Source organism: Falco rusticolus, chromosome 6 (assembly GCF_015220075.1).
Source record: "Falco rusticolus isolate bFalRus1 chromosome 6, bFalRus1.pri, whole genome shotgun sequence".
Classification (NCBI taxonomy): Eukaryota; Metazoa; Chordata; class Aves; order Falconiformes; family Falconidae; genus Falco; species Falco rusticolus.
In genome coordinates, this window is record NC_051192.1 from 40,684,562 (window position 1) to 40,828,740 (window position 144,179).

The following is a 144,179-nucleotide window of genomic DNA, read 5'->3' on the forward strand; positions in this document are numbered from 1 at the left end:
CAAGAGGAGCTCAGTGAGATGGACACAGTTAGCAAGTAGCCACATAACAATATATATAGTGATATAACCTTTCATTTCTCCTTGCACCCTCCTCAGGGTCCCAGATTTATTCACTGCTGGAAGTCTGTACGTATTCCTGCAAGAATCAGTATTATTTGCAGAATTTGAGACACTTCTTCACTGTGCAGGAGTGAGAATGGGGGAACAAAACATGGGAAAGGAGCTGAAGGCAGACAAAAATTAGTTTAAGGAAGCTACACAGAACTGGTTCCTGGCACTCCCATGGAGTTTTTTAAATTGAAAAAAAACATTACTAGCTGCTGTATTTCCACTTCCCTATTAGTTTTTACTATGAGGAAGCCTGAGCTCAATAGGAACTCTTAATAATATAGAAGTATTATAAATATAGACAAAAATCACAAGGGAAAATAATATCCTAAGAACTCCAAGCTGGAAGCTTAGTGTGTGGGCACTTTTCTGTAATTTTGCTATTAATCTCTTTGTCTGTCAGTTCCCTATTTGGAAAATAAGGGTGAGTCCATGTGTTTACTCAAGCGTGCTGTGTTATCAAGTATTCAGCTATTATGGTAAGGGTAATTTTAAATGTGCTTTGAAAAGTTCATGTTTTAGATTTTTGCTCTCAGATCATGCTCTTAAGGGGAAAAACTTTTTTTTTTTTAATTAACTGTTCTTGTACTGGCTGGGGCCTGGTAGTCTGAAGCTTGAGTTTAAATGTTACTCTGAATTCACACCAGAGTCTGTCCTATTTAGTTCAGCTTTTAAAGCATTCCTAATCATTTGGTTTGAGGAGCTGAATGCTGCCAGATTAAATATTACCTGTACCACTGCTTTATGTGCTTTGGGCTCAAGAAACTGTCAAGTTCCTTGCAGGTCTTGTGGAACAGATAGTATACGCTTGTGTAATTTATAACAGTGCATAGGCACAGGAAATGGAATTTAAGTTATAGAAGCAGTTCAAATTTTCATGTAGTTTTGAACTTATATTGTTCTTTTTTGTATAATTTATTGAGAAGTGGAACTGTTAAGAACTTTTTATCATACCTTCAAAACAATACTTTACAGTACTGGCTTAAAACACTGCTGTGTCCTGTCGCTTCAGCCTAGATACAGTAAAAAGTTTTAGAAGAGCAGTTGATAGCCAGTTCATCTCAAACATGGCACTATCTCATGTTTTTCTTTCATTCTTTAGAAGCAAGAAAGGGTTTATACATCTGTACATTTACTGCTTTCACCCTACAACTGTAACCCCGCTCTTTGAACACTATTTTTACTTAAATGTTGCATTTGTGTTTAGCATCTAATTTCCATTGTGCATGAGAAGTATATTATTGCTTATGATAGGGGGAAAACTTATTGATTATGATTGATGTGCAATTATTTCCACTTCTATGTGATCCTGTGATTTTGTTACCACTTGTGTGTTTTGTTTCAAAGAATGATGAATGAACTTCATAATGTTCACTTTGGTTTCAATTCTGATAAGCATCCAAATATTTTGATGCTTACTCAAAACTTATCCAAAGTTTCCTAAGCTCTTGAGTCTGCAAAACTAGTCTGAACACTTTGACAGAGAAGGGCTTTCCTCATGAGGTTTCCAGTTGTTCCACTAGTGGAACCTGATGGAAATACCATGAGGTCAGCTTTTCTTCCAGTTGTTCCAAATCTTTAACATCTGGACAGAAAACAGAAGTGAGAAATCCTGCCCTGAAGTGGTATTATAGGAAAAATTGGGTTCTAAAAATAGGTGAAGAATGACTGTTTTTTTAACTCCTCCAAGCTGGTTAATCCATGACTGACAAAAATCAAGAACCCAGAATTACAGATGATCGTTAACTAGTACCAGAAACTATAGCCTACTCAGCTGAGACCTTTTGCTTCTTAGAATTTGGTTATTTGCAAAGTGACACATGCAGAGCAAACCTCAAATCTGTTGACAGCTTAGAAATTTTCAGGGATAAGTATTCATGCTCATTCCAACCAAGTATTTATCCATTCATGAGGGGGTAGTGCACAGGCCCTGGCAGGAAAAGGTTATCTCAGCTTTGTGCAAAAAAAATTCTGTGTGTTTCCTCCCAATATTAATACTCTGGGTGAGCCCCTAGCTATCAGTGTTACCTTCTTTAAATATCTCTAGTTTCAGATTTAGTCTATTGAGAAGGAGGGGGAGTTTAGCTGGTGTTGAACTTAGCATTGAAATGACTTGCAGCCACAGAGATGTATTTTTAGACAGAAGAACTGGATAGCTCAATGTGTTCTACCCTGTTAGTTGGTATTTAGTAAGTTTAAAGTATACTTTGGAGAAATCAATGATCTCTTTGATGAAGCCCCTATTTTCACTACCTGTGATCTTCTGTTTACTGTGCTGCTTCCCACATGCTTCATATCAAACCAAGGATGAGTAGCACTCCCTGCATATCCTCTGATTTTACAAGCTCTTACTTGTCAGGTTTATCTTCCTATTCCAATCCCAGACACCAGTGCAGATCAGGCTGCTGATAATTGTTCACTGCCAATACCAACATCATGCTACAGGTTCTCTGTAGCAATAGAGTGCATCACCATGTAACGTGAGCACTGCTCCCAGGTTCATTCATCTGAAGCTGGGAAAAAGTTCTGAGGTTCCTTTTCCCCTTGAGAGATATTAAAGTTCAGGAAGCTTTTACAAGTGGGCAAGCAAGGACCGCCAGCATCCTCCAAACCCCACAGATCAGAAATGTGTGCGAGAACACCCAGTGGCGACATGCTCCACCAGGCTAAGGTTTAGACCCCCAAAGTGCATGATCAAGAGTAAGGAGTTGAAATGGGCTCAAAAAGAAAAAAAAAAAAAAAAGATTAAAAAAAAAAAAGATAGTGATTAAAAACCTGAAATGAAAGTGAAAGCCCAAATTAGTTTGCTGCCCGATCTGTCTCTCACTTTGCTTGAGGTCACAGACTTTACAGAATTTTATGGAGTGCAATGTGTGCAGGCACTGTATAAACCATGCTCTCAGCACTTCATCAAAGACATTTCATCTGGGACGAAGAAAAGAATTTTAGCCTTTGGTAACCTCCCTGACAGGAAATACTTCATAACCAAAGTTTTATCCACATTGAAGCACACAGGGAAAGTACCAATGAGGCAAACACAGGAGTGTGTCTTAGCCCCTGGACTTCTGCACATACATTGTAAAATAGATATTAAAGTTACTATTCACTTTATGCTTGTTTTTAGGAGACAAATAAATAATTTCAAGAATATATATGTCATTGCAATCATTTATAGGCAGTATCACCAATAACTAACTTAAGTCAATACAGTCCTTCCAACTCCCTTGCCTCCCAAGTCCCTGGAAGCCCATGGTTGCTTGGTACTTGGTCAGACATAGAAACTGGGTGCCATTTCGCACTATGTACTGAATCAGCAGCCTCTCCGAAATGATCACTCACCCAGCATTCACCCATTCCTGACCAGCATGTACATGAAACCATCGCATTAATGACCACAGTGAAAACTGACTTGCTGCCTCTTCAGTCTCTTAGTAATAGGAAACAGCCCTGTCTGGATGGCATCTCAGACCTGAAGGGAAAACATCTCACCAGAAATAAGAACTGAACAAAGAGAAAGACCTGCCTGATCCTGTCCTCAACTCATCTGCACCTGAAACAGAAAGGTAAGGCTCTTAATCTCTCAAATAAGGAAAAATGAGACAAGCTGTTTAGAGACTTTCTGGCAGACTCAATAGAAAAGCCAGGAAGTTCAGGCAGATTGTTCATCCGACTATGAAAGATGGCTTCTGCTGTGACCCAGCTAGGGGCAAACAAGGCTGACCGGGTCTGGGAGCTGATTAAGTAGTCTTATGAGAGATAGAAGACCCTCAGAAAGGAAGAGCTCAGGACTCTAAGGTTACTTTATGTAAAAGCATATTGAAACAGAGTCCATGTCTCATATCTCAACAGTCTGAAATAATTCTTGAATTACAAGTATTGGGAGCAGCAGTTCACATCAACTCTGCTACTTCACCTTTTAGATCAACGCCCAGACTTTGATCCTCAAAACCAGCTTCTGGGAGCTCACCTTTGAACTTTCAGACTCAGCAGGGGTATCCATCATGTGTTCTCCAAGATAGGAGAATGACCAGGCAGAAAGCCAGGAATGATTGTAGGGTGCACAGCCTATTTTTTTTTTTGGCCTTGGACTTTTTGAGAATGCATATGATCTTGAATTTTCTTCATAAGTTTATAGCATTGCACTATTTATTTTAAGCTTCCTTTTTTATTGTTGTGAGTTAAGTGTTTTCTCTTTTGTACTGTTACAGGCAATAAAGTTTCAGTATTTGCACTTCTTTGGAAAATAAACACAGGTTTTCCTAAATGTAATTGATATAATAAAGAGGAAATTTTCAAAAGTTCAGAGAAAAATCAAGTTTCTTAAACATTAAAATGAAGTATCCAGACATAAAATATGATACTTTGGCTTATTGTTTCATGAAATATTCTTTAACATTCTTATAAAATATTTTCAGAGGTCCATGCAATGTTGTACAAGACATAAGGAAACCATCCTAACCATTAATTTAAAAAAAATATATGAACAAAGCCATAAAAACCAGGGCCTATAAAAGTCATACAAAGTATTTCACTATTCACTATATATCATAATATTCACAAAACATTGTGGAATATTCATAGAATATGATACCCCTGTACCTAACAATATTCAGACAGCATTGCTTGTAGTATAATGAAATAATGAAAGTAAGTGTAAAGCAACACTGCCACTACAAACACAGTAAGAAAAGAACAAAAAGATCCACTCGCCTTTCCGTCGGTATCACTCACAAGGTGTGATACAAGAACCTTTCACTGGTTGGTTATAGCACTGTTTCCCAGACTTTGGTAATTTTTTTCCTCTTACTCATATTGTGCAAAGCACAGCCCACAATGTTAACCTGAGACAGGTGTTGTAAGGCAGCCTGCAGTCTCTCATTCTGAGACGGAGACCTTAAAATCACTGTGATGCACACACTCACACCCTTGCTTTTGCTAAACAGCATCCAGATAAGTAGCCCTTCTCCGACTGCTCGCCCCATACCAGGTTGTTTCACTATTGATTAAAGGCAGATGTGGCGCAGTGAGCTGCTGCTAGGTAATGAAGGGCATTTTCTCGTGAGCAGTTAAGCTGCTCTTGGTGCTCTGCAGCTCTGAGACAATCTCCAGCAATATGCTACTTCATCATCCAGAGAATCTGCACTGTATACTATCCCCACGGCACAGGCACTTTTCACCAGGCAGTGTTCAGTTTGGGGATCCATAAGTGGCAGTGCTCCTGCAGTGGAGGGGAAAGCAGAGTGCTGATTGAGAAAGTATATGACAGCAAATTCAGAACAGAACTAACCAAGAAACAGCTCAACAAAAGCATGACAGGAGAAAAATCCCATTATTTCTTTTTTTCTTTTTTTTTTTTTTTTTTTTCTTGACTCCTCAGGTTCTGGAATTGCAGTCACCTCTGATGCCTTCCAAGTAGGGAAGGAAGATGAAAGTTTCCAACATAGCCAGCAGTTATGCACTACATGGATATCACTGATCTCTACATGGACGGCAAATTGATTTCTTTCAGATGCTCTTGACTTACTGTGTATATCACACGCACAGTGGGTCCAATATGCCCAGCAGATAGTGAGCTTAATCTTCAATTGATCTGCACATGTGCAGCGAGTGCAATGCATTCTAGACACAGAAACTTTACTGTGCATGTGAGGTAAGTGCAAACTGAGTGTTTTCAATTAACCCAGGTGGCAAGAACTTGTAGGTTCATTGCCCAAGCATAAACTGACTGTACATAATAGAGTATGTCTTATGTGCATTGATACATTGGACTCATTGCAAGTGCAATATAAAGTTGACCTCCATGGACATTATGCAGAAATAGAGCAGGTTGCTACAGAAAGCAATAGGGCAGTTGGCTATGAGTCTTGGAGGCTGGCACGTACCCTTCCCTGTGCCTCCCACTGCCCCTGGGGGGATCCCCTGTGTGACACTAGACCCAGAAGCAGGGTGGAAAGCAGCACAATACCTACTCAGAACACAGAGCTCATTACAGGGAGAAAAGGCCGACCATATACAAAGTCATTCGTGCTGCCTTTGAGTCACAGCTGGCCATGTAGGTTTGGCTAACCCAGCCCAGCCGTTCCCGACCTCGTGTCCAGTGCCGGGAAGTTACAATGCAAGCAAGCCTACAGCTTACTGGTTTGAAAGACAGATAGTAAAAATTGACCAGAATGAGTGAATATTAATGCTCAGTATAAAGTTCATGAAAAATTTAGTGATGTTTTCTTTATTTTTTTTAAATAGGAACTCTGCTTGTAACTGCCATTGCAGGCCGATAACTTCATTGAATGATTCCCTACGCCAGATCTCCTCTTCCCCCATCCTTCCTAAGCCAGCTCAGATCCATGGAGTAGGGTGAAAATTTTGGACTTCTTTTGTGCTCGTGTGTTTTTCTGTGTTTCCGTTTCTATCATTTCTATGTATCCCTACCTCGCTGTAGTGCAGTGCCACATTCTACAGGTTTCAGCTGAACAGTTCAGGATCATTAGCAAATGATGCAAACTGCCGCCCTCCAGAAAAGCTACGCAGGAGTGGGGTGTGGGCCTGTGCTGCGTGTGCGAGCAGCACGCAGCCTTGTGTGCATCAGAAAATGGGTCAGAGATGTGTAACCTCCACCTGCCTCCTATCCAAAGTGCAGTGTGGTCTGTGCCCCGGAGACAATCCACGCACTGTCAGTGCCCAGGGGTCTGTGTCAGCAGCTCTGGGACACGGTGGGGGGGTGTTTCCCGGAGGTGTGGCGTGCCCACCCTGCTGTGCACCGGGCTGGGCCGGGGTGTGCGGTGTCTGCTTGCCCCCGGGGACCCGCTGCCACCGGGATGCTGCGAGGGGCGGCGTGCCCAGCAGGCCGTGACCGCCAAGGGTAGTGCCCTCCATGTGGCATCTCCTGGGAGGGGGCCCGCGCCCGTTGTGGGTGGCTGCGGCCCCGTGGCTGCTGTTTCCTGGAGGGGTGTAAATGTGCCTGGGACCGCGCAGCCCAAGGCCAGCCCCTTATCGGTGGGCCGGGGCGCTGCGTGGCCGTGACCGCGACCGCGGGAAGGGTGGCGTGTGGTGCCGCCCGTGGCGCCCCCCGCCGGGGGTCGCTGGCGGCGGGGTCCCGGTAGCCACCCCTCTCCCCGGGAGCGGGGCCCGGGCGGAGGAGCGGGGCCCCCCGGCGGCGGCGGCTCCTCGGCGGGTCCGGTCCTGCCCCCCGCGCGGCGGGTGGGGGCCGGGCCACCCGGGGGCCGAGCCGGAGCCGCCGCCGCCACCTGAGGCCCCGGCGCGGGGATGTGCGGGCGGGGCGGCCGCTGCCCTCCGCGGGGGCGGGCTCCCTCGGCACCGAAGTTTGCCCGACTTGTGCCGAGAGAGGCGCGTCCCGGCGCGGGGGGGGCACCGCGGCGGAGGAGGAGCGGATCGGCGCGGTCCCGGCCGCTGCGGGCGGCGTGTGCGGGGGCGGGCGTGGAAGAGGTGGGCGAGCAGCGATGACCTTTGCGAGGAGCCCGCGAGGGAGCGGGCCAGAGGCAGCGCGAGCGGCAGCGGGGGAGGATGGTCGCTGAGCCCCGGAGCAGAGCCGCCCCGTAATGCCACCATGTAAGTCTCCTCTCCGGGCTCCGGGGCGAGGGCTGCGGCTTGCCGTCCGCGGCGCTCGGGGACCGCGATATCCCCCGCGGGCTCCTTCGTGGGGCACGGAACCCCGGCCTATGAGCAGGGCTTCCCCCCCACCCTCCGCCCCCGTAGTAGCTGGTGTGTAATGTCAGGTTTGAGCCGCGCAGGTGGGTAGGGCTGAAGGAATGGGGAAACGAGAGAGTCTCACGTCGGGCGCTCGCAGGGCAGGGCAGGGCAGGCAGCGCTCTGCCCCGGCCGGGCTTCGGGTCCGCCGGCGGCTCCCCAGCGGGGCCCGGGCGGCCGCGGCCGTTCCCAGAGCACCGTAATCCCGTCCTTAGAGCCGCTCTGGTGAGTTTCCCGGCGCAGGGAGCCAAGGAGCGAAACTCTTGGCCCCGCTCGCCGCCCGCTGTGAACCCCGGTGCCTCGGCACCCGCCCGGCCCGGCCTCGGGGCCGTGGTCGCGCACGTCGAGGAGCCCCGTCCAGCACAGGCACCATTCCCAGCCCTCCAGGTGCGGTGCCAGCACAAGTAGGGAAAACGGGAGAGGGAGGGCCGGGCGGGCTCCATAAAACCTTCCCAGCCCCACCGCTCCTCGCCGCAGCGCACGGAGAGGAGGAGGCGGCAGCGCGGGGCTCCGCCGCCGTCCAGGGGCCAGAGGCGGCGGGGGCGCCGCGGGCGGGTCGGTGGCTCCGCGGGCGGGTCGGTGGCTCCGCGTCCTCCTTCCCTACCGTCCGTACACACGCCGCCTGGCCCCGGGCGGGCCGCTGCCGTGGCCTCTGGGCACCTTCCCCGATGTTTTGCCTTCACTGACAGGCTTTCACCGAAGGTAAGGCAAGGTACTAAGGTTTGGGGTTAGGCGTTGGCAGCCAGGGGGACCTGTGGCTGGACCGAAGGCAGTCAGGGGAAGGGGCGAGGGGTGGGGGTTTCTAACAGTGCACGGTGAAGTTAAGGCTGGACCGAAGGCAGTCAGGGGAAGGGGCGAGGGGTGGGGGTTTCTAACAGTGCACGGTGAAGTTAAGGCTGAGATGAGAAAGAGTTCCTAAAGAGCTAGTGTTGCACTGCTACCGAGCTGCAAACAACCGGCAGATTAGGTTGCCTCCAACTGGGAAAAGTTCATTTTGAATGGAAAGCCAAGGGACTCAGACAGATCTGATAGAGCTGGCACTGTTTAAATTAAAAGGCCGTGTCCTGGGTTTTTTCATCTCTTTCTGTGAGTGTGAGGGAGTTTTCAACGTCGACTGTAAGAATAATTAGGAACATGTTATGCTTAACCAAATGAAAGTTTTAAGTGGTATTGCATAATTAATCTTTCAAGACATTCGAGTACTAGAGTTGAAAACAAGGGTTTCAAAGTTAAAATCGACTCCTCTGTTAGCCTGCAGGGACTGAACTGTGAGTGGTAATCACCTTTCACTTGTTGTAGTTCCACTTAAGAGTGATTAAGCTTAAAATCTTTTTGTTTACAACTTCCTTGAGAAAAAAATGTGAAATTGATGTTAATTTTCTTTTAATTTCAAAGCGTCAGCAACATTTTTCCTTAATAACTTTAGACATGTCAAAGACCAAAGAAAGTCATGTCAGACTGCCTGAGGCAGAATTCACATCCTACTCCAGGGAACTTTGCCGAGGCTTTGAACAAGGAAGATGGTGTATTCAAATATGTATTGCATGTTTTGAGACCATACAGTATACAAATGCTCCAGGATTATTCACATTCTGTGTATATCTTCTTGCAGAGTTGTGCGCTCCCTAAAAGGTGATAATGTCTGGCTGCTGGCATGTAGAGAGTAGAAGGTTCAGTGGTTAGATGTAACAAGACTCCCACTAATTTCATCTTGATCTATGACAAGTTACGATCCATTTATGGTTTAGATAAATTACTAAATTTTGCTCTTCTGGAATGAATTGTGAATAAGCTCATTGTCTCCCTATGTTATAGGAAATGAAAGTAGCTGTGGACTGGACTATATTGAATTGGTAGCTAGAGTGCATAGCTGGTCATGTCGCACAGTGCCTACAATGGAATAATGCAAGTCCGTAGAAAAATTAGTAGTTCTTCTATCATACTCCAGAGAAGGTCACTTTCTAATTTTTCTGCTCTTAAAAGAAAAAAAAAATGTTAGGAGGGATAAGAGTATGTCCAACTGTAATGGATGTACTCCTAGCTTAGGTGTCCTAATAGTCCCCAAGTATATTCAATAAAATGTTGTTTTGGTTCTGTGTTTGACAATCTACAATTATTTATTCAGAGCTACCAGCATGTTACCAGCTGGGGATAGAACAGGGCTTTTTCATTTAAATTGAAACAAAATAGAGAGGAAAACCCAGTATGAACAGTGTTCAGCAATTCTAATGTATCCAGGGTTAAAGACTGAAATAATCCATATATATTCTGAGCTCTTTTTTATGGACTGCTTTGCTTACTTAAACTCTTCGTGTATTTTAGCACATTGCTGTGCTGATATCCATTCTCTGAGCTATTGATGAATATTAAATGACAGAACACATCCTTTTAGTACTATTTAAAATAGCAGCACAAGACCAAAAGGGTCTCTTGGGCCGTCAAGTCAGTGCTGTTGTAGCAGGGGACTGTATCATCCCTTGACAAGAAATAAACCAGTCCAGAATTGTTTGCCAATTTTTCTATTGAATTATTCATGCTGTTTGGATTCAGTTCTAGCTGTTACTAACACTAGTAATCAAGAAAATGAACCTTATAATAAATATAATCATAGTGGGTATTAACAGGTGAATAATATCTGCAACTAAGTAGTTTTTTTGATGCCTGGGAAGTATTTAACAGCTGCTCTGGCTCCTTTTCGTAACTGTCTGCCAATTGGGATGTCATATTACAAAAGTATCAGGGATGGATTTTGTTATGGAAGAAGACTTTTTGTTGGCAATGTGTTAGCTGACTTCTACCCCTGATAACTGCTTGTGTGAACAGGGGTGTGACACACCTCATGGTGTAAGGCTGTGAGCAGTCAGGTTTCTGAATTGTAGCTTTTTGTCTATGCAAGATCTCAAAAACATGTGAATAACTGATTTCCTCACTCATTTATAGCACTCAGCTAGAGGTTATGCTTTTTAACATAGATCTTTAAAAGTCCTCTCCAAAAAAACCAGGTCTGACTCATGGTGCCTGCATTAGTGGAGTCTTTTGGTAGCATGCTTCTTTTGTGGTCATTCTTATTTGGATTTGATAAACCTCTTTTTCTTGTCAAGTGACATGATGTGGTGTAAAGAAAGTTCTTTTTTCCTTCAGCAGTAGGGAATATAAGTGGCGTAGACAGGTTTGCTATTTTTTACCTATTTATTTTGCTGGATAATTGATTTTTATTATTGTATTTTTTATTTTAATTTTTATTTTTTAAAAAATTGTAGAATTATCTAGCCTTTTTTCCCAGGGAAAAGAAGTCTTTGTAATTACTCCTTTCTGCTTTGTTGCTTGCACTTATTTATGCTTTGCTTTGTTGTTGATTATCCATGTTTTTTAAATCTTTCTTGACATGCTTTTTACAAGAGTGAGGATGAGGAATCAAACAGTAAACTAACACTGTGGAATACTGGCTTGTAAGTGTTATCACAATGCAAGTAAACATTAACAAATAGAAACTGGCCAAATAAAATAGTGTTCTCAGACTAATGCAGAATCTCAGATTCTTTAAGAAGGGCACTAAAGGCAGTATGACTGGGTAGACTCACTCCAGACTTAGGCAGCAGAAAGTTGTCATGTTGTTTTTCCTTAAGTATCTCAAAAGTTGTGTCTTGGATTATCCAGCTATTCAATAAGCAAAAACTCCAGCTGAGTTCACAGAGACATCAGAAGTGGTGATTGCCGTAACACATAGAAAATGTACCAATACAATGAAAACCAACACAGATTTCTTCTGAATTACTAAACAATTGTTTGTGACTGTTTCCTAGTCTGGTAACTGTAACTCTGCTTGCTCAAAAGTAACCAACAAACAAAAACCAGTAATGCAACCACTTCTATAGGTTTGCATTGGTAGATCATGCAGCAGGCTGGCATGTATTTTACCAGTAGCTGCAAACTCTTCTGTAGAAACAGCAACATTCTTCCATATCTCTGGTATGTCATGCTGTTATCCTCAGCATTTCCATCTTACTACTCTGTGATTATATATGCATGCTGCATGTGTTTGCATATAACCATTTTAATGTCTTTAAAAGGACTAAAGGGCTTCTGTTCAAAGTCCTTTTTCTAAAGTAAGATTAAGGATACTGTGGATTTATGAATTATATACATTGAACAGTAACTGTTCCTAAACCTCAGCATTCTGTTGTCTGAGACTGTAATAGGTATTTTTGGGTCATTAAGTTGAAGGACAATAATTCTATTGTTTGATAATCTGGTTATTTTGCATGTCTGGCATCATCAAAGAGATTCTTGTATTTCAGAGCCCAGAGTATTTTGTGCTTGTCTTCAACACTTGTTAAGTTTGACTTTACAATATCTCAGAAAAATAAATCAGTTTCAGATTCCTAATTTGATACAACTAGCTATAAAGAACTGGACTTCTTTTGTAGTCAGACACTTGTGCTATGTAACACTGCACTGAAAGGAAACCTAACTGATTTCAGCAGTCTATTGAAGTGCCATTCACCTGGGCCCATTGGCATCTAATCCACAGGAGTGGTTTGATGAACTACTACTTTTAAAACTGAAACATTTGTTGTTCCTTTACAATGGTTTATCTTGCTGCATTAAGTTTGGCTTGTCTACATTACAGAATTCCACTTTGGGAAGAAACAGGAGCTGATACTGGGAAAGAATTTACATTTGCTCCCAGGTTTCACTGGCAAGTTCACAGCAATGCGTGGGGAGCAGAAGGAAGATTATTTTCCCAAGTTTAAGAAAATTAATTTTTCTTGCCACTGAGCATGACCTCTGTACTTTCTTTCACTTACCTCTTTCGCATTTTCATCTTGATAAATCATACTGGTGGCCATTCCAAATGCCTTTCTTTTTTCTGTATTTAATATGCACTAACCTGCAAGATATTTGTGTTCATCAGTGTTTCTTCGTGACTATTCATTTGTGGTTCTTTTTCACATACTGTTGGTGGGAATAGACTTGTGAAATATTTTGGGGATTCTGCTAGATGTTTTCTCCCAGTGTAAGCAGATAATACCTTACCAAACAAAAGCCAGTGACCATGGCCACATAAGAGGAGTAGAAGTTGGTCAAAATAATTCATGTTGTGTTTCATTACTTGTTGCTTGCTTTTGCTTGTTGCTAACTTGTTGAATGAAATGATACCGGAATGTAATGGAGCACCATTCATTTTGGATACATGGTTAAAAGTCTGACCAAATTTATTAAGAGTCCTTCTTGCTTCCTTTTCTGCCCACTATGGAGGAAACATTTTGGTTTAGCCATTAAATGTCCTGTGTGCTTCAAGGCAAAGGAAACTTTAACTTCAAGCTATAACTGGTAAATATTTTTATATAATTGCATTTGGTTTATTAAATAATAAAGATGTCCCTGACTTCACTGACAGCACAGGTGAGCCCCTAGATTTTGGCAAGGAAAGTTTCAGGATTTTCATTAAAGTTGTCAGCAGAAAGTTTGTAGCCATCAAAATATTAGCAGTGAAAAATATGGAAAGGCTGGTTAAGGGCAGAGGCAAATTCTCACCTACCATCTTCATATAGTTAATAACAAATATCTATGTATTTTATATATACATATATTTGAACAGCATAGATGTATTTGTATATGTAAATTATGTAAATAGGTAAAGTAAAACTTTGCAGCCTCCAAAAAAACTCTTTCAGACTGTCAACATATGGGCTGTTTCTTTTACTGAAACACCACCCACACCTATCTGCTTAGAAGCCCAGCCCTGACCAGTCTTCCACTTTGTTGTCCACTAAGAACCAGACAGCATCATTTCTGACCCTTTTCAGCAAGCATAGAGACTTCTGTCCCTGTTTAAGTAACACTAGGGCCATCCATAATTTTCAAGTGCTACTTTATTTACTGGTAGTTACTAGTTTGAGTAACAAGAGTATTTTCTCACTTTCTTGACTTGTAAAGCTTGCTGAATTCTTGCTTGCTTTTTTTCTACAGGATGTCTCATGTAAGTGAAATGTGGTGCTATCACTGGAAATGGAAGCTGCAGCACTGTCTCTGCTTGTTTACCATATATATTATATTCATGCAACAAGCAGGTAAGTCAGCGTATAATCTTCCCACTTAAATAAATGGTCTAGGAGCCAAAGTTTTGATTACAAAGGACTACGCTTACGTATGACTGAATTATGTACAATATAATATTTTGAGGAAAGTGATGTGTTATAATCATTAGCTGTGATAGGTTGGGTCCTATTTCCTGCTACTGCTGAATTTTCTTTTTGTTGTTTTTTATAATTTTGCTGTTATTGATTTTTTTCCTTTGAATTCTTTCATTTTATCATTCCTTTGCTTTTACCTCATTAATACCTACCTCTCTTTTGAATTTCTTCTGGTTGGAATACTGTGAGTAATCATGTAGTTCTTCCATTTTCCACAGTACTGTTTGTGCCTGTAGATTGTGTATTCAGTAACCTTTCACTCTAGTTCAAAGCTGTAAAATAACTGTAGTATGCTTATTATTTTTAAACACTTTTATGATTCAAATAATAGAAACATTCCTCAGCAAGCTATACGTGCATAAGATAATCATACACTGTAAAGAACAATCAGTTTAAACTTAAAATCATCTTGGTCTGTAGTGACACTTGAGTACAGAGTAATGTAACATATTCTGACTGTTTTCTTTAAACATGTGAATGAGAGATTTCATTTACTAAATGTCTTTTCCTAACCACTAGAGTGCAAAGTATTTTAGGAGCTCCAGCTGCTTTACTGGAAAAAACCTCTGGAGTTTATTCTGGAGCATATGAAAATTTTGGAGCAGCTTGTAGTGCTTAGCTAATTCCATATCAAATGGGTAGTGTTGCTGTTACAGACTTGCCATTGGAAAAAGGATGGTTTATATATAGAAAGAGTTTCTGACTTCTTTGATATTGTTTTTTTCTTTAAATAAAAAGTGCAGGGGGTTGGGTTTTGCTTTGTTTTTAAACCCGCACTTTTTATTTAGGGAAAAAGCGATGCAGTAGCTGTGTGGTAGCAGTTTCCAGCTCTATGTCACTTTAATAGGTGCTTTCCATTTCCATTAAATTGTGTAGCCAGAAATGTTCTTAGGTCCCAGCTCTCACCCATGGCTCCATTCGGTGGTGACCTTTGTGTCCTTGTGTTGCTGGGCTGTATGTGGTACTGGGCCATGCAGCTGCCAGCCTCACCATAAAGTAATCAGCAAAACCTGCTCTAATTTACAGCTGCTGGAGGCTGTTATGGAATGACTAGAACAGTAAGACCCGAAGACCATTAGTCTTTGCTAATTCCTTTTGATAAAAGTTTAGTTATTGAAAATGCAGGTGACACAGCAAGGGTAAGTCCCATGAGCCGGAGGGTCTTAGCCAGTATGCTGTGAGGACAGAGAAAGCCAACTACAAGCTCACCAGTGCATTCAGGTAATCTCAGCATATCATTGCTACCTGTGCTGGTACTGAACAAGTAGATGGATCAAAAGCCCTATGCCAAACTCCAAGATACACTTTTACAAAATCATATATGCCCCTGACTAACTACTTCACCAATGAAGTGGTTGGTGCCATTGCATTGGTAAAAGCAGCCAAAGTGTTCAGCTAATTCAGTCTCCTCTGTTATAGTTACTGGTGGAGCTCTTTTCTCAGGCACGGGTTTGGCATGTGGAGGCTCAGAACCAGGTCTCTGATGGAAATCAGAGCAGAGACCTGAACCTGGGTCTTTACATCTCAAGTACATGCCCCTGGGGTCTTTTTCTTTCTTGTTTTGACTGGAAAAGATTTGCAATCTTCAAAACTTTCAGTAAATGGAAAAGACATTTCCCTATCTTCCTGAATGATGAGTAGGTAAATAAGGTATGCTGGAAACACCCAGGTTCAATAGACAAATGTTTGCTGTTCAACAGTGAAAGAGATCACAGATAGTCTGCTGTTAATACCAAATGAAATGAAAATGAGGCATTTACCTTTACAGCAACCTGTCATTTGGCAGCACTTGCCTGTAGACCCTTAGGATTTATGTGTCTTTTTATGTTGATGTAAAAGCATAGGTTATACTGCAAAAATGGAGTCTTTTCATCTGTTAGTTTTTAACTGAGCAAGGCAGACAAGGTGAGAAACACTGCTGCTCCTGCATTTTTTTATTGTCTGTTCTTGAAAGGTGTTGGTCCCTTTGGCTGTGGATTCATATGGCATCCATAATCTCTGGCAGCTTAAGCTTTGCTGAAGTTACAGTAGAAATATCATAAAACCTGACATTCATCCAGCTTCACTAGTGAGCTGTAAGCTTAGAAAGCTATTGGGGCTTATTAAGCTTTGCCTAGAGGAGGTCACATATAAGCAAGGGATTAAGATCATCAGGTACAGGTTTTATGGATTATTTACAGGGCTATTCATAAGGATAAAAATGTCAGTCATGCTGTGACATGGAAAAAATGCAAAAGTGATAATGTTATAGTTTAACTTGAGATGAACTGCGAGACTTGGCCTGCTTTCAGAAACAAAGTTTAGGAGAAGGATTACACAGCGGAAAACTTAGAACAGGGGCAGGATGGTCTGTGAAGAGGATATTCAGCCACAAATTGATCAGTTAAGTACTAATGAACAGATGCAGCAGTGGAGTGTAATCCCAAAGTATAGGCCTGATACCTCAGAGGAATCAGTGGATGGAGTCTGACACTTAAAACAGAAAGACGGAAATAAATTATTAAAAAAAAATTATGAAATTGTAGAACATACTTTAGTTAAAATCTCAGCAGCTGTAACTGTTCTGGCTTACTGGCTTCAGGTCATGCCTTGTGACATGGGGTGACGTTACAGAGCAGCTCAGTAAGCAACTTGGCAGGTTTCCATTCCTGTCTGTGGTAGGTGTCCCTGATGGCTTTGTGTGAGTCATTTAATTGTGCCTCAGTCTCCCTGTCTATAATGATGAATGGTATGTCTTGCCTCTATTGTAAACAGTTTGCCTATCTTCCAGTGGAGGGACTGTATAGAAGCTGAGATGTTACAATCATGGTGTTTTAAACAGAAGTAGTTAAATCTGCTTTTATCTGAGATTCAGACATTCTTAACTTTCCATTTGTATGTACATAATTCGTTTCAGAGGGCCTAAAAGAGAACAAAAAGAGTGAATAGAGTTCTGGAAAACATAACTAATGGGGGCAGGCAGAAGGAACTGAGATTTTTTTGGTCTAGAGTAGGCAGAAGGGGGAATGCATAAGAACTGAGAATATTTAAAGAGATAGCTGCAGTGGGAACAGATAGACGGATCTTTCTGGACAGCTGAAAGGGCAAAAAGAATGGGCTTAAATTACAGCGAGATAGATGAGGAGAGGGCATCTCATCAAAAGGTATAGATAGCAGTGGAATAGATTGCCATGGAAGACTGGGGAATCTCAGTCCTTAGGAATGTTTAGTAATATCTGCCAGAAATGGTTTAAATCTATAGCCCTTCCTTGGGGCTGAGAAATACATTAGGTGATTTCCAGACTTCCCTAATTTCTGTAGTGCTTCCCTAATCTTTGCCATATAGAATCTGGTTTGGCTCAAAATCTGGGAAATGAGGACATCCATTGGAACTTGCACTTCTCAGAATATGACAGCGCTTTTGCTGTGCCTACAAAATTGTGTTGGTGGTTGTCCTGTTGCAATGGCCTCATTTTCACCTGACATATGGAAGCAGCAGTTCAATATGGGAAGTAAAAACTGGCAGCTTCAGGTGTGTGTAACCTCACAAAAAATGTTCAGTTTAGTCTCCCCTTGCTTTTTGGCTTTTCTGCTCTCATAGCAAAATGTCTAATATTTCAATATTGTACTGTCTCTTGGTTTTGCCTGTGCTTTCTGTGATAACCCAGAAGCAGAACTGGAGTTTTTTTATTGACCTTGAAAGCACATTCCAGTTTGCATAATTACTTTCCAATGTTGTTTTCAAGTCTCTTGCCAGTACTGAACTTCAGGTTTTTGAACACTTGCACATTTTGGGGAGATTGCAACATCCTTGTAAAAGTTTTTACTTTCTGTCATCAATAGATACATAATTACCCAAAAGTCAATAGCCATTTTATGACTACCATGCAACTATATTGAGTTTTATTCAAGATGTGGAAAATATTTATTTTAATAAAGCCATGAGTATGTCAACAATTCTTATTACGCGATTTCTGCATTATGCCCCATACTGCTGTTATCACAGAATTACTATGACTGTAACTAATGCCAGAGTGAGCATTTGTCCTTTTGTTCATCCATCAGTAAAGTGCATTGGTGTCTGTAGCCACTTTTCCATGTCCTCAAAGGGCTTTAATGAATTCCCAGGAGCTCCCCAAAGAGTAGGTTTCAATTCAATTACAGTCCTTGAAATCTGCATTTCATTTAGTGAGGATTCAAAGCAAAAACTTGTGCAGTTTTTAATTCACCAAAAAAGAGAGGTTGAGTAAAAAGAATAAATCTGAAAGCAGTTCCTTCACCCACATGGCTGGTAATGGTCTCCAGTATGGGGTCATCTCTGCCCATCATGCTCCTCAATTGGAACTATGAAGATAAAGGAGGGATTAAAGTCCTCCCTTTGTTTATGGCAGAGTTTCAGAGTCACCGTGCTGGCCCAGGAGCCTAATGCGAGATAGGAAGGGAGTATGGTGGGAAGTATTGCTCATGCCACCAGCACTAGCAGCAAGAATCACATTGCCATCTGTGAAAATGGGTTGGGTTTTATCTGGAACGGCCCGAGTCAGGAAGTGTGTTTTTTCACCAGAGACCTGAAACTGCATACCACAGGCAAGGGCCAAATATCCTATCACCACATGAATGATGAAATTGCTGTCAGCACGTTCCCTTATCTTCCTCTCTCTTAGCATGTGCACAGCAAGAACCAAAGTGCCAAGACAACAGCCCAGTCAGCCAGCCAGCACAATCCTTGCGTATGGCAGGGAGGCAGGGGATGATTTTATAACATTACTACTGGCACTTTATGAAACTTCTCCCATGGCATCCCCAGGGTGGGAATGGGCGTGCATATATTGCTGGGCAGGGTCAATGTGACTGTGAGTGTTGCCCCTGACTTAGGCATGGATATTCGCGTTTCTGAAAGTTACGGAAGAATTTAGAAAACCTAAAAAGTTTGGTAAAAAAAAAGTATTCGGTTTGGCAGTCTCTTTCTTTACATAGACATACATACATCATGTGTAATTAAGAGATTAGTCACAAGGAATCTGGATATATAATAAATAGCTCCAAAGTAAGTATTTTTATTCTTCCACCTTTCTCTGTCAGTCTTCTTTTCTGTTTTAACATAGCGTAAGCAAAACAAATCAAAAGCAATCATTTATGTTCTGTTTAATATCTAAATTTCTGTTGGCTTGAGGCATGTGTTTAGAATTTCTGTTCATATAAATCTAGCAGACAAAATGTTACTGGTTGGCTTTCTTGCATTTCCCTTAGTCGACAGTTCATTAATGTCAAAGTAAATCACAGTTGGAATTAATTTCACAGGAAGCTGCCTCTCATTACCTCTGTTTACTTTTTTAGCTGTAGTTTTTTGATGGTGCTGGTAATTGTTTTCCCTAAAGTGTTTGGACCTCATTGCATTAACCATAATAATATTGCCTTAAAAGCACAGTGATATCTCCACATACCCCCTCTAATATGCACTTGTAGCCAAACCCAAATGGAATATGGTCAAACATCACAGAAATTCAAAAGCTGACTAGGACCCCATCTTACAGGGTTGCTGCATTCTTCTAGTAGAAGATAGGCTAAGTAATGTACCTTTTTTTCTAAAGAATATATGTTTCACTGAAGATCCTATCTTTATGACCTGTAGATTTTAGAATCCATTTACAATTTTCTTTGCCTCATTGTTTCTGTTCACTGTAAAATATTAAAAACATAGCCAAATGACAATTTGTCAGTTTGTCAATATTGTCTATGACAATGGACAATAAAAATGTCTAGCTCAGTGGTATATCTAATAATAGTCCCAAAATAACTTGTGGCCAGCTGAACTGTGCTTTACAAAAGGCTGTCTCTGGTAGAGATTATTGTGTAAAGAAATTAAGTCTTTATGTATTTGTCAGTTGCTCCCAATGAAATGAATGAACATTCTAAAGTATGTTTCTGTCTTATTAAAAGACTGAAGTCTTTGAGAATGTCACGTTTTTTCTCTTGTGGATTAGAAATGTGAGAAATGTTACATCATGAAGTGAAACCCTTAACTAGGAATAGAAGTTTTCCAGATAGAAGTACTTTACATATAAGTCTAGCAGTCATATGACATGCATTTTACTATGTATTACAATTAATAGAGTAATTAAAGTGGATGATTTTATATACCAGTGGACCTTTTAGAAGTGAGTGATTACCATTGTGAAGTCAGCATTTCTCAATTAATCATATAATCTTGCATATTATGGATGCATATTGCTGTGTCCCTGATTGTTTTGCCGGAGCATTGGATTTGTTTACTTAATGGGATTGCTTAAGTGATTTGCACAAGGTGTAACATGCAGTGTTCACTAGATCAAGGTGTCAGTTATCACTGATAATTGAAATGTTAAAATGTGTACTTTTATTACAACCACAGCCCAAAGATGTCTGAGATAGATAAACTTACCCATATATTATGTATGGAAAATACTAAAATGAAAAACAAACAAACAAACTTTTATTTTTTAAGAATTTGAAGAAAATCAAGGGAATTAATTTTAGCTAGAATTTATTAAGGTACTAAGAAATAAGAAGACCCATCTGGAAAATTACATTTCTTAAGATTGTGTATAGAAATACCTCTAAGTAATTCACGTGTACTGTTTCAGAAGTCCTTCCTTTCATCATAGAAGAGAAAAATATCTTTCCCATGAGAGGAAAATAAAGTATTTCAGCTATAGACTGTAAACATTTTCTACAGAGTTAACTAATATTAGTGTAATAGTGATAACTTACATCAGAGAGGTACATCCCTTACTGTGATGCATTGAACAAAAACTACTTTTCCTGCCCTAAATATAATATCGGCATTCATATCAGGGGAAGGGAGGGCTTCCAGAAACATCTCTTGTTTTGTCTGGGTTCAGTGCTTGCTGGTCATCTTAGTTCCTGTAAATGACAGACTAAGCTCTAACTCTTGCTGCAGTATGGGAAAATTAAGTGCATAATTTATAGTTAAGAGTTCTGCTTATGTAGCCTGGCCTCCAGGTATCGTTCACATTAGTTCATTTTATTTGCCTTCCTTGAAGGATCAAGCCACTTTCCACTCCAAGCCCAACTCCAGTCATAATTTTTTGGTACCGCTATGAACTTGTACTCCTTTTTTCTCATCTTTCATGTTGCCGTTTTTACCCTATGGTCTGAGACACCAGCAGCTTCACATCAGCAGTATGTGGAGTGTTTTCAATTTGTTAATTGGAAACAATGTTGCTAATTGTCCCCAAGATTTCAGCCCCCAGACATGCTCACCAATTCCCATTCTGTGAATTTCCCCTTTGGGAATTTCCAAACATCTTTTCAGTTATTTACTATGTTGTCCAAATTCCAGTGCAGCAAATAGTCACTTTTGACAAGAGAGGCCACCACAGTGGTAGCTCAGATGATTGCTTAATATTCCAAAACTACAGATGTATCAGTCAAGATGTAAGATACTTAATATTCTATAGAAGTGCAGCTTGGCATATTTTCAGAGGACTTTTTGAACGTTGTTGTAAACTGAGAAGGTGTATGCTGGAGAATATTTTGCTCAATTGAAGACTGACAGAACATTAGTTACCATTCTTGAAACCAATTTTTTTCTGGATATTCCCAAAGCAGTCCAACTGTCTTCCAGTACACTGTAAAACAACTGCTTTTTTCAGGGCTAAATATCCATAAGAGTTAGTTCTTGCAGAACACAGGGTAGATCCATGAAAAGATCATCACACAGCTAACAATTTTTGAAAGGATACAATGCAAACGGAGTGTTTCCAATTCCAGCTTTTTCAGTCATGAATATGCTTCTTGACGGATGTCAGACAGAAAACTGCAACTCCGTATCTTGGACAGAGTTTGTTTTGTGCATGCACTGGCTTTTCACACCTCTTTTGATTAAGAGCTGTGCAGTAACAAATCCATACTATGAAGCTGAAGGCATTTTTTTATTGGAACTTGCTTTTTAGGTGGAGAAAGACCTCATGGTCAAAGTTATTACAGAGGCAATTGTACAAGTGGCCCAGTCCTCTGTGATTTTTGTTTTGTGAGCAGTGAGGGGAAGTGTTTGTTTCTTGTTGTCTTGAATTTACAGGAAAGGTTTATAAGCAGGTTTAAATTTTAAATATTTCACTGTTTTTTCTTCTAAATCTGTGTCTAAATGTTTTCCAATTCCAAAGTAATGTTAGTCATATACCATACTCACTTTACAGAAACTGGAAGAACTGGAAGCATATGAAGAATCCTGAAATCAGCTTGTCTGCTGAGTCATTAAAAATACACCAATAACTCAGAGGTTTCATGCTGTGTGGATGTCCACCAATCCAATGTTTTAAAAAAACAAATCGCTCAAATGGTGTTCAGCTTATCTTGGATTTTAACTTTGGTTTAGAGAATTGCTGTATTTCAACAAATCATATCTGTAATACACATAAAGAAATAAAAGCAAAATGCTGATGTCAAACAAAGACATCATTCATACAATGAGTTAGAATCTATGACTTTTAAAAACCAACATATTGTTTGGCTGATAAAAGTATTTAAAGGAAGTGCAACAATAAAAACATTGAGCCCCCTCCCTTGCATGGGTAAGCATGGTACATCAAATGTTCTGTCTGTACCAGCTGCTCTGGTTACATTTGATGATGTAACTAGTTTATAAAAATGTAGGGTTTTTTTCTTTGACCTGTCAGATTTTGGCAGCATGTTGTTTCCATGATGTGCTGTAATTTGATCTTATTTTGGATTGGGTGTGCTTCCGCTCAAGTTTTGCCATTGGAAGTGGCAAAAACTTTGTATAGCAGCAATGCCACCAGTTGGAGCTTCCCACTTTCTGTCTCTGCATATGGGGAATTACTCTTCTGTTAAGTGATTATTTCAGTGCTTTACAAGTGAATTGCATCTAACCCTGCATTCTGAGAAGGGTCAAAATAGGAGAAGTAGCACTGGTACAATGATGAATTCCTCCGTCTGGTGGCACGTGGCAATCAGGAGACAGTACTGAGGATTAAAAAGGCAAACATCTCTATATATACACTCCCTCCTCCTAATAAAATCTGTGCATATTTTTCATGTGTGGGTAATACCAAATGAGTGATTTCTAAATCACCTGCCAAACACCAGTAACTTAGAAGTTACCTGCAAATAATATGTTTGGCTTAGTCAGTTGTCTTTAGTTTTTGATCATTTTCTTCCCCCTCCTTATCAAAAGTGTCAATGTATGCCATACAAGTATTCTCTTTCGGGCAACTCCTGTAGTTACTGACTCCTTTGACTACTACCCTCAACAAAGTATCTGAAGTTGTTCTGCATTGTTTATAGCATATCAGAATTGATATTCTGGCAATTTAATTACATCATCAATAGTTGAACTCAAGATCTTGGGAAAAAAATTGCCTATTTTCTTGTGCTTGGCTGCATAAATCTTTTCTGAATAGCGCATCATAGCAATGGAATGCATCTGATGCCAGAAATGTAGCTAAGAGTCCAGTTTTTAAAGTTATTGTTTTCAAAACATTTATCTTGCTTTATTATCTTAAACAGTTTTCTGATGTAATAAACATTCTGAATTTAAAGGAGAAAATTAAAATGTTAATTTTAAAATTTCACCGTATATTTTTATTTCTAAAAAGAATTAAATTTCTTAAACAAAAGATTTTTTTCAGGGAAGTAAAGAAAAATAACTCTTACTAATAATTTGATTGGAAAAACAATAAAATCAGCAAGCATGTCACATGTTGCTTGGGTTGTTTATGCTTAGATTGCAACATATCTGCTTTAACCTTGAAATAGTTTTGCACAGATTTTGGAAGAAGATATAAGGAAACTCTTCAGTAAATGTTTAGCTGTATATAGTCTGGTGGTTCCTCCATTTTAACTGGATTGCATAACATTCATTTTACTGGGTTCCACCAAAGTCAGTGCAAGTTTTACTGCCCCCTTGTATAAAAGCCAAGATACATCACTCTTGAGCACTTTGGAAAATCCCTCCCCAAATAGAAACTATTTGGAAGTTGGTGTCTTGGCAAAACAATATTGTTGTGTTAGAGGAAGCCAAAGTTTCTGCCCCATGCCTTTAAAAAATTTAACCTGCATGATGCTGCAGCATTGCTGTTCAGTGTTCAGAAAGCAAAAAGGCTTACAAGAACGAAAGAAACATTACTGTGTACACTTGGCAGTGATTATATGTTGTAACTTGTGGGTTTTGTCTGCAGTTTACTGTGATCTCACCCAGTAATGCATGAAATGGAAGAGAGTTTTGTATTCTGCTTTTTGTCTGTGTAATCCCCATGTCATGTGAATCCTGACTTTGTACTTAAGAATTGACTTGAGCTCCAGCAAAAAACTCAAATGCACAAATGCTCCTGAAAGGACTGATACTGAAAGACTTACTCTTCCAGCACTGTTAGTGCTTTATGGAGGACATGGTACCATTTGCAGGAGTTTGGTGCGCCTCAGATTTCCAGAGATTCAATGGGAAATGAGCATTCTCAGCACTCCCAAAAACTGAGCTGAGAAGACAGCGTTTTTGCTGTTTCACTCTGTTTTCAGCTAGGTTTACTGCATCCAGTTGGGGATTGTTCAGTAACCGGCAAAGACAGTTAAAATATAAGAATCCAGAAGTCCACTCTTGTTTCTACTACCCATCCATCCATAATCTGCCTGGTTTTCAATCCTAACACACAGAGGAAAGCATTTCTTAAATGGATTGCTTTTGATTATAGTGGCATGAAAGATTTTTTGAGCTTTCTTTATGTTTTACTGTAGTGTGTATGTTTCTAGTGAGAAGACAGCTCAGCCTCGCCAGAGTTTTAATCTTTAGGGTGAGGTCTGCAATGCTTCTTATCTTAATCAGCTACTGTGTTTATTCACTTGAAATATGTAAAAATCTGAAGAAACATCTTCTGTTAGCAGGCATGAAGCCAAACTAAAAAAAAAAAAAAATTAAAAAAAAAAATCTGGTCTTTCAGCAGTTTATGGTATTTCACATTAGATTCTTATTAGCTTTCCTTTGCAGAATTCATTGTAAAGAGTGATACATGACAGCAGAATGGAAATCTTACATATTTGAAAAATAGGAAAAGGTGTTAAGCTAGAATCTGGTCATCAAAACATGAACGTTGTGAGTCACAAACATAAATTACTTAATAGCAGCTGATGAAAATTAAAGGAAACTCTTTTTTTTCCTGCCAAGAAGCTCTTCTGTGGTACTGGCAATTTGTTCTTTATCTTCATGTTTGTAGTTTAGGATTTTTTTATATTGGCCCTCACAATAGTTCTTATAAACAGTCCACATTACTCCTTTTATATTATTCCTTGTAAAACATGTGGTGTTGTAGTGTAAACTTAGAAGTACATATAAAATACCAATGGTAACAAATACAATAATCAAACGCTATGCAAGTAGACTTTGTATGGGCAAGGTAGTCTATACATTCAAGAGCTGGTTACCTGGAATGCAAGGAAATAATCTGTGTCATTAGATACTATTGTTGGGCTATACTTACCAATTTGTCAACAATTATGAAAAACACTGAAGACTAATGTGTCCAGTCTAAACACTGATCTAGCAAATATGTTCCCATAAGGATCTTTCTAGGGGTTATTGTGTCTATTACACATACAGTTTTCAGTAAGATTAATAAATCACCTGCTATGTTTTTAAAGTTCTAATATAAATGTTAAGTAGTAATAATGGTGGTATTTTATTATTTTTCTCCATGGAGCATGATCTTTCATAAGTAAGCCAGTAATCATTGTCATATCTCACAGGAGATACAGTCTGGATGTAGGATCGCCCATTACCCTGTGCTTGTGTACCATCATAAATAAAGTTACTTGGCTTGTTCTTTGTTACTACTTTGAAAATTCAATTCATATAAATTATAAGTGATAAAAATTACTGTTAAAAAGGTCTATAAAACTTTATACGTTTATGATGCAACTCTAATACAGGTAAACATTGAGCTAAACTTTTGGAACAGTTTAAGGACAAATATCTATACGGAAGCATGTTACTGTGTATATTTGGATTGTGCAGGTGGATCTCCTGTGCTGTCTGTGCGCAGTGACAGATTTATAACGGTAGCCCAATAGCACAGAGCCTTTGTCCACACTTTAACTAAATTATGTTCTTAAATATGGGCTGCTTTGGTTATGGAAAAGTACATTGTATGAGTCTTGGATGAATAATATTTTTCATTGTGAGCACCTTTTTATCAGCAGCAATATGAGAGGTTTGAGTGAATATCCAGACTCCCAATTACATATGGTTATTGCCATTTCCCTGTAACCTATCTTTTCTAATTACGACACAGTACATTTATTTCTGAAATTTCACATGCTATTAAATGTCTCTTACTTGCCTGTTACTGCTTTAAAGTAACACAACCCTTCATTCCTACCAACTCTGACAAAGAGCAAGACATTTAGGTTTTTTAACTTTCTAATCATTTCCTCTCTTATGTAGAGGTGAGGAAAAGACTGGGATTCAGCTAGTGAACTGAAATTGAGAATGATAACTTCAGATCAGTGCTTGCTACTTCAGGTGAAATGTTGGGGACCTGTGTGGTGGAAATAGCAGCATAAACTAGTGGGATAGGTTTCCTTTGTCACACAACAGTGGTTTTCAAAGTTTGATTTAGTCTAAATAATAGAAAAAGGCTTTAAGAAGGAAATATTATAAAGAAAATACTAAGGCTGGAAAGCTGGCAATTCAATAATTTGGAAATTGAAGAACTGAAGAATTCAGGTTGCCTATGAAATTTTCCATTTTCATATCCACCGTGATGATGTAGGTTTTATTTACAAAGTCACCTGCTTTTTGTCATTGGCCTCCAGCTTTGTACAGAGCAGATGTGCTATGAGGCTGAAAATAAATGTAGGTTTTAAGGCCTTTGCTTAATGTGTGGCCAGAGGTAGAATATGTACACTGAGCGAGGCACTGGATTGCAAGATCTCATGGCTGGGGTGACTGAAGGCTGTGCTAGAAAACTGAACGCTGTCTCTGACTCTTGTCTGCTAGGGGTGGCTGAGCAAGTTAATTTCATGGCTGTCTTTAATGTGTCTCATTTTCTGTGCCTAATTTAAAGCTATAGAGTGATTTGCATCTATAATTGCAGTTGAAGTGAATAGGAACTGTGTTTGACTATATTAGCCTCTATATAATGCCACAAATCATGAATAAGTTAGGTCTTGTGTGCCTGAAATGAAACACCTAATGTTAAAGGATTCTTCCAATCTTGATATTCCCCAGCTACCCCTCTATAAAATGTATTTAAGAATACATCTTCCCTCAAATTCATATTGTAAGTTTTTAATTAATAAACATTGGAGAAACATTCAAATGTTATACTAATGAACACCACAGAAGAGCTGATGAGGAAATTGGTGATTCTGTCTCGGGAGAGAACTGGAATTGCTGCAAGGCTGAGGGTCACGCATCGAAGAACGGTGGTAAAGCAGGATACTGAAAAGTTGCTTGTTTCATGGGATTTGTCCTTCCTGTGCACTGAATGAGGTCCTGCAAAAACGGTAGTGTGTGATTATGTAATTGAAGATTTTTTTTTTTTTCAATTATCTGCACAAAGGCCAAAGGAAGGTTAACTCTGGCATTTCCTAACTTCAGTAGTCCTTGATTGTGCAATCCTAATGGTGCCTGCATGTTTCTGGGAGGGGTTTATATTGTTGGTATGTGTGTGTATATGCAGATAAAGATGTGATTACTGTTAGAGATGCTTACTTAGGATTTTAATTTAACCTGTAGGCAGAGCAGAAAGTCGTGTTAACAAAATGTTATTTACTTATTTTTCTTTTTTCATTCATTCTCACTTAATCAGGATGTTCTTCACCACACTTATGAGACAGTTTAAGGAAGATGAGATTGACAGTAATTGGAGTAATCAAGCCACTTCACTGTGAAGCTATTCGTTTAGGAGTAAAACAGCTTTCCTTTTGATTTAATTATTTATTGTGGCCTTTGAATGACCCAGAAGTTAGAACAATAGCAACCTCATTCTGTGTGACCTATGTAACGCCAGAACATAGTATTTCATAATGAAAAAGTAAAAAGGAACAAAGAGGTATTCTGTTGTAGTACTTCCTACATGCTACTATCACTTGTATGATCCACCACCCACCACCCCCTTCATTTTTTAATTCCACCCGTAACTTCAAGAGGATTTCTGGTTATGCATTTGAAATATATCCTTTCTCCACCTTTTCCAACACAATATCTTTCCAGGGTGATACTGTGCACAAGGGTTTTGGTGGGGGGTGGGGTGGGGTTTGGTATTCTTTTTTTTAGGCACTGTATTCTTAGTTTATTGATGGTTGATTTGTGTCGTCTGGTTGGAAAAAGGAAACAAAACACTTTGCATTTGGAATTCAATGTTACGCTTAGCAAAAGAAAGACAAGAAAATACATATCTAGAGAAAAGATGTTAAGGCTTCTACTTCTGCAGTGCTAGTTTCTGGAGGAGCACTTCAGGAATGTTGGAGTCTGGATGTGTAGGTCCCATGTGGACTGAGATTTGAATGAAGGTGGCATTTTGCTAGGAAGTGGGGTTCTCTGAAACGCATAAAATCTTTCTGTGTATCTGAAATAATGGCAGGGTGCCCAGAGCTTTGTGGAAAGAAGCCTACTTCTTCAGCAATAAATAAAATAAGTAAGTAAATAAATATATTTAGTCAAGGGTAGGATATCTTTGATGTGATGTTCTTTTGCTAGATGAAAGACTGCAACTGGCATGCAGTGCCAAGCATCCCCCTGCTTCCTCAGTGCCTTTGGTGCCAACATCCTCAAAAAGAACATGGATTGTAATCCATAAGACATCAGATTTGAAAAAGGATTTCCTTTAGAGCGAAGGTTGTTTTTCTTACCCTCCAGGCATGTAGCTATGGTAGGACAAATGAGTCTCCCAGAAATTAATAAAAGTTTAATAACAGTGGCAGTTTTCAGATTACAAGTCATCAAATAATTTATTTTTCCTGTAACCATGGACATGATGCCCATCTACCCTTGGGACAGAAGTAAGTCTGTTACTGGTTTAAGCCAGGGGTCCAGGCAGGCCAGTGGTCATAGATGGGCACCTGGAATAGAAGAGTTAAAACAAGGCCTACATACATGGTGCTTCCCCTTAAAACTCTCCCAGTCTTCAACTGTTTCCATTTTGGGAATTAAAATCTCACTGGGGCTGGTGTGGCTTGCCTGTTTAGTAGTCTGCAACAGATTTCTGCCAACACAGTCCTTTGGAACTTGCACATCCACAGTTGTCCTCAGGCAGGGGGTGCCACGTGACCACTTCCTGCTGCATGAAGGGCCACCTTGTTCCCTTTGAACGTGGCTTCTATAACAAGGGGCCACCAAGTGAAGACAGTGAGCAGATACTGCCTCTCTTCCTTTTCTGGGTCACCTGCAGACATTTTGTATACCTTTATCGGATCTCCGTTACATCATCTTTTCCCCAGCTTGAAGAGTTGTTGACTACTCCCTCGCTTGCCCAGACCATCCCCACACAGGATCCCCACCCAGGCATCCTCTGCCCATGACTCAAGGGTTTCATTTAAGCCCAGGCTGGGACAGCTATACATGTCCTGGGCTATCAGCTAGCTGGAAGCAACAAGAGCTGGGTGGCCCATGTTGGGGGAGGATCTGGGAGCAGGGGTGACCCCAGTGCAGACAGGGCCCTCACTGTCTGGGCACAGTCCCACCACGTCTGAGCTGGGTTAACAGACAAGGTGAGGCAATGAACCACATCCAGGGTTCATCCAGGGAGTCAGGTCAGGAGCAGCCAGAGACAAGGCCAGAAACAGATACACCTACAGCATATGCCCAACAAGAACTGAAAGCCAATTAGAGGCTTTTAGTGCACTTGGTGCATTGTCACACTTATCTACATTGACTTTTATTTGCCATTTTATTGCCTAGTCATTCTGTCTTATGAGACCTTTTTTTCAGTTCTTTACAGTTTGCCTTCAAGGTATCTGCTATTTGGAGCAGCTTTCTATCAATAGCAAACTGCATCTGTACTCTTCGGCTGCTTTTCCAAATACTTTCTGGATATGTTAAGTAGTGCAGATCCCAGCAAAGACCCCTGTGGAACTTTGCTGGTGACTTTCTTGCCTTTTTACAGCTTCACATTTGCTCCTATGCCCTGCCTCTTAAACAGTTTTTTATCCATGCCAGAACCTTCCTTATTATGTAATGGCTGCTTAGTTTCCTTTAAAGCCGTTGGCAAAAGTCTTTGCCAGAAACTTTCTGGATATCCAAGTGAATTATGTCAACTGGGTCACATTTACCCACATAGCATGACTGGACGCTGCAGAGAACTCCAAGAGGTTTGTAAGACAACACATCACTTTACAGAAGTCATGTTGACTCTCCCAAATAGGTTTTATTTATCCAGGTGTCCACTAATTCTAGCATTTCTTATACCACCATCCCTTGTGGTAGCCATGGCGTTGGTCTGCTCAGTGAGAAAAATAAAATTGGAGTAAACTAATTTTACTTCACTGCCAGTAACCGGCAACCTTTACAGGTGTTAGTGTTATTAGCAAATCTTCAGAATGTGTGATGTAATTATGCTGCTGTTCTAGTGCTCTAGACCGAGACTACATCTTGGAGAAATGGGCTCAAAAATAATAGGATGTGTTTGATCATGTTGACAAGCAGTGGAAAGGACTGAGTGGTACTTCTAGTACTTTATTAAAATGTAATGAAAGGTTTGAGCAGCTTGCTTGAGTGGTAGTTCCTCAATATATTTTTGTCCCAGAACTACTCTTGTGGCTCACAGCTGTGAACATTAGCAGAAGAATCTTCTCAGTTGCAGCGGGTAGCTAGACCACAGTTTGACTAGCTTGAGGAAGGAATCAAATATTTGTCATATAATGCTTCCTCAGACTGAAGGGGAGAAAAGAATCATCACTGGAAAAAGAAAGCACGAATTTCTGCTTATTTCTGAAATGCAGAATAGACAGGAATAAACTGAAATGCAGAAGGAACTGACAGAGTCTGAAATTCATGCTGTACGTTCTGTCTCACAAATGTAGAGACAAACCTATTACCTTGCATAGTGCAGATCTGGTAGTCACGGGACTAGCAGTCCTACCTCTCCCTAAAAGAATGAAGCACTTCTGCATATCTGCATATAGACAGAGATATGCTCACATACATAGAACAGATTATTTCTTATTGATGGGCAGTTCAGAGATCAGCTGTTTCAGAGATCAGTGGGTTTTATACCTTTGTGTTTGAAAAAACATGCAGAAGTCAGTTCTAAGTGAGAGATAACACTGTCGTGCTAGTTTGTGGTTTTTTTAGTAAACACAAATACCAAGAAACTTCTGATATTATTGCTTCCTGGAAAGAACTGTTTTCTCAGAACAGGAAGGCTTGTAATTTGTAAGTGAAATAGCAAGGTTTGCAATTGCAGGGAATAACAAAATCGGTTAAAAGCAGATTAAAGTATAAGACAAAATAGTGTGAATGAGAATACCCTAATTATTTAATGTATTTAAACTGTTAGGCTTTTACATTCTTTTGGACTATCAGCATTACAACTGGAACAGCAGCTTTTCATACATTCCCCTTTAAAAAAAATAATTACATAAATATATATATAAAGATAGTGGACATGATTCATAGCTAGAACTTCTCAGAATTATTTTTAAATTAATGACAATACTGGTGTGCAAGAGTAGCCGCATGGGCAGGACGTCAGTAGAAGTGTTTCTCTCTATACCTGCCTAGTGTCTTGCCTAGAATTTTTTTCCCCGCATTTCTATTCTAAAGTTATATTTTACCTACTTGTGATTATTGTAATACGTTTCTAATACAACTGTTTTCCATAGTATCTTGGTCCTCTACAATGTTTACCATCACTTTGACTTACTGAGGTTAAGAAATTTCTGCACTGGAACTACTGGGTTTTTTTATTGTCACTGTCATTTGCCATGAAATAATACATTTCATATAGCATCTGTGCTGAGTCATGGATTACAACCAGAACGAGGTGACTTCCCATTATAGCTCCTGCTTTGGATTTTGGAATGAAACTGGGCCTTTGGTTAGTTTTGGAGACACAGTCCTGGGAGGAGGACCAGCTTCAGGCAGAGCAGAGAGCTGTTTTGAGCAGAAGTCTGCTATAGGCAACAAAGTAGCTATGGTCCTGCTACATATAGCCCAAGGTGGCCTCACTGCCATGAGGGAAGGGATGTGAATGTGTGGCTCATGCTGGAGGAGGTGGCATCACCACTGCAAGCAGCAGCAACATCACAGACTGATAAAAGCAGTAACTGCTGCAAGGTTGGCTTTCCAGACCTCCCATGGCAATTTTCATCATATCTGTGTCACTTAACCCACTCTGTCCCTGAAGCTGTCCCACGCCTGAAGCTGGTCCTCTTCCCAGGACTGTCTCTCCAAGACAAACGACTTTGCTGGAGCTGCTTAATCACAGCCCCTTCTTCACAGACATGCAAAATAAGATCATTCCTACTCTATTGAGAAGATTTGAATGTAAGTGGTGGTATTTATTTCTGTTGATATGTGCCATTTAGAAAGTCAGTATGATCAGCTGTTTTAGGTTACAGCATTCATATTTTTGTCTCTGTTATCATTTTGCATTTGTGTTGTTGGTAGAGTCAGCTGCAGAGGTAGTATTTGTGAAATGCCAAGAAGCTTGAAAAGAAAAGGTGCAATTGTCTGTCTAGTTGTAAATGAAAGAAGATACTTCTGGCAAATGTTTGCAAGTCATACCTGGTGATGAATCTAGGAGTTGCCCAACTACTTACAAACAACCCTCTGCCATTTCTGTGTTTAATAACTGCTTAAAGTTGCTGCTGGCACTTCATTTTAACTAAGTTTAGAGTTTAGGCTGGAGCAGATTTACCAGCTGAGCCAAAAAAGTGTTTAGCCAGCCATGCTTACTACCACGTAGTGCTGCATGTGATTTGATACTGGAAGATGCGGTCACAATTTTGTGACTGTTTAGATCAAAATTTCATCAACCCTTTGTTTCTATGGCATTGCATAGATAGGACTGGGTACCTGATGGGGTCTGTTCAGCATTGTAGGCCTTCCTCATTTTGCCCAACTGTGTCCTAGGCAGACCATCAAGCTCTGCCATTTTTGTAACTGATCCAGACCCAACTAAAAACATGCAAGCAGTTACCATCTGAGCTATTAGAAGAGTTTTCCTTCTTGTAGTTGCTGCAGCCTGATCATAATGACTCAATTATCACATGCTATAAAATGCTATAATTGCTTTTAGTACTGTGTACTGTCAGAGCCTGTTCTGGCTGAGTAGTCTTGAGACTATACAGGAGGGGTGGGAACTGCCTGGATGGAGAAACCCCTGCAGTCAGGAGAGTCACAGGGAGCTGTCTAACACACCTGAAGGCTTTTCAAACTGCAGATGGATCTCCAGCACTCACTGCAGAGTTTACTGTACAATAACACTTAAGAAAACTACAAATATGAAAGAAAATATCAGAATTCCTGGAAAGCTGTTTGAATGAGAAAATGAGTTATTATTACATCAGACTGATTTATTTTCTTTTTTTTTTCTTCTTTTTTCTTCAGATACATTGTTTTTGTCAAAAATGAAAAGTGTATCAATTTTAAAGAAAAATGACAGGATAAAAATTCTAGCTGAAATGCTTTGATGATGGAGAAAAAATACTGCTTTAAAAATTTGAAGGCAAAGCTTTGAGCTATTGTTTTGAATTTACTTTGATATTTTTAAAAAAATTCCTAAAATTTTTAAAGGCAATTTTCTGATTTGCTTAAAGTGACTTAATTGACAACATTTTGCTGGATATTTTTTGAAGGAGATTTCTTAATTTTTCCTTTTTTTTTTTTTTTTGACATAAGAGTTCCTGTCTAGTTATTCCTATGCTACTTATTTTCAAGACATCTAATTAGCAGCTATCACATTTTTAATTTTCCAGTTACTTCTTTGCTACACCAAATTACCATGTGTGGATGAGCTGACCAGGTACCAGGTATTAGGTTCATATTAGATTACAATGCCTGCAGTTCTTAAAAGATTTCTCAAAAAAACCCTAACTTTTATGTGCTCTTTGAGAGTGTGCTATACTGAAGCTGACCTGAAACTTACTGAAGACTTCTCTGTCTGTACATGCTGCTCAGTAACTTTCACTGAAAAACTTGCAATAATTGGTCCTAGTGCCAGCCTTACAGCTACTAAAATAGATTTTATAGATTTACTTTCATAAGAGCTAGATCTGGAACAGCCCATCTCTTAAGCAAGCAGGTACAATAATACTTTAACTCTTAGGCAGCAGCTGTTTTGCAGACCTTGGCACTAGGGTCAACTGGCGTAATTAGAATAAGAAGGAATACTTTCCCTAAGGAGCTCTTAATATTGACTGTATCTTAGCAGAGCTACTAGGTGAGACTCCTTGATAAAAAAATCTAGAAGAAAAAAACCATAAAGTCACTGAGTTACATTGACTAAACTCTTGAGCAAAGACCTAGTCTTAAACAAGTGGGTATGTCATAAATCAAAGTAACACTTTATGCCTAAAAATTCTGCCATTCCTGCCATTGGAGTCTACCATAGTTCTAGGCTTAGTCACTGACTTGTGTTGAAGAAATAATGCTGTCACAGGACTGTAGCAAAGTAGATTTAGGTCGACATGACAGCTTGCAGAATACAATGACTACTTGGTTATGCACGTAGGTAATGTGAAAGGAATTGTTTAATTTTTCTTATCCATGGCAATTAGACACTGTGGTCAGGGTGAAATGCAAGACTTCCTTTATTTCCTGTTTACACAGACTCTATCCTCATTACTCTGTGCTTCTGAATGATGGTTTTGGACTCTTTCTCCTTGTTCCTCAGTGTTCTGACAGCCAGTCCAGCTTAGTTCTCCCACAGCCTTGGTGTTGGACTGGTTTCTGCAGGGCTGTTATGAAATCATTCATGACTCATTCTTCTCTTGCTTGCATGAGTGAAATATGCCCGCTGAAAAAAATCTCACCATGGCATGGCAAGGAACACTTACCAACTTGTTAAGTATGTGAGCTGTGTTGTAGCAGGTCTGTACAGGGGGTTCCAAACTATACATTGCAGTATTAATATGCCTCTTCCTAATTCCGACCCATGGATGTTTGGGAATATCTTTGCTCTCAGGATACAGTATGTCATATTCAGATGGGGATACTAAGAGAAAGGGGGAGTCAGACACAGCCTTCACTGTTTTTTCACCAGGCTTTGTCTGCCTTTTTCAGTTCTACCCTTGTGTAAGTACAACGATATGATCATTTAGCAAGCAACAAGGTGTTATGGTGTGCCTTGCCTTATTTTCCATGTCTGTAGCTTTGCTATTGTGTCTCTGCATTACAGCTAGGACCCACCAAACAGTTAGTTCTATGTATTTAAGCCAATTCTTGCCTTTTCTGACACTACCTCTATGAAGGTAACATATTGCCTAAATTAGGCCTTGCATTTATGCTTTTCTTTCCCTTCAGAAATGTTCCATGATCTGCTTCATTATCTTACAGTTTTTATTACTTTCTGCATTCAGGTAGATGCTAGGGCGACATTGTTGGAACAACTTTGTCAGATTGCTTTTACTACTTGTTTATGCAGTTTTTCTTTTCATGCTGTATGCCTGGTAGGGAACACCCTGAATAATGATTCAAAACTAACACTGTAGATTTATGAAGTAATATGAACTTTGTCCACTCCCTTGCCTGCTATATTCTGATCAGGTATTATAACGATTCATAGGCTATATGCTTTCCATGTAAGAAATTGCCACATTTAAAGTGTTCACCTTAAGCAACTTTTATATTTCTGTTGAACTTTATGTATTAAGATAGTAAAGTAGGTAATTTGTTTCTATTTCAGAAACTGTACATGACCAGAGGTCAGATCACCCTCTGAGGTTCCCTTATTGTCAACTACAGTTTTTCATGTTTGAGTCTGTAGGGTTTGATCCGAATCCCACTGCAAACAGTGAGAATATTTCTTTGAGTTGAAAGAGTTTTGGATGAAGCCTAAAACTAGATGGACTGGCCAAGGACCATGAAAGGAGAAAAGCTTCTAGTAAGCATAGAATCTCAAACTAAAATAAAGAGAATTAGATATGGGGTTTATATGTTATTTATATAATACGTTTAAATGTATCTCTTCTTCAAAACTTGAAATTTATTACCCTGAATTCCTGTTTTTAAGTTTTTATCTGGACTTCAAATAAAATATCTAGAACATCTGGGTGGACAACAGTGAATAGGGTTCACCCTAACTTTGTACTTCACCGGGTGATAGGATGCGGATGTGGGAGACAGACACTATTCTCACCAGTCTCCTCAGACTGCTTTTGAACGCTTTACTGATATGCTTCATTAGCCCCTGAAGTGAATTTTCAATGCAGGGAAATGATCATTGAGATAAGTTCTAAAAGAGCTGAGATAAAAGTCATTGATAGGTTCATAAATGAACCCAAGTTTACAGTTCACAGTTTAATAGTTTACACAGCAGATGTGAAGAAGTTAGGCAAAAACAAAAAAAGAGAATCCCAAGCACATTGCTTTGCCCTATTTATTATATGAGGTAAGTTTAAATATCTTGCTGCTCTACTTAGTGCATTGTGAAGGGCCATACTGGTAACATAGTGAGTGTGCCATAGCAATTGGCATATGCTTTATATTTTGCTGGTTTATTAATTGTCACATACGGAAAATTGCTTTTCTGTTAATTATTCTGTGCCTTAACACTGAGAAATTTCTCTCAACTTCTCCCTCCAAATTTTGCAGCTAACTGCATAATCACAAATGTGTAGTCATGGGTAAAAATATACTGACTTTTAACTGTTTGCTTCTCACTCTTGTTATTGACTGTTACTGCAAAGTAAATCTACAGTCAAGAGGCAAAATCCCCTCCCTCATTTTGAGAAATACGCTTATACTCTCCACACTGGTGTGTTTATGTCTTTGGGCTTGCACCATTGCTTTTTCAAATGCTAGCTCAAAAGTTATAGTATCGTAAACTTTAAGATTTTGAGTACTGAATCAGAATAATCGTGATTAAAAACTGTAATAAAAGGTAAGTAATGTGAAAGTAGTGCGAATTGTAAGCACTCTTGGAAATTCAGCGTGAGGTGTTCAATATTATAGTTTGATGAGTGTCGTTTCCATATTCGCTTTTTTTTATTAAGCCCATTTTATTTTAGATGTCAATCAGGCTCCATCACTGGAAGGCCCAGGACTTAATATCTTGAAGGATTCAGTCTTTGAGGCTTTGAAAATTTCAACCGTGGTAAACTTGCAGTCAAACTGAGGTTTTATTCTCAGAGGGGTCCAGATATTCTGTCTAGATATTCAATACTGATGGCAGATCTTAAACAGTTACTTTCATATTGTTATTAGTTCATATTTCAGGTGCAAAGACAGAGAAAATTGATAAATGGACTCCTGCTTTAAATAGGAAGATATCTTTTCTGCTGTGGCTTTGAAATAGGCTTTCCTTGAGAACAGCTGAAATGTAATGACAAATGGTGTTGGAAACGGTGTTAGGGAGGAGAGCACCATGGTCACTGGTGTTCTCTGAGGGTGGGTTTTACTAGAAACATTAGCTGAAAAATTACAAGCTGAGGACGTTAAGTTTTGAGACGATGACACATGTTGGCTTGCTTGAACTTAAAAGATTTGCTGAATGCAATACAAGTGCGGAGTTTAATATTTCAGGAAAATATTTTAAAAAATAACCTTAGACAGAAGGAATATGGGAGAATCCAGGGCTTGACTGTCATTAATTGAATAGTTAAGGCAATTAATGCAGTACAACATGTTAAAGGTCAAGTAAAGGTACAATACTTGGTTGTAAATGTTAGCATATAGTCATTATTAAGTGAGAACAGTTTGTCCATTTAGTTTTATAGAAGGATGGTGCCATCAAGTTCTGTCTCGTACTCACTTCCCGTCTCATTTCAAGGAACACTGTGCACCTGTCATTATACTTCCTAATCTTTTAAAACCTCCTTAAACTGTGTCTCCAGACCTAACAAAATACTTTCTTCCTGTCTGCTTTATATGTAAATAACAGATTCATGAAAGAGGTTTCCTTTGGTTGATTGGCTTGGTTTGGTTTCAGAAATTACAGAGCAAGTCAATTGTGAAACTGAAGTTTCCATTAAGTGGCAAGTGTTTTAGATGTTGTTTCCAAATAATGCTGATGACTGCAGAACCAGTGCAGAAAATAAGTTCCTTCATATGAGGCAAGTTCTGTTAAGACTAAGAAAGCTTTTTTGTTCTTACAGTAAGCTGAATAGTTTGCTGATTTCAATATGGGGAAACAAGAAGTTGTAAGTCTATTTTCAGAATTCCTCTTTCAGTGAAAGATGGATTTCTCCTGGTATCTGAAGTTGAAGCTGTCCAGTTTTGCATAATTGCAATGTTATACCTGTTTTAAATATAGAGACCAGTTTAGCTTTGTAGCAGACATTAAAAAAATCACATCACATCAATAGCTGGAAACCTGTGCATTAAGATGTAGAGTAGACCAGTAACAAAAACAAGACATAAAGCATTTTGAACCCTAACAGAGAGGTTTTCAAGCCAAACTTTGTCAAACCTGTCATAGTTTCCTTCATAAAGAGGGGATATTTTCAGGTTTTATGTGTTAAGCTGTCATATTTGACAAAAAAAGACACACATCAGTTATTTATTTCTGATTTGATCATAGTGAATTTGTTTTCTTCCGTTCAGTAAAGCAGCATGTTGCAAAAAGAGAAGTGGAGCACGCACTGTCCATCCTTAAGGAGTTAAATGCATGTAGTTTGATTATAATCAAATTCCTAACTTTTGAAGTTCATTCATCCATGGAATATTTTTCTCTAAGGAACTGGTAAAAAAAAAAAAAAAAAAAAAGCTATAGAGTTGGAAAAAGCACTGGAATGTGTAGGGAGACTTCTTGATTGATTGCAATGGGAGTTCAGTGGCCAGAGCAGCTGGAGAACTGGATGGAGGTTAGAAACATAAATCATAGAGGCCAGACTGACAAAAATAAAAGGTTCAGGTGTAGTCACACAAAGAACAGTCATTGCAGGCTTAATGGAAGCAGTAAGGACATACTCGACGGTTTAATGCAAGATTTTGCTGTTTGTGTTATAATGTTTTCTTTTCTGCTACTAGGTAAGGAGAAGAAATGGACCAACAAACCAGGCGTGTAAGTTAGTAATACAGCTGTGAAGGGATTATTGTTTTGAGCTACGTATGCCATTCCCTTCCATCTTTACATCTTACAGAAACACTAAGAAAGCAGTTCTAGATGCCATATCACTGAAATGACTCAAAATTAAAATTAATGGCTTGTTTAAGAACAAAAACCAGCATTAGAGATGTCAGAATAACACCAAATGTCAAAAATGTACACACTTCCCCCGCCACAATGAATAGTAGTTTGCTATATTGTATATAGCATTATTCTGTTCTTAGCAATGCAAACTATTGAGAAGTAATTTCTGATCTCACTTTTACTTGTGTATCTTTGCTGTTTCCAGCAAGACCCTAAATGAAGTATGAGAGGTGAAAGCTTCGGTTAGCAAAAAGGCTCTAACCCCTTTCCAGTCTCCTGACCCCTTCATTAACAGTGCACAAGAAAATACCTGATATCATTATTCAGAACATCTTCCAGTTTGCTCTGGGCAGAGCTAGCTGAATAATAAGTATTAACACTGAATATGTTACTGTCTTTGGAAGGTGAAAGTGTGGCTAATTTTCTGATGGGGTAGAAGAGAATATTTCTGTGTGTAATAGAAAAGCTCTTATTATTTTATGATGTTAAAAAATCACAAATATTTTGACTTAGATTGCTCCTTCTTGCATATCAGATGAGACAGATATGTTACTGACAGTATCTATTTTTAACAGCTTACTGAAAGAACCCAGAACATAATAAAGTACTGAAATATAAGTAGCCTAAATCATATTGAAATAGGTACTTTAAAAACTAGTAGATGGGGCAGATAATAAAACCCAAAAAAAGATTCAAAGGCTCTGTGTGAAATTGGTTTTGAGTTGGTGTCTATGAGTATGTCTAGAATGCCTTCTCTATTACAATGAATTCCAATGTAAAGTAATTGTGCATAATTTCTGTATCTTGTTAAACACCAGCAAACTGTAGTTTCAACCTCTACTGCAACAGATCCATGTCATTAATTGCAGATTTTCTGGAATAGCTTAAAAAATCCAAAAAATCTTCTAGATGCGAGATTTGGCCTATAAACACACAAAGATTGAAGAATATCACTGAGTAGCAGTGCAATAATCCCCCTACCCTGTGTTTTCTGGAGGCATTCATAAGAGTTAAGATGATGCTTATTCAGAATACTGGTAGTAGCAGCCAGAAAAAGCATTCCAACGTTGCAACCTGGGAAAGAAAACCCTCAATTGAGTTCTTCTCTTATAAGCAATAAAAGACATTGAATACAGCATGGTTCAAATGGAAACTGCTTTGGATATTGGTTGTGTGTTGGATTAGTTGGGTAAAGCACACAGTGAAGAGGCAGTATTTTCCACTTTTCACTGCACAAAATATTGTTACCCAGAAATTTTGTCGTAACAATTTCTTTAGTCTGTGCCCAATGTATATGTAGAGGTAACGTATTTCTTGTATGCATCTGTATGACTGAGTTTTAGTAAGAAACCTGTGCCCAGATATAACATTATTTTAACCAGTATCTGTGCAGTTTGGTGGGATCTCAAATTCCTACAAACCATACCTCACCAAAATATTGTCAACTGTTTTGGCATTAATTTTTTGAACAGCTTCCCAGGCAAGCATGAGACTTGCTTGCATGAATGATACCCAAGAAATTATTTAGCCATAAAACTCCTCAGCTTGTACAGCCTGGTATAGACGTGTTGAAGCTAACTGCACTCATGGATTTACTCCAGCTGAAGATGTGATCCTTTTTGTAACAATGCAGCAAATGTTCAGCTAGGAGCCAGAAGCCAGAACTTCTTGCTGGGGTGGAAAAAAAAAATACGACGTTCTTGATGATTGTTGCCCTTATAAATCTCAGCATGATTTGTGATGTAGTGTGATATATAGACCACAGTTTGAAACCATTATGTTACCTGCAGCAACCTCACAGAAAACACACCTGCTCCCACCCTTTCCCTTCCCTAACATAATCTTTTTACTGACATGTGTGTTAGCTTATGTGCTTATTGTACTAGCCCGTATACTTACTGGTTAATACTTTTTTAACCAGCATATCTAAACTGAACTGTCAATACCACTCTTTGTCCCAAACTTCTGCTACTTTGTGGAAAAAAAATCCAACTCAGGCCAAAACTAGCGAGTCAATTCTGTTATTTTTATAAGATTATCATAGGAATGCCAATGAAAATATTCTTAAGTTACAATGGGTGTAACACAGGATTTTCACATTACCCCCTCCCTCTGGGGGAAAACCATAACTTTGTCTACAGTGTGAACTCCACTCATATGGGTCAGGGCAGATTTACCCAGTCAGTGTGTTTGTTTCCACTTCCATTTTCATTGGCACAAACTCAAACAACTAAGGGGAAACAGGCAGTGCAGGGCCCCCACCCTGGCTCTGAACGTATTTTCTTCTATTGTAGCTGGTTCCCTCAATTTCCCAGATCAATCAAAACCTGCTGGAGTCAGTGCTGTGATAAAGTTGGTTGGTGTCAGGAGGTAGGATATTTGTGCTAGAGTGATGAAGAAGGTTTAGAGCTTTTCGTGGCAATGATAACTCAACAGAAATAAATACCTACTGAATTCCAGCATTAAATGGGTTCTGGGGGTGGTATGGAGTATCTGGAGATACACTGAATTTCTAATGGTCTCTGTATTGTGCTAGCATCCCACTCTGAGAGAATGAAGACCATCAGCTCTAATCTTTCCAGGGCTATCTTAACATTTTAGCAATCTGACATACAACAAATGCCGATAATGTCAATACTTGGGTAACGCCATTTGAGGGCTGGTTAGGATGCTAGTCTTGAGAAGTCCAGAGGTCAGTTCCCTGAACGGTACACCCTGAAAAAAATGAATACCCTGAAAACCTGGTAAAGTTCCAGTCCATCTGTGTCCCTTGTGAAAAGGATTAAGAATCATGCTGTTGTTTATATGTTTATTTATGAGTAAATAACAAAATCTCTTGCGTTCTAGCACCACGTTATACAGTTTTGCATAAGGAAGTGCAGATCAGCTTGTCTTGTGTTAGTGAAAAGTCTGCTGCTGGGTTTAGTAGTAACTGGTTACTGCCTGCGTTTGTGGTAAATGCTTCCTGAGTCAGTAATTTACTATTCTTACTTCTGCTTTTCTAATCTTAACCTGATTTGAAAATTAAGCTTTGCTCTTCCTGACTTTTTTGGTACATTATTACTGTTACTGCCCTCAAGTGCATCCTGAAAGATAATTTTGATTATCGTGTTAGAAACAGGATGTACTACCACCTGTTTCTCCGGGATTTACGTGTACTGTTTGAACGACCAAAACTAGTGAGAACTGTTCTATTGGCCCCTACATAAGATACAAGAGATAGGGCCTCATGCTCTGCCTCGCGTGGCCGCTTTCCTTTTCCCACTTATGCGCTGGCCATCTCTATTCCAGTAAATGAGCCGTGCCCAGGGCTGTTCCCTGCCTCGGGGGGCCAGCTCATGCCGTGTCCCAAACGCGCAGGGTTATAAACACTAAGGTAGCTGTGTTCAGGCTGCATGTTGGGAATGGTCCCTGACCCGTGCTGGCTGCTGAGCAATGCCCAGGAAGGGTCTGGGAGGAGCTGGCTGGTCAGAGCGGTGCTGGGGCAGTGTCGCACTGTGGCTGTACTGGCAGTCGAATCCCAGAGCCTGAGATCGTCCACGCCACCAAGGTGGAGCTATCAATACTGTTGGTTGAGATTAGTTTCAAGCATAAGCTATGAGGTTTACAATTCCTTACAGTTATTTCTCTTATGAATTATTATATATATGGAGGGATTCAGAGACTTTATTAAATACTTGGGGAAATGTCTTTTGGCCTTCTGAATTTTATGTTCCCTGCTTTGATACTTTTCAGGTCAGACTTTCACGGGCTGATGTCGTAACTTAGAAGAAAATAATTGTCTTTTATCAGTTTTCAAATTTCCACATACAAGTTCATTAATTGTCTTTTTCTGTCTTAGAAAAATGAGAACATAACCAGTTGTGTGACAAAAAAAATAATTTGTTAATAATCTGATAAGCAATAAGAGTTAGAGCAACAGAAAGCAGGAACAAGTGACTTCACAGGCAACAGTTACACTTCCATATATGTCTATGTATAAACCTGTGACGAGATTTTTTTTTTACCATTTCATTATTCTTAGGTGCACCAACCGGTTCAGTCATTTAAAGCATATGCCGCAAGACATAATGCAACAGGAAAGGAAGATGCGAGGCAAGCTGATATGACTGGCCAGGGCATAGTACTCTCTTTGTCTCCTGGCTTCAGTGGCCAAAACCCAATTGTTGAATTATTTTGTGAGAGCACAATCTTGTCTTTCATTGAATTATAAAAGGCCCTGCCAGGGTTATGTGCTATTTCCAGTCAGGAATATGGAGGATTTAAATTCTTGCTGGGTACAAGGAGTACTATGCAGATGATGCAATGGGAATGATGCAGAATGTGAGTCTGGACTCAGCTTTTAGTAGTGCTTAAAAAAGTGTTTTCTTACAAATCAACAAAAAAAAGTCACATTTGCAAACTAAGAATAACACAGGGATGAAAGATTCTCCCCAATTGCATCTTTATTATACTCGTGTTGTGCAAAATGCATTAATTTTGTTGTAGCTTTAAGTAGGATAATGTAAAGTTTCATTGATGTAAAGCTTATAGGATTTTTATTTTTTTCATTACGCTGATTACATTATTCATGAGTCTAAGCAGGTGGTTTCACATAAAAACTGGCAATGTTTACCCTGTTGGGGATTCTATATATTCTACACTTGTTAATATAAATAAGTATCTTAGGAATGTTTTGGAGAATTATTTAAATTGTACTGGGTTTCATTTTTTGATGACTTACACTACACTGCCAGGTATTTTAGTGACCAGCAGTTTAACTGTTTGGTGTTAGGAGAAATTAAAAAAAAAAACAAAGGTGAGCTGAAATACCTTTCTCTACACACAAGTTGTCCAGTGTCAAAGCCTCCTACTGATGTCTTTGCAGAGATGGAATTTAATATAACATGCCACTAAGAAAGGGTGATGGGACAGGTTTGAGCCCTACGCAGAGAAATAATGCTTCTATTTCTAAGTGGGGAGGACAGGGTGACAGTTGTAGAAAGCTCATTGACTGCATTGGAATTAAACCTTGCCTTTCCTGGTCTTTAGGCAGAAAGTAATTTGGGAAGGAAATTCAAAGACTGGAAGGGACTATTTCTGTTAGAGTTTGATATAAAAGATCAGCCTCTTGCTACCCCTAAATTCAGTCAGCAACTTGGGAATCTAGAATGCGCCCAGTGGATTGGTAAGGAAAGGAAGGAAGAGTATGGATTGCTGTGTGGACGTTAGGCCAGGTGTCATATGGTTCATGGTAACTTTTCACATGCAACTTGTGTGCCTGAGAGTGGATCTCTTCCTGGATGGGTGTTTGCACGTGTTGGTCTAGTTATTACTTCTTTCCTTAGAAGAAAAAGGAATTATCAGAACCAGAAAGGATAGCAGAGCCTTCCTCACTGCTCGGGTCTGTGCAGTGCCTCCCCCGTTGTTTTCATACGGCAGCAGTTATGGTGTCGTGCCCTCCCGTTCTGCCTTGAGGGGGGATGCAAGGCTGAAGACGGGACTGTAAAGCTTCAAATACAGGACTCAAAGGCATCATTGTGCGGGAAAGGACTTGAAACAGTTGCTGAATTTTAAGTCCATGCTTAAATCCAAATCATATCTGTGAGATTTTAGGATTTGCTTAAGATTGTTGTGAATTTAGGGCTATGCACACTGTAGAAATGCTGAAGTAGAAATGTTTCTATATTAACATTACAAATCAGGGGACATTTACATTTATATGCAACCACAATCATATTTCCAATGAGTAGACCACATACATTATATGTATGTGCAAGGACAAGCTTTTATACACAGGATTTATATATCAGGATGAGAGTCTTCTGCTTATTGCAGAGAAAATCCTATTTTGTTGGTTTTGTTGTTTTTTTATCCTTTTTTTAAATCCAGATGTTTAAATAGTTAGAATAAGGATTGCCTAATTTGAAGATTACAATGCATGCTCACATTAAATTATGTGTTGTGTACAGTAATTTTTATCAGGGCTAGCCTACTGTAGCAAAATAAGGATTTTTTGGGGAGATAGTTTCTACAATTTGGAATATAAATAAAAAAGCAAAAATAAATCTGCCACACCTCTTCATTTGCACTTTCTCAGAGAGAACGCAATCAAATTGTGGGTTGCATGGTAAGCAGGCAACATGGTTTGCTGTGCAGAGGCTCCAGAAGAGTGTTACTAGCTTAATGTTTTGCATAAAAATTTGTATAGGTCTTATAACTAACTTACAAGTGAGTAAGCAGACCATTACTTTATGTCCAGAGGGGATGACATGCAACTTCTTTGCAATTAATATATTCATATTTTGCATATAGATATTTCTGTAGACCTACAGATCCCCTTTACATCCAAAATTATTTTTTTAAAGTGAAGATAAGCTCCTGTTGAAGCCTTTGCCATGTGATAGCTGTTCTGGGTTTAGTGTCTGTGTCTCATTGGAATAACATGGGTTTGTTTGTTCTGTAGCCATTCCAGCCCACCCACATCTTAGTGGTTTGGCCCTTCCTCATGCTTGTCTGCAGGTGTGCCTGTCTCTGACCTCATTCACCCATCTATTTGTAAGCATAAATATGTTTAACCTAATGTTTGGCCATATCTCTCTTACGGCATCCTTGAAATAGAAAAAAAAACCAACCCAACAATTAATTGCTTATTATAAAGCAAGTCTTTTTCCTGCCTAATGTTCAGCAAAATAGGTATGTTTTCATGCTGTCACAGTAAACAATTGTAAGGTTTTGCTTCTATTTTGGGCTTTGCCATGTTCTTGCAAGAGCCTACGTCCTGTCACATCCTTGTGCTTTTCTCTTGGTTGGAAATGACCATGCTTGTAAGCACTACCTTTTCAAATGTATGTAAAGTGCTTAGGGTTCTCATATGTCTACATTAAAATTATATTTAATTCTCTACTGCTTTTTTATGTCTAAAGTGCTAGGTACTGTAGCTAAGATTTTCTGTGGTTTAGGGCTGGCGTAATTCTGTCAGGCAGGAGAGATTTTACTGTTCACTTGAATAAGAGGAGAGTTAACATAAACTGGGGTTGTTTTGTTTTGTTTTGTTTTGTGAAAATTCTATCCCAGAGCTACATAGATTTATTTCAGGATATTTTTGTATGAAAGTTGTGTCCTTTACAGGGAGCAGTAGAGTTAATTTTCATGCTAAAATGAAATCCAGCAGAATTTTATCTTACTTTTATGAGGGAGCCTTTTAATGGATTTCTAAAAAACACCAGTAGCGTTAATTCAACCCACACCGACTATCATTAGTATCCTGTGCTGCTGCCTACTCATATGTAGTCATTTACACTTCTGTCGGGTGGAAAATGCTGTACAGAAGGCCATGCATGCTACAGCTGGAAAAAGAAAAACCCAGTGCAAGGTGTAACAGTGTGAAAACAGACTGGATAATACACAAATTGCAAGTGCAGACACTTTCCCCCAGAGACCCCGTTTTCCTTTGATCCTACCCTTCACAAACTTTAAGTCTTTAGAGCTGAAATAGGCAGTGTCCCAATCTGGATCACTTTTGCTCTTTTTAAAAAATCTTTGGCCAAACAAAATTTGTTGCCCGGCAGTTCTCCAAGGTTGGGTAAGTGCAGGAATGAAAGCTGGTGGGGAGGCAGAAGTCAAAACTCATGCCTGAGAAAGAAATGCGGAATATAATGGGGCAAAAATGAGGTTTGGGGGGGAAATTATGACAATGGAGAGAGGTAGAGAAGCGTGAGGACCTAGAGGAAAATATGAGTATTAGGACAGATTTTGGAGGCAAGTGCTGGAATGTGTTAGTCATATAAGAAGGAATCAAAAAAAAGAGAAATAGAAATGTATGGGATGAGGCTTTACACAGAATGTTTCCTTCCCAAATCTGCAGTTCAGCGTTGTAGCTCTGGGTCTGACTGTGGCTTCAGCTGCCCACAAATGGCTTGTGAAAGTCACTTTCAAATTGTGTATCTCAGTGCCTTCAGGTGTCTTCATGAGTTCAAACGGTGGAATTCTTTGCTGAGGCCCTAAAGAGACAAAACTGCTAGGCTGGACAAGCGGGGTGATTAATTTTGTTCCATAGGATATGAGATTTGCGTGTGCACGTCTGTCTGTATGGTGCAATCTTTAATGAGTCACGTACTCTTTCTGTTAGCCCCTTAGTTTTAGGGCAGTCTTCAGATAATTCAGCATGATGTAGGAAAGACTAGTATAGTGTACTTTCCTCTTCACAGAAATTAAAAGGTATATGTGTGAAATAGGCAGGATACTCATAGAAAAGAGGGAATGCTCTCATGGTTAGGAAAACTAGCAACCATGAGAACAGGATTCTATCCCTGTCTTTACTGATAAGTTCCTATTAAAGATGGCCAAATTGCTTTGACCAAAAATTTCCATTAGCCACTAAAGTATTCATTTTTGGATTTTCTACAGTGGGCCAGGTTGGCAAACTGCTCTCCCAGCTGCAGTTTAGAGTCATTGATAGTGTGCTTTGGACATAAAAAACCCTGTACAAATAGTAAGTAGTTAAGGAAAATCAGTACTCTTATTACATAGATTAGGAACCCAAAATCCCTGGAAACTTTTGCCATTTTTGCCAATTATCTCCATGCCTAACTTTGTCCTTATAAAATGGGCATGATAGGAGGGAAAAAGGCATTTCCCCTACAGTCAGTTCCCCTTCTGAAGTCAATTAACATTTATGAATCACTTAGATAACTTTGGTGAAAGTTCTAACATACTCCAGAAGAATTTATTAATTTTCCTTTTTAGTATAGTGTTGAAGTGTCATACTAAATACGTAATTATTCTTTTATTATAGGAAGTATGAGTTCTGCAAGAAAAAAAAAGTGATTATGAAATGATACCATACTCCAGGGTATTCTTGTGATGGAGACAAATGACTTGCCCAGTGAAACTTTCAATTAGGAAATGTTGAAACTAAGTGGTTAATTTCACTGTATGGGGAGGGTGTTCATTTTGGTTTGGGGGAGAAAAGAGGAGGAGAAAAGATGAAGGTTTCTATTGGACAAAATATATTTAGAAAGTGAATTTCCTGTGGTCTAGGGTGATAAAAAATATCTGACAGGCAGATTCTGCATATGTGGGGTTCCTGACCAAGAACATCAAACCTAAATTTATTCTCATTGAAATCAATAAAATATCACAGATCTCTTGTAGAAATGTCTGTGGTGTGTATTGCAACAAGTATTCAGTTTCCAGAGTTCAGAACTGCTCTGGGCCAATGGCATTGCAAAATATCTGTCAGCTTTGGCTGGCAGCCTAAGATTGCCACAGCAATTTTTCTCTTTAATGAGTAAAATAGGTGGTGTTTATAGAAAAATGACTCTCATGAGAAACTGTGCAAAAAGTTCCATTCAAAACCATTCTGTTTATATATAATTTTGTTGTTTGTTTTCTTTTCTTTTTACTTACTACTGTGGACATTTGCATGAAAACAGGATATTTCTCCTTCAAATTGCAGTCATGGACAGAATAGCTACTATGCCAAAATGGAGCCAACCCACTTCAAAAAAGTAAACTATGTTGCTCACCAAATCTGTTTCTTCTGTGTATGTAAAGTTTTGAGCACTTATTTTCCTACCTAAATTTAGGTGCTGGGTTTTTTTGCATTAGTTCTGTAAACCCAACAAAACAATATGGATAAAATAAAATGAAGATATGTTAGTGAAAAGATTAAATTAGTAGAAAACCAAATAACATAAATAACATTTATGTTTTAATATTTACAGTGACAGCAGGGATAAAAGTATCTTTGTTACATGTACTGACAGGGTTTTTTACATGGCTTAGAAACAACGGTAAATACTCAAGACAGAGATAAATAGAAGGACTGAGTGCTGTTTTGGCTGGTGGTGATCAACAGAGTTAATAAAGGCAGGCTCCTGTTAAGAATGCCTGTGTTCTTTCTCATGCACATATTTTACTTTTCCAGTCTGAGGTTGAATGCAGTATTCTACCAATTTGAGAGATACACTTTCACTGACTAGTGCCATATTTTTTCTGGTTCAGCAACATTTTATAATGCCGTTAAGGTTTACTATAGTGGTCCAATGCTGAATGAATGCACATTAACACCCATGTTCTGTATCTATTTACATCACTTAACAGCTTAGTCCCTGGTTTCAGGTCCATCTGGGTGCGCAGGGAAAGCTCTCAACTGCCCAGATAGCTCTGTGTCATATATTTCTCTGGCAGGAATGAGTAGGAGAGTGGGTGTGGCGCGCTGCCAGATCCTCAGCCCCTGTAGCCCTCAGCCTAGCAATAAGGAGGGCAGGAGCGTGAATCACGGAGCCCTCCAGCTGCAGGCAGCTCCAGCCGGAGCAGTCTTAGTGCTGCTCTGCCCTACAGAGAGAGGCTCACTTGCCCTGGACTTGGAGACTGCAGTGGCTTGTGGCTTGCAGCATGCTTTCCCTGTTCCTCGTCCCCTCGGTCTGGGGTGGTTCTCTGAAAACTGATACCTGCCTGTGCAGAACACTGGGTGAAGCTGTCATCTGTTTGTACAACCGCAGCGTTTAGAGTCACCATACTAATAAGTAGATATTCCCTCTCCAGTTAACAAATGGAACAGCAGGGTTTCAGGGCAGGTGAGCATACTCCTCTGTAAAGATTTGCAGAGAAATCAAGAGTGGACAGGCTCTGCTTTGTACTACACAGATCAAGTTTTCCAATGTCATGAGCGCCACTTCTTCCCAAAGCTACCTGCAAAACTTTCAGACAATCTTTCTCGTTTTAACAAATAAGCATCCCACTAGTCTTTTCTAATGTAACCAGCCTGTATTTGGCTCTGAGAGCCCAATTAATTATCAGTCTCTTTACCTCTTTGGGGCCAAATGACTTCATGATTTTCAAATGAAAATTATAAAAACTCCAAGTACACCTTGTAATTCTCCCTGCAGGTGTAAACTGCTTCTTTTTTTGCCATGCCACTTCACAGAGTTGGCATCCATTTGCTTTGGCCAAACACCATTTGAATGTGACTGAACAATATCAGGACCCAAGTAGTGGAAAGAAACATTGAGGGTTTTTTTGAGAAGCTTGTTGCCTTTAATAGGAATTAAAAAAAACTATTTTACACTGCTCCATATGTAGTTTGCACTTGACAAGTTTTTTAGTTGCTTTTAGCTCACATTTAGTTCACATTATCTATTTTTTTATACTTGTGTACTTGACTCAGAATTGTGGTATAATGCAATGTTTTCGAAGTAGTTCAGCATAAACGTGCCAGTTAGTTTCTTTGGTTATCTGTTGCTCATTACACCAAGTCTCATAATCTGAAGGGCCTCACACGGGGCACCAATTGTCTATTGGTGAGATTCAGTTCTCACCTAGTTTGTTCAGTGCTGATTTGGCAAACTGTTACAGATTTTAGCAGCAGGCAGTTCACAGTAATCCTACCTTGTAATACACTAAGTAAATATATAATAAATAAGCAAATGTGAACCAAACAAGAAATGCAACCTTGGGTGCTAACTGGGTCTGAAATTCTCATGGATAAGCACAGCAGGTGAGCAAAGGAGTATGAAGAATAGGCTAAGAATTTCTTGAAGCATGACTGCCACAAATATGTCAATGGAGCTGAGTCAGAATGGGAAGAGTGCAGTAATTTGCTGTTGATTCAAAAGCCAGTGAGTAGCTCACTGCTACCCTTCTGGGTGATGTGGAGAGCATTTGCCGGAAACACTGATGACTAACCTTCGAGAGCCCTGCAGAGCTGCTGCTTCTGTCGCCTTTCAACCCATCTCTTTTGCTGCTGCGTTCCAGGGACATTCCACTGGAAACAATAGCATGGCACAAAGCTGCTGGAATAGCCACCAGTCAGCATCAGACCAGCAGCCAGAAAATGTAAATTATACCAGTCATCTTTCCAGAAGCTGCAGTTTAAGAATTCATTTGCCTTTCTGAATTCAAAAATGTCACTGTTGTTTCACTTTTGACAGGTCAATATACATAGCAGATATATATTGTGTGCAGAAATGAATATTTAAGTGTAATTAATACTTCTTTTGTGTAGGATTTCTTACATATAGCATTCTCTTGCTATACTAGTCCTCCAGCATTTTCCCCATTATAAACCAGGCCTTTTTCTGCCTTTCTTCCTCTCCATCTCATTTATGTTTTTCTGTATACAAATACATTTTATTATTGTGTTGATGATTACTTTCCTGTTAAGATATTTCTTTTCCTGACCTGCAACCTTTCTTTGTTTTTTATTGCCAGCTCACGGATGCTACGACTGTAGGATCGTGCTAACTGACCCGTCTGGAGTTTTCACTTCTCCCTGCTTCCCCAGTGATTATCCTAACAGCCAAGCATGCAAGTGGATCATCCGAGCACCTCATGGATTCATTATACAGTTAACATTTATCGATTTTGACATTGAAGAAGCTCCGGGCTGCATTTATGATTCACTGACATTAGACAATGGAGAAAGCCCAATGAACCTTTGTGGCATCACTGCCAAAGGATTATCCTATAACTCTACTGGAAATGAAATGATCGTGTCATTTAAAAGTGACTTCAGTATCCAAAAGAAAGGTTTTAATGCCAGCTATGTACGAAGTAAGTAAAGCCAAAGCCTTTCATCCCCCTTGTAGATGCTGGAAGGAAATGTCCTGTCAGGATTAGAATAACACTTCTTGTGTATATACACCATTTGTGTATATATACCTACAGGTAATGTATTTTTATGAAAGCAAAAATAGTACCTCCATGCCCAATTGAGTAGTACCTTACATTCATGGATAGCACCATTAATGAACAATAGCCTTGAAAGATATTCTTTCATTCTGAGTAAGAAGACTACTCCCCAGTGCGAGTAAAGGTATCAGTGACCTTCACCAGTGACTTATTTTAATGTTTCACATATATATTACTTCAGAAACTCTATGTTAAGGCTTGGTGACACCATTGTTACAACTACAAACATGACACCTGGGCAAAATCCTTAATTTCTCCCAGAGCAAGGGGAACAGTGTTACATTCATGTTTTCTTTCACTTCTCAGAAATGGTCATATGTAAATAATAAAATTAGGTAACTTGTTTAATTTTGAGTTTCACAAAGTAATGCAAATTTGGAAAGTAAAGGGCCATTCAAAGACACAGAGCAATTTGATATTTAGAAATGGCATTTAAAAGGACATTAACGGTGCATCTAGGATGCAATATGTACCCAAGACAAAATATATGTGGGGAAAGACAAATTTAAAAGAGTAGGTGAAGGGAGGCAGGAAATGATTGAGAGGGAATTAGCCAAGAATAGAACAGCTTTTGTGTGACTGCTCGATTTTATGCAAAAGTGATTTCAAAGTGATTTTCACAGAGTATGTCCTGTTATCCGTAACGAGTTGGCCACCTGCACAAGTGTTGGCTTTCCTGGTTGTCACCTACTGTAGCACACCAATAGCAGATGGGTGGGCCATATCCTCAGCTACAGTAAATGAACGCAGCTTTGCTAGTCTTAGGGGAATTATGTCAATTTACATCAGCTGAAGAGTGTAATTATAATTTATTAGTAATAGTTAACTGCATAATTAAAAGCTCCACCAATGAGTAGAAGTTGCTCAGTGCTGAAAGGAGAGGAAGGAGAGGCAACAGACCTCTGTTAGTACATAAATGCTTGGGACAATGTCGTGTAAATTTAGCATACAGTTGAGTAGTACTGCAGTGGCCCAGATTCAGTGCGATAGTAACCTCTAACCTCTCTAACAGGTATTTGGTATGCAGACAGTTGCAGACCTCATTAAAGTTGATGCATTTCTTCCAGCATCAGCAAAAGGGCAGATGAAAGCAGTGAAGCTAGGAACAGCAGAAGCCACTACTTAAGCACCGAACCATGCTGAAAAGTTTGACTGGCAGGAAAGCAGTTTTCCCTGCAAGGGTTTGTAAAATACAATCTAGGGACTCCTGGCATGCTTATGGGTAAAGGGGTGCATGAGATGTGAGACAGTGACCCGCAAGTAAGCTAGGGGCTCTAAAAAGCAGCAGAGGCAGGCCTCGTGTTGTCCCAGCACTCCTGTAAAAGCAGATGTGGATCTCAGAACAGTGAGCTGCCTATTGCTCGGTGCTCCTGCTGTGTCCAAGCTGTCAAAGCTTTTTTATGTTCTTCATGTGTAAATAGCAATGTGTCAAAAAAAACCCCACCCTGATCATTGTAATCCATTTATCTTCCTAACAGAAACAATTTAACATCATTCTGAAAGTAGTCTAAACACTCGGATGAATATTCCAATAATATATGTATATTCTTCCTCAGAGAATAACCAGTTTCTGCAATACTAACATCTGAAATTCATCAGTATGATGACTGACTATGCAACAGTAATGAGAAAGGAGATCTGTGCTTAATGTTGATGGCAGGATTCTGTTTTCTCCATATGGACAAAATACTTGTCTGTTTTGTGCTTTCACTGTGTGGGGAAGGTGCCAGTGGTTAAATCTGTCAGATGAGTACAGCAAAGTTGAGTAGACTTGTTCAGTACCAGAGCACCGTCCTCCCTGTTTATTTTCTTCCTGTACTGTTTAAATGTGACCAGATGGTCCATAACTCTCCTGACCACCTAACACAGGCTTAACAGTGCTCATATGAGTGAGCTTTCAATTTTTTTCAAGTCTTGAATCCTTATACTTCTTCTGGAACACTTTCCATGTTACGTAAAGAAGCTTACAGTATAATTAACCCATGAAAAAAATGCCACTGTTTTCATTGGAGAGTTGAACACATTTTCTATCTATAAAATAGTTACAACATACTTTTGCCCCTGGGAAGAAAAAAAATCTGTGAAGTAAATCCAGTAACTATAAAAGCCCAGTATTTTTCTCTTCCCTCCCATTCTCCGGTTGCTGGGTTGGTGGATAATGTGCAATGCTGTATGTTATTTTACTATATAATATATTGGTCAGATTATGTCCTTGTGTGTATCCAAATGTGGTAGCTTGGAGCTCGGAGTCTTTGCAAGCAGCTGGCAAAGGGAAATTGCAATACCACAGACTACACAGAATCTTTATACCCCATATATCTGTCTTTTTTCCTAAGTGTGGCGTCACAGTCGCCCTTCCCTTACATGTCTCACCCTCTCATACTGAAAGGTATTTATTTCTTTCTGAGAAGGGAACAGGTGTAGTAATTAATATGTGTTGTGGCATCACTTGAAAATCCCAAGGGAAACTGCTGAAGATGTATGTGATCTACCACAGAACTGTGGAGCCAGAAGTAAAACCCCAAGGGCTGCTGCAATCTGGTCTTGTTGACTTCAGTGCCTTTGCTTGACTGACAACCTGAAACTTCTTTCTGTGGAGAAATTTACCAGAAGAACTTTGCTCCCGTAAATGTGCCAATAATACTGAGCATATTGGCACTTTGTTTTGAAAAATAGTGTTCTCCAAAGCAGAGTGAACAGAATTGTCATTAATATACTTATGGAGAAAAAGCATGTCATGTGATACTGGTTTTCACATCTGGTGACTGCCTTTTTTGCTACTGCAAATGAGAATACTTAATAACAATTAGAGACAGAGTAATTCTGTCCATGCCTAAATTACTAAATTACATAGTTGCAAGAGGTCTAGCCACTTCTGGATACTTGTGCAAAATCCAAACCTGCTGACCCAAATATTAGCAAATAGTGGACAGCTTGAATGTAAATATTCATGAGCACATGATTGCAGTATTCAACCAGAAGGCTGCTGGGGACAAAATACGACACTTCGTAGAAACCCATTAGCTGAATTTAGGAACAAAAGACTTCAGTTGGCCAAGGAAAGTAGTAGGGGCTTTCTTCTATTGCAATATTTAAAAGAAGCAAGGCCTGAACTTCATTGGTGTAATGCAGTCATGCAGACAAGTAATTAAAATAATCTACCTTAAAAGCAAGTCATACTGTGTTTTTCAAATAACTGGTTTATTCCATTGCTTAATGCATCCTTACTAGATGAATAACTAGTAATATTTATAAAGTGAGCTGAGGCAGAGTTGGAAGTTAGTAGGCAATATTTCCTAATATTACTCTTAATGCAACTTCAGGGATGGTTAACTATGTGTAGCACAGCATTCTCCATGCCGTTGAAAAGGAAATCTGCATATTTTCAGCTGAGTGCACTCCCAAGCCGATTTTCCCTTTGTGTGTGCTATTGGTATATTACAGTGATAAAACCCATCTGATAAATGTTTGATTTAATGAATGTTCCTTTGACCCCTGCTGCCAGTCTGCATTTACTTCTATATGATTAATTTATTTTAAAAAATGTATTTATCTCCTCTTGTTTCTAGTCGCCGTGTCTCTGAGGAATCAGAAAGTCATCATTCCCCAGGTTCCTGACATTGATGCTGTGTCTGTGGCAGACACTGTCGCAGTGCCAGAGCTTAGCCAGTTCACACTGTGCTTTGAAGCAACCAAGGGCAGCAACGATGACAATGACGACTGGAAGGTTTTCTCCTACACTGATGCGTTGTCAACAGAATTCTTCAGCTTTGGGAAGACCACAAAAGGCCATTTTCTGTCTATCTCAGGCACGCAATGCATCCTTGAGAACGCATTGCCACGAAATGCAGAGTTTTTCACGGAAACCTTTCAACAGCTCTGTGTTGTAGGGGATAGCTTCTCAGGCAATATAGGTATATATGCCAAAAGCATCTATCATATAGTCTTCTGTCCAGATATCTCTGGCAAAGTTATCCCGGGAAATGGGAGGCTGGTGCTGGGCTCTAACAGCAATGAAGTGAGCTCTCTAAATGGGGACATTTACAACTTCCGCCTCTGGAATTTCACCATGAATGCTCAAACACTGGCCAACCTCAGCTGCGATGTGAAAGGAAACATTGTAGACTGGGAAAATGAATTCTGGAGTATTCCAACTTCAGCACTGAAAGCAGAAAACAATTTGAGTTGTGGTGAGTATGCTCTGCCAAATCTTTTTTGCTTATTTTCCCCCCACACTTCTGCATTGTGCTGAATATATAATATACCAGCATTGAAAAAAAAAATGTCCCTGCGAAAGAAAAACAGCTAGGTCTTACCTTTCTTAGACTTTAGCTCAACTCTTACCATACACATAGGCTTTGAAAGGGTATAAAGTTGTTTCCCTAAAAGAACAAGTCTCCTAAGTATATTGAGTTGCTGCTTGAAATGATCTGCAGATCAAAGTTTTTCCTAAATAGTTTGTTTATTGGCCTTATGCTTACATGAAATGAGGATAACAGGCAAGTACCTGCTAGCCTCGGGTAAGATTACAGTGGTCTCTGGAGAAAAAAATGGGTGTTACCTTACCATGTAGTAAATATTTTTGTACGTGCCCTTTGGCCCTTTGATTAGCCAGAAGGAGCCCTTGCAACCCTTGTGCTGTGTATGCAGAACCAGCAAAAGTAGTGACAAATCAACAATGCATATGAGACAGAAAAGTACGAGAAAAGATTAAATTAGAGGAGGAAGACAGGAAGGGGTTTAGATCAAAATCATTGGGTTTTATCTTCCTGATAACATATTATCAGTCCTTCTTTTAACTGGTAAATAATGAAGGTCTTTCTTCCTGTAGATTACTCCAGAAAATAAATTCCAATACATTGTCCAACCTGTTCTCATTTCATGGCTCAGACACTCAATTCTCATAAGTGCTCAGGTGTAATTTTTATGTATATGTATGTTATTACAGCTGGTTGACAATTCTGTACTGGAATGTCTTTTCTAGAAGAAAAAAAAAATCAAAACTGAAAAACGTGTCAAAAAACAGTATTATTGTGTTTTTTCAAAAAAATAATCTTTTTGTTAGTCATAACTTTAGAGGCATTTGGTTAATTAAACATGCATAGGGGAAAATCTGAATCACAGCCAGCAGTAGCTTATACACACACATACAATGCTCGTGAAAATCAGCTGCTGTCAAATTCCATGTGTGTTTGACATGGAGTTTGAGCCTTGCTATTATAACAAAAACAAATTTGTTAAAAAAAAAACACTCAAAAAAATCAAAGTAAACAGTTAAAAATACTAGTTCTTTCTGAACCACGTGGGGTCTCTTCATATCTCATGTCCTTTCTAGTTTTGCTTCTTGCTCCTCTGACACCTTACTACTTATTAGTTTAAACATAGCTTAAATAGTGTCAATATAAGCATCTCCTGGCGGAGCATCTGTCAGCGCTCTGAGAATCCTTAGCTCTAAAACAGAAGCTGGCATCATTAAGGTGTGATAATTTCTGTATTTAATAGCTCTTGAGGGGTTAAGGTGGCTAAAAAAAAAGGCTTGCTTGCTTTAGTTTACTCAGACCAAAACATGAGGTACTCATTCACATCTAGACTCGCTGGAACAGCTCTCAGCACGTCTCTGGTAAACAAATCTAAGCAACGCCTCTATAAAATCACAAGCAACTAGGTGCCTTCACCCCTCCACCAGAACAAAGAAAAATCTGATCTAAAAATTGACTGTGACAGATGAAGGTGGTGTGGACAAAAAAGTTGCTGCTTTTCCATCAGTACAAACTGGCCTGACAGAAAATTACTTCCAAGAAAATCTTACTCCTCCTACATTGTTATACTACAAAGATTACCACAACACTTTTGCTAAATGACCTACCAAGACCTCTGTAAATGTTGTGGTTTCATTTATTTTTAACTGGAGTATGGGTCTTGTCCTTCTTTCTGTTAAAGACTGTACAGTCCTGTGATACAAATGTAACATCACAGGCTGTCGACATAGAAACAATACACTTACTTTCATTCCACAGCCTTATTCCTTGGGATGCCATTGTTCAACTCTTTCCTTAAAGCAGAAATTTATTTTAGAAAACATATTAGCCTTCATGTGTTAGGGCCAGGAGTCTATACAAGCCACTTCAAATGTATCTATATATAAGCATTTTTATTTCCTCTATCTAAGCGTAGGAGAAAACTAACTCACTATTCAGTCTTATTCTTTTGAGATGTTAAATCATCCCCTGTGATACAGGCTTTCCTGAACCAGAGTGTTTCCTAAAAGAAAATACTGGGTGCAGTGTCATTTAAAAAATGGTTGCTAATCCAGAGATGGAATTGTTAGAATTTTCTTCCCTTCATCTTCTTGAATAAAAGCCTTCATTGTAAAACCAGCCTTCGACAGGAGAGTTGGAGTCAGGCTATCAACCATGAATAAACCACTGATAGTCAGGAGATGACTAACTTATTAGGCTTCATTTAGCAGCAATGGAAGGATTTATGCAGAAGAAAGGTTTTCACACAGCTCCAATAATGCTTCCTCAGAAAGTGGCATGTAACTTAACAAAAAAGCAAACCAAGCATTTAGCAGTGATCTCAATGTATCCGTGCCTGAACAGTGCTTACATTTTTTAAGGGGTATTATTTTCATGGGTTTTCAGACAAAGCTTTTACAAGTAGATTTATGGAGCATAAAAACACGGGCAAATTGTTCCAGATAATCTTTTCATAGTTTTACCTTCTCCTAGTTTATTCCTTAGACTAATGTTTTCACAGCTGTGCAATCATGGTGGGGTGTTTCTCTAAGACTTGACTGAATTCTGTTTTTATTGCCATACCTTAGCACAGCTTGCATTTAAAGGTATATGTACACAGCCTGGATATCCAGAATAATTTTAAAACAAGCAGCCTAGGTAATGATAGTGGTGTAACAACACCAATTCAAAGCTCAGTGCAGGCAAACTGAGGAGCATTTAATCAACTTCTGGTACTGATTTTGGAGTCTGCATTGGCTGCACCTATAGCAGGATGTTACCTATTCAGTTTAAGGGTAACGTGGCCACATGTCTGTCCATGCCTGCAATTGCATTTGCTTCGTGTACACTACACGAGTCCTTCATTCCCAAAGGCCGGAGGAATTCTTAGTTTCACTGTCAGCCTTAACTCAGGCTGGGATCTGTCTGCCTTAGGCAGCTGAATGATGTGTCAGGCTGAGCTAATTGCCCTTAATGCTGTTTATGAATAGTGGAATAAAAAAAGCTGTTCCAAAGATCAGTGCGTCTCATACTGGAGAAGATGTCTCAGTGAAGTCAGAAGGTTTTTTGCTGTAGGAGTGCCTGTTCCTCTACACTAACTATAAAGAAAGTCTAGTGTGATGAACAGATATGGATGTCAGAGTTTTAGACATTTGAAGGGAGTGAGAAATATCACACAAAGGGTCTATAGTACGGGTCCACGTCTGCTGTTCACATTACTGACCATGCCACTTGGCTTCATAAAGTAGCTTATGCCAAGTATCTGTTTGCATCCAAATCATTACATTTGCTCTAGTGAACACTGAGGGAATGTCTACTCTGGCCAGAATTCAACCCAATTAAAACTTAAAAAGCTTATTGAATATATTAACTGAAAATATTCTTCTTTAAAGTATACAGTTGTAGTAATTTGACCCTGGCTGGACGACAGGTGCCCTCCAAATCTACTCTGTCACTCCCCCACCTCAGCTGGATGGGGACGGAAAATATAATGAAAGGCTCATGAGTCAAGACAGGGACAGGGAGAGATCATTCACTGATTACTGCCATGGGCAAAACAGGCTCGACTTGGGAAAATTAGTTTAATTTCTTACCAATCAAATCAGAGTAGGGTAATGAGAAATAAAGCCAAATCTTTAAAAACACCTTCCCCCTACCTCTTCCTTCTTCCCAGGCTTAACTTCACTCCCCGTTTTCTCTCCCCCCTCCCCACCAGCGGCGCAGGGGACGGGGAATGGGGCTGCGGTCAGTCCATCACACGCTGTCTCTGGGGCAGGAGGCTCCTCACACTCTGCCCTGCTCCAGCCTGGGGTCCCTCCCACAGGGGACAGTCCCCCACGAACTTCTCCAGTGTGAGTCCTTCCCATGGGCTGTTGTTTTCACAGACTGCTCCAGGGTCACAAGCCCTGCCAGCAGCCCTGCTCCAGCTGGGCTCCTCTCTCCACGGGTCCACAGGTCCTGCCAGGACCCTGCTCCAGCATGGGCTTCCCATGGGTCACAGCCTCCTTTGGGCATCCCCCTGCTCCAGCGTGGGGTCCCCCATGGGCTGCAGGTGGCTATCTGCTCCACCGTTAACCTCCATGGGCTGCAGGGGCACAGCCTGGCCCACCATGGCCTTCACCAGGGGCTGCAGGGGAACCCCTGCTCCGGCGCCTGGAGCACCTCCTGCCCCTCCTGCCCCGGCCTGGCTGGCTGCAGCGCTGTTGCTCTCACCTGTTCTCACTCCTCTCTTTGGCTGCAGCTGCCGTTGCCTGTGTTTTTCCCCCCTTCTGAAACGTGCTGTCAGAGGGGAGCTGCCACAGTCACTGATGAGCTCGGCCTTGGCCAGTGGTGGGTCCATCTTGGAGCCAGCCAGCATTGGCTCCATCGGACATGGATTGGATTTTTTTCTTTAGTTTCACCAAATAAAAATCATGATCTTTTTTTAAATGCTCCCTGAAGAAAATATGTAGGTCTACAGATTTTCGAAGCCAACTTTCAGGTGGTCTTTCCATAATACAGAACCAAGGGGAGATAACTTACAGTAGGCATTGATACTACTGCTTAATATTATCAAATATATTGGGGGGGACGGGGGGAATCCCTCATTCAAGAGGTACTAGAATCACTTAGAACATCCTTTCTGGAGTTCATAGGAAGTGTACCAAGGAAAAAAAAAATTAAAAAATGCTGAGTTTTAGTATTTGTTGAGGATCACATGTTTTAAATTCTGCCCTGTTTTCGTCAGCAATACATGTAATGGTATCTGTAGTGTGACATGATTTCTCTGTTGAGGCCCCGTGCTTCATCTGTTCTTGCATCACAGGAAATATTTTCCTAGCTATCTTTATGAGCTGATGGGTGGTGGCTGTTTAATTTTATGGAAGGATACAATGTTTCATGAGAGAACCTCATTGAGTCAATATGATTCTGAAGCAGTAAAGCAAAAGCCAAAAGGGCAACGCTCCCAGTAGATTCAGATTATGCCATGCTCTATGGCCCCGTTATTTTCAACACAGCATGCAAAAGCAGCTGTATCTGCAGCTGAACCGCTGGGATACACAGTGTCATTAATGCAGTTTCACCAGTTCTTTTTCTGTAGCCATTCTTATATGCCCTGTTTTTTTCTCCAGATCATCACAGTGTGTGCATGTCAATATGAATAAATCAGTAGAGATACAGAGTTATAACATTATCTGCTTATAAATCATGCATACCAGAATATTAATCACACCCACTCCCTGAGCAGAGGAACAAGTTTAATCACCTTTTATCTGGTTGGTGTCTGTCACAGGTTGATTACTCACAAGTGTGTGGCAGGTAACCTGTGCCACAGCAGCGGAGCAGGGTTGCTTCTCCAAGGCACACATGATTACTCATAAAGATTGCATAAATCCTATGTCCATGCTGACCCCTCCACTTAAAGCCATTTCACAGAGTACACACAAGCTGCATTCATTTAATGCAATGCTATTTAGTGAAAGCTAAGAAAACTAGGGAATGATACTTTAACTTGCAAGTCAGCAGGGTTTTCATGGATACCTCAGTAGCAACAGAAAATAGGAACACTTTGGCTCTTACAGGCAAACGACAGTATCCCTTTAGCCACCGAGAGAAGTTAGGAAGAAGACTGTCACGGCAAGATACAGTATATTTTGAGACATGATAGTTTTATGCCCAGTAGCCAAACCTTTCTAATTATTCTACTTTCTTTTCCTAAAGGATCATACCTAATTCCCTCTTCTGCAATTGAACCAACCAGTTGTGCAAACCTGGGAAGCCTTTGCCAAGGTAAGAAGTCCAGGTCATTTTCACAGTTTCATCTTTGGTAAACCTTTACCATGGGGTTTTCATTCCCTTTCTTTTTTGTTATTGTTTCTAAAAGGGTGAACTGCAATAAAAAATAGCAAGGAAAGGAATTCTTTAGTCTCATCAAGTGTGTGGGTGTCCTGTACGTACAATATGTGGAAAAAATGTGATCACTCCCTTGATAATACATTTTCCAAATAGTCTTCATTATATCAAAACTGAATTAATTGAGTGCTTTCATTTCTTTCTCCATTTCTTCTCCTCCTGCACATTTTGACGGTAAAATATTAACCAGGGTAAGAAGTGGATGCATCTGTAAACAAAAAATGAGCAGATGTAAATAAAGGAACTGACTATTCATATTTTTTTTCCCAATAAGCTATAGGTACTTGTGACAGTAGCAGGTAAAAATTTAACATCAAACTGCAAAATCCAGAAGCTATTGGCTAATGAAATACTTGTTACATCATTTACCAATGGTTTATTATTGTAAAAATCACCCCAGACAAGAATTCATTAGGTGTCTTTAAAGATCAGCTCAGTTGAATGCAAGGAATAGGTAAACCCTAAAGAATTTCATGCCATGTGAATTGGACATGCAAGGACAGTTAATTCTTTCTGCTCTGCTTAGAGGCTGAAGTTCTATAAAAATGTTCAACATGAACAACATCAGCCCATTTCCAAGACCTTCATGAACACAGACCTGCTTATGAGGTGGAATGCCATGTTAAACTTCAATCACAGCAGCAGCAGCTGCACCCAAAATGTCTAGCTCTGTAACCCTTTTCAGGCTGAACAGCGGAAGAAGGAGACAGAAGAGAATTAAGTATAAAAGGGGATGAGAAAGTCACAGAACTCTTTCAAAACCAGCATTTAGAAGTAAATCAGACTTGGTTTAAAAATAAAAAGGAAAGTGCACTCAGCTTGGGAAGCCACTAAGAGACCTATGTCAGTCTTCAGTATACTTCTCCAAGATTTTCCTGAGTTAAATTTAGTTCAGGTTCTTGGAGCATATTCTACTGGTCTTCACAGGGAAGGTAAAATGCCAATTATGTCTGTAATCAGATTTCAAACAGTAATTTTCAGGCATCATATTCACAAAGCACAATATGATCTAAATACTGCTACTTGAATACCTTAGGTAAATGTCACAGCAACAGTTATTCAGTATTAGGCTTTTTATATGTAAAGGTTAATATAGCCACCATATAAAGAACTTTGTGTATTCTCTTGGAAGAACTCTGAGCATTTCCCTCTATCAAAATGGCATCTTGTGAAAGGACAGAGAATATCTTTCATTAGGTCAGCTAATATGGCTGCAGAAATGGACACACTTACAGTGATACAAGCCTGCCTTTCTGAAAGCCTCAGCCTTTTTCCAGCTGTATTAACTTGTCTAGTAGAAGATAATGCCTCTAATAAAAGATGCTACCTTTCAAACTTGCCTCTCTTAACTTCTTAGACCAGGGGTCCTCTAATTATGGCCCGCGGGCTGGATATGGCCCCCCAGGGTTCTCAGTCTGGCCCCCGGTATTTATAGAACACACATGGCGGGGGGAACCAAGCAGCCGCAGATGACTGCCTGCCACTTCATCCGCGCGCCGGCCCCCTGTTTAAAAAGTTCGAGGACCCCTGTCTTAGACCATCGCATCTCCAATAAAGACTACGAATACCTGCATGAAGATAACACTCTTTCCTTCTCTGCAAAGTGTTTGGTAAAGTGTCACTGGTGTTCTGTGTTTGTCACTTTGGAAGTGGCGGATGAGATTTACCCTGTTCATCATCAGTATCATTATTGTCATAATAATGAAAATCATAAAAAGTCATCTGTCTATTTCTGTCAGCACTGCAGATTTATTTTAAACTGAGAGGCCAGTTTATATTCCTGTTTTGTTTGTTTGTTGTGTGTTGTGCAAGAGCACCAGTAACACAGTTTGTGGATGCCAGATTATGTCAGCTACATCTGATGAAAGATCTGTTTTCTCCATTATGCTTAGCAAATATTTTCATTCATTGGAAGATGCCTTCTTTAACAGCATTGGCTGGAAGATACAATCAGTAAGAAGCCTTGTCTACCTGTCAGACAATATAGCCCTAAAGTTTCATATAAAAGCAGCTTTTTTTGTATAATAAGGTTCACTTTATACACTCACTTTCCCAGTTAGAACCTGGCTGCTGCAGTGTCCAACTCTTCCTTCTCTTTTCCCAAGTTTCGTGTTTCACTGAAACCTGAACATAAACCTGCTCCCAAAGATGAAACCTGAGTTTATGACTTTCAGACTCAAAAATGTTAGCTAAAACAACCTCACAAAAAATCCAAAGTGCAATTTCTGCCTAAAATACAGTCATTTAACCTTTCCAGGTTGGTTCTTGCTCAAAATCTTCAAAACTTGTGCAACGCTGTGAGATTATACTTCAGTAACCTTCAGATTGTTCAAAGAGTTTTCAGGAAAAAGAAATCTGTCAGAATATGCATTTGCATTCCCTGGGAGTTACTAAATAAAATCAAATTATTTTCCAAACTATTATTTGAAAATTCGATGTCATGATCTTTGAATTCCTCTAGCATGTGTACCCTCCCAGTCCGCTGTGGGTGAAATTTGCAGTCTGGGCTCCTCACTGATTTTGAGAAGTGTTCTAGCTGCTTTGTCTGGGAAACATTTGCCAGGGTTCTGGGGAGTGACTCCCATTAGTGCCAGTGGGAACAGTACAGTTGAGATCCTATATGAAGCTTTCAAAATATATATTCCACTTCAATTATTCTGGGTCTGATTTCAGTTCAATGGAGTTAATTAGATTCTTACATGGGTGTTTTAGTTTCACATTTGTGTGTCATCTTCAGTCCCTGAGTAGGGACAATTATTCTTTCCACAAGCAATATTCTAAGTGCATGCCTCTTAGAACTTATAAGATCTACTTTCTGGTCTTTGCACAACTGTTTGGATCTGAAGCTCTCATAAGAGGATTTTGAGTTTATGAAAGTACAGGACTGATCTTGCAAACCTTACACTGGCAAAACTCCCACTGAAGTCAGTGAAAGTGAAGATTGCAGGACTGGGATCTCAGTTCATATCCATTCATCTTTGTGCAGAAAAAATAATGTGTTTATTTAACATTTATGGCATTGTGTGCAGATGGTTTCATTTTACATTGCCATGCATTGTTCCCATTTTGTCTTACCTTATTAACATTCATGTTTCATTCAAGTTCACCTCTTTCTCGTCTTTATTACCAGCTACTGTAAATGCTACTACTCCTACACCACCCACTGTCTCCACTAACATGCCCGATACTAATAGAAACGATAAGCCAAACAATGGTAAGAAATCCTGTGTTACATTTTTCCTTGTACTGTGTCTAGAGAAAATTTATTGTATTTTGAGGTGTTTTTTTCATACTATCATAATGTCAAGGGTCATGTCTCAGGTCTGATCTCATTTACATGTAAATAAATCAGGAGTAGCTTCACTGGACCATGTAAAAATGGTGTAAATGAGAACAGAACAAAATGTGGTGTTTATTTGTATCATGTTTACCTGGCTCTTGTACAAAAGGGACTCCCTTTGTGTCATACTTTGTGTTTACCCATGCAAATAACAAGGGAAGGGAGAGGGATTTTTAAAACGGGTCTGAAAAGAACCATCCTACTGAAATGTTTTAAGTCTGCACATTATGAGGCATAATCTAGCTCCTGCTTGTGCAACCAGGGTGGTAGTATGCTGGGATTGTCTGTTCCTCACTAGTCAGGCACAGGAGCCAAGTGGAATCGTTCCTATGGAGCAAAGCCACTTCCACTGAGTCAACAGGAATCTTTCCACTGACTTCAAGAAGAGCTGGATCAGACTTTACTAGGGAAAATGTTGACAGTATCAGATATCATTCACTTTTCATTTAGAAAGATTAAGGGAAAAAATAAGGTAGTAAATGAGCCTATTATTAGCACAGGAAAAAAGCAGGGATTTCTTTTAAGGTTTTCTCAAATTCTATGATATCACTGTCTCCTAGACACTGAGCATCATTTTGTGAGGCACTGTTAAAATACTTCTTAATTTGTTAAAGATCATTGTTAAACATTATTAACCACACAGAGATACATTTCTACAATTTTCATCTAAGGCTTAAAGATATTTTTTGTAAAGATTTATTTTTTCAGTGTACTCCACAGAAATAAATTAGAACCTGGGGGGGGTTGTGATTTGTTTTTCTTTCTTCTCCTCCCCACCCTCCCACCCCACCCCCCACCCCAAACGCATCAGTTGCTACTGTAGGTTTTAAAGTTGCTGGAGTATTTTTTCTCTTGGCAAATAATTTCTTGTACATTGGCAATCATGCAGTACAGTAGACAGTGTGAAAGAATTTATCTGAATTAAGCCTGTTTGAATTTACTAAGCTGTTGAAGTAAGAAGAAAATACTGAAAATTTCTTTCAAACTGTGCTTTTTTCTTTTTGTGGAGCCACTCACTCTATGTTCACCATCAGTAGTTAAGTCTGATTTTCGTAACTACAGAAGGAACTGAATGCCGTAATGTTATTATGAATAAAAACTGGACAATTAAGTCCCTTCTTTGGCTTTGAAACTCCCAAGAGATAGTAGAAGTACTAAGAAAAATAACACAAATTAATTTACAGTAGAAGAAAATTAAACTCAGCTAACTGGCATAATTTTCCAGTCTTGGTAAGTTGATTTTTACACTAAGAGCAGGCAGGAACAGACAGTTAAGTTGCATATATTTTCTTTAATCCATTAACTCTGTGGCTTGCTACACACAGACCTGCAGGAATTCAGACTTCCTGCTACAGTTATCTTCCGAATGAAGAGAAGTTTACCTGAATCCTCCCATTCACGACCACAGAGGCAGCAAGAATCTAAGATAAAAGGGGTCAAAACCATAGGAATTATCTCAACCCCAATTATTTGGCCAGTGAAACAAAGGCCTCTCCATTTCAGTAAAAACTCAGCAGATGAGAACCCAGAGAGAAAACACATGTACAGCTTGTTTCTTCCAACTTTGTCCACATCAGATGCTTCTGAGGAGACCAGCAACAATACCTTGGCTGCTTTTACAGAAAAAAATGACCTAGATAATACTGTCACAAATCAGTTACCAAATGAAAATATTTCATATTATTCTAGAAGTTCATTTCGTGGCACTTTTGATACAGCAGATGCTGGTACAAAGCCTTCTGAGAATGCAGCAGTTCCTCTTCTTCAAAGCAGAAGTCCTAATGCAGAGAGAGCCTGGACTTTGGCAAATAGGCTAGATCATTCTGAGTCAGTGTTCCACTCTCCTGTTAGCAGCAGCAGCAATGCTTACGGACACAAAAAAGAAACTGTGTGGATTTCATCCTCCAACAGCAGCACAACCAATTTCATGCATGTAGGCAATGTCTTGGAGCATGTGAGTTTGTGGAATAAGACAGTATTTAATTATCATACCACCTCTGACATTCAAGAAGACAGACATTCTAGGTTAACTATATCACCTATAAAGGAGAAATCGTCATTCCAAAAAAGTAAGCTAGATTTTCTAAACTTCACACCTGAAAGTTTTAACCTGGAAATGATAGAGAGCAATGCTGATAGGAAGACGTTTTCTCTGTTAGCAGCAAGCAGTGAATTTCCATTTAGAAAATCTATGCACCTTAAGGAAAATCACTCAGGAGGCATTACAAATCTAACCTCCGTGGAGACTCCACATGCAAACCCAACAACTTTTTTTCAAAACATTAAAAAATCATACACAAGATTTATGCCTGATGTCCAACAGACAGATTCAGTCCTAGAACACGGTAGGGAGCTACTAACATTTTCAGCACTTTTGGTAGGAAGAGGCTGGACAAGCTCAGCATTTAACCACATTGTAACGACCCTGCCTGTTTATCAACAATCATTGACTGACCTATATTTGGAAAGCGACAGCATATTTATATCCAGTAGCGACTATTGGTCTCATTATTTAAAACATTCAGGATATTTTCAAAAGCCAAGTGAGACCCTAAGAAACGGAGTGCTAGAGAACAATTTAGATGCATTTCCTGATAGTAATGAAAATGAAGAGTCAGCTTTTTCCGTATTAGAGCCAGAGAATAGAGTTGGCAACTCCTGGGACTCAGGTTACTTGGATTTTCCAACAAAATATGTAGGTATTTCCCCTTCTTTAACAGCAAGTTTCTGGACTGTTTCCTATCATTTGAAAGAAGTATCTCAAGTATTTTCTGGGGAGCCATCAGAAAATTGGTGGCTTTCATTTAATAAACTGCTTTCTTCCCCAACAGAGGGATTGCCATCCATTAGTTCACTTGCTAAGTCTGACAGTATCTCTGAACAAACATCTGCCATTAGATTATTAGATCACAGAGCTGAAGAAATGAACTTCTTTAGTCATGCATCAACTTTAGAAACACAAATCTTTAGTTCATTTATGCCAGGACTTTCGAAGAGAATTTCAGAAAGTGGTGGCAGGACAATATCACAGTTGCAGTCAGCAGTGAACTTTGCAAACCTAACCATGTCTTTGAACAGTCAATTTTATTTTGATTTTCCTTTCCCTTCCCTGGAAGCATCTTTGAGTCAACCCTTTTTACAGGTACAGGTAAGTCCCTTTGATAAAGTACTTGAAAAGTCCACAGAAAAATTAATGATATTTGATAGTTTGCACATACAAATCAGAACTGACATAACTGATCAAACCAACACGACCCTCCTAAGCAACAGGCAGCAGCTTGTGTCTGTCCTTCCAACACATTCAGGAACCCAGACTTCATGCTCAAGGGATAGCCAAGCTGCTTTCTTGATCAATACACCAATTAAGAGTACAGTAAACAGTACAAGAACACACAGATCACCACAGTCTCAACATCTTTCAGCAAATGATGCTGTAACAAATAATATTGATAAAGCAAGAAGTAAAGTTCAAATAGATGCAGGTGTTTTTTTAAAAAACATAAGTTTGATGAGTTCTGACTTCCTTCCAATGACATTGTCTTTGGAATTAAGGCACGTTCTTCAGTCAGACTCAAAAGTCAGAATCAGCGTACCTCCTAACAGCTACTCCACACCTCCACTCCCACAAAGTCTTCAGAACCATCTTGATACAATTTTTCCAAGCCTGATCCCTCAGTGGGATGTAGCAGAGTTAAGCTTGCCAACCACAGTAACACGAAGAAGACATCTAACTTTTTTAGGACAAAACTCCGCTGAAAATCAAGGGGACAGTCTGAGATACTCTCTACGGGCAGTAGAACAAGAAATCATTGGTGATGATGAAGACATAAGGAATTCTGCTGTTCTGACATCAACAAACATATTGAGGCTTTCCAAATGGGCTTCAGAAGAGAAGGTGTATGGATCCTTTAACAAGCACAGAGAAGGAACGTCTTCTCTGAATATTGTTAGTCCTCATGCCTTGGATTTTGAAAATGCTGATTATGGACATTTTGCAAATCTCTCTTCTATTTTGGAGACATCAAGAACTGCAATAATGAAAGATGTGATACCTTTGCCACCATCATACAGTGGAGTTATTATTCAGCACAAAGAGACCATCTTGAAGGGCACTCTGATGACACCTGCAGCAGCAATCCATCACTATTCCATGCAGTCCCAAATGCCAGTTTCTTCTGTAATGTACCATCAGTCATCAGCTTCATCACATCTTCATTCCTTGGCCAATTTACCATCTGGAACAAGACAAAATACCACCTCTTACCCACCACTAAAACAACTTACTAGCTCTCCTGCTGTCTTTTTATCTTGTTTATGTTACACCTTCACTGAGCTGGGCTGCCTGTGTCAACCTGAGGTCAACTACAGTATGTCAAGCCGTTAAGTTAGATGTAGAAAAAACCCAGATCATCTTATCTATTAGATATTCAGTTGGTAGACTGAATGTAGAAGTAGCTAGCTTTCATCCTTTAGATATTGATCCATTTAGCATACAAAAGATTTTTGAATACTAATCAAGTACAGTAGAAGGGAATTTGTACATCTTAGTGACAGTAAATGTCAATAACCGTGATTTCTAATTTTGTGTGCTTCTCTAAGACAGCTCTCATGAGACTGTGAGGATAATATATGGGTTGCCATGTATTTTGATAGATTTTTATGCCATTTTATTGTCTGAGGTTGTATGAATGTTTTTCATTACAGTATTCATATATTTGTGAGGATTTATGTGCAAAAGCAAAGATTTTCCCAAAAGAAACTTTGATAATTTGCCTAACAGAATTAAAAGAACAAAACCTGGTATTTCATTGATCATTATATTTTGTAGTTGGTGGGTGGTGTGGGAGAATTGGTTTTTCCAGGTTCTTTTTCCTCTTTTTCAATTGTCTTTGGCTACTTTCATCAATTTTCTGCCCATAAAATATTTTTTTTCATTCAGCGTTTTGAGGTGGGATTTCCACTGTTTAATTTGGAGAGTGAGAAATCATCTTTAGTTTTCACTATCTGCCACTGCAGTCTCCTGAGAGTCTTTAAAAATGTAGATTAGTTTTTTGTTCTTGTTCTTTTTTCACCTCATTAAAACATGCTTTGGGTCACCATCTGGTGGAGATCTTGAAGCTGTTAACTAGTTTGTAGTTACTATGTTTGATTTTAAAATAATTTGCATATTCCTATATTAAGGTGATTTTATCCATATAAATAATTACATAAATAAGGTTAAAATTATATATATAGGATTATATATTAATGTGTGAGAATATATATAATGCACACTTTCTGTATGTGTGTGTGTAGCACGTATAAAAGGTACAGTATACATAGAGGATTTAATATATTATATACAGGGATATATACATATAAATGAGATCCAGCTCTCACAAGTGTTTTCAACTGAGCAAAGTCCAATTTTCTACTTCCAAAGGCTTTTTTTTCTCTTTTAATTGAAACTATCACAGTAATAATAAGAAACTAAAATACATTTTCGATTAAACTGCACACAAATTTGTGTGTCTGCTAAGTTAGGGGAAGAAAAAACAAAAATAAATCAAAAACCAAGCAAGTTCATTCTACCCATATCTAAAATCTAATCATAGCTTACCAAAGAAGGTAACTGGTAAACCATCTTCCTGTAAGACATTCATTTTTTAGGATTTTATTGCAGAGGAATTTTCATACTAATCTCAGTGACCATATGATCAATTCCATAATGAGAAGAAAGAGCAATACTCAGGCTAGCTCATGAATAGGATAGTAACTAATATGCACAATTAAATTGGAAAATACTGACTTCAAAATTTTTCCAGATACTTGATTATCTGTGAAGTTATAAAATAATGAAATTTGCTCCACCTAGAATAAAAAGTCTTTTATTTAGAGTCAGAAAGATAGAGTAATTCCTTTACAATCAAAAAACAGAAAGGGATTTCTGTACAATTGTTGTCATGTACTGTTCTGTCCTATGTAAAGTCTCTGCAAGATTTAGATAAGATTTATACAAATACATGTATCTGTGATCAAGACTCATAACTTCATTTTCTAACAGCCTTGAACCAGGCAACGCCACATGTACATACTCATACAAGTGAATTGATCCAGAAACTCTTAAACCTCCCCCACATCCTGAGAAATTTTATCCAGCTAGAGCATACAGAAGATTTAGTAGCTTAATGAAAAAAAATTAACTTGTGAAAGGTGTAGACTTTTAACACAGAGCATAACTATGAGATCATTTGATGTTATTTACTAGATGTGAAATCTTTTAAAGCTGCCTACAAACTAATGAGCTTAATTCTATGATCTGGCCATCAACCAGGCCTAAGAGCCAAGACTATGTAGTGAAAAGAAGAGCTGGATATCCCTTCTCCCACCTATTTCTGTCCTCATTTATCTTGTTACTTTCAATTGATGAGCCTTATTCGCTCTCACAAAGTTTTTAGTCCAATCTGCATTGGTTGAATTCTGCATTATAACAATATGGCTGAGAGGAGAATTTATCCATGTAACAGACTTCAGTAGTTATGATTATTTTCTAAATTCATGACACTTTCATAATCTTGCTTTTACACACCACATAAAAGGCATATGCAAAATACTATTTATATGTACATTGTGAGTTTCCATGTCACATTTCAAGTGTCTCTAAAAATATGGAGAGGGAAGGAATTCTCATCTAATTCGACAGGACTAGTAAGAATGGGCCCAAGCCTGCAGGGCTTGTTTGCTCCAAACTTGCATAATGCCAAAAAGAGCTTGAGGTGTTCCTGTACCTGGCGTTCAGCCAATCTTTATATTCATCATGAAACTTAAGTTTTGTTCTTAAAAAGGTAAATTTGCTCATTTTCTAACATTATAATGCTGTTTCTAATGGACAGGTGGACTATTCTACAGGATATCTATAACTGTCTTTAGTTCCAATTCCGACTCAGTATCTAAAGTACATGATGTGGTTGCAGAATGGGTAAGTTAAGTTTTCTTTCCTGTGTGATTACCTATATGAATCTGCCCCACTGATGTTATCAATCAGAAAAGGAAAAGAGACTACCAAATAAATTATTAAATTAATATGTGTTCTCCGAAGAACTTTGTATTATTGATTTGTGCAGTAATTAATTCAGGTTTAGCTGGGGCTATTAGGCACTGTGGATAGGATTTTGAAATGTCTGCACTATACTAGCCAGCTTCATAAGAATTGTAGATACTGAGATTTTGGAAAGTGTGGTGAGATCAGAATTGTCATTGAAGGAGGAAAAGAGACTGAAAGATGTCTAAGTTCCAACATCTCTCTATTCAGAGCAAAATTTTTTCTCCCCAAATACCAGTGTGGTTTTGAAGTTATATTGTGACAGAAATAATAAAAAAACAGGCAGTGTGTATTTGTGTGAGGCAATACACTTTTTTCCAGTTTACCCTAATATTCTCTGCTTCAGAAGTCTTCTGCTATAGGTCAGTTGTTGGAGTTTCTAGTAGCTCCTGGGTTTTCAGCCCATTTTAGCAGACATAAGCTCCTTTCTGGGCCCTCTGGGTAGAGGATTCTTGAAGTTCTTGCCTCTGAAACTTCCTTCTGTTGGAATACAGATATTCTGTCCTTTCTGACAGTATACATAGTGGCTCTCACACAATCTGTAAGTAGTCTTTATACCAGTTAAATAACATGAACATAGGATGTCATAAATATATGGCAATTGTTCTTTATTTTTCTTTTAATAAACCTGGAGGCTTTTGGCTTTCAGAAGCTAAGGACCTACAGTCATCTACAAACCAGAAATGCAGCCGTCCAACCCTGCCAAGGTTGTCCTTTTAGCCGCAGTAGCCAGGCAAAGTATGTAGGTGCCTGAACCAAAGAATCTAGAAAGGTGTCTCTTGGTCCTAGCAGAGTATGCAAAAGTGTCTCCCAGGGAGAAAACTGAGCAGCCATTGTCCACTCAGAATACATAATGCAAAGGTCTGAAATAAAGATCATAAGGTTGTAGACTTTTAGGTGAAAATTGACCCTGTAGTTTTGTCAGTAAATCTTTTCTAATTGAAGTGTTTCTGAGAATTTAAGATGAGGAAGAGAGGGAGAAAAGAAAAAGTTCAGCATCCTGTGTACTCACCTATTCACTGTGTCATGACCTTAAAGAGATTTCCTTCTGTCAGTAAAAAAGCCCACATCTCTCACTACCAGTTGTACATCTAATGTAACAATCACCTCACTGAAATGGGAGAATGTTCTCTTTGCTTTGAAAAACTGAAGGGAATTTCTCAAGGGGGAGAAGGGTAAAATTCTAACTCTATCTTAAGCAACAAAGAGCCCCATTAACATCTCACCGTTCGTGTGATCAATGTCTTCCTGTTTTTCAGCTAAACCGTACTTTCCAGAACTGGAATTACACTGTATATGTGGTCAATATAAGGTAACTGAAGGGGGAAGATGTTTATGCCATGTTCCTTATGAGAATTAGCCCACCCTAATCAATGTTTATTTGTTTTATAGCATCTACCCTGGCTCCATAAAAGAGGGAGTAAGAGAAAAAAGAAGTCTCAAAAGGTAACATATTTAAAGACATTTTCTTGATAGAGGCAACGGCTGCTATTACAAGGGGCTTTACAGCAGACTTTATTGTCTATTATTGGATTCATTGTCTATTACTGGGCTATGCTCCAGTCTGTAAATATATGACTGCTGGTGAGCTGAGTGCTCTGGATGTGCTCAGAAACCTAATACTGGTTATTGTGTTTGGTTTGGTTTAAACCTACTGAGCTTTAAACCTTAACAGTTCATTTTTTCAGAGCTCAGGTATCATCTGTCACAAAAATGAATAGACATAGCATATATTTGTAGTATGGCACACCCAGCTTGCTTTAGCAACAAACTTTAGTGCACTGGTATCTATCCACTGTCACTGCATTTATTCTCTTGAACCAGAGCCTTTGAGTTAACAGACATCTTACTAGATGCAAAACACTGAAAAATCATGCTAGAATTGAAAGCCAAACTAGTGTGAGTTAAACTATTTACCATATGTTCTCATTTCCTGACTTCTGCTGGGCTCAGAGGCACTGGAGTTGGGACAGCCTCAAAAGCAGCCAAAGAAAGTTGTATCGGTCACACCCCCTGAAAATTGGCCCTTGGGGGATTTCTTTGAAAGTGGCAGGCTGATTCTGAGGGTTATATGGGAAGGGAGTGAATCTTAGGACCAAATTAAGGAGAGAAAACCAAAGCATAATTAATCCTGTGAGGAAGGGACAGCAAGTGGCTGTGGGATGTATCTGTTTGCAGTGCAGGCAAAAGACCCAAAGGGAAGTACTTTAACTGCCATGATAAAAGCTGGGCTTTTCAATTTCAGCGGTAGTCAAGTAGTTACTGATGCTTCCAGTTTTCTACAGTTTACCTAGACATGAAAAGATTCATGAAAGGTACTATCTCCTTCCCACACACCCACAGTAGAAAGAAAGCTTTTATTGGCAAAACCATTTAACTGGTATAGTGTAAACCCAGCCTCTGAATGGGCTATTTTGCTGCTTGACCTACATTTCCAGTAGGGTGTAGTGATGTGGGTGGGATTTTTTTTTCACACTTCTAAATGATACGGTTATGCCAGCAAAACCTTTTAATTGGAGACCATGCCTTAGTCTTACCAACAATCCAAGACTGCTGGGGAATGTAAAGCTTTCCCTATCCCCACCCCTGCATCTTTATGAGGCTAGCAGACCAGCTTGTCAGGATCTTGTTCTCCCCTAGACTGCACACCTGATTTCTTTGCATCTCACCTTCCCACCGTCCTGTCCTCTGGACTTTGTTTCTTCTTCCTGGTCTATAAAAAAAGGAGGTGAAGAGGGAGAAGTTATTCCAGTAATTCCACTTTCCTTTTCCTTTTCTTTTCCCTTTCTCATTTTTTGACATGAAGTGTATATGGCAGTAAGTTATTTCTAATAATGTATCACTGTTATGGGGAAGCAACCTCATTCCTATTTACTCATCAAACATAATTTCAGAGGCAATGAAATTACAAGTTGATAATATGTCATAAAGTTTTTCAAGCCAGGCCTGGTCTAATGAGAAACTAGTCTTCTCATGGGCTCTAGCGCACATTGTGTTAAGGCCAAATGGCATTTTGTCATCATTCTGAATAATTTAGTATAAATGCTAATCATGTCACTCAAAATGTTACTGTTCTCCAAATAATCAGGATTGTTATGCTCTTCATGTTTTCTTAGAAAAAAGGAAAAAAAAAAGGGGGGGGGGAAGTCAAGATTCTGCCCAACCTAGCAATCTGGTTGGGGTAACTTAAATATTCCTATAAATTATTTCTGTGAATAGTTGTCCAAAGATTTTCTTGTTTCTCCATTTTAGGTAGTCAAGAAAAAATTCTGTTGCAGTTTTAGACAATCTACTATTTCCCTTAGGTTTTGAGTATTCCATTTACCTTCATGTTTATCCGAACAGAATTTCATTCCACAGTAAAAAATTAAAACCTAACCCATAAGTATCATGGCTCTAACTTTAGCTTTTACAGAAGTGAACATATTAGCCTTACCCTAACTCACTAAACCTTATGTCCCTTTACTGAATTTTCCACAAGATCATAGCCCTCTTATTTCTAAGGCACAATCATAAATCTTTAAATTGCTCTTTGAGTTTTCCCTCTATTTACATGAATTCAAATTCTTATCATTCAGATCACATCTTTTATCCTTACCTTTTGGATTAGTATTTTATACAACAGTTTAAAATTACCAACCAAACAACAAAACAACCTATGCCAACCTTTTCAATGCACTTTGCTTTGCTTCGTTTCAACTCTTATTTACCACACTGCTACCTTATCAGGGATCTTCTGTTATCGGTCTCTCCACCTAGTCTTCTTGCAGGTGAAGGAGGAAGAATGATTAGAGAGAATAATTCAGAGAAGGAATAGAAGCTGGAAGTGGGAGGTAGGAAGCTGGCTTTTTTTGGCACATTAAAAATAGGTCTTTTCCAAATAAGTATTTTAAACTGTACTGCATTCTGGAGAAGAGCAAAACAACATACAAATATGGAAGTGAATTGTTACACTTTCATTGCTGTGTTCTATGAGCTGCAGAAATCCAAAGTACACTGTGCTTATTATGCATTTATGTACATGGTGATGAGAGACAGACAGAGTGCCAAGTCCAAAAGTGCATATTATTATCAGCACCTTTAATACTGTGAAATCTCTGGATGGCAGCAGTATATCAAGCTAATGCTTTCGTAGATCATTAACTACCTTAATAGAATTTTACCACAGCTGTACTTGACTTTGTGTCTGTTTTTAATCTTTTCCTCTGGACATACTGTTTCCATCTCTTAATGAGAGGAGAGCAGTTAAAAATAAAGTGGACAGGAGTTCAGAATGGGTTATGGACATAGCTGTTTCTGTTTCCCATTATTTTGCACAAACCTTTGAAAGTGAAGCTGGTTTGTGGTTTTTATATAGATAAATTATAAATGTGTTTGTTTCTTTCATTAATTCTTTGCTTTTTATGACTGCAGCTTTGTCAGAACTTTCTATGACTGCTGCTGTTGCTTTTCTCAGAAGGGTCCTACTGTTCCTAGATCTTGTCAGATGACTATATAGGGCTGTCTTGGTAGGGGAACTGGTCTTCATTAAGCAGCTCAGCTCCCTTGCTTCTCCTTTCTTCTTTTATTTTGCAAGCAATGTTGAGATTTCAGGCCCAAATTAATTTATAACTTTTTCTCCACTTAACATACAAGTAAGATTATGCTTGCTCCAACTTCCATTACTTGATTGTCATCATTTTGATGTATTTCCTGTGATCAATTGCTTCTACTTTGTGAAACAACATTAATGTCAGCCCTGTTAAACAACCCTACCAAATTAAAAACCACAGTGGTAGCCATCCATGTAAAGACCACTAAACTTAGAAATCTCTTCTCTTAGGAATGAAAATAGAGAGGAAAGCAGGAAATCAGAGCAGCCCATGCCTAGTCCTGCTTTTTTGAAGTCTGTGGGAGTTTTGCTGCCAGTGTCAGTGAGGCAGATTCAGGCTCCTGCTTGCTGTGTTCTTGGGTGCTGTGTTGCTTAATGGAAAGTTTAATGGATTTGGATACAATTTAAGCTAATTAGATTGTGTAAGAGTTTTAGACAGGAGTTAGCAACATCAGAGCAGGATAGTTTTGCTTTCATAGTCCAAAGTATCTTTACTGAGTAAAGTATTAGGGTTTTGCATTCTTTGTAGATTACTTCATATTATTTGTTTTGAAATAATAATGCTATCCTTGTTATAAATGAACACATCTGTGATGCCTGTTCCTATTTTTAAAATTTTCCCGGTTTCTACTGGTGAGGTTTTAGGAACAACTTGCAGCTGGCCCACCCCTACTCCCCACGACTTCAGCTTCAGTGTTACCGAAGGCAGTAAGGGACAGCCTTGGCCAATGCTGAGCACCATTTTAAAATGCTCCATAATGTGTATGTGAGGTGTGATACTTCTGCTTGAAAAACCGACCAACAAAGAGCCAAGCAGAAATTCAGAGATGTCTGCACAGTGTCCTGCTGGCATCTTGTGTCCATGACTTGTAAAGAAAGACATCATCACAGATGGAAGAATTTGGGAATTCCTCCTGATTGACTGAAGGATGATCCCTTCTTAATCTCCTGCTGAGACTGCTTGCTCTTGATCCAGCTTCCAATTGCTTCCTTTGTCCTTCCACTGACTTCAACTGGATTTTGTGTAGGCCTGACATTGTGAGATGCCATTTTTAGGAAAATAATATATTGGGGAATAAGGGTTTTCTTTGTTGTTTTGGAACATAGTTCAGACGTAACCAAAAACTCATTTCAGTGAATACTGGCTGTTGAAATGTGAGGGATTCCAGCCCTCTCCATTTTGCCTTTCTGTTAGTAACGAATAGCCTTCACAGAAAGTCATCATGTACTGTAAGTGCTTTCTGTCGAAAAGCCATGGTTGTTTGTATTCCCACACCAGCTCTGTAAGCAGGAAGGCCTGGAGACACAAGGACAAGCACAGAGGTGTGACCATGCTGCTTGCGGCACTGTTCTGATACAGTGGCCATTAACTTAAAAGGAAGGCTTAGAATGCTTTTATTTTTAGTAGTCCAAAAAGTAGCTGCAATTTTTAGTTTTGTGTCCTGAAGTCTCAGATTTTGTTTTTTCAATAACATCGCCTGCTGAGAAAGGAACCTCTTCATCCTTGGCATTACTTTGAAAGTGTCTGTTATGCCCAGTCCTAATTTTTTGCTCTCTGTTCTGCACATTTTAGTGGTATCATAACCACAATTGCCTCAAGTAAAAGTTTATCCCCAACTCAGATGCTTTTGTGGAATGCTTTTAATTTCCCTCTGCTTTCAGATTTCTTTCTGTCTCATTCTGTGTGTTTTCTCACATTTTGTCTGTTGTCTGTATTACATCTTCACTGAGTGACTTAAACAATAGGAAGCTATTTTTTCATCTGTCCTGTTAATGTGAAGAAGCTAGTAATGTTTAGAGGTGATTCTTTGGGCCTACTTGTGCTTCCGGTCTTGAGCTACTGCTACTCATTGCTGCTTATTTTCAAAGGCAACATAACAGCAAGATTGGTAAAGAATTTAATGCTGACATCTTAAAACTTTTAAATATGCCAGAGTAGTTAGGAATGAAATTCCCAGTGACTTTTAGTGGAAATTTAGATTCACTGAATACTTTAGGTGCTTTAAAAATGATTCTTTATATACCTCAAATCAAGTAACATTAACTATGAGAGAAAATAGTGATTTGTTAAACAATTTGACAGCCACAGTAATTCAGTATTAGTTCAGGCTGTCTAGTACAACTGAAACTAGAAGTAAAATATGCATTGTTAATTACAAACTACATATCTTCAGGTATGAAACAGCCTGTGCTGCACGGTTCGCATGGTTTGCTAATCCTTCCTTCAGGCTCCTTGCATCGTGTAGCAATGAGACCACAGCCTGTGTGTAGGCACACTGTCCTGGAATAGCTGTGAGTCACACTGCTGGAGAAGAAAGCCGGCTTTGTGGTATGTGCCATGGCAGCACAGGCTCCACCACCACCTCCTGTGCCTCTGATGAGGATGCAACTTTGCAGACTCCTCCTTCTGAGCCAGCTTAGCTCAACGGACCAGGACGAAGTAGAATAGATGCCGGTCTTCCCCTGCTTTCCTGCTTGCTTCAGCTGACACCATTTCAGTCAGAAGGGAGGCATAAATACTTATCCCCGTTGTGTTTACCTACACCACAGTCATTTTTTTTTTTATATTGACAGCAGTAATACTATCAGTACAGGTTACTGTAGGTGATGTGTAATTTGTAATTGATTACTGCTCTGAGAATCTGTCTACTTATATATGGCACACAATAAAAGATATAAGGTTCAGTGTAGCAGATCTGGTGACACCGACAGAGCAAGGCATTGTTGCCATTTATTTGAGTGTTGGCCTGCTGTTTCCCAAATCAAGAATTTTGTTCTTCACCGTTAAAATGTTTTTCTTCTTGGATCTGAGTTTGACAAAAGTAGAAGGAAGCACTTAGCTTCGTATTGCATCAGCTGTCAAGTTAAAAGGTATTTATTTACTTTGGGAAGCTGGCATGAGTCATTCTGAAAAGTTTATAGACATTGTTTTCATCATAATATGGAACAGGCTCTTATACGTGACTTATGCTTTAAGAGTTTCTCAGAAAATAAATAACAAAGTGGTTTAACAGATTATTTTTATCAGTGCTTCATAATCAATACTTTTCTGTATAATTTTTCAAGGTAACTGTAATTAGTTCTACCTCATCTAAGCAGTTCTACCTCACCCTTCTACCTCAATCTACACACAGTTATGGGTACTAAATATCACTGTGGTTAATTGGGAGTCCTGCAGTAGGCAGCACAGCAGTAGCGGTGACTGTTCACTTATGACTTCTGTTCTGCAGCCAAGTGCTGAGGTAGGGAGTGGCATTAGTATATTAAGTTTTCCTCTTCTGAAGTAAAGGGAATAGATGATTGAAGCCAGAATCTTTTAGGAAAGATGGTTAAGTGCCAGGAGACTCTGGGGCTGAAGTACTGGAGGGCTGAAGGAATTGTCAATCCCGTAGGCAATTTCCATGCTTCTGCTAAAAATAAATGCCATAATAAACTTGTGCCTCGTAATATATCCGAGGTATACAGCAAAAGCCTGCTAATGCATATCCACCCTACTGAGGCTATTGCCATATGTTAAACACTCCATGTAGACCAAAGGAATGTTAGGAGGAATGCAGTATCTCAGGGAGCAGGGCAGGTGCAACCTGGCCAGGGATAGCCAGAATTTCCCTGCTAAAATACATCTACTGGGGAAAAAACAAGCCAAGTCAGCAGGTAGTCATATTTTTATCTTCTTTTTCAGCAACATGTTACCAGCAAAACAGCAGTTACAGCAATAAAAAAAATAAGTGTACTTATGTTCAACAAAACATACAATAAAAAAAAATTATCCAGGGACGAGGTATATTTATTTACTTATTTCTTTACATCTGAAACAGTGAAATGTTAGAGTATTTAGTTCAAATTCACGATATCTTAGTGAGGTTTGGGCTTTTCTTTTCTTTTTTTTTTTTTAATTTTTTTCCTAGACTGAGGGGTTGTTTTCTAATGCCAGTTCTTTTAATGCCATTCCACTAATGAGAGTACTTCAGAATTATTGGTTGGAGTTGTTCAGTTTTCAGAATGATGTCTGAGAGAAAGAGGATTAAAACTGCCATCTAAGAGCAACATCTGTACACTAAGATGTAGTTTTATACCGTACCAAACCAGGCACCTCTGGAAAATGCAGCGCAGAGCTGTCATCATGGGGATGTCTTTCTAGAAGATTTTTGGTAATGAAGTCCTGGTCTGTCTAGGAAGGGGCACCTGAAAAGCCTACTAGCCCTTTTCCATACAACACCCCTATGGAGTTTTTCTCCTACTCTTCTTCAAGTAGACCACAAGACCCTTTACCTCACTGCTGCATTCTTGCACTGGGGGCTGCCTGTGAAAGCAGCTCTGTTTGGTGTGTTCCCTGCTCACTGTAGGTGTGCTGGCAGTGCTGCCACTTCCCAGGCTGCCAGGAACTGCTCACACACTGCGAAGGTCTGTCTTTATTCAGGCTAATGGGTATCCGAGGGCAAGGCTAAGATGAAGAGAGCCCAAAGCAGGCTTGCTTTTTCCTTTTTTCCACATTTTGGCTCCCATGGAGATCCAATGTTCCATGCTTCAGTGGCGTCACCTCCTACTAGCCAGAGCCAAGCAATGCTCTTGGGTACCAACACAGTCTCTTCTCCAACATGTGTTTTCTGTGTCCCAGGAGGAAATTTCTGAGCCTTCCACTCTGGGTTTCTTTCCTGTGTCCTGCTTAAACTGCTTTTCTGTTCATTATTTCCCTTCCAGAAAAGCTATGTTTTTGGACAAGGGTGGGGACTGTTATATTTCTCTCACAGGAAAGAGACTTGGGCACTTTGAACTACTTCTTATGCCCAAGAAAGTAGCAGTGGGCTACAGTACAAAACAGCTATTACTGCTCAAATTGGAATTACTCATCTGAGCAACTAGACTTTCCTAATTAGGACTAAAAGTTTCAGAAGTGTGTCAGGGTGTTTTTCACTCCATCAAAATTTAGACATTTATATGTTAGGCATCTGTTCTTCGTTAGTCTTTCACTCTTCCTCTGTGGTCAGTGGAGACAGACCCTCTGGAGGATGACTTCTGACAAGTTTTGTAAGGTGGGATGAATCAGCTCTTAAACTCCTAAGCCATCAGCTACCAGAGTTTTAGATTTGATTAGGGCCTATTTAGAGCTCACAACTCACAACTTTATGCTTTCAACTTTTAATATCCTTTAATATAAGAATCTAAATCTTCTGAAAACATTTCTTAGCTCTTTTGATGAGTTTCTTCCTTAATGGTAACTAGAGGATGAAACTTCGCAGTCATACTTTCTTCTTATGACCCTATATATACAAAAATAATAATTTACAGATAATGAGCAACATTGTCTTGGTGACACTGTTCTATATTCAGAAAACCAGAGTCTGACAGATATTCTTATGTCCTCACATTTAATCTCTACTGTTCTGACTCAAACACTCGGATAATTTTCCTTGCAGTTTTTCGGTTTTGGCTCTTCTGGTTTATAATGCTACCAACAACATCAATTTAGAAGAGGAGGACATCCGACAGAAGCTCATAAATAATAATGGGACCATGGAAGGAGGATATAAGCTTCATACCGTGGACGTTGATCCAGTGGGTAAGTAGTTTTCAGCTTTGTTACAACAGCTTTTGTTTGCTTGTCCAAAAATAAGCATCTTCTATGTTAAAATGATCCCACATTTCCAGAAGGTATGACTGATTTTTAATTGTCCCTTTAAGCCTCATTGTTCCACTAATCTCAGAGAGCTGTACTCCAGGTACCTTTTAACACAAACACAGTTGTTCAGATTGCTTTAGTCAGTGTTTCCCTATCTGGTTCAAAGAGGCTGGAACAGTTCCTGATGGCACCTCTGGTAGTTTGAGGATAAAGATGTATGATTTACAGCCAGAGCCATAATGAGACATTTTGGACCTCCAAGGCCCCTCATAGCCACTTCTCAACCCTGTGGTCTGTGCTTTTGCCAGCTGCTGCCCTTAATCAGTCTCCTTTTAGCAGTCATCTTTTCCCATTCAACTCCTTCCAGTCAGAGGTTGCCCTTCCCTTGGGAGAGAGGAGGTAGGGGCTGGTGGACTGCAAATGGATGCAGCATGCAGTTCAATCCTTTCCCTTGAGAAGAGCAGTATAGATTGACCTTGTTGTGCACGCCTCCATTGCCACTACTCTAGATAACCAAGCATTTCATTTGAAGACAGCTTTCTGCTGTAGACTGGTTGATGAGCTGAAGACAAGAAATGGGAGATGATTAGATGAAGAAATTTGCCATTAACACTGACATACTTTTATTTTTACAGAAAAATGTTTAGCTGAAGAAAACCCTCCAAATTATTTTTGGCCAGATACCAGACCGACTGTGACCAACTTCACATTATGCCATGGGAGCTCAGTTCAGACCGCATCAAGAACCTGGTAGGTGTTCAGATAGCTAAAAATGATTTCTGGAAGATGGTTTTTATACTGTGGAAGATTATTTGTGTGCAGTAAGAGTATGTAATTAATTGGTAAGAAAAACAGGCTCATACACTCCTTCTGTAGGGCGTATTGAGGTCTACAATGAATACATGTTAAAAGTTACTATAAAAATAACACCTTCTTATGGAACAAAACTACTTTCTTCAAGTCCTGAAGTTTATGTTGCATGTCTGTGTTACAGTTTCACATTTTCTCCCACTCCACTACTACTATCTGACTTGCATAAGAAATTATCAACAAAACTCTGTGAAGATGAGATGTGTATTTGGTTTAATGCAGAACCTCTCATCTGACTAAGGGAAAGTAAAAGAAATTCTGTGAAACAAGTATTTTGTTGCTAGTCAGTTATAACTGAAGGTGGGGATAATCTTACACTTTAAGATCTGAACATGTGTTTTTAAGGTTTAGGCTAAATTTTCCCTAGTGTAGGCTTTTAGACACTGTATCTCTATTTCCCATTTGTAAAATGGTAAAATTATTACTTTCATTGATATATGACCAAAACAATATGGCTTTGATCTCCTTTGCATGCCCTGAACGCTATGATGATGCAATATTAAGTAATTTCTTCAATATTTAGGATGATCACCATTAAATGCAATATAGTAGCCTTATCCACCCACATTGCATCTGGAACATGTTCTGAGAAGATCAGATCTTTTTACTTTTTGAAAACAATATGGCAACATGGATATGAATCAGCTTTGAGGTTCTGTGCCAAACAGGAAAGCAACCAGCATTATATTTAACTCACTTCCTCAGCCTCTTAATCTTGTACAAGAACTGCTGGATTCTGATTGACCAGCTTTTGTTGTAGAGTAGTGCAGAAGTCAAATTGTTTTTATGTCAGAGCCTCAGAATCATTAAATTAAGACTTCTGGCCTCTTCTGCCCCAGTATTGCTTATCTTTATTGTTCATTTGTGGTCTACACAATACCATCATCTGTTTACAGCACTTCTCATAAAAAAAAAAATACTGTGTTCTGCACTGTGATATGCTTTCCTTGCTTCTGCCTTTACTAGCTTTTGCCAATATGGAGTACAGATGGGATGTGTTTTGAAAGAAGAGGAAGCTCTTCCAATGATCTTTTCTAGTCCTATGCATCCTACAGTAGAAGGTTATCTGCTAGTGTGCTGTTATAATAAAGGTGATCAACTGAGGAATAACTTTATTCTGTCATGTGCTGAGTGAAAGAATAACTTTTTCCCATTCTCCATCCTGCCTTTGCCATGCTATGATAAGATTATTATCTATAAAGAAAACTAAGGGAAAAATGTGTTAAATTTTGGAGCTGTATCTGGGTATTTTGCTATGATAAGGCTTTCTAAAAGAAGCATTTTGAAAAAAAAACAAAACGAACTTTTTATCTGCCCCTCACCAGCACCTGGATCTGATGCTGACCTGCCCAAGTTTTCATGGGTCGCATAAGTTTCTATCTCCACATAGCTCCTGTGCATGCTCTTCTGGGAGATATTACAGCTTGCTATTGACTTGATCAAAGCCATTTATATCAAAGGGAAATCATAGAAACATCATCTGATTAGGCCATAATAGGAGCATAATTTGTGTTAAAATTTGTGTCTTTCCCAAAATAAAAGGCCAAAATTTCTGCTGATGCAGTTAATTAAATCAGTACAGGAATCAGCTGGGAATTTGTCCAAAAGAACAAGTGTTTCTCTCAGCACTGTCACTTAATTGATCACATATTTCTGCTGTCAAGCATATATATTTAATGTCACTAGGGGTCATATTGCTAGGAAAATTGTGAATTGAGAAGAGTGGTCCACTGTGACACCTACAAAAGAATTGTGAAACATTAACATATTTTTACTATTTTATTTCATACAAATTTTGTCATTTTTCCTCTTTAGCTATTTGGGTCTGCAGAATTACACATCATACTGGGGCCAGCCTGATCTTAGAAATTGCACAGGTGAGTATATTGATGTTGGTCTTTGGCTAAAGGAATAGTTTTGTAGTCTTTGGTTACTGCTTACTAAAAGAAAGTTACATTAAGGAAGAATAACTTCCTTCTTTATGCTAAGTTGTTTAAAATCTTTCTAAAAAATCAGTGCAAAATAAACTCTGGGAAGTGCACCAGGCCCAGTTCAGTCCACCCATGAAAATCTCTGGATACTGATTAATGACATTAAATGCAATTTAAGCAAAAATAGAGGCAGGTAGTAGTTTGCCTCAATTTGGCATTCATATTTAGACAAATTTTAAAATGTTTCCAATGCCTATAGGTGACAGTGGAAGGACTCCCACTCTCTTCACTGGGCTTATGATCAGACATTTTCAGATTTATTCTCAGTTTGCAAAATACCCCTTGATGTCATTCTGGCCTTAAAGGAGGAGTAAAATGAACAGACAACAATTTTATGGCCCTTTTTTTTAGTTCCAGAGCTAGTGAAGAGAATGATACTCTCTTTTCAGAGCCCCTGCAGCAAGCTCCTGTTCTGAATTACTTTCTTGGAGAAGCTTCTTTTTCTTTCTCCACTAATAGGGGTGTCCTAGGGAGACTGGCTACCTTAGTAATTGAGAACTTGCAGTCAGGGTATATGAAAACATCATTTCATGTAAAATGGACATTCTACAGTAAATGTAGTAAAAGCTGTATTATAAAACAGAACATTAAAAGAACAGAGCCAGTTGCAGACTAAAGAAGAGTGATATATCAAAATCTTATTTGTAAATTCCAATAAATCTCAAACATTTTGATATTGTAAAATACTAATGGTTTTATTAGTTTTCTATCCAGGTACCCCATCAAACTTAACAGTTCAATACGTGATTTACGCTAATGTTTTCATGTTAGACACATACTCAAGCTTTCCTTACCAGGAAGATTCTTCTCATGAAATTTGCTTAGGTGTTGTGCTTGCCAACCCTCTGAGTAAGACTGCAATCCTCTGAAGGAACTGAAATACTTGCAATCAGGTCAGACTTTCTCACCAAAGCTTAAAAGAATTAATACTTTTTCAGTAAGAGTGACTTTGGATGCATTTGTTTCACTTCAAGACTGAAACTTTTTCCCAGTGAAAAAGAAAGGATAGCATAAGGAGAAAAAAGGAGAGAAAATACGCTTCTTATTCCTTACTTCCCCTGTTTTTCTTTCAGTCAGTCCTTTCAATAATAGTTCTGATGTACAAACTCAAATCAAATTAAGGAGAAGGACACAGCCAATGCGGACAGTATGTAATAATCAGCAGGTTCTATACACTTTTTCATGAAATTATAAATTTGATAAAATGATAAAATCCTATGTTCATTACAAGTACCACAGACCATGCTCTAATTTTCAACAGTAAGTATAAAAATTTGTGTTTCTGAATTACTTCAGGACTGATATGCATTATTTTCTCTTTTTATTCCATTGTACGTGTTCACTTACAGAAAATGCAGCTGACATAGCCAATCAGCTTCTGAATCTCACTGGTGAAGGGCAGCAGCTAACCTCAGACAAAGTAAATGATGTTGTGCAGAAGCTCAAAAAAATTGTGAATGATGAAGAAATTGATGAATCTCTGGGTTCTACCGTGGTGACAATTTTTTCCAATATTCTAACCAGTTCAGACAGTGTATTGGCAGCATCATCTTCAGAGTAAGTATTTCTGCATTTGAGACAAGTTTTTGAAAGCAACATGTAAGGTTGGAAGGATTCATTCTTCCATATATAGACAAACAATTGCAGTACAAAAATCAAACTTTTATGATTTCCACTAGAAAGAATTTTCCAAATTAGATATACAAATATTTCTTCTTGTACTAAAATTAATGTGCTTGACAAAAATAAAGTATTTGGGTGGAAAAGAAATCTCCTGATACATGACATAGCATAGATCTAAATATTGTTGGAAAATTATTTCAGGACCAGTGATATGTAGTCAGATAGTTTCTGTCAATCAAAAGTGTTTGTTTTCAACAGAGACGCGTAAATTTACAGCCTGACAGTCTCCTTGTGAATACATAGATGGGTGATAGAGACAGTCAATAATAAAAGGATCATCTGAAACATGAAGAACATATAGAGCATAGTGGGGTTTTTTTTCTGTATTCAGTTTTTAGAATAACTTTATTTTTATTTTCAGAGCTTTAAAAACTATCGATGCCTTGGCTTTAAAGATCCAGTTCACTGGACCATCCATGAGTATTTCAACACGAAACCTTGCTCTTGGAGTGTCTTCTATAAACTCAACTTCATTCAAAGGTGGTTCTTTCAGTGTCAGTCCACAGAATAATGCATCTGATTTCCAGGTACGGAACAAGCAGTTGTATTTAAATGTGAAATGGGCCTGTTGTTCCAAGCACGTTTACTGTGGTTCCTATAAACCCACTTATAACTCACAGGTCTCCCCCTACTTTCTATTTCCTTTTTCCTGCAATCATCCAAACAGATTAATGTAGTATTTCCTTGAGTGACAGGAAACCGAGATAAGCTCACATGTTCCGTATGGATGAAAAGTAATTTTCTTACAAATCCAGAACAGACTTCATACTTTTTAGGTTTTCTTTTACTAATGAAAAGGGAAAATAATCTTTAACAGTCTGCTGTATTACCCATTGTACACTAGCTAACAATTCCATTGATGCATTTCAGCTATAGAATAAGACACCTAAATATAGGTATGTACATGTAGATTTCTACAGATAGATCTTCAACCTTCCAGTACAGTTTAAACACCTCCTAATGGAGTCTGAAGGCTGGTCCAATTATTCACATGTAGGTTGATAGGCTTGTGCCATTTGGGATGTCTGAGGCAGTTCAAGACATTCACGTGGAGTTTGACCAGCCTAGATATGAAAAATAAAAGAAACACAGATCACTCAAAATGCAGAATGGTCTCCAGTGCTACAGTATCTAGACAGGCTGCTATAGTTAGGATACTTGTCATCAACTCAAAAATTTAAATTTTTTTTCCACAAATAGAAATTATATTTTTTCCCGCAAATAGAAAAGATCAGACGTCTAAAAGCTATGAAATAATATTTGAGGTGCACATGAATACCTATTGGGATTTTCCAAAGGTTCTGTTGAAATCAGTAGCAATGAGGTGCCAAGTCTTTTTAAATTTCATTGTATACTTGTCTGCATCTCCTGGTACCTAAATGCTTTTTAAAATGTAGTGCAATGTAATTTTTCACAGTTATATAAGAAGCCTATGACAAAGGTAATGTAATCTCCGTTTCCTGGGAGTCTAACCATTCAAATACACTGAGGCTTACTTGGGAAAACACACAGAAAATATTAAACAGAAAAATAAAAATAATCTGCTAGCATTTGGGCCAGAGGAACCAAAACTGAATTGAAACAAAATGTGGTATTATAAAAACAGTGTAAGACTATTCACCAGACTACAAGCATCTTATGCAACCAAATTAATTTCCACTGCAAAGCAGCATGACAAGTATCCTAATAAAAGACTGATTATTTTATAAAATACTATATCCTGTAAAAATCAAAAACAGTAATGAAGACAGTGCTGGGAAAGTAGTAGTAATATAATAGGATGTAGGGCTTTTACATGCTGTGTATATAGACTTTGGATCAAAACTCAAATGCTGGTTTAAATAGACAGAAATGCGTTTAATGTAATAGAGTTTTCACATACTTATATTCATGAACATTTTGGCTAAGATTTCTTACAATCAATTTTATTAGAAGTTTTTGGTAATTGTACATATAGTTTTGTTCAGGTCTCCTATTAATGAAGCTCAATAGCTGATTGTTCTTTGTTATCAAAGGAACATTTCTCCTCCAGATTTCATCCTGTATTTATGGAAAGAGGAAAGGAAAAATTCTGAAGCCAGGTTTGGGCTGTTTGCATGTATAAAAGAATTACCATCTGTGGCTTGAGGACATCCAGGAATTTTCTTGCCCTGGAATCATTTATTATAGCACTGTCTAAATAATCATAAAATCCAAACTCCGTCAAATTATTTATAATGTTCCTATTGGAACATGAAGTTGTTCTCAGACTTCCACATTTCCAACAGCTGATTGAGAATTCCTAGCATCCTTCCTACCAGAAAAATCTGCAGCAGCTGTGGTCACAATTTATATTTTCCATGCCTATCAGGAAAGATACTTGCTATCCCTGCTGGAGGGAGATTCCCTTTTTAAAGCCCAAGTTTTTCAACAGTGATGTGATGATCTATCCCAGGCTCATCAGAGAGCATTAAACTCTTCAAGCTGTATGTCAGAATGTTTCCAGATTTTATTTCATTTTTTTTTCTTAAAGTAGATATCAAGCAAATGTATCCATGGCAATTTGGAAAGATTCTATTTCAGTCCACTGTGTCTTTATGTTTCTTGCCAAAGCTTTGACTAAGTTAGCTTTTGGTGATTCATATTATCAAATTATTCCTGTAATATATCCATACTTCTTTATAGAAGCCTCTTCCACTCTATTTGCAGACAATACCTAATGGCACAACTTTATCACACACACACTTCCTGTTTAACGTGACAGAATTATTCTTTGAAAACCTTTTATTCAACTGCATTTAGCACTGTCAGGAGACACCTATGAACCACTTCTTACTAATTTCCAAGGATGCCTGTTACTCACAGTAAATCAGTGGAACTTAAATAAATCTATCAGTAGCCTATGGCTTTTAACTTTCTATTAGCTAATGGTGCTTTTAGAATTATATGATTGATCATGAGAGGCATAAATACATGACCAAGTTGCCTCTGGAGAAGTCAGGAGCGTGAGTTTCCTTACCTCGCAATAACATTCTTAAACACTTTTACTATAGAGCCACTGTGAGATGGCTTGCTCCCCTTCCTTTGATGGGTAGGGTGGCACACCTTGAGTATGCTACGGTGGGAGAGCTCTCTTGTAGCTAATGAAATGCAAGCTTGCATCCTTGTTTCTTTCCTGCTCACTTGTTATATCCCTGTGCCATAGAGGGCTTTCAGCTGTCTGACACATTACCAGTACAGATTAAACTTATATTGATGGCAGAAAGTGACTTTTTTGTGCTACACGGAATGATAGAGAGGTGACACTAATCATTGTTTTAAAATCTCCCTTCTGTAACAGAGAAACTAGAAAGGCTCATAGGAGAATTAATTCAGATGTGCAGATCAAGCCAAATAATACAACTTAAGAAAGAAAGATTCACAGCATATTTTTCAGTTCTCAGCAATGTTTGGTATGATGAGAAGTACCTTGAAGGTCACTGAAAATTATTATTACTGTTATATTATCATCTCATTATTTCCAAATCATTATTATAGTAACGGAGGAGTGTTTTGATTTTATCTAATACCTTTTTGTAGCAGAAGGCTGATCTCATGCTGGAATGGTGGGAAAGCCTCCTAAGCCTTTTTAAAATTTATTTATTGCATTAACTCTTACATACATACAGGTCATAGTAGTGTTGATTGGTTCTAGTCCCATGTTTACATATCTTTGCGTAAGGGTGTGAACCCAGTTGTGGACAATGGATGGTTTGGGTTTTGTTTGAACATGCTCTTCTGTTGTTTTTATTTAACAGATAGATTTTGACAAGGATCAGACAAATGCCTTCGCTTCTGTTGTTCTGCCACCAAGTTTACTGAAGAATTTAAGTCAAGACGAGTTTGAAGTTATATCAAGGGCTCAGTTTACTTTCTTCAATAAAAATGGTCTTTTTCAGGTAAACTTTAATGTGTTTGAAGTCATTCCAATTAGGCTGAGTCAAAGCCACCTGCTAAAGGTTTTCTGTAGTGTAATCATTTCACAGCATCCCATGAATTACAGGAATGAGAAGGTGGTAGCAGATGTAGGCGCTAGAGGCAGTGTTATGTTCAGTGACAAGATAGTCAAAGTACCCAAGCTGAATTAAAGTCAATGATTTGACTGCAAATTCCCGTCACATGGGAGATAAACTTTTTCTCAGGGTAACCTATGGAAAACTGTAACAGAGTAAAGTAGCAAGGCCTCTTAAAGGGCATAACATGTTAAAATGCATTAATATAGGTCCTTGTTATTCAGTGGAGTCAGGTTCCTTTCAATCAGAAGAGAATTTGGCCTGTCACACTGCCAAGTACTCTTTCTTCCTCTTTTCCTTAAAGGAGTTGGTTTACACTCATATCCAGCTGACTACTCATATTTAGTTGCAAACTCTGGGCTGATGGCCATTGCCAGAGAACATTTGGGTTTGTACATATCACTCTTCCTATATGTGTTTTCATAAGCACACCGTATTTTATTATGGAATAAGGATAACAGTACTTGTACCTGAAAAATAAAGGGACTCAGGTAGATTTGATTTTTTTCTCCTTTGGGTCCCATCATATGGTAATTATAAAAAGTTCCTACATGATAGATGCAAAAAAATAAGGAAGAATTCACAGCTTGGAAAAAACAACCAAAACCATACCTATATGGAAAAAAAAAAAAAAAGTTAATTAAAAAGGAAACATTGTTTCATAGTGAACCGTAGACTGAGTCTCAGAAGACTTGAGTCTGTTTTCCCATTAGTATTTCAAGTGACCTTTGGCTCTTGTTCATCCGCTGAACTGTGTAGTATTGTATTGTCCCTATATTATCATTTTTATTGGCAGTGTATCCAGATTCTTCAGATAATCTGAGCAAGAAAATACCCATGACCCTCAGTTGCCTTCTGAAATACACCCCAAAGTACCTTTAACTATTGAAAATAGTATTCATTTTAAGCCCATTTTTGAGAAAAACAGGATGGATATATTTAATAAAGAAACCAGAATACAGATGTAAACTTGTCCTAATGGCATAAAATCATATAAAGTCAGAATGTGTCCTTTAATGGTGCAGGAATGTGTTTCTAAGGGATACTTAATAAGTCATTGAAAAGCAAATAACATTAAAATCTGCATCTAAATTTGCAACTAAAATTCCTTCCATTTTTTTGTGTGTTTTTCAAACAATTTGTGGGTGACATGTTCAACACTATTAAATAAAAATGTGTAAAGCTCACCTTTTAATAAGTCAAAAAATAAAGTAAGTCTAAAAAATAATAAAGGCTAAAAATAAATGATCTCCATGCTGTCTCAAACCCAGTAACTTTATCTGTATATATATATAACTATATAAAAATATTTCACAAATATATTTATTCCAATCACAATTAAAAAAAACCCCAATGCTATTAGCTGCATTTCTTATAAGCATTCAACATAACAGTGAAACATCATACTTTACATCACTGGAGGGTTTTTTTATTTGCCACTGGAGAATGCTAGTAATAAGTTTTATCTTGTCATTCATTAAAATCTGATGTTTGCATTACTTAGAATACTATATGAAAAATTAATGTAAGCTATTCAGGGTGGGATTCATTTTGCCAAAGGCAGGTGTGTTCAATGTACATACCTATGCTTGAACTGTTCTCCATAAGTTGCCTTCAAAGCCAGTTAATGCAAAGAGTGGACACTGTTGAGGTGTGACACATCTCATCCCAGTGCAGGACTAAGCATCAGTTCCCCAGGCAAATAAGCAAAGTGCAATTTGAGACACCTCAAGGTACAAAGGTACTACTGGCCGACAGATGGGACAAAGAACATCTAAGAGATGTGAGATCTTCTGCAGTAGTAGCTGGAGACTAGGCAGGATACCTTAGAGCCTCTAAAATGGACACTTATTTTAGGCAACCCATATTCAACCTAGGTGTATAGAATAAGTAAGATGGATTACGCACTGGATATGCTAGTTTCCTTTCGTTGACTGTGTTAAGAAATGCTAGAATGGCTACTTCAGTTCTAGACATCTTTTTACGTGTTTAAAGTTAGGTGGAAAGAACATCCTCATGAGTTTTAAGGCCATGAAAATAAAGTGAAAATATGATAAATATGTGAATTGTGATTGTCTAGACTAGACCAGATTTATGGCATGAACACTAGCCATATTGCTTTACTTTGTACCTCTGTGTATTTTATTGGCTAAAAGCTTACCCCTAACTTTAGATGAGCACCGCCTTATAGCTAAATAAGCAGTTCTCTGTATTCTACTTTAATGCACACAGTATTTCTATTCCTTTCTAAGGACAAGTAAGAATATATTATATTGCCTTTCCTGAAGAGACATCTGATATGTCTGCTAGAGGCAGAATCCACTGAAACCCATAGAAATCTGTCCAAAGGCTTTCCTAGACTTTGTCAGGTGTTGAAATTTAGGTAGTAGCCAAGAGGTTTTCTCGTTTGAATGCTCAAGAACTGTCTAGAAAACTGCATTTTCACTCCTCTGCAATTTTTAAGTTTTTAGGAAATTAGGTCACAGAGCTCCAGTATAGTCTGAAATGCCATGTTTAAAAAATCTTGCATATGGTTATTAAGAAGTTAAAATCTCTTCGCAGGATAATGTGAACTTAATAAATGAAGCTATTCTGCCTTTCATGAATGGGTGGTGGGATCTCATGAGCCCAGTGCTGAGCTGATACCTGACATCTTGTCAGGCTAACAAAACCCCTAGACTGAAGGAATCAGGGTGTGGGTGTGGGGGGTGGGTGGGGAGGGGGCTGTCAGGAGTTTCCCAGTGCAGATTTTTGGAGGAAAAGTGAGTGGCAACAGATTCATTTATTCATTTGACCTAAGATCTGCCACACGGAGTGGCCAAGCTTCCCAGCTTCCCATAAGGCCACCCAGCCATGTAACTATGCAGGTTTCAATGGAAGCTCATCAAAAGAAAATAGTATTTCCAAAGCAATTCCATTTTAATAAATCATCAGTTTCCAAGGAAAACTTCTCTTTTGGAAAATTCTCAGTCTGGTACTTGTTCACTGCCTGGTAGAAATGTTATTGCTCAGTGGTAACATCAGTATTCTATTTCATTTCTCATCAAATATGACCTAGTAGCAAATATCTCCTACAGTATGTAACATTTCTTTGAATTTGTTTACTGTTTCTTAGCCATTCATTGTAAATGGAGGATGATTTAGCAGCTATACACAGAAAACAGGTTATTGGCTAAAAAATGCATCTACTGAAAAGGATAGCATCGACAATAATAAGAAAGCTAGTTCATTCTTGTTTAGGGAAATGAGCTAATCATATCATGGGTTATCTCCTACATTGTTTGAGTTATAATTTTGTTGGCATCAGACATAATGATTAAAGGTGGAATTTATGCCTTCTAACCTCTCTCTATAATTGTGCCTATATATGTTTATAACTATAAGGAAAATAGGGAAACTTCCATGAGGCAAGCTCATAATTTGATTTTATAAACATAATGTTCATATATTGCATGATCAAAAGTGAAAAAATGCTGACAACTTATTTGTTCTGGCATGCTACAAAAATGAAACTGTGTGCTCTGGCTTTTATGTTATGTGCTGCGTAAGCATTTATATTTTTCTGAATCTTTCAAAGGATGCAGAAAATCCTGCCAATTTGACCAGTTTTGTGGTGGCATGCAGTATTGGAAACATCACCATTCAGGATCTTCAGGATTATGTGAAGGTTACAATTAAGCATACCAAAATTCAGGTAAAACAAGATTGATTATTCAGATGAACAGGCAAACAATTTATATATAGCAAAGGCTAAGCGTATAGCCTGATTGATTTGGATGGATTTTTAGTAAGGACATAAACTAAAAGGGAAATAAAAACTCTAGAATGAAAACAAATAACCGAAAAGTAAAAAAAAAAAACAAAAACAACCAAAAACTCTTCCTCACACATTCCTGCTCTGTATTTATATGAAACATGTTGATTCTGCCACTCAGAGGCAATTTCTGTGCCAATAACTGTAGGCAAAACCTCTGTTCATGACCACGTTTGTGACCAGTGACCAGAGACACGATTTATTACACTGGAACTTTAGAATTACTTAAATTCTTTGATCAAACATGAATTGTATTGTTAATAGCTCCCCAAGTTATTTTCTTGTTAATGTGGTTTTCAGCAAAGGAAGAATGGACAGGACCATATTGTAAAAAGGTGACTACAATTAATTTAGGAAAATACAGACCAAAGGCAACCTTTTGGCACATACTCTTTCAGTTAAAAAACATGCGAGCTTGAGTGTCCTCAGACATGCTGTCAGCAGCTACTGCAAAAGAGACAATAGCACTAGAGAACTTAAGAAAGAAGATGTTAAAATGCAATAGCTAAGTAAATTAAGTGATGAGAACCCAGTTTCTAATTTTCACAGTTCGATTAACTTTCCTGTATTTCATTATAATGATTATTTTAAGGACAGGCAAAACAACCTCCATTTAGGTTCAGCAGGCTTTTGCACATTTTCAAGGCCAGTTATATAGAGGATTCATCAAGAAGTCCTAGGAAGTGAACAGTAAAAAGTAGTTAGACTCTGTAAAGACGTCATACTCATGGATGACTTTAGTGAGACAATAAAACTTAATTAGTCCGAGGATGTGGAAAAGGAACAGTGCAGAGGAAGAGTGCTCTAGATTTTATAATCTGGGCAGATCTGTCTTTCTAGTGGAGTAAGTTCTAATATGACACAAGAAAAAAAAAATTGACAATCCAAATATTGATTCTTCTTCTCATTAAATAAAAAGATAAGGAGTAAAACATCTGTTGTAAATGTGTATGTTGATGAGATTTATGTTTGAAGAGGTATACCAAGTCTACTTTTGCATGTCATGTGTTCTCTAGGAAGATCCTAAGCCTACCTGTGTCTTCTGGGATATGAACAAAAATGGTAAGTTTAAAAATACCATAGTTTTAAAATTGCTCACCGTCTTAGCCATTTTGCTTCTTAATCAGTCCTTGCAGAATTAGAAGAAGTCTTCAGACTGTATCATTTTTTTCTGGTTAGTACAGTTGCTTGTAACAGCAGATGTTAATTATTCTTGTAAAAATACTTTAATGTAAATTTGTTTAACATTTTAAATTCGTAAATTAATTTTCTCTACTTTTCTGTATCTGACAATAGTTTTTCACTGATCTGTCTGTCTGTGCAAATTAAATAGTAATGCCACTCAGACACATGAATGGTTCTTAGCAATATTTTTAACTGGTCATTTTTAAAATGTTGGGTTATTTAGTGGTGAGATTATGCCTGTTACAAATCTTAAGCTGTTTTTTAATTCTGTGGAAGGTTAGGAACTGCATTACACAAGTTTCATCTGCCTTGTAAATGGATGACAGTCAGCATGGTGAGGTCTCATGTGGAGACACACATTAACAAGGCAGCATTTTAGGCCATTGTTCATCGCTACTGCCTAACCCATGTGTGATGTTACACTCATGCTTTTCATCCTTTGCACAAAATAATTCTCTGGGATGACTTTCCAGTACTTTCTATTTTAGCAATCACTACTGAGATGTTACTCTTCCTTACGATGAAACAGACGGAGTGAGAACTGTCTTTAGCAGCAGTATATCAGGTGGAGGGGTTTGGTACAGAGTCTTGAAAGAAATAAAATTTAGCATCCAAACTTGTAGTTGAAAGCAGGAAATTCAGACAGAATAACTGAGAAGAATACAGAAAGATAAAAATGAAGGGGGAAAAATCTACTTAGGAAGCGAGTCTTAAGAAACACATCAAAGGAGAAATGCACAGGGAGGAAACTATTCTCACTGGCTGCTTGAGTGTGGGAGAGCTTAAAGTGGTTTTGAAACATCTTCACAGTCTTTTGAGAGATTCTATCTTGAACTGGAGGTACATTTATAGGGCCAGTCAGATAATTTGCTGGATTTTGCCTGGAGTTATGCAAAAAATATCTTTTAGAGTTCAGAGAATATGAACTATTTCACAAAATTAATTCATATTTTAGCAGGGGAAAATGAAAGAAGAAGTAATCAGAAATACAAATTTTACTTTTTAACATTTAACTTTTAAAGGTAAAATCTTTTTACTTATTTTTCAGCATGGCCTTTTCAGGTGGAGTGAGTAGGGGATAGTTTACTTCATGTTTTTTTCTTAAGACCACAAAAGGTCATTGGGATTATCCACTCTGACCTTCTGCATTACACACTGCAGAGAGGAAGGGTGGGATCGTCTGCTCCTGGGCCATAAATACTTTCATGTGACAGGAGGTATATGAGTAGGAGGAAGGCAGGTGTAGACATCACATCAGTGTAGTAAAAGGGAGTTCTAAAACCATCTTACTGTTGGGTAAAACTGAGGTGTGATATAATGTGATATAATGCGTGATCCACACATTAGGTCTCACTCATCCCTCATTAACCAAACAGCTCCCTACCTTTATTGTAGCTCTCTGTCTATTGCTTCTGCTCAGTAGTCCATTACTGGGACACTCATCTGGTGTGATTCTCTGCTAGGAAATCTCATACTTGCTTCTGTCCTGATTGTTTTTAATGTTCACCCATTCAATTTGAGAAAGCATTTCTGCATTTGCACAAGATGAAGTGAGCAATTTGTTTAAAAAGAGGATGACATGAGTTTGTTGGAACGTTTCACCTGTTTCATTTCCATAGGTGGCAATGGTGGCTGGAACCCTGCGGGCTGCCAAGTGGACGGCAAGTCCAATGAAAACGAGACAGTTTGCCTATGCAACCACCTCACACACTTCGGGGTCCTAATGGTAGGCAACCTCACTGTTCACTAAGTTATCTTTCCTAGGAACTGCAGTGCAGTCTTTGTCTTGCATTGAGACAACTCTTGGTTTTGTTACTTGGGTTATTTCTTTTGCACATTATTTTTAATAATGATACATATTTTTCCCCCTTATTGTCATAAAGTTGTCTTTTCATCACAAAATAGCTAGTGATAAGGGTTCAGGAATGAGGTAATGAATAGAATTAGTAATGAAAGCACATTATTATTATTATTATTATTATTATTATTATGTTCTTTACAAGTGGCTAAATATTATAAAACAAAAAGTAAAATGTGCCCATAAGAGTATTCTAAATTTTGAAAATACTGTGCCACAAAAGACCTGGGGTTGAGACTTCTGAGTGATACCAAAGTACAAATAGCATATTATAACATCCAACTCCAAAGCTGGGACATGGCTGGGTGAAAAAGAAAGTCAGGGACCGTAAAATCAAGGCCCAGTACTAACACTTCCACTAGCAAAATAGGAAAAAATGATCCAAAAGAGTCCTAAGGTGCAGGGAGGGGGTCCCTGTCATTTCCCTTAACAATATAATCTGACAAAAATTACCTGAGTGGAGACAGGAGGGTGTAACAAGAGGGAAGTGAATGAGAAAAAAAGTCTAGGTAGATTTGAAATTTCAAGATCAGAGAAGTGGGAATTTGTTTGAAAAAAAAAAAAACTAGGAGAAAAAGTTGAGGTGCTGTTTTCAGAACAAAAAAAAGAGACTCATATTGTTAGGGAAAACAGTCAGGGAAAAAAAAATGTCTCACAGTCAGTAAAACTGCTAATGAGGATGAAAAGGCAAGGGAACACGATTCCCTTTCATCCCGAGATTAAAGAGGCTAAATTGTCCCTTGGAAATTTTGGTTGCACATCTGACAAGATTTATATTTATCTAATGTCAAAAACTATAAAGTAATACTTTCTTTTGTGAAATGTGTAAACCTGTATTTGCTGTTTTCTAGTAAATGGCTTTAATCAGCTTTGGCAATGCCTTGCAGTATAGGCCATCTGTTGGAAAAAGTGTGCCCACTGAGGGCTGGTACAAAACATTTAACTCTACTCGATCGGAGCCTTAACCAAAGTCTACAGACTGGTTGGCTGAGATAGGTAAACATAGCCTTTAGTCTACGTATCAAAGAGATGAAAGAGGGAACCATACAGAGCACTTCAGCCTCATTAGCCTAAGCACCTTATCATTCAGGTGCCTCTAGCAATTTGCACATGTAGTGTTTCTGAGAGAATAACCCAATGTGAAAAAGATGGAATATTGCTATCTTTTCTTAATATTGGGGGGTGTGTGTGTGTGTGTGTGTGTGTGTATGCTTAGTAATGGGCTGAAACGTTTCTCTCCTGAAATTTGCATTCTTTCGTCTCTAAAACATACTTGCAGAAAAGATGTTTGGTCCTCACCATAGTAACACTCCTAGTGGAAGTATCTGGGTTTTGATTTAACTTGTTGCAGTGACACATAGGACTTAACTGCCCAAGGGAGCTGCATGCACTGACTTTCAGCTTTGGCCTTCCAGACCCTTAATAGAGCTGCTCTCTTCATGCCATGCTGAGATGTAGATATGAAAAAGCCACAAGCCTTTTGTCTTTTTGCAAGTTAAATTGTGGTCTTGTTTCACTTTTTCATCCTCAGAGGGAGAAAAAAAAGGGCTTTCTTTAGGATATGTTCAATGACTCCCTTCTCTTCCCTGAATGCTTTTGTGGCAGTAGGAAATAAGGCAGAAGTTCTTTGAATTTGGGATGTGTTCCAATAGTTTTTACACAGTTTTGACCCTTCTAGTTGCTTTTCTGCTTTAATAATATTTTATTACTTTAATTTAGATATCAAATTATTTTCAAATAACACTCTCATATATATTTAAACTGTCATAGAAGGTTGGGACAGGGTGTAAAAAAACCTGCTCCTTCCTTTTCCTATGAAGAATGGCAAGGTCTGTAGTATTTTGTTCATTTCTTTTTACTAGATAATTTTTCTAGAGACCACAGTGACAGTGACTGTAGAATAGATACCATTATGTGTTAGTATTTGTTCACATTTACTCTACAGTGATATAGATCCAAATATTCTCATTTTTTTCTTGTCCTTAGAAAAGGAAATAGCACTGGCATTTATTCTCAGATGGTACTATGTGGCAATTACAGTTGGACAGAAAACTGGAAAAAAAATCCTCAGAATGTTCCTGCTTCATTTCCAATTATTTTTTTTTAAGTGTTGTCTTTGTCACTATTTTTGCTGACCAATTCTATTTATAACTGTAGTTTGCATGTCAAAACAGACCTTAAAACCAAAACCCAGTATCTTACCCTTGGTTTCACCCATAGATGATTAGCTACATTGGCTCTTACAAACTTTTAATAATGAGAAGTGATGTCAGAAACTCCCCAGAATATTGTATGAATGTTGCAAAACGTTTCAGTATGAAAACTTTTAAATGAGTTGCCTAAATCTTACATCTTCTTAAAGAGAGTTGTCTATAAGCAACAGAACAAAAAAGTTTGAAAAGGAGAGATTTTTCCAGAGAAGTATGTTTGAATTCCTGGTACTGAATTGTAAGGATCAGTATCAGGCTCTGTCTATCTGCTGATCCCAGCAGTTATAGTACTTGAAGCACAATGTTTTGAAGAGCTATGGGAAGGAAGTGAGAGGTGTAACTATAGACTGAGTATACTCAGTAAACATGAACCCTAATGTCAGGATTATAGTGCTATTGCCAAAGCATTGTTGAGTTTTACTCAACTGATCACCAAGAGTGTAGTGCTCATGGAAAAGGTGTTTGCTATAACTGATGCCTCTTCCTCCTCTCTCATGTAGGACCTTCAGAGAACCGTTACACAAATAGACCCACAGAATACCAAGGTCCTCACCTTTATCACTTACATAGGCTGTGGGATATCTGCTATATTTTCAGCTGCAACTCTTCTGACATATATTGCATTTGAGTAAGTATTAGTTCTGTGAAAAACATCACAAAGGAAGTACCTGTATGTGATAAGATAAATTAGTTATATTATTAGTGCGGTTAATTTGTTTAGAAAGGGAAATCTACGTTTTAATTTAAAAAACAAACAAACAAACAAAAAAACCCTCCATAACCATGGTCACATGTTGCAAGTGGAAATTTTTTTCACGGGGATGCAAGTTCAGACTCTTTCCCCCTGTTTCCAATGTGTTGTGCTGCTCAGGCCTGAGAATAAGACTAGCATGACTCAAATTTTTCTCTCTGGGGAGTACAATATCCTCTAGATTCTGAATATCTATGTATTGTTTTAAAGTCTGCAAGCATGCTTTATGTAAAAACAAGACTTGCCTGTGTGAGCATAACAAGTCCTCAGAATAAAAAGATAAATTTCCAGCTCCTAGAACCCTTCAAAAAGAAGTGGAAGAGAAGTAAAATGAAGATAAACTGTGAAGTGTTACAGCAGTTTCAACAGCAGTCCCTACTGAAATGTGAAAGTGACTCAAGGGAATGCAAAAGTTTTGAAGTGACAGTTCTGTGAACAGTGAAAAGAGAAAATGAAGTCATGTCAACACAAAGGAACCATTCTGCCTGTAACAGGACAGGACAGAGTAGCTGCTAAAGAAAGGCAGCTTGATGGGGGGGCAGACACAAAGGGGGTTTTCGAGTTCTAAATAACTCCAGTGACTGCATTCCTATTGCATTACCTATGGTATAGTGTCCTGGTCCAAGATGGCAGAAGTTGTTGGCTTGCCTCTCAGTTCGTACATTTCAATGTATATCAGTTACAGAAAAATGGACTTGATCTTTATTCTTTCTAAGATCCTACTAAAAAAATCAAAACCTAAAAACCCAAACAGAAAGCAACATGCACTGGACAATATATGCCAGAAATTAAGCAAAATTTACATATAAAATAAGCAGAGATGACCTTCTGGTCAGCTGTATTTTGAAAGCTTTCTTTTCATTTTCTTCAGTTTTCATTTGAAGTATAAAACACTTTGTATTATATTTAAGTTGAATGTTTTTTAATAATAAATCAGTTGCTAAAATATTGTCATAGTTAATTAGCTCATTAAGGACCCAAAGAAGTGTAACTTTCCCACCATACACAACCAAAGGCTTCAGCAATTTCACACAGAGGTACACATCCCTATACCTTATTGCCACAAAAACATACAGTTAGGAGGAAGTTCCCTGTGTTTTTATTTACTTTGTAAACTAGTAAACCCAGCTGCTGTATGTGGCTTGAGTGGTAGAAGCCAATTAATCATATGCACCTGTATTTCTCTCATTAGGAAGTTGCGAAGAGATTATCCATCCAAAATCCTGATGAATTTGAGCACAGCCCTGCTCTTTCTTAACCTGATCTTCTTGCTTGATGGTTGGATTGCATCGTTTGACATAGACGGCCTCTGCATTGCTGTAGCTGCACTTCTGCACTTTTTTCTTTTGGCCACCTTTACATGGATGGGACTAGAAGCTGTTCATATGTACATTGCTCTAGTGAAAGTGTTCAACACGTATATACGGCGATACATACTGAAGTTTTGCATCATTGGCTGGGGTGAGTTCAGCAGATGCAGTATTCACCTAGCATGTATTTTGAAATGATGCTATATGAAAGCTCCCTATCACAAATGCAGAAAAGAATCAAAATCTGCATGGTGTTTCCTTCCCTCTACCCCATGGCAGTGCCGGCATGCAGCCAGCCCTCTCTGTCACTGAGTTCCCCTGGGTAATTCCATGCAAATACACCATAACTGGCACTCTCCACCTGGAGCAGCTCACAGCCTGAGGAGGAGCAGAGACACCAGATAAACTGGTCTTACTTTCCAGAGGGGCCAGAACTGGAGATGGGAAATGTTAGTGCCATATCAGAGAGGGAGAACCATGACACAATAAATTCAGAAACTCTAAGTTACTACAAAGCCTATGAGGATCTTTGCATTGGCTTTCAAAAAGCTTTCAATCCATCTTAAAGTTTCTTCCAAACAAGTTCAAAGCCTATGGCAGAATCAGAACCAACCAAAAGTTCCTCAGCTTCAGCACAGTGTTTATACCACAGAGAGATCCTGCCTGCCCTAAGCAGGACTGAAGTGGAAAATGTAATACTGAAAAATAACTGTGAGGCTCGGGCAGCAAGGCTTTTATTCTTCATTATTTTTCTGTATCAGGAATCTGTGCCTTCTGCCTGAATGCACATATTGTGTTTGAAATAATACAACACAATACAAAACCATTAACCTCATGGCTAGAGCACTGACCTCAGTCCAGCTGATAATTGATGTCTTTCCATTGGCAACTAGCATCCTCTTTGGCAACCTCAGCAGAGGACAAGGACTGAGTGGTCGGAAAAGCAAATTAACCTCTTCCCCTTTGAATCTGTTTTGTCATAGAAAGGATAAGACATGTAAATAAGGCATGTCAGGAAACGTAGATTTCTTTTGTGTAAGCTGTACCACTCTACACAGAGTTCTCTTCCACATAGTTGTCTATTTTCCCAAAATATTCCCTTTTCCTTCTTATCAAAAAGTAGAAATTTTGCTTCATTTTTTGGGAGACACATATAAGTGAAGGATATATAATCCTGTAGAAAAAGAGAAGACATTTACAGTTGAGAGAAGCAGTGGAGAAATTACAGGTTCAAGTTCATGTTACCCAGTTCCCCAGCCTAATCAAATGACATTAGCATCTCTGAAAAAAAGATCCCTGAAAAACATCCCTCCATTAGATCTTGGTTTTGTAATAGTTTGTTAATCTTCTCACTATATTATGAGAACCTGTGTGCAATTGCAACTTTAACTTTGGGTATTTAACAGAGATTACATCACATACTAAAATATCATTTTGTACCTTACAAAACATTATGAGGCTTATTCCTTAATGCCCATTAAGTGCTTTGACAGTTTATACATTTGTACTGTTTGAAAAATTGTTTCCTTGTACTTCTCTGTGCAGTTTTCTGACATAGATCTATCTCAGGACACCTTGTACTAAAGCAATAGGGATGGAGATATCAATAATTGAGATTTGCATGGTAATTTTGAAGGTTTAGGAGACCTGAAAGCAAACTGCAAGTTTTCTTGTGTTACAGGTTTGCCAGCTGTGGTGATAGCAATTGTTTTGGCAAGTGCTAATACAAATGCAAGTCTTGTTTATGGCAAAGAGTTATATGGCAAAGATGCTAATGGGCAAGGAGGAGATGACTTGTGAGTATTTCATTTAATCTCTTAAAATTTAGCATTTGCAGTCTGCAGGAAAAAAATAGCATAGTCAAATTGCTATGGAAAAGTCAGAGGTGCATTAAACAAGCAAAGTAGGCAAAATCGTCTTCTAAATTATTGGAAACTGAAGTGTGAAGAAGGCTATAAAAAAAAATGGAGGGAAATCTGCATTACCCAATGCCAGGTACAAACACTCCTCTGGCAAAAGAATGTTCAGAAGTTTTGACGTGAAAATAAAATAAAAATACCTGTTTTGGTTTATCTTAAAAGAAAGCTATATCTTCTAGGTAAGAGCAAAGAAAGAAGTAGTATACAAATAGCCTCCTTCGTAAATAAACCAAGCTTTTGTCATTGTAGTTCAATAGCTTTCCATGTTCTTCTCTTGATGTCCAGATAATAATCTCCAAATGCCAAAATTACTGTCACTTCATTTTCTGTTACTTGCCTGAAAAAGCTTCATCATGATAAGTAAAAGGTCATTCTGTATTTTTATTACAGTATCATGCAAAGCATTCCAGCCATTTGTTGCTGGAGGAATAAGCTAGCTCTCTCACATGGCTGTCAAATGGCTACCTCAAAGGACTACCTGTCCTGCTTCTTTTCCAGAGATGTATGAGTTCTTTTATAGCTCAAGTGGCAGAAACTTGAGATTTTGACACTGAAGATCCAAGTTTATCCATTCTGTTACTAAAGCATCCTGTGCTTCACACAGGTGAAAGTTGTGAAGTTACTCATACTGAGTCTAAACTTACCATGACGAGATTGCAGTTCCTACAGCTTGTATCTGAGGTCAGATTTCCTTTTTAATCAGTGTTAACTAAAATATGGTACCACCTTCAGATTTCTGACATGATAATACTATGGACCAGAGTCACTTAAGATGCCACTGGGCTTCATCCTATTTACAAACAGAAAATAAACAAAGGTTTCATCTTAAAGTTTAGCTCTGCATCAGTGGTATCAGACATAGGGTGATTTTCCTTGTGGTCATATAAATGAATGGAGGATAGTTTGCATTATCTAAAAATGATCATATTTTCATATTTTTTACAGCTGCTGGATCAAAAATGAAGTTGTATTTTATGTGACCTGTGCGGGCTACTTTGGAATCATGTTTCTCATGAACGTTGCCATGTTTATTGTGGTGATGGTACAGATCTGTGGGAGGAATGGGAAAAGAACTAATCGGAGCCTGAAAGAAGAGATTCTAAGGAACCTCCGTAGCGTGGTCAGCCTGACCTTCCTCCTGGGCATGACATGGGGCTTTGCCTTTTTCGCCTGGGGTCCCTTAACTCTTCCTTTCCTGTACCTCTTCTCAATTTTCAATTCATTGCAAGGTAAGCTGAATTGCTATTCCGTGAACAAATAATATTTGAGCTATAGCTGATCTGAGACATTTTATGTTCAGTCAGTTTACTAGAGAACTCAGATCCCTAGTTGATATTAAACCATCATTAGTTTCCCTTTACGTGGAATAATGATACCAACTACATATGGGTTGAATATCCTAGCTATATTAATTACTGTTTCAAGGCCTTTTCCATAAAATGCACTGTTATTATAAATAGCACTGTTCCTAACTGAATCTGCAGTGCTCTCTGTTGAGATAGATTCTGTATGACCTTCAACATTTCCTTTCACTGATTATAACAAATATAGGAAGCTTCTGTCCTGAATTTATTCCTGTAGGGAATCTGCAAAGCTTATAACTGTTTCATTAAGGCATGAGAAGCTAATAAAACAAAACTCAGCCCTGTTTCGGTGTGGAGAGATGGCACAGAGATATGGGGGATTCTTTGGTTCTATAAGGAAAATCCAATGACTGTTATAGTTGGCTTATTTTCTTTTCCTTTACTGAAGTTTTGAATATTTTAATTTTATGACATAGTTCATCCTTCTGAAAAATGCTGTAAATTGTAATCAGTTATAAATTACAGAAATGTATAGCTGACATTTAAAAGAATTTCAGCTCAGAGCTGAAATTTGCATATGTACCAAATGACACAAGAATCTCCACCTCCACTTGCCCTACCCACTAATAAAGAACAACGAAAAATGTAACAAAAAGAAAAAACTCAAGAAGGTCATTGAAAGGGCATGTGCTATACTACACATACTGATACAAAAAATAAATTTCCCTGGAAAAACAACCATAACTGAAAATGAACCCAAGGATGTCAATGGAGGAGCATGTGTTATGCCACACAAATATTGAGCTAAAAACCAATTCTCCCAGGGTCAGCAAAATGTCTTGCCTCTGTGGAAAAAGTACCTAATGTTACACTGTGTGGATTTTATCTGTTACAGTTGAGATGTATTTACTGCGCTAAAAGATTTATTGAGCTTTCGTGGAAAGAGAATAATGTTGTGGGTTTTGGTTTGGTTCAGTTTCAACCTAAAATGCTAGGCAACATGGCAAAAATTGTTTGGATGTAGTGTTCTTGCTAAAGACTTTTTTTTCCAAAGGACACATTCTGATACTCCCCTAGCAGCATAATGAAGTATTTGCTGCAGTGTGTCTGTGTTAGAAATTCAGAAGGGCCTAGAGAGATTAGAAGTATGGGAAGAATATGAGAAAAGATTAAAACTCTGAAAAGCAGGCCAAGGATCAAATTGAACAAGTTCTCTGTAACCAGAATTTCCAGCACCATCAATTAAATTTCTATGTGCAGAGTACTGACCACCACTGCTTAAGTCTCTGTGGGGTAATAGCACTGTTCAATGGAAAATGAGTATTTGGAAGGCAGTTCAGTCAGAAAATAAGACTGGAAAACCTGGGGAGCAAATGAAAAAAGGAGTGATGAACTTTTCACAGATTGTGGTAGCAATGATGACACAGTATGTGCTCAGGCACGTCATATGAAGCACAGGAAGATAACAATTCTGTATCTGAAAATGCTTATTGCTGTGTCAGAAAGAGCAAAGCCAAAGAAACAAGGAAGAGGATGTTTAAAATCACATATAACTGGTGCAGTGCACATGGAACAGTAAGGGAGTGGAATGAAGCAAAGAAAAAACCGAGGATTTGTACCAGGAAGCATTTCCAAGCAGCAAAAAGCAGTTCAGTATGGCAAGTCTTTCATCAGTATTAGCATGACCTTAATTATCAAGGCCTCAGTAAACATGTTTATTCTCTCTCAAGTTTTAGTTTTTGAAAACTGCACAAGCTATACCAGCAACCTCCATCAACTGTTTTTTCTGCACTGGCAATGAAAAAGTAAATTGCAACAACTACTGGTGTTACTGTACATTGCTATTTCATCTACATAGGAAATTATTATTCTCTCTTTGATGCTCAGAGAAAAAAATCTGGGAACATCTCTTTTTTGGCTGCTCATTTTATACATATGCCTGGGCAAGCCAAATACTTTCAAGTCAGAGCCAAGCCAGAGCCAAGCCTAGGGTCTGATTTGGCCCTGGGAAACAAAATCAAAGCTGTATTACTAAAGCACATTGTAAACTTAATGAATAATGAAATACAGAGAAAAAAACTTTGGAGACCAAGCCCAAACAGGGCAAAGTACTTAATGCAGTACATTTGTTTTGTATTACTAGAGACATACGCATTTTCTTTTTTAACCATTCAGACTGTTATTTAAACCATTCCAAACATTCACCACAATTTATTTAAGCATCAATTTAGTAAGTGTGTGCTGTGCACAAGTCCTAAGAAGTACTTTGGGCCACAGACAACTGCATATCTCTAAGCCTGTAAGAGCTGCTAGCGATTGCATTGGAATGACTCTGTGCTTGAAAAAATCACACACAGAAATACTTCACTAAATGCAAACACAGTAACTGTAATGCAACAGAGTTTGCATATGGGATGTATTAAGGTATGTTTGCCTTTCTTAACATGTGCTTTTCCTTTTTTTTCCCCATCAGCTCTTGAAAAATTTTGCAAAAACAGTGTTGCATGACACAACTTTACCTAAAGTTAACTGGTCTCAGTGGTCTCAGCCTGGCCTTGATGGCTATAAACAAATAGAAGTCCAGTTCGATGACATGCATCCATGCAAAATCAGACGTCAGCACTTTGGAGGAGAGAGGATAATTTTATGCTCCAAAGCATTTTTTTTCCAAGCTATACTCTGCCATTGTGTTCTACCAGCTGAAACACAGCAGGCATTAGTGTACAGAGCTATTCATGATGACCATAAAGAAACAATTTTAGAGGATGGCACTTAACCACATTTGCCCGCATTATGTAGCATTTATTCATGTTTAAGATATAATCATGAGGGATTTGGCAGTAACATTTTGCCATCAGGTGTTCAGCCTCAGGTTGGCTTTCTCCCAGGGAATAAGAGTAAAACAAGAACAGGCCAAGCTGGAGAATGGCAGAAGATTCCACAGCCAGTGCCTGCCTGGGAAGAGCCAGGAGCATATGAGATTTCCAGCTTCTATATATAGCTCCAAAGTATCTCTGTAGAATGATGAAATTATACCATACACCCAGTTAAGACCTTCTTTACCACATGGTAGATGCTTGTCTTCTGTCTTGAAAATAAAGATTATACAATTATATGAGAAAAATGAACAAAACATTCTACAAAAACATTTTTAGAAGCATTTATTACGATTGCATGCGTAAACCAGGTAATTTTCTTCAGAACTAAGTAGCTGGACACCTAATTAATACTTGTGAACATATCCTTACCATTTTCATAATCACTTCAAGTACATGCATGTGATGCACATAAATCCAAGTGTGCTTTTTCAGGGCACTCTTTAGTGCCAATTACAAGGCTTACGGTTTTAAGAGAATACAACCCACAGTTCAGTAAATAGAGAACAGGAGGAGATAAAATATCTCCTTGCTAATATAATAGTGTCTGTATTTACTGTGCAGTCTGGCTCTTGCAGTCCTGTTGGGCTCAAAATATTCATTTGGTTCAAAGACAAAACCTTTTAATTATTTTCCTCTAAGCCAAAAAAATAATTAAAAGATCCGCACTTGTCTGGATCTAAATCAACAGTGTCAATAAAAGGAGTCCTATCCTCTTTCTTCTGATATCCCAGACACTTACATAGCAGATAGAGGATGGGAAGACTTTAATTAATTTCCATATCTCTTCAGTAAGGCATGGATGACTCTAACAAAACTCTAGGATTATTTACCTTTGCTTGTACTTCATAGTCTTTTGTTAGCAGACTTTAGTTCATCTGTTTATCTATTTATTAATACATGCTTCATTTGCTGTCTTTTTGCTTTTGTTGCAGGTTTGTTCATATTTGTATTCCATTGTGCTATGAAAGAAAATGTGCAGAAACAATGGAGGAGGCATCTCTGTTGTGGCCGATTCCGGCTGGCAGACAATTCAGGTAAAAGCAATTCACAGCTCCCCTCCTTAGGTGCTGTAGTAGTGCGTAAAAGCCCAGGTGAACAGCTTGCTATGTTGTTTTTAATATAATACAACATGAGCCAGAGATGTGGAAAAATGGATTAATCATATGTTGTCACTTCAGTACTAACAATTGCCAAGGGACTTTTCAGATATCACTTCATAAAAATTCTCACATTTTCTCTTTGAGTTTTCCACTGAAGGCAGCTGGTAAATTTTGTAGTGCTATAAGCATGGTTTTGGAAGGCTCTTTGGACCCTGAAAAAAAAAAAAAAAGAAAATCAAATAAAGATCCAGAGATTTAAACTCTGTCATTCAAAAGCCAATATTATTCCTTTTCTCCTATATTACAGTATGTTGACTGAATTGTGTGGACTGTTAGATTGATGTAGCAGCAGTTCTTAAAAGGCAGATAGAAACACTCTGACTTCTCTTGCTTTTATCTTTGCCTTTTCAAACTGTTTTGTCCTTCACCATATAATTCAGAGCGATCATTAGAGACTCAAAAACATAGAAAATTCCTTTAGCAGAAGCCTGATGACGTTCCACAGTTGAAGTTCATCTTTATCTGTAACTCTTAGATAGAAAGGAAGGCAGTTGATCTGGACACTTATACATGCAAGACTTGGGACACTGAGTTTACAGTCTCCCACACCTTTGGCCACCTCGGATGGCATTATACTCCTGTGTTTAGGCAGCTTGATCTTGCTTTGCTCTCTGATGTAATAATATTGGGCCATATAATTCTTGCTTGTATGGTTCTTGCTGAGTGACCAGGGTTGAAATCTACAGTTGATATAAGGTGGTGTAATCTTATTGCCTAGTAAAGTAAACCAGTCTATCCTGGATAATAACAGTGCTCCAAACACCCTTGTGTCCTTTTTCTCTTGGCATCCAATGTTTGTTTCAAGGTTTTAAGTAACTGCTTTGCTGTCAAGACTTGTACACTGCAAAACATTTATGCTTTCAGTTTATAGTAAGATAACATGATTCATGATTTCAAAGAGTTAATTAGGAAAAGTGTATTTGTTCTGATCCTGCATCCAGATTGTTTCATATGTTTAGTTTCTGTGTGGTTCATGCTTTAACTCCTGAACTGGAAAACACAGATGGATCAAATTATTTCCAGATTTTTATGCTGCTGTTGGGCAGCTTGTGGGTATGATAGAAATAAAAACCTGAAGGATCCGAGTACTTCAGTGGTATAGTTTATGTACTGTCATTACACCTAGCATTAACCAGTCCATCCTCACCGGCTGGTTTTATTCTCCATGAACCTGACACAGTTTCCTGGCAGAGCAGTGCAATATAAGCCAAATGTGAACTTGCATACCTATCTAATTGAAGTGTACTTTAGGGCATGCAATGATAAAGCAAAGACAAGTGAAAAGCGAAGACAAACAAGCGAAAGCCTTGCAACACTGCCATAGCTAAATCAGAGAAACAGTAACCTATACCCTAGCAATGATTTAGGATAAAATATTTGTCTTGATTTAACCCAGGGCTAAAGTGGCCAATGTGTTTTTGGTTTGGACTTCTATTCCATATTGTGAATTTAATTGCAATACAGTGAATAAAGGCAAGACTAAGGTGTGAAACTGCCTGTACTACCTGCAAGTATGTGATGCAAAAGTAGTTAGATATGTTTATTATTAGAACCCTTGTGATGAGTTTTCCAGTGTCAATTTCCCTCAGTAAGTTTATTTGTATTATTTATTTTGTTTAATTTGGGAAGTTGTTCCAGTATAGGAGGCTATTGTGTTAATGGTTCAGACAAAACTCTTCAAATAACTAAAAACTACTAAATAACCATTATTATTCATTAATAGTGCACCAATGTGCTAAACTCTAGAACAAGAAGTGCAGACCCACTAGTATGTAGTATTTGCCTCAGCAGATGAAGCCCTCAAATGATAAAACCACTGTAAATGCACCTATCCATCCCTTTCCTATCCATCCCTTTCAATTTCTCTCTTCAGGTCATGAAACTGTGCGTCCTTGTACTGCTACAGAGCTTCACTGCTCTCCTGCGTCCTGGAAAGGGTCTTTCTTACAGTGCTGCCATCCAGCCATTAGAGCATTAGAACCACCAATTTTAACTACTGTGGTAAACAGTAAATCAAGTTGGAATAATTCTTGTATTTCTTAAGACCCAAAGAGGCTACCTAACAGGAAAAGGATAGGTTTTTTGTTAAGCAAAACTAAGAAATGTGTCTGATAATTGAAATGTTCATAACTGAATGAGACATTTAGTACCTATGGTAATTATTTATGTAAAACTTTTCAATCCTTTTTAGACTGGAGCAAAACAGCAACCAACATTATAAAGAAGAGTTCTGATAATCTGGGGAAATCCTTATCCTCTAGTTCCATCGGGTCCAATTCAACCTACTTAACATCCAAATCAAAATCTACAACAAATACATATTGCAAGCGAAACAGCCATACAGGTGAGTCCTTGCACTGTAACGCGGTGCATCTGTGAACATGTAGTTTTGTGTTAAAGGTGCAGTGGAGATTTCTACCCAAAGGTTATGTGAGAAAATTTCACCAATATGTATAGTTTCAATATTTTTAAAATATATGTTACTGTTTGATAAGAATCTTAACTTAATATACTATACATCCAATGCATACTTCTGATCTCAGTATGTTCCCATACTAAACAAAGTAGGCATGACGAAAGCAAATCTTGCTTTTTCTATAGCACTTTCACCTTTTTGGCTACAAGAAGGTAAGTCTTATTTCCCATTGTAAACACAGGGTAGCCAAAGCACAAAGGGTAGCCAAAGCCAAAGAGAGATGATGTTCATCACCCAAGGAAACATGAAAACTAGCAGCACAGCTGGAAAGAGGGATCAAGTCTCCTGAGTCCATGTCCACAGCTGATTCACTTGGTCAAAGTGAATTCCTTCCATTTAACTGTAACACAGTTACGGGTGAAGCAACAAATGGAGGCTACTTGGAAATGATACTGTGTTCCCAGAGTATGAATTGTCTTTTCCTTCTACAAATAGAATGCCATATCCACTGCTTAATTCTTTACATGTCAACAGTGTATGTAATAAAAGGCATCATTTGTATTCCACTCATGACATAACAGCGTGCTCATTTTAAGAACACTTTAAAGGACCGAAGAAAGAGGAGCTGGAATGATTTGCAAGTCTCTTTGTTTATGTCTGAGATAATATTTCAGAAAATCACTTAAATAGTTCGGATTTTTTCATTAATAAGTTTTTGTGAACTCATGTTTCTGTCCTGTGTAAAGTCACATAACATCATCACAGGATCCTCTTCTAAAACAGAGTGGAAATAAAATCTGCACACATATTTAACCCAAAGATGTGTTTACTTGCTTTGAACTATTTATTAGAAGCAATGTTTAGATATGAAATATGTAATTTTACTGTCAGAAAAGTTATGTTGTTTCTTAAGTTATTTTCAGGAGTCCCCAGTGTCTCATTTATGATGGTACAGTCTCCTTTCTTGACAAGTGGCATAATTTCCAGGAAATGCCTTCTTTTTTTTTATTGACAATCATTACCTAGTTCAGTTAGGCACACAATTTTTATCTTGAAATCCCCTTTTTAAGAATTACATTGTTATTTTCTCACTAATCAATAGTCAGTGCATCCATTAGCATGAAGGGTTGTGCATCAGTTATTTTAAGAGTGCAAATCTTTTGGGTTATCAAGAATGTATAAATACAGTAAAAATGAGTGGTATAATTGATACCTTTCTTGATAAGTGGCATAATCTCCAGGAAATGCCTTCTTATTTTTATTGACATATATCATATATTGACATATATAATCATATCACCTGGTTCAGTTAGGCACACGATTTTTGTCTTGAAATACCCTTTTTAAGAATTACAGTTATTTGCTCACTAACCAGTAGTCAGTGCATCCATTAGCATGAAGGGTTGTTCATCAGGTATTTTAAGAGTGCAAATCTTTTTTGGTTATCAAGAATGTATAAATACAGTAAAAATGAGTGGTATCTTAGAAATTCTCTGGTGTACCTGAGCTTGCTTTCAGGACTGCCATTCACAGCTGCACTGGGAGCACACAGTTCGTGCCTGCCTCACAAGGGTGCCTGTCCCTACTGCCATCGCAGGTTTGATGTGCCATGCACCTAGTTGCCCTGAGCAAACTGTCCAGCTCTCCTGTGAAAGGACACATCTGTCAGCAGTCTTCCATGAATAGTGTCTGTAATATCCACTGGTCACAGTGCTACTATTAATTTCACAGTAGAGGAGGAGAGCATCATGCCCTTTCCACTGCAGAGCATTCTCTGTTCTGCAGACAGAGAATCCCAATCTGTACTCATGGCAGATCAACCTTTAGACCCTTGGCATTGGGATTAATGATAAAAATATACTTACGTGTTTTGTCAGACTCAGGGCTTTTTATCAGTCTGACAGTTAAAGAGAGTGCTGGAGGTTTTGCAATGTACTCTTGAAGCAAAACAATAAAACATTTCCAGATAAGAAGCAAGTTAAAAGAAACTTGTAGTTAGGAACGTGCTCATGTACTTTCTTCAAAAGTGGTGAGCTTAATCCCATGCATAATTTCCTAAAAGAGACTGCAGTTGGTAGTGTAATCATAGTTTGTAATGAGGTGGTTTGTTGGACATTAAGGGGATACCACAGTTTTCTCTATTTATTTTTTTTAATTTTAATGCATTTTGCTTGCACCTCTGAAAATATACATTTTGCTGTGATACTCCAAAGAATTTTTGTTAGTGTTAGGTTTTTAAATAATGACATATCTTCTTATAGTAAAATAATAGAAAATAACATAAGATTCCAATTTTTAATACAGCTAAACTTCTCGGTTTGATGTCTTAGCATAATTGCAGGCAAATAATTTAAGACCTACATGTCTTGGCAACTCTTGTTAATATGGTTATAATGGAATTCCAATCCCTGGAATTGACACAAGCATTCATGTGTTTGTGGTATAGATAATGTCTTCTAAGGCCCTTTCCTCATCAGTGGTGGAGCATTACAGGTAAAGTGAGAATTGCTTTTGTTGAATGCATGGTTTGAACAGGGTGGAGGGACGCCACTTGCATGATGTCCTCATTGACATAAAGGACTTTGCTAATCAGAAATGCTGCTTATTTCTCACTATTACATCTTGCTCCATTGATGCTGAATCAAAGGATAAACATGCTTCAAACTCTGGGTATCTGCACTCTGCATGAGGCATGAAGCATTTGGAAGATACCATTTTAGAAAACAGACCATGTCCTGACACTAATGCTGGTGTACAGTAGCCTGGGGAAAGGAGATTAAGTTGAAAGACTCATAACAAAGCATATATTAAAAAGCAAAAAACAATCTGATAGGCTTCCAGAAATTTTTTAGCATTTTTACAAGTTATTACAGGAATTTTGAGATATTGTACTTCTATTCAGTCTATGGCCATTACACAATTAGTCTTCTAGCCATTGTTTTTTCATATCCAGTCACATCCAAAATAACTCTGAATGACAAACTATACATGCCTGAAAGCAATGCTGTGAACTGCTGGTTGAATGCAGAAGGTGCCAACTGGGACATGAATATTGGGTGGACCCTACTGGGTGGATGAAAGAAATCACTTTGGCATCTTGTGGCCCTGCTGTCTACGTGTCTGAAACAAACTTATTGTAGATACTGTTTAAATACCATATATGAATACTTCTGTGAATTAGAAGTTAAGATTATTTCAGCAGAGAATTTGGTGGTACAACTACCATTTACTTCAGTGATACAAGATTTTAACCCTGTACTTAGGTGTGAAGCCCATTGAGCTAAAAAATAAAGAAGGTCCCACTGGTTTCAAAGGCCTTACATAATTCCTGTGCATGCAAATTTCATGAGGAAATAGCTGATATTTAACAATGTAATAGTGCCTTGTGGGGAAAAAAAAAAAAAGGAATTCCAAAATCTTTCCCTAAAGACTGAGAATTAACTTTTCATTTTTGTAATAAGACATTCAATATGTAGAAAAACTTCCAAATGTGGTACTGTTGGCTAGTAAGTACATACATTGAAAGGCTCACAGTACTCAGCAGTTTGCTATTGGACATGGAGTTATTTGCTGCAATTCATGGACATTCTTGCGTGCTTCAAAAAAATCATCCTGATGTGCCTGAACATGCCTGTTTCTTTCTTCATGAGTGAAACTGTTTTGATTTCTGACTGCAATTCATTTCTCCTTTGCAACACTTTACACTCTTTTATGGCTTGGTATCATGACTTCTGCAGGGGTGGGTTTATTTCTGTTTATTTTTAGTAAATTTATTTCTATAGGAAAAAAGGTTTGTATGAAATAATGGTTTAAGTAATATGCTAAATTCTTAAGTGATCCTTTGTCAATGAATTTTTGAAGCTGACTTCACCAAGATCCTGTAAACAGCCATAAAAAAAAGGCACTTGTAGAAAACATTGCTTCAGAAGATACTTCATCTTACTGCCCGTTTGCAATGATCTAAAACTTGCCTGGGTCGAAAGAATTCGTTCCAGCCTTATTCACTACAATGAAAGAGATAAGAAAGCTCATTAGGGTGATGTACTTGAGAAAATGACATACAGGCTCTCTCCTTCTCATTGCTCACTACATGAGCTCTACCTACTGACCGTTCTCCGAACAGCAATAGTCAGCTGCTGGGAGCAGACTTTCCCAGCCCGGCTGCGAATTGCCTTGCTTCCTTTTTTTCTTCAGCTCCACCCTTGGCTTATAGCACATGAACTCTAAGGAATGCCAATTTTCTGCATCTTCCCCTCCGCCCACCCCAGTTGTTCAGTCTGTACCCTCCACATTATGTAAAAAACAAAGTGATGCCAGGCAAGCACAAAGTTTAAGCCAGTTTTGGCTCTGGTGGTCTGCTTTAAGATACAAGTCAACTTCTGCTGCATTCTGTGCAGAGTACATTATTTCCGTGCATATCTTAAAACCTCCTTTGTGGAAATAATTTAATATTTTTATTGTCATTTTCCACTACTTTATTATGTGGAGAAGTTTTTTACCAGATGTTATGGAGATCACCCCTTATTCCAGTGCTATCAAAAAGTTTTTTTGTTTGTAAGATTCAAAGCATCAACATTAAATTAATATATTAAAAGGTGGTGGGAGTCAGTTATACTTTAGGCAAAAGAACAGAGGGATAATTTCAAGAGAGACCTGAGAGGCCCACAAAACCAGGCATTTTAAATGAATTTAGAAGCAGCAATACCAAAGCAAAAAGTTGTGTGCTGGCTTTTAGAGCACTAATTTCATTCAGCAATAGTGGCAATTGAAGGCATATCTATGTGGGAGTGACACACCTCTTACACTGTGAGTCGGCTTAAGAAGCCCTAACTATTTTTTGTTCGTTTTTCCTCTTCCTAGAGAATGTTTTTCTTGACAAGCCATCTTCAAAATTTGCCCAAGAGGATGGAGAACAGACGTCAATCATCCCTGTCCACCAGGTTATTGACAAGGTCAAAGGATACTGCAATCCTCACTCTGACAACTTCTATAAAAATATCATCATGTCCGACACATTTAGTCACAGCACAAAGTTCTAACTGGGCTTCTGAATTTTTTAAACTGAAGGAAGACAAAAAGTCTGCCTGGAACTGAGAATACTGGATGTCATAGAATGTGACCTGTTTAGTTCCTTTTTTCCAGTTTATAATGTCCTCCTGTTAACTGCTCCCACTCGAGGGCCAATTTCTCTACCTTTTTACTGTTGTGGAAAAAGGCAATTTTCCACCATGGTATTGAGCTGTTTTTAAATGTGTGCCAGCCAACACGATGCTTGAACAGCTAATTGTAATCCTGTGTAAATATTTTTTAAGACTCAAGAGCCACAAGCCTGACTCTAAATTACATAGTCCAAACAGAAGCAGGTCTTGACTCCTGGAGAAAATAACAGACATGTCATACAGAACAGGCAAGCTCTTATTGGACCGTTTACTGATGTTTTTTTTCTTTTGAAAAATATGGATTTTTCTCTACAACACTTAGATTCTTACTTCTTGACTGTCCAGTGTTGTCTGTTCTTTATTGGTATGTGAATAAAACCCTAACACCAGTGTTAAAGGGTTATTTTAAACCCATTTTTGACTAAGTAGACCTAATCATGCAAACCTTGTTTACCACAACAGTATGTGCTGTAAATTCAGGCTATTTTGTATCCATGTACATAGAGACGCACTTGTTATATAGATGTGCTGGCTGAGAAGGGTGTGCAGGTTGCTAGTAAACCTTACATATTTTAAGCCCATTGATCTGTATTGAAACAGTCAGTCATATGTTTCATTTGCACCCACCTGTGCAGAACAAGTACACAGGCAAATCCAAAGTTTACACAAAGTCATGTTTCAGCATTCATTGATTGGTATGTATTAAATGCGGCATCTCCCATTGCAATTCTATGTTCAATGTTCTTTTTCACTAAACAAAATAGAAGACATTCCACTATCTATAAATATATACCTAGATCTCTCTCCACACATTTTTACAATAATGCACACAGCAAATATGACAAAATGTGTACCACAGATAATCTAAGAACAATGAATGGTGCTAAAACTTAATTTTAAGTATTTAAATACAAGGTTAATATTTTGTAAACCCATGGGTTCATTTGTCAGTCTCTGTACTTACGATATACTGTATGTATAGACACTCCATCAGATGGCATTGCAACATTAGAATAACCTGGAATACATTTACCAGTAATAAATAAATAACATCTTTCTGGGCACGTAACGTTATCAGTATCCCTCTCCTGCCCCCCCTGTTAGTTGACTTGATTGAGGTTGTTGGAGGCACGGAGTTTAAACAGCATTTAGGCAACATTAAGGAATTTCGCATTGCTACTACGCATAATAACGCTGAGTTCTTTGTGTGTTTGCAGAGAACAGACAACAGCACAACATGCTTACTTGTTTTAATCTCTGTAAATATATGACACATTAGCATGCAGCCATGACTGCCAAAAGTGCATCTCTCCTCTCAAGGCATGCCTCGCCCCATGATAGGTTTCATAAAAATTGTAACTGTACATGTCACTGAAGACATGGGCAAAAACTTCAAAGGCCTTTTGAAATACTGTTTTCAGAGGAGAAAATCTCCTAATGGAAATCTCAATTTTAAAAAAAGGCTTTAAAAAAAATATTTTGAGCCAAATATTTAATTAAATGCATTCAAAAGGTGACCAGAAAGTTGTGCTGAGATTTTTCAGCTGCCAAGCAGGTGGATGTTCAGTGATTAGGGGTGTGGATTTGTGCCTTTCTTTGCTCTTTGCACATGCTTTTGCGTGCAGAGATCATTTAATGCTGTGACCGCACAAATGGCATATTCTCCCTGGCTGCAAACACCTGGTGGGAGGAGGATGTCCTGACGGTATTCCGTCCAGAAATACTGCTGTCGCTACACGGACCTTAACGAAACCTCATTCTCGTAACTGCAAATACTTAAGTGGTGGTATGAATGAAAGTCAACCTGACTCACTTAAAATGTAATTATTAACATGGATGAGTGTTGTCAGATATATTTAATAAGCAAAATAATCTAGGGAAAGATTATGTACAAGCATTTACTGAACTTCTATTTTATCATCCCACTTGCTTAACTACTGTAGATAATAGTGTTCACATAGCAGCTTACTGTGAGATTTCTACCTGATTAAGGTGTTCAGAAGTGAAGGAGAACCAAACGTTCCTGAAAAAATGAGGAATCACTAAAACATAATAGAATAGTAAAATATAAATGAAAAGCAAGCACAGTATCCTGACTGACGCTGAGCTGTAACCTATCAGTTTAATGTACAGCTATCAATATTTTTGCTGAATTAAGATTTTTTTTCTCTTTTTTTACTACCATGTAGTAATCTTAAACTGTCTGTGTCAGTTAGATGCCCTTGAATGCTCTCAATTCTACAGTGTAAAGCTTCTACTTTGTAGCTGACATGCTGTAACCTCCCTTGTATATATTTATTTATTTGTGAGGTTAAATATGTCAAATATATTTAGCTCTATATTGACTGTTCTTGTAACTTTAAAACTAAGCTTCTGCTTCATCATAGAAGAGGGGAAGAATAATATCTTATATATGTTTTTTCCAAACATCTTGTGAAACAATTTATTGTAGTTCTACCTTTTACAAGTATGAGGAAACATGTCAGTGTACTATATAGTGTATGAGGTTTGAAGATGGACTAAAGTGGAAAGAAACATTTTCAAGTAAACATTCTTGATGTTAGTGTTCCAAATAATTAAAGTATTTTAACAGTGAATGCTTGATTATTTTTTTTCTTTTTTAGTGTTTAATGGCAAAATTACTCAGTGAAATTCTGGAAAATAATCTTGTGTTTATTAAGGATGTGAGATAGGTACATGCGTAGCCAAAATCCACCTCATCAGAGGAACGCATCTTGGAGAATATGCTTTTCCGTTTTGTGATTTACTCAATGCCACATCCAGTGAATGATCTGAGAGTTATCCAAGTTCATTTATTTATGGTATCAGTCATGTCATAGAAGTTAAAGGAAAATCAAGGCAACCGAGGATATGCTGGGATGATCTTTTAGAAGTAATACAAATGAATAATCTGGAACTTGGGTGTTATTTCTATTCGTATGTTTCTTTCCAGCTGACTATAGTCCCTCATTATCAATAATTTGATTCAACTTGTAATCATACTTTGATCACTGTTGAAACATTTTAGTCAGCCAATCACTTAAAACACACTAATGTATAAACATTAAATGTAACATGCTAATGGCCTACCTTTAAATGTTTACCTTCAATGAACATGGAAACCTAATGAAATGCATCAAATCTGCTCCCCTGTGTTTAAATCGCATCACAGAATATGCACAGAATATGAAGATTTAGCAGTAATTTTTTTTAGAAAGCAATCAAAAAAAACCCCGTGTGATTAGTGGCATTTACTAATGAGGATACTGGGTGTGCCTGTGGATGGTCTGTCCACGTGTGTCTGTGGACAGTGAACACTACCCTTGAGCTTTATGCCTTGAACAATGTGGGAGGACCCTCTGAGGGAATGAGCCCAGCGTTTTTTTTCCAAGTTGGATCTTGGCAGATGCCAAACTTGTAAGGAGTGATTTGCAGTGTTTGGGGGTGGATTTATTTTTCTCCTTATTTCATCACTTTTTAAATATCCAGAACAATTTTATTTTAATCCTCTACTGTTAACAGCTTCCTACTGTAACCCATTGAGTTACATAAAATGCCACTTCATTTTATTACTTTTGAAAGGCTGATCTATAATCGGACACATCTATATAACCACAGGGACGGCTACTGAGTTACAGGGCAGCAGCGTGTCATTCATGGAGCCATTATAAAAAGTTTTTATGCATTTACTATATATAAAGATGTAAGACCATATATGTGTCAGCAAATTAGGAAAAGGGCTTAGAAGTTAATGCTGGGGAAAACAACCATGCATACCAGTCTGTGGAGCAGCTGTTCCATGCCCAGTGCTCCAGCTACTGCTGTGACAAGGAAACTTTCCCCCTTACCCTCCACTTAGCTGGTCTTTGGTTACTTTACTTAGTCCATTTAATTTCAGATCTCCTGGCCCTATCATGGCACTCCCATACCCAGGACAATCATTTGCTGCAGTGCTAGGGAAAGGGATAGGGAAAAAGAAAGAAGTGAAAGGGAAACCCAAAGGGAAAAAGGGAAAGGGTAGTTGTTAAAGCTGGTTCTGCATCTTCTTACACTGTCCACACGTTTTCTTGCCCTTGCCTAGGATATGTCACCCTGATTAGTGATGGAGGCAGGCAGGAGGAGTAGGTGGAAAACATCACCATGGCTATTTGTGAACCTGTTAATTAAAACTAGTATTTTTGACCCTCCAGCTTTAAGCAAAAGATCAACCATGGTGCCTCAAGGCAGCAGCTCCAGGATTTCCATGCTTGGAGACTAACCTACCAATAACATCTTTCTAGTCCAGGAAGAATCTAATGCCCTTCATGATGAGAAATCAATCTGATAAGGTTCAAGCACCACACCAAAACCAGCTAAATAAATCTCATGGAAACCTTTTCTGGAAAGACAGCCCACCCTTTGAGTCTGCTCACACAAGGCCAGTGCCGCTACTGGTCTTAGATTAAGGCCAGATCTCATGAGAGGCACACATTGTGGTGATGTCCATATGGATTGTATAACCACAGCCATCTGACAGCAGTTTGAATGACATGGTTTTCTCAAGGTGTACCAAATGACCCAATCTACAAAATAAATGCCAGCTTGAATCTTGAGTGTGTACCAGACAGACTGAGCGCTTCATGTCCAGACTATTCTAGTAAAAGTTCTCCAAAATCGTAGCCTTAGATAGACAAGAGTTCTCAAAAATTCTGACTGTATTCCATATGTGAAGTGTAGAAGAAAAAGCAAATGCTGATAACTTGGGTCTAATGCTTCCTTCCACTGCCAAGTTTTTTCCATCCTGAGAGCCCACCGAAGCAAAAGAAGAAGAGGGCCACGTTAGGGGAGTGCATCCTTGTTCTTCCCGACTGGCAGAGGGCTCCAACTGTCTCTGTCATGCTGCGTTTCACAGCACTGCAGTTCCAAGTGCAGTAAATGCAATAATGCTACCCATTTACAAAATTCCACTCTGGTTTTCTTTTCCACCTGCCTGGCACAACTCGTGCTCGTGCTTTTCCAGCAGAGGGCACTGGCATATTGCTAGTTGTAAAGCCGTGAAGTGAAAAATGCAAGAAGATTCTTCCACATGTAAGCACCGCCACAGCGCTAAGTAGGAGAGTTCATATCAGGTTTGTCTGTTATTTAGCAATCTGTTACATCACCGGATAAAGCAAACACTCTGCACTTGGGGAAGTGAGGGGAGAGAGCTGTCTGCCTGTATTTGGGCATATTTAGTGGAAAGAGCAATACAGAGTTTCTTGCTGGTTGCTGCACTTTCTTCTTTTTTGCTCTGAGGGATGCAATGGAATCAGCAACTGCTACACTCCTTTCAGCTAAGCAAAGAGAGCCAGCTCGCCATTTCAGGCTCGCACACCCGCTTATACCAGTACTGGGCAAATGATTTGATCTCCTGGGCTGCCATCCTGTGACTCAGAAATTCACTGTATGCATAATTGTCCAGGAAGGGAAAAAACCCCAGCATCTCTCTGTTGGCAGTGGCAAGCCCATACCTCCCTACCTTTTTCCCTCAGCAGCATAAGGATGTCAGCTGGGTCCTCTGCTTCATATATTCTTTCCCCATGGCACATAGTACCAGGTCAGCTCAGACAAGGTGCAGAACTGCTTGTCTACACGGCTCAGCTGTGCAGCTGCCCCCAAGGCCACTCTGTCATGGGGCAGGACTGACCAGAAAGATGCTCCATTGGAAAATGCCATCATGGTGAAAGGAAAATGTCTCATCTGCAATTCTGGAAAGATCTCCAGGGAAAAAAACTTTCAGAAGACACTTTGAATCCCGCCATCTGTGCTTTTCCCAGAAGTCTCACTGGCACGTCGCTCTCACCCCACACCTGCACCAGCACTAAGCTGGTACCAAGCTAAGGGGAGAGGGGTAGTCTGGGGCGGATGGGGTGTGGAAGGTAGGGAAGGATATGACCTGCTTTAGCCTCACCTACTTTTTTGGAGAGACCCTGCAGGCATGGCTGCCCTGGCCATGGGTAGAAGGAGCAGTGGGAAGGGAGGCCCAGGAACAGTCAGGACTTGGTGTATAGAGCAGAGCACAAGACTCTGTGACAGACATCATGACACCATCAGTTCTCCAGAAAGCTTGTGGCTTTAGTGTTGCACAAGTTCAGAGTCACAGCACAGCTGCATTACTGGCACATGAACAGTGAGCTGACACAAGCATGACTCTGCACAAGGCAGGAGCCAGCATGAGTTCCCTGTCATTTCTCTGTGCTCCATACAACCAACTCACTTCCCAGGAAAGTAAATGTGCCAACATGCCTCTCTATCTGGCTGCAAATGCCTTGTTGCTCAGACATGATAATTTTCTAGAACTACCCAAGGCATGGGTAAGCTAGGCATTACACAGATGCTGACAACACTGCCCAGATCATGGAGCTGCAATCAACAGCTTAGGACAGTGAGGGTGCTCAAGAAAGGAGGGTGAGCATGGAAAACCAGCACTTGTAAAGCTTTGCAGGGGCACTGGAGCACAGGAGCTGAAATGCTGTGGTTTCCCATGCAGAGTGCAATTCAAAGAGCTCTCAGAGGACTTCTGTGTGTTTGCAACAACTCAGTGGTGGGATGGGCCCAGGCTGAGTTCTGCAGGGAGGGCAGCTCACGAGGGTGCAGCTCCAGCAGCCTAGCTGGACCTTGACTCACGGATGGCTGCTTCATCAGTTCTTTGGTATGGCCTAGAGATGGTGGTAACTGTGGAGCAAGATTTGAAGCAGCCAGGCTAATGCTTCTTGCAGGTTAGCAGGATGTATTTAGGCAGACCCACCACCCTGGCCTGGTTAGGTGGCAGCTCTTACCAGAGGTGAGGAACTTACATTTATTTTAGTTAGATTAGATGGAACAGAAGCTGGGGTTAAGGCTGCCAATTCCTAATATGTGACCCTAAGGATTACACTGTGGGGGTACCTCACTGGATTTTCAAAGAAAAGGTGAGCCTGTTTCAGCCTCACACCACACCCCTCCAGATCTTTGTAACAGGTTCAGGTAAAGACATGGTGAAGCATCTGTCATGCTTCTTCTGAGGTGGCTGGGCAGACTGAGGGAAAACTCTAATGCACATTTCATTGCAGAAAAGATAAACCCAAAAAAGACCAGCATAGGCAGAAGCAGCCCGTCCCTGAGACTGTGACTGTCAGATACAGTTGCTGGGTAACAGCCAGCTGATTTTAACACATCCTGCACTTTTATTGCCATTGATTTCTAATGTCTCCCAAAGGTGGGTCTTTTTCACTTTGTCTGTTGTTTTCACCCGAACTGATGCGTACTTTGGTTCAGCAAATAAGCTATTTTCTGGCCATATTTTATCCTACCAGGTGCTACATATGATATTTCTTACATTCAAGCAAAGAAATCATCTCACTGCAACCAGACTGGACATCATCTGCAGACTAGTGTAAGGAAAGTCTATAAATTGCCTGCTGAACAAGGCAAAGGTGAGTGATATGTCCTAGAGAAGCACTGGAATACTTTTAGGACAGAGGAGACCCTCTGTCACTGGAGGTGTCTAAGAACAGGCTGAACCTGGCCTTCCTAAACCCACTCATGTGGGTGCCAACATCAACATCGACAGCAGTATCAGATGACACACAGAGACAACCTCCTGCCCTGTGATCTTTCTAATATCATGTAACTATATTTATACTAACACAGTACACTGCATGAGGAGGAAGGTGCTCCCACAATAATTCCTATCAGTACCCTATCTCCGTGGCTTATCTTCTCCCCACCTAATTTCTGAGCTGCAAACCATTTACCCATAGCAACTGCCTCATCCACCAAACAGCTTCATCCTCCCTAACGAGGACCCCACACCCATCACATTTCCACACCACCATTAGTCACCCTGGTCATCACCCTCCTCTCACTGCAGCAACAGCCCCCATCCCTTCACTTACTGAAGCCCCTGCTGCAGACTGAAAGGAGAGATGGCCGCAGCAGCCAGGGCTCACAGCTCTTGAGCAGCCTGGCACTGCCACGGTGCTGTGGTGCAGCCGCTCAGTAGTAACCTGCCGTCTGCGGGCAGCGCAGGTGCTGCAGGAGCAGACGCAGGCACTGTTGCCACCACCATCTGCGAACCCTGGTCCCTTGTAGAGGTGCATTGCAAACCTCTGGGTTAGGCATATGTATCTCAGGGTTAATTTTGACATAGGTAAGTTTGCCTTAAGCGTGCTGGGAAATTATACACTTTCCTGAGAACCTTTCTGGTTCCATTTATTTTTTCACATATTATTTTTTTACTCAGATTAACATCCAATGTAGGCTTGTGTGAGTTATTTATGCTAGAACCCGGGGCTTCTGACTGTAGCCTTTATGGACTGGACAATTCTGTGCTACAGATTCATGTATTTTTTTACTCCTTAACCTCTGTGCTAAATTCATGCGGTTGCCGTGTGAGGTGCCACCTTGAGCATGGTGGCCTGCAACTCCTTTGACTCTGCCAGCTAAAATTGACAGGCCCTTGATTTTCTGGTCAAAAGAAATCCATCCATTACTGAAGATGCTGCAAAAGACATTTCAGTGTTTTCTTTTGGTGAGGCTGAAAAAAGAACATGAGAAAGAAGCTTCAAGGATAATGTTAACATGAAGAAGTTTGACTCAAAGTGCTGACATTTGCCAGTGATGGTAAGGACTATCTTCTCAAACACTTGGGCATGCAGGTGCAGAGCCTGCTGCAGTGCTCCCTGTTTAAGCAGCCATTTCAGCAGGTACTCAGCAGGCAGTGGAATGGGAAGGATGTAAGTAACAACGCATATTGGTACCACATGTGAAGACAAGAATCTCCCAATGTACATACATATATCCCAGCCAGGTCTGAAAGATGGGACGTGTGTTTCTTTTCTTTTTTTCTCAAGTGCTGCATATACAATCCATTGCAAAACACTAGCTGCAATTATTCCAAAGTCCAGCATACAGAAACTAACAGAGAGTTTTCAAGGATATTTGCAAGTAAAGGGATCAACATAGTTCCACATTTAGACATTTAATTAAATGGCTCAATCTTTGTTATTTTTCATACCACAGGAAAAAAAAAATCTCCCTTTGGCAGAGAGTCCTTCCTCCTTAGATCTCAGTCTCAGCCTAACAGAGTTTCTATGCACACAAACCTTGAATTGTCTTGGCGCATACAAATCACGAGGTTTTGGCTGCCTGATGATAGGAGCTGCGGTGGCTTATTCCCGTAAACTAGACATTTCAATGTGTGTAGAGCAGCCTTATGACTGTGATTGGCATGTGGCTACTTTCAACCAGCTTGTTTCTCCCATGGCTGGCACAATGCTAAGAGAAGCATTTCAATATTAAGGTGGTTGTGGAAAAGCAGCAGATGCAGTAGCTGAGGAACAAAAATATATTGCTTTATGAAGTGTTTTGGCTCATTTACCTGTTCTAAATAATTACCGATGACTAAGTGCCTGAACTCAGAAAACAAAGGTTGTTTATCTTGCACAACTTCTTTTGTCCAGTTTGTGATGGGTAGGGTCCACTGAACCAACACCCACGTGTAAGATAGGAAGGTGTCACAGAAATAGTTTTCTTTATATCAGCTAAAACAGGACCAGTTTGCTTTAAATCTTTTGCCATACACTTGTGTTTTATTTACTATACCATACTATTGAAGGTACACTTGCTACAAGTTAAGAATCAAGCTGGCTGCTGCCAGTCTGTATGCAGCTGATGCACACTGATTTGCTGTAGCAGATCTGCGTGCCAGAGACCTGAACACACTGATTTTTTGAGTGTGGCATGCTACTGATGGCTTCTTGCTGTGCCTGTGAAGCAGGGTATAACTAGCTATATGAAAAATAATAAATGATTGCTTGTCTTTGCAATTATTTTGGTTAAAAGAATAAATCATTTCAGGGTTGATGAATGAGGCAATACTATTTTTAGCCTTTGTAGTGGAATGATTTCTATATGTAAGTGAAATTATGATTTTTCAAAGGCAGGAACATCAACTTACAAGACCATTGGATAACACATACATCATGTTTAAAAATACCTGTAGGGTTTTTAGTAGTATGCATTATAACATGTAGGAGAAAAAAAAAAAAAGGAAAATAAAAAAAAAAGGAAAATAAATTCTCTATCATACTGGATTTACCATATTTTTGTCAGTAGAAGGAATGCTGCTTACAAGTCTATGGCAGTGGAGTTTTAGATGAAAACAGATTTCAAAGTCCTGAGTAAGGAAAAGGGAATTGCAGCTGGTTAGTCACTGCATAGGAGTGAATGAACGGCACATCATGCACTTCTAGGAGGACAAAAAACCATTTGCAAGCACACTTACCAAAACGTAAATTGACTGTCTCCACTTGCCCTGATAAATCTATCAATTGCAAGAAACTGTCAGACAGCTTAAACCAAAAGCAAATCTATAGTTAAGACTCAGGAATGAGCCAAAGCTAAAAATCAAGGCAAAGGGCGGCCTTAAATTGTGTCATTTGTCTCCTGCAGACATCAAACTCTGGGGTAAAAGCCATCCCAAGTCTGGCCCGTGAGACCAAGACCGTCCCCAGAATGGATGGTGGGTGACTCCTGTGACACTGTGCACCAGGTGAACAGCCCTCTGGGTCACTCTGCTGGAAGACCACCAGACTTACAACGAGGGGTCCAGGCTTGAGCGTGGTCCTGGTGGGAGAATTTGTATTTACTGCTCAGCAAGGGGCTTGGCATCTGGCCTGACCCCTCGAGGAAGCGACCTGCCAGGGCATCCCTCCGAGCCACCCTTCCCCTGGAAAGCAGGGAGTGAGTGAGGAGAAGGGGGTCAAGCATTCAACCTGTAGCCTGACACGTGGCCACCATGTGCATCCTTACCGGGGTCCTGGAAGAGCTCCTGCACTCTGCACTGAGACCAAACAGAGCTCAATGTGAGCCAGGCATCAAAGCATTATGAGGGCAATACAGCACTAATAAATCCCAAGTCCTGTGAGCCCAGTTCACTCTGCTCAGTGGGAGTCTTTCTAGAACACCACAGGATGAGAAGCATTTCCCCCACCAGGAAACTGCATTACAGACTGAGACACCATCTCGCCTTTCCTTCTCATTCCTGGCCCTTTTCATCTTGCGGTTGCTATGCTGCTGAAACAAGACCTTCCTCCCCACAGCAGCATTAGGCAAAGCTCAGTTTCATCAAGTTCATTAATCCAACTGTCGTCTTGTCCTCAAAATCCCCGTGGATCTCCTGGTGAGCCCTCTGGCACTCTGAGCACACCAATGTTTGGAGGTAGACATGTGGGCAGAAAGGATATAGTGCTTTCAAAGCACCCTGCTGCCATCCTAAGAGCCTCGTGCTCTTTATCTCAGCCCCAGACGTCCTCTGTGACCCTCAGCAGTGCTGAGTTTTTCGTTATCTGTTTTCCTTTGGTGGCAGTTCAGAGGTAACTCCATCTAACAGGGCACTATTCTTAGCTGGCAGCCCGGCGGCAGGTGCAGCTGTGGGCACAAAGCGGCGCGTGGGAAGGCGGCAGGGCCACAGCGATACCATCCTGCTGCACAGCCCTGGGGCTTCAAGAAAGTCAGGAGCACTCAGGCATGGGTGGATGAGCTAAATCAGGCTGAGGGTACTGAACAATTAGAGAAATCCCACTTAGAAATGTAGACGAATAATCAGCCATAAGCAGCAGTGGAGCAAGTTGCTATGCCATGTGGAAACCTCTGCCACCAGAAGACATGCTGCTGGCTGCAACTGCAGCTGTGCCTCTGCTCATTGATCTCCTGTAGCCACAGCAGTGTCATAAATGCAAAACTGGAAGTTTTACGGTTCTTTGACCTGTTTCCTCTTCATGAAAATGTTGCCACACATGCTTGTCTCAATAAACCCAGCCCAACTTCTGTATGGAGCATTTCACAAAAAAAGAACAGCAGAGGAGAAGCAGGGAAAGGCAGATGTCACTGAGATTCACCAGTAACACTGAAGAGCCCCAGACTCGTGACTGATGGGGTTCCTATGAAATCTGTCATGTGCCAAATTTTAAACTTCTGTCTGGTATAATCGGCTTCAAATTCAGGTAAAGACACAGATAAATTGATGCATAAGCTATAAGGCAACAAAGACATTAAAGAAAAGTAAGCTAAAATGTTGGCAAAGTTTCAAATATTTTTACTGGGATATATTTACATATCATATATTTCTAATTCTTCAGCATTTTTTTTAATTTCTAAAAGAAAAACTGTATATACAAAATCCTGTAGACACCGACAGATGTTTTCTTTTTATTTATGTTTTAAAGAAGAAAATCACTATGGGAAATGGTCAAAACTGAGGTGGATGGCTGAGCCCAAGGTGTGGTAGTAAATGGAATTACATGTAGCTGGCGGCCGGTCACAAGTGGTGGTCCCCAGGGCTCAGCACTGGGGCCAGTCCTGTTCAGTATCCTTATCGATGATCTGGACAAGGGGATCGAGTGCACCCTCAGTAAGTTTGCAGGCAACACCAGCTTGGGGCAGGGGGGAGTGTTGATCTGCTGGAGGGCAGGAAGGCTTTGCAGAGGGATCTGGACAGGCTGGACCGATGGGCTGAAGCCAGTTGTATGAAGTTCAACAAGGAGAAGTGCCAGGTCCTGCACTTGGGTCACGATAACCCCATGCAATGCTACAGGCCTGGGAAACAGCAGCTGGAAAGTGCCTGGAGGAAAGGGCCTGGGGGTGCTGGCTGGCAGCCGGCTGAACGTGAGCCAGCAGTGTGCCCAGGTGGCCAAGAGGGCCAACAGCATCCGGGCTTGTATCTGAAGCAGTGTGGCCAGCTGGACAAGGCAAGTGGTCATCCCTCTGTACTCGGCACTGGGGAGGCCGCTCCTTGAACCCCGTGTTCAGTTTTGGGCCCCTCACTGCAAGAGGGACGTAGAGGTGCTGGAGCGTGTCCAGGGAAGGGCAAAGAGTCTGGTGAAGGGTCTGGAGAACAAGTCTTACAAGGAGCGGCTGAGGGAACTGGGGCTGTTTAGCCTGGAGGAGGCTCAGGGGGGACCTTATTGCTCTCTACAACCACCTAAAAGGAGGCTGTAGGCAGGTGGGGGTAGGTGTCTTCTCCTAGATAATTAGTGACAGAACAAAAGGAAATGGCCTCAAGTTACACCAGAGGAGGTTTAGATTGGATATTAGGGAAGATAGGCTGCCCAGAGAAGTGGTATAATCACTATCTCTGGAGGTGTTTGAAAAATGCGTAAATAGGGTGCTTGGGGACATGGTTTTGTGATGGACTTGGCAGTCCTGGGTTAACAGTTGGACTTGATGATCTCAAAAGACTTTTCCAACCTAAATAATTCTATGATTCTAAGCTTTATTTTTTGTCAGAAATCACTTTTCATTCCACTTTGATTTCAAGCCTGCGATTCAGTGTGTTCCGGGGATCCCCTCTATGCAGCAGTGCCAACTGACGGCAAGCAGCACTGAGGAAAGCACATTTTTCCCATTCTGCAAGAACTCCTGGGATTTTTCCTGCTTAATACAGGGAAAACCCCCAAATTAGTATTCTCAACAGAGGATCTAATAACTCAAGGCACCAGCATAAGTTTTTTCTGAACTCATCCAGTGCAGAGGTCAACAACTGAAGACATTTCAGGCTACAGTATAAGGCTTAATTAAAAATGGTTTTACTGTACTCTGAGTGTGCAAGTAAGGCTGCAGTAGTCAAAGAGCTGCCTCTACCTCCTACCACCTCCCAGGGCAGCCTCCTGAGCGATCTTATCTATTTTATAAGGTTTCATATGGCTTTTTGCATGCATGAACTTTGTCTTGCCTGGTATCTACAGAATGTCTAAGTCACATGTTGTACGTACAAAACTTAACTCCCAACATGCACGCAAAACCTCAGCCTACATCCAACTTCCCCATAGCATTGGGGTCACAGAGCGGTCACCTGGCTCCTGTGGCAGTGTGACCTGCAGGCCACTCTTCAAGCTTGTCACCTACAAAATACTGTTAGGCTTGTATGCCGTTCTTTGAGGCCGAGGCACTAGTCTTTGGCGTTGAGGGGGAGCAAGTCAACCTCCTGGTTGCTACCGCTGCTGGGTAACTGTTGGGCTCAGCAAAATTGGGATGCCTTCAAGAAAAAGAAGAAAAAAAGAAAAAAAAATGGAGGGACTGAATGTAAATAACTGCAGCAGGAACACCTGATCAGTTTTAGCTGCAAGATCCTCCAGTTCTGGGGCACCTGGCTGTGAATAGAATGGGCCTACAGCTATCTCAGTGTCAGTTTTGATTTGTTTTGGTATTCTTAAAGAATACCAGACAGAGAAGAAGCTTTAGATGTCTTTATGATGTTCAGAGTTTATTGGTCATGTGCAACAACCTTTGTCACTTTATTTTTCTACATTTACATGGTGTCTGGGGCTTTTTAGCGTACCAAGTAGACTGGTTTGTGAAGAAGACAGACATGTACATATGAGAAAGGAGTTAGTCTTTCCCTGTCCAATACCTGAGAGAACACCATGCAAACAGCGCAGTCACGTGGAGGTGCAGCACAAAGCTCCTTCCTCACCTCCCATCTGAGCTCTTCATTACTCCAAGCCATTGAGCTCACTCTGTCCCAGGTCTGCATTTTTCTTCTTTCTAGAGCCCAGGAGGAGCGTCTCTAGCAAACAGGCATTCACTATAGGCTGGCTCAGCAGTAAAATCAGTAAATCAGTGAACACTGGCAGACTACCACTAAAGGCAAACCATAAGGGTAAGACAAGGTTTGGTAGGTTCTGTGCACTGCTTCTTGTTCTGCATCTGGCTGGTAGACAGAGAATTCAAACTCCAGTATGACCAAACCAGCACACTCTACAATATTAAACTGATTGGAAAAAAATCCTCCTGAAAAGAATAAAAAGTTTTTAATTAATTCCAATGTGGTCATGGATTTCAGTTCTTTTCTTCCTGGTTATTCAGTCAAAGGAGGTTCCAACTATTTTGGTGTGAAATTCAGATAAAAGGTATTTGCCAATTCTAAAGTCAAAACTTTCTAGGAATCTTTGTATAGAATGCAATCAATCGATTTCTCCAGATAAGCAGGGGGTAATTCAGTTACTACATTTACTACATCTGCTACCATCAAACTTGACTAATTTTTATGCTAAAGATTTCTTACCTTAAATAATGTTTACCATCTTGGCACTGTTTAAAAGATACATAAAAACACAGGAGAAACTACCACTATACAAAACTCCTATCAAATTCTAAAAATAGTCTGAAAAAAATAGGAATAATTTTCTTCAAATACCACAAGATTAAATAATAATTCCATTAGGTTCTCTTATAATTGTGTTCCACTTCTTCAAACAATTAGATGCACTTATGTTTTCAAGCACTTCTCTGTAAACATGAGGATTAGCAATGAATACATTACTTTTTAAATGCAATTAAGAAAAGCAAAAAAAACAACCCCAGCTTCAGTTGGCATAAATTAGCATCGTCACACTGGTAGAATTACAACCTATGCTATATTGTTTCAGTTAATAATCACAGGTTCTTCCTATATATCTTTTTGTCACTCCATTTATCTCACATGCTGCTTCTTTCACAGCCCTGTAATAAATCCTGAAGAATTAAGATATGAATGCTTACAGAACAACACATTTACTCTGGAACAAGCTGAACCCTTTGCTTTTAACCATAACTGATATGGCTACAAGCTAGAAAGTTTGTCACTAGAAGAGGTCTCTTAGTGTCCATAAGTACTTTTAGTAAAATTTCTCAAGGCTTAAACGGTTAACTGAGGGTCTCATTCCGATCCTGCAACACATCGCAACTGATTGCAGCGTAAGAGTAGTGCCATGACATCAGGTTAGGTCAGAATTAATTCTACAGGCTCCAGTGGCTTGAAATGTACCTGCAAGGGGCAACCAACACAATAGCAGCAGTGTCAGCATTGTCATTTCTACCCCTCTGCTAGGCCTGCCTTGGGTTTTGCTGTCTTACTCCTCTTCCTCCTTTGCTTCTCTGGGTACTCGGGCAGGCAAGGTGGGGGGAATGCTGCTGGACCCCAGCCCGGGGAAGCTGCAGTCCCTTTGATGTTTACCTGTATGGACCTGCTGTTCCTTGGCAAGCATTGTGGTTTCTACGTGCTATTTTCTCACTATTCCTTCTTCTCTCAGAAAAAATGTCCCACACCTCAGACTGGAAGAACTGAAGGTCAACTGAGAGTCACAGATCTCTGTGGCCTTGGCCCTCAGTTTTTGCCCTTTTTAGGGAGCTTGTTCCGGTTTTCCTTTCTGTATCACCATTGTTAGGACAGGAGCAGGCCTACGTGGTGCAAGGGGAATCCTCACGAAGTTTATTTTCTCAGTTTATTTATTCTGCTCATAGTATTTTATAGCCACAAATAATGCAACTCCAACTGTCTCTTGGTGCATGGTTGCCAAAGTAGCAAAGCATTGTTAAGTGAAAGGCCTGATTTACATTAGCCATAAAGTCTTTTAAACTGAGTGCTTCAATTTGTAATTTCCTACCCCACACTACTGGCATTTATTTTTGTTTAACATTTAAGTTGAAAAATATCTATTTCAGATATTTCAGCACAGTAATGATTATACATAGGTTTAAAAACTCCAATTATAATATAATTTTAAAGAGTCCAATACTGTTTTATGGGCTCACTTACTGCACCATTTTTTTTTTCCTTCTTCTTTTATTCTTTTATAATGAGCAAGTTCCAGTTGTGAGTTCACTAGCTGTAATAGAAAGGAAAGAGATATCAAATCTTTGTTCTGGGCTCAATAAACTACAAATGCAATCTACAGTTTATGAAGGGTAATTCTTTCCATAGATATTTTTTTTCTATTTCACCAGACAGAAACAATTTTCTGATCTATTCTTCCTCCTTCCAGAGGTTCTGTTTCAGCAACAGACCAGGTTCTAGTCACTGCCACACAAGGATCACAAAATGCTTGCAACCATTAAGCTTATGATTTACACAAGATAATGCTTTTCAAACATGTGCAGCACATTCCAGTACAGAACAGATGACAGCATCTAGGGGAAGAGTGAGCAGGAGAAATAAAAATCAGAAAACAGGGTAAAAGATGACCCTCTTGGTACTATCTGACCAAGAGAGCACAGCAGCCTAAACAGTACCTGTTACACTGTGGCCCTTCATATGCAGAGGGTGGTCTAGGGAAAACAGAATGTCCTCTGTCTTTGAGGGTGGGTACCACTCCCTGACGACACCTTTCCATCCAACACTGCTCATGGACTACAACAGAGGGAAAGGGACAGCTAAGACATTTCTAGAGGACAGTCCTGAGTGAGGATGCAGTCCTCAAGTGGCCAGACCCTCCTGCACCCCTGCTCCTTCCACCCTTAGTGCTGGTGCATAAAGGCCACTGCCAGATGGTTGGTTTTCAGTGTATGATAATTTGTCAGCATCAGACTGAAAGGCCCCAAACAAGGCACTGATGATGATGCTTTTCACTTTTGTCCTCCAGAGAACTTTGGTCCTCCTGAAACCTGCACAGAAAGGAACCTCTTAAAGCACCAGGGGAATATAGCAAATGCAAGTGCAATACCTCCTCCGTACAGGAACACTTAGGAGTACACTAAGAAAAAAAAAAAAACCTAAGAAAAAAAAAAAACAAAGAAAAAAAGGTCAAAACTTTCTATAACATTTGCATAAATAGAACATAATCATCCATGATAGACTTAGCCAAGCTAGTGTTAAAAACTATTTCTTGTCCAAAACATAACATTTTATCTGTGTCTCACAGGATTAGAAATGAACTCTCAAGAGATTTAAAATTTGAATTTTTATGTCTTTCTTAAAACAGAAGAATTTGAGTACTTACATATGCTTATATTCCTGAATTCTATGGCCTTTTCAATGTCATCTGAGTTTTCTCTGCTTTTTTGATTGCATGGTGAGAAAGACATAATTCATATGTATTGTCCTATAAGTTTGTCTTCTGTCAATATTACAGTACTAGTGGTTCAAACATTTTAAGATAGAATCGATCATCACAGAGAGGATAAGAAAGCAGAAAACATTTAAAGAGGGCTCATGAAGTCTGAATCTCTTCCCTATATTTCAAACAGAATTCCTAACCACAACAAAACGCGACATGGATTAAGACTGAAAATTCATCCACCTTAGTATTTTGTCTGGCTGATAGAGGCTATCTGCAGGTACTTTGGGAGAAAGTATATAAAACAAGCCACGTCTGAAGTGATGGCTGGTAGCTGATTTTGAGCCTGTTCACTGGAATTGTCATTTACCCCCCCCCCCCCATGCAGTACTTTACATTACATTTCATCTAACTTTTTATTCCCCTGTCACCCAATAGTGTGATATCACACTCCAGCCTCTTACTGTCATCCTTCCAGTTGAGTATCCCAAAACACCTTCAGACTTCATCACCTCTCTCTTTTCCTCATAAATCATGTGCGGGTATATTTAACAGTACAGCCTGAAGTAATGCATCTCTCATGGAGCTACATTAGTAACCTCATTCCATTGCTAAAAGTTTTCATTCTTTATCTTTTAGCAGTTATTTACCCCAAAGGGGCTTCTCTTCTAGCTGGAGAGGGTTTTAAGAGTTTTTTTGGTTTTTTAAGACCACTGGCTAATGATCTTGCTGAAAGCTTGTAGAAAGTTCATACATACTACACAGATTTACATGTATTGCTTGCAAAGGACTCTAGCAGCTTTCTGAGGTATAACTGCCTTTGATAAAACCCATATTGCCTTCCTTCCCATAATGTATTATCTGATATCTGTTTATTCTACATTTTATTAGTTGTTCTGATTTGTCAGCATGAAAAATTAGACCCACCAGTCTACATTTTCCAAGATCACTCATTCAGTGACTGAAGTTACCTTTGTCAACTTTCATTTTTTTGGTATTGTTGAAGGTTTAAACTATGTGTTATTGCCACAGGTAATTGTTTTGCAGTTTTATGTTTGAGATTTTTCAGAACTCATGGCAACATCATCATCTAGTCCTGGTGATATTTAAAATTTGTCCTTCCTCTCCCAAAAGCCTGGAGTGTAAATACCTGCAAAAAAATCTGTTATGGTTTACATGGCAGCCTGACCTGAAAAATATGTAGTTTTTTTCTGTTTTAACAAAGTTTTTCTCATGGTTATGTGTAAGGCAGTACACTGTCTTGACAGCAAAAGTAAAATGCATCTTGTCTTTTTATGGGATCCTGCTTTCCTTCATGCTGTTAATTGATACACAGATGGCATCAGCCAGCCAGTGGCGGGCCACCAGTGGTGCACAAGGGCAGTTCACCGCTGGGCCCCTTGCTGTGTCTGGCCAGCCTTCTCTCAATGGTTAGCCCTTCATGGCACCAGGAGAGGAATAGTTTAAAGACCTTCTTTATTCATCTAGTTGCTTTTTTTTTTTTTTTTTTGGGGGGGGGGAGGGGGAGGGGTTACAAAGTACACAGGGCAATGCCAGTCATTTATCATTACACACCTAAAAATATATATACAATCTATACATGCTGTTGCTCCACCCACAGCAATAACCATAACTTCAATGAAGTCTCTGTGCATCAAAGTCAGTAACTGGTGCTGCCCCATGGGTATCCCACAGCTAATTGGGTACTGAAGGAATCTTGTTCCATAACAGCTATTCAGAAAAAAAATCATTTAGGCATGTTCTATTGTCATGGTTTAACCCCAGCTGGCAACCAAGCACCACACAGCTGCTCGCTCACTCCCCCTTCACCCAGAGGGATGGGAAGGAGAATCAGAAAGGAATGTAAAACTCGAGGGTTGAGATAAGAAGGATTTAATGGGTAAAGCAAAAGCTGCGCACACAAGCAAAGCAAAGCAAGGAATTCATTCACCAATTCATTCACTGGGCAGGCAGGTGTTCGGCCATCCCCAGGACAGCAGGGCTCCATCAAGCGTAACGGTTACTTGGGAAGACAAACGCCATAATGCCGAATGCCCCCTCCCTTCCCTCTTCCCCCAGTTTATATACTCAGCATGACATCATATGGTATGGAATATCCCTTTGGCTAGTTGGGGTCAGCTGTCCTGGCTGTGTCCCCTCCCAACTTCCCGTGCCCCTCCAGCCCTCTCGCTGGCAGGGCCCAGGAAACTGAAAAGTCCTTGACTTGGTATAAACATCACCCAGCAACAACCAAAACCATCAGTGTGCTATCAGCATTGTTCTCACACCAAATCCAAAACACACAGCACTGCACCAGCTACTAAGAAGAAAATTAACTCTATAGCAGCTGAAACCAGGACATCTATGTAGTACTTAAAGTGTAAGACATTAAGAATGATGACATTTGAGGAACAGGCAAAAAAACCCCATCATTTTTAACTACGAAAGGATGAGGGAGCATTCTGTTGGAGCTGAGCCATGCATTCAGAGGTAATAAATTTCAGCTGTTTGGCAGTTAAGCTGTTAAGCTTAAATTCCCGCTTTCCATGATCATGACTCCTAAAAAGCAAAAGAAAGTAATAACCACATAGATATGAATTTAAGTGAGGCTAGATGAGTCACTAGAAAATATCATGAGGGAGCCCTCCTGGAGTGATAACTGACCTAGATGGATTAACAAGAACTTTCCGTCTCAAACTTCCATCTCTTAACTAAGTTTTTCCATAGTTTACTAAGAGTGCTAATTCACAGCTTTCCCCCACTTGGACATTCTTCTTCACAAAATCTAATATTGGCTATGTCAGGACAATAGATGTAGATTTTCCTGAGTCTTTGTCCTCATTCAGGTTCATCCACTCCATCTTCCTCAAAGGTGTGTAGAATAGCTTGTAGCTTGACTATAGATGCTGACTATGCATAGTTTTCAACAACACGGGGGAGCTCATTCTAGACTTTTCTAAGCTCTTCTCAGTATTTTCCCCAAATTCCTTATCATTCCCAGCCCAAGATTATCTGGCTTTGTTTTAATTGTCCTGCAAACCCCCTTATTCAGGGAGAAGAAATAATTCACAGTTGGTATGTTCCTTCAGTGTCTTTGCCAATCAAAACATACAGCTTGCCATTTACTGGCAATGTGGTTATCATGATTCAAACCACTTGGCTCTTTTGTTAAGTCCCTCTGGCATGTGAAGGAAAATTCACACCAGTGAAGAAGAAAACCATCCAGTCATTAAATATTTGAATATTTAAATCTTTGACTGGAGAGAAGTACCTAGGGAGAGCTCCATATTTAAAAGGGGGCTTACTAAAACCACACCTGCAGACAGCACTCTCACAGTTTGCTGACACATTTGCTGAACACCCTTCCGCAAAAGAAAGGTGGAACTCTGTATTGCAAGAGACACTAAAATATAAAAAATTTCTTTTTTATTTGGGTCTGCAAGGTGATGCTAGTGGAACAGGAAAGCAAACTGCCAATGATACCACATGTGGTGATGAGGAAACTATTTTCCTCTTAGTCAGGCAAACTCTGGGTAGGTAATAAGGTGGAATCCAAATGTTATGATCCAGAGCTTGATTGGAAGTAGAGCGTGACCTCAGAGTCATGTATCACATAGCGAGCATTTTGAGACTTGGTCAATCCATGCTTTTGGGGATCTTTGGGCTCAAGCGGAACCTCGTTCATTTTCAGAGGCTGTGTTTGGAGCATGGGCTGAGCAGCTGAAAGGCTATTTGGCCACAGTGTTGAAAAAGCTACAGTATTACTAAGACCTCTGCCTGTTGCAGGTGCTGCCTGGTAACGTGGTGTCTCCTCATCCCTCCTCCTTTATGTAACTGCTACGAGCCAAAGCAGTTTCCTTCATGTGCCCTCTTATGACACTGTCTCCTGCCATGAAGCAAAAGAAACCTGACAGGTCTATAAACGAGTTAAAACTTAGAAAAGTAAAATCAAGAGCATCTACTAGATGTGCAGAGCAAAGAATTTTTTTTTTTCCTTCTTTAAAATGAAAGCTATTGTATCCTAACAATTATTACAACATTAAAAAGAGAACTTGGAGAAAAACAAAACCCAGACAGGAAATACAGTAGAGGAATATTTTTTCATCCTTTCAAGAGATTTCATGTCGAATGAGGTCTTAAACACAGAAGGTCAGGCAAAAAAACATTAATTTTAAGGTTGTGTTTGTTTAGCAAACCAAATGGGCAAAACTCCTAAAAGTAGTATGTTCCTAAGGCAAGATCAAGTAAATCAGCCTAATACTTGGAGAAGGAGGCAATTCAGAATTGGGAAAGTTTTCTTAGGAAGACTTCACTGGCTTGTCTAGATGAGAAAGAATAATGTTGTGATGAAATAAAAGTCTTTTTTTTTTTTTCTCCTTTACCCATGTAAGTTCTAAGGGAAAGTTTGTTTTTTGTATGACTGAATGTTAAAAATTTGTCCATGCAAATCTGAACTGATGTGAGTGATAAACAGAGGTCCCTTCCTGTGAAGTTGTTCAAGATTCAATTCCCTTTTCCTAATTAGTGTCTTCTTATTAATGGCAAGAAAATGTCTAGTAGGAGAGAGTCATTCCCTGAAATAATCAATACTCATTGGTTACAGTGCTCCGTTATTCTTAGAAAATCAATCCTGGTTTTCTAAGAAAATAGACCAGATGTTGGTTACTGGCACCACTGAGTTCTTGATCTCACAGCTGACATTGCCCACAGGAATTGTCAGTTTTGTGCTAAACTGACTGTCAAATTAAAAAAAATGCACTATATGCAAGGACTCATTACTACACCCTTAATCATAGTCATAAGGCCAGGCTGGCACAGCTGGGTACCAATGTAAATAATGCCGTTAAAAAGCTAACATTTTAAAAAATCACTAACAGAACAAAAAAATAAATGTGTTGTTTTATTTCATTTTTGGCTAAAGTCTAGCCTTTAGGAGGCCAAAAAATAAGTAAGTTTAAGTAAGTTAAATAAGCTTTCAGGATCTCCTTAGTCTCTTCATCATTAAGGGCATAACAAATTAAAATTGGAAATATTCCCCACTGCCCTAAAACATCTCATCAATCACAGACTTGTATTTGTGTTGACATCTTTTTCTTTTCTCTCCAAAGAAAAGAAGTTGGCTAAACAGAGCATCTGCCTAGAACCAATCTTTTCCCCAAAGGAATCTGGTGCTTATTGGAGTGAAACGAAACTATCAGTTTCCAACAAATATTTGTGAGAGGGCAATAGGAATAAAAAAAGCCCTTTAGCATAAAAAGTAATTGCTTGATCAACTAAACACTTGCATAAGCACTCCTCTTCCTCCAAAATGGCAATAATTATAACTTTAAGCCTGTTGATAGTAAGCCTTTCTCCTTACTGCCTAACAATTCACACTAGGGCTATAGATATGCTTACTACATGTTCAACATATGTCATAACAAAAGCTCAATCCCTGAAAAAAATTTTCAAACACTGAGGGATGCAGCTTGCCAAAAATGAGCAAAATACACAGGAAGGAGAAATATTTGTTTCATTCCAGTTATAAAAGAGAAGTAAACTCAGTTGGAGAAGGGAAAGGAAGGCTTAGGATAGAATGTATAATAGCATTGAGCTGATTTGAAAGACCAAATCCTGCTATGGCACTTGGGAACCTAAACCTTACTGCATTCTTTTAGAATGTGTTTTTAGAGTTAATAAAAAAGATAATGTAAAAAACTTAGACAAGGATGAATCAGGAATATAATGCCTCCATCTGTGTGCAGGAAAACACTAGAGTCAACTGAAAATCTTTTTCATTTGCCTTTTTTGAGAAGAGGGCGTATTTGCAGGTAGCACTGAGCACAGGTGAGAGACGCAGAGGGACAGAGGCTCTGCCTGCCATGTTGCATTTCCTTAGCTTTTGTCAGCTACCACCAGAGCTGCTAAATGTCTGCCTCCAGGCAGTGCAAAGCTCCCCAAGCCTTGAACATACCAAGCTGTCCAGCACACACCTCATCCCCAGGCCTCCTAGGGTCCCACAGATGGCTGATCCTGGCCATGGTGCCCAACATGCCCCACTCAAGGTATGCCAGCAGGGAAACATGGAGCAGTCCTCTCCAGCTCTGACTCAGTTTGGCAGTTAAAACACACATGAAACGTGAAGCAGTGCTTCAAGGTTCTCTTGGCTTGGACAAAGTGAAGACCATTTCACTTCAGCTGAATTCAGACTCCATGTGAGCCGTTCTCTTGCTGCCCCGGGTTAGGAAGTTTGGGGGGTCTATTTCTGATCCCAGACCTCCTCCATCCAACCCATCAGTGGTCCACACGCCATTGCCTCCCTCCTGTTTTCTTTTCTCAAATCTGTTCCAACAGCCTGTTTGCCTTGTCTTGGTCTCCTGGCTATTGCCACGGGTTGCACACTCAACTCATAACCATTGGTTTAGAATCAGCACAGGGAGCTGAGTATGGAGGGGAATGAGAAGGGACAGAGATGTTCTGTGCTGCTGCTGTCAGCAGTACGGTCCATGTTTTCTTCTCTCTCTGCCCCGCCAATCCCACCTCCACCCCTCCAGGCCTTGCCCTGGAAGTCCATCCCAATGGAATGACTGTTAGAGAGCCAAGGTAACACCCAGGCTTTCACTTACAAATGGAGTGCCTCATGAGCATTTTATATTTACAACTTTTGCCTGCATATCTGATAAAGGCTGATGTACAGAGGATCTGGTGAGGTTTGTTTACTGTGTACAGTGAGAGCAACCAGCACCGGCAAGGGTTCACTTTCTTTCTGGCCAAAATTTTGAAAACAAATAAATGTCCAGCAACTGATAGGCTTACTGAGAAGTTCCCCTCCACATGTCAGCATGTCTTGATAAAAATCTCAGCATTTCTAGGGCCAAGATTTGGACAACATTGTGTTCCCTTTTTCATTCGCTATCAAAGAAAGGGGTCACCCCACCGGTCTGGGACCTGGGGATGCACGCTGTGGCATTCCTCAGACCAAACAATGTTAGTCTTGCTGAAAACAGATCCACAGTAGCGGACAAAAGTTATTTCAGCCACGTCTGAACTGTCCTACCTAGAACTAGACATCTACATTTTTTGTCTTTTCAAGGCCATATACATTTGTTATACAGGGAGTACTTTCACTTCTCATGTGGTTTGACCAAGAGGAGGAAACCTGCAGGCACTCAGTTGTAGCCTGCATTTCAGAGCTGCTCTGGCATTTGGATACTCTGTGCCTGTCTCTCTAGGGCACTCACCGCAACCCTTAAGCCCGTCAAGGAGCACATGCAAACAGCTTTTTGGCCAGCCAAGCCATCAAGGCAAAAGTATGAGTGAGTTAGTGCTCAAGTAACTGTTCCACCATGTAGTTTCATACCCTGATCATTAATTCTGCATGAGTAAAGGTTTGTCAAGCTGTCTATGCAGCATATAACCTTGCCAGGGTCAGCTGAGTTGAGATTTCCAACCTCATGATCAAGTTGATGATGCAGGTGAAAGTGGCTGTCTTTCTGGCTGTGCTTTAAGCCAGGTTTGCTCTTTTATCTGGACATCTCCCTCGCTTCAAAATGTAACACTGAGCATACCTACCTACATGTTCATTTCTTTAATTGGTACCTCTTCTAACCTCCTAGGATGCACAGTAGCTTTGTTTAGTTCAGTCATGCAATGTAGAAGACCTCTAACAAATGCAAATAGCATCATGATGTGACCTTTTTTGAGCACAAGTTGAAGTACAGGAAATTCCACTGAAACATAAGAAAATCTTTTTTTTTTTGCTGTGTGGCTGACAGAACATCAGAAGATGTTGCTCAGGTAGTTTACGCCACCTCCGTTTTTGCAGATACTCAAAACCTCACTGGACACAGACCTGAGCTCCCTGCTTCAGCTGACCCTGCTCTGAAAGGAGGTTGAACAAGATGATCTCCAGAGGTCTTCCTTCCCACCTCAGCCCTTCCAGGGCTGTGTTTTACGTGAGCTGTTTCACACACATAGAACACGAGAAAATCCTGTGATAGCCTTTCACAGTCTACAGCAGGCATTAAGAGTCCCAGTCAAGGTTTTCCCTTGTACTTGGATTTGGAGCTGAGGCTTCAGCTGCAGCTAGATACCAGAAATAGCTTCTCAAGGAACAGGGAGGGAGGGCTGTGTGGCTGTACTGTAACAAAAACATGAAAAAATCTGATGTAATGATTTTGAAGTCTCTACTACATCAGAACACAGAGCATATGTTGAAGAAGTTTTAAATTAAAAGAACTTATGGATATTCACTACTTCAAAAAAAGGTTGATTTGTTTTTTACAGACTAAAAACATTTTTCCTACTGCCATGAGTGAAGAATGCATTAATGAAAAGAAATTTTCTGTGGACCTTTGATGCCATCTGAAACTAAGAAGAGAAATTGCTGTTCCTATTCAGATTTTTGTTTCCATGATGCAAGCTGTCACTGGCAGTGATGTTATACCACCACTTCCACAGCATATATTTATGAAGCACTCATATATCCTGACTGGGTTGTAAAATGTGATTAATTCCTTCTGCATCCCACACAAAAATGTCAGGGTCACTTGCATTATGAGAACACAATGACAATTCCCTGCACATTGTTTGTACCTCTATAAATGGAAAATCAAAAACAAAATATAATTTCCCACCCCTCAAAAAATGTATTGGATAGTAATTTCATACACTTAATACAATATTTACAATATTCCAGAATACCTTTGGTAATGTTTATGTTTCAATGAACTGAGGTTATTTACAGCATCATTTTTAATCATAAGCAAGGATGATGACCATTGAATAGCAGCAAATTAACCCCCACATACTGCCTTAAGATGAGGAAAATATTTGGTAAACAATGTATTACTGAAGTGAAACAGCTTTCAAAGAGACATTTGTAAGTAATTTGTATAACTTCATACTCATTAGCAGTAGCATAAAAGCTGAGAAAATATGTCAAAATACACTTTGATAGATAATCATATTTTCCCACAGCTGTATTTTTTGTCCCTTGCCTATTATTTTTAATGGCTCAGGAAAATAAATCCCTTCTATTTATTTGCCTCTTCATCTGTGAACCAGAATGGCTGATGATATCAGGACAGACTTTGAAACAAAGCTCATTAAATAT

The 144,179-nt window shown here is 39.2% G+C and overlaps 1 protein-coding gene across 5 annotated transcripts; it reads left to right on the plus strand.

The window, feature by feature from the left end:
* The first annotated feature begins 7,387 nt into the window (after positions 1–7,387).
* ADGRG6 (adhesion G protein-coupled receptor G6) lies at positions 7,388–120,186 on the plus strand. Of its 5 annotated transcripts, XM_037392451.1 has the most exons (27): positions 7,402–7,674; positions 13,786–13,886; positions 51,491–51,832; positions 55,540–56,160; positions 61,909–61,977; positions 65,231–65,314; positions 66,766–69,807; positions 72,313–72,398; positions 73,781–73,833; positions 73,914–73,967; positions 82,530–82,672; positions 83,368–83,482; positions 85,418–85,479; positions 86,943–87,150; positions 87,638–87,803; positions 91,053–91,193; positions 94,885–95,001; positions 96,138–96,183; positions 97,926–98,032; positions 100,875–101,002; positions 102,318–102,586; positions 104,117–104,231; positions 105,300–105,583; positions 109,470–109,571; positions 111,889–112,041; positions 114,560–114,606; positions 116,974–120,186. In XM_037392451.1, coding segments are annotated over exons 1-26 (6,624 nt in total). In that variant the 5' UTR covers positions 7,402–7,672; the 3' UTR covers positions 114,574–114,606; positions 116,974–120,186. The 5 variants fall into 5 exon arrangements, with proteins under 5 accessions (XP_037248350.1, XP_037248351.1, XP_037248348.1 ...); XM_037392452.1 differs by lacking the exons at positions 114,560–114,606; positions 116,974–120,186 and adding an exon at positions 112,355–114,541; XM_037392450.1 differs by lacking the exon at positions 114,560–114,606 and having other exon boundaries at positions 7,403–7,674.
* The last annotated feature ends 23,993 nt before the right edge of the window (positions 120,187–144,179 follow it).

Bases quoted from the DNA above. Each gene is read 5' to 3' on its own strand.
- ADGRG6 (XM_037392450.1), top strand. The intron at 56,161-61,908 runs GTGAGTATGCTC...CTTTTCCTAAAG, and splicing joins AGAAAACAATTTGAGTTGTG to GATCATACCTAATTCCCTCT. The intron at 87,151-87,637 runs GTAAGTATTTCT...TTTTATTTTCAG, and splicing joins TTGGCAGCATCATCTTCAGA to AGCTTTAAAAACTATCGATG.